A 140305-nucleotide genomic window follows, 5' to 3' on the forward strand; every position below is an offset into this window, starting at 1 on the left:
AAGCCCTGGTAATGGGTTCATCAACAGCCCATCGCCAGGTTGTGCATATTCAACCCACTGATTTTATGACAAACCATTTGTCAAGGTCTCCGAAGGTGAGAACAGATTCTGAGTTCTCAGCATTTCTGAAAATGTACACAGATGTCTTTTTTTTTTTTTTTTCCTTTAATAAGAAGAGTCTACTGGGGATGGTAATGATGTCACGGAAGTCAAAAAACAGTGAGCTGACAAGAGATGTTTAAAATTATTTTATCATGTGAATAACAACAAGCTCTGCCTCCAGAACTGGCAGCTGTGGAGTGGGTAAGCAGAGCAGGCACCACTGCCCTGCTCCCCAACACCCCCAGGGTCCCACGGCAGCAGTGGCTGGGTGCAATGGGAACCTTCTCCTCAGGGAGGACAAAAAGTGTTTAATTAATCCATTATCTCTCTCTCCGTGCCCAGCTGTAATGGGGCTGCATTCCAGGCACCCACCAAAGCCTCTCCATCACTGCCCTCCACAGCTGGACAGGGCAGAGAGAATAGGATCAAGGATTCCTGGGTTGAGATAAGGGCCAGGACAGACCCCTCAACCAACACCCTCGTGGGCAGAACAGGCTGGAATTAGGGACATTAACTGAATGTATTGCTAACAAAATCAGAGCAGGATAGTGACAAGAATAAGCTGACCTTAAAAACACCTTTCTCCCACCCCTCCCTCCTTACCAGTTCTGCCTCCTCCCTCCATCAGCACAGGGAATGGAGGTTATGTTCAGTTCATTGCATGTTATTCCACTGCTGCTCTACCACAAGGACCCTCCCGGGGAGACAGTTCTCCATGGACTCCTCCAGCTTGAGTCCACCCCATGGGCAACAGCTCTCCACAAACTGCTGCAACGTGGGTCACTCTGGCACGGGGTCAGTCCTTCAGGAGCTGCTCCACTCTGGGTCCCCTGTGGGGTCACAGAAACCCAGGTACCAGGGCCACAGGTACTACCAGGAGCCTGCCCCAGCATGGGCTGCCCTCTCCATGGGTCTGCAGCTCCCTGCCAGGACCCAGCTCAGCACGGGTTTCCCACAGGCTCACAGCCCCTCTCAGGCACCCCCGGCTTGGGCCTGGGCTCCTCCAGTGGCTGCAGGTGCATCTCTGCCCCCCACAAGCCCTCCCCTGCAGGACGCGGAGGTTCAGGGACAACACACCATGACCAACATGATCCAGTGAAGCCAAATTTATTATCCTTAAAAAGACTATATAATAAATCTCTACTGTCCACGTGTCTCTAGCTAATACCTGATTGGTTAATCCTGGCTGTTCACGTGTCTAAATTAGAATGTGGATTGGATCACCTAATTTTTCATGTGTCTTGCTGTGCTTGTCAGGCCCACCCATGATTTACGTTTTTTTCCTGACTTTCCCAAACTTGCTGACAAACTTGCTGAGTCCTGATGATTCTTCTTCTTGTATCTCTTTCAAGGATATACCGACCCCATTTCTGAATATGTCCATTATTCATTGTTTGTGGATGTGTCCATTGCCCATTAGTACAAACAGGCTGGATTGTGCATTGGCTGAATATGGCCATTGTCTAACAAAACTCCTCAATCTGCAAAAAACTCTCAACACCCCATGGGCTGCAGGGGCACAGCTGGCTCCCCATGGGCTTCCCCAGGGAATCCCAGAGCAATCTCTGCCTAGAGCAGCTCCTGCCCTCCTCCTGCCCTGCTGTGGTGTCTGCAGAGCTGTTCCCCTCCCATGGTTTCATCCTGCTCTTCTCTGGTCACAATTCCAGCTGTGCAATAACCTGGGGGCTTTTTGCTCTCCGCTCAGTTATCCCCAGGGTGTCCCCACCATTTGTGCTGCCCTCTGCCTTGGTCAGTGGTGGCTCTGTCCTGGACACAGCTGGAATTGGCTCTATTCTGAACACAGCTGGAATTGGCTCTGCCAGGCACGGGGCGAGCTTCTGGCAGCTGCTCACAGGAGCCACCTCTGCCACTGCCCTGGTACCCAAACCCAGCCAGGCCATCCCAACACCCCCTCACACACAGATGGCTGCAGAGTGACAGCTGAAGGGGCATGGAAAAGCCCAGGTGACAACCAAGCACAAGACACGCATTCACTCACTCCTCTCCCTGGGGAGATGGGGGAGACAATCAAGAAAAAAGGGTAAATCTCATGAGCTGAGAGCAGTTTAATGTCTGGAAGAAATAATAATAATAACAATAACAACAACAGCAACAAGAGACAGATAAATAAGCCCCAAATTAGATGTAATTTCAGCCCAATAAAGTTGCTCACCACCCATTAACTGTTGCCCAGCTAATTCTCAAGCAACAATGGATTCAATGGATCAGTGGATTCCAGCCCACTCTTCCCAGTTTATGTACTGGACATGACATTCTGTGCTCTGGAATATCCTTTGGCAGTTCAGGCAGCTGTCCTGGCCACGCCCCATCCCAGCTTCTTGTGCAGAGTATGGGACCCTGAAAAGTCCTTGAATTTAGGGAGCACAACTCAGCACCCACTGACACATCTGTGTGTGACCAACACTATTAGAGAGTCCCAGACTGGGCTTGAAGGAACCTTAAAGATCCCCTGGTCCAAGCTGCTGCCAAATGCTGGGACACTGCTCCCAGTCCCAGAGCCCTGTACCAGCTGCTCAGGAGAGGATTTAAACTCTACCCCAGCTGAAATCAGGGCTGAGTGTGAGTGGAACTCAGCTGTAGTGACCATCCTGCTCCCTTGCTGTGACAGCAAAATGTCCCAGCTGAAGGATCCCAGGCAGCTCTTGAGGGGCTCCTGGTGGAAAGGCGGTGATTGGAGCGGATCCCAGTGGAGCTGGTGCAGCCCTGGTGGCCCTGACACGGCACAGGGGCAGCCCTGCCCTGCTGAAACCTGTCCTCTGCCTGCAGGGAAGGCAGCCTGGCACTCCAGGAGCGTCCTCTGAAGGGATTGGGAACTATTGATGACTTCAGAACACAACTGAAGGGCTTTTCCTATCAATTCAGGTTCCCTCCAAATGAGAGAAAGACAATGTGTTGAACAAATACCTGTGAAAGCAGCTGAGCTTACAGCTACAACATTCCCTGCTCTTACAAGGGAAAATTCTGGTGGAGTTAAAACAACCTTAAGCATAAGGTTTGTGCTTCCCACCACCCACGGCAGCTTCTGCTCCTGTTCCCACATCACTGTGCAGGGTCCTTGGGCTTGTACTGACTCAGCCACCCCCTGAACTGGAACAGGAACTTTTCCTAAGATATTCAGACATAGAAAGAGACATTTTGGACACAAAGTGTTCTCCAGCATGGACAGAGCACTGTGAGGCCCCACACCCACCATGTACCTTTGCTCCTGAGGCTTCTTCCCTGGCTTGTCAGGAAAACTGTCAGGTATTAATGGGGGGGTGTTCTGTTCTTCAGTCTTTGCCCAGTTAAGACTAAAATACTTTCAAAGTGTCCTACATATATTACTATATTTTAAAACTTTAAATTCTAAGGTTTTTTTATTATGTAATACTACACATTTTAAATTAAATTACATATTTATATTTATAATTTAATTTTATTATTTAATTTTAAATGTTTTCTCCACAAGTTAAATGTAGTGGTTTTTTTGAGAGTCTGTACCTTTCAGTATAGAAAGTCTAAAATTCTTAGTATCTAGAATTCTAACAGAAGTATTTTAAAAGATTCTTCTTAGAAGTTGGTTCATCACTGGCCCTTGTGTCATTAGTTTGTTCTATGCAAAACTTCATTTAGTGGGAAAGTCTCCTGTTCTAGGTCATTAGATGGTGATTTTTGGTTACCAGTTTAGTCCCCGGGGTTTTTTGCTTGTGTGGGTGGGCTTTTAGTTTGAGGCTTTTGTCCTTTTTGCCTTTTGGGTTTTTTGGGGGGTTGGAGCTTTTTCTTTTTGTTTTGGGGTCTGGGTTTTGTTTTGTGGAAAAGTTTTTTTTTGTGCCTGAATCACTTATGGATCTAAAGCTTTTGCTTTCGTGTACTCATATATGCATAAAAAATGCGTGTGTGCATGTGAGTATACCCACACACACACATATATAGAGTTCTTATATATATATAAAGTTATAGAATAAGTTATTCTCTTGTAACTTCCTCTCAACCACTGCAGTAATGGGCAGAAACTCTCATCCTTGGGCCCTGCACTCTGCAGGATGAGCTGTTTTTCTGATACTGCTTTGCTGTTCCCTATTCCCTGGTATCAGTCCCCATTCAGTGCCATTGGAATGATGGTGGCTGATGTCTCAGCTGATAGAAATACGGTTTGTGAAGGTTCAGCATGTTGGGAAACATTATTGAGGTGGGGCTGGAAACCATCTGATGCATCAAGAAAAGATAAAGAACAGTACAAATGTATGGAGTTGATCCTGAGATCATTCTGACCATGGAATGTGCATTTTTCTCAGTGGCCTTTCAAGGACTGGTCTTCCATGAGCTCTTCCATTCCTTTTTTAAACCCCTACAAATATCTGCCATCTGACCCTGCAGATGACAGATCCACAACTAATCATCATTTGTGGGAAGAGACAAATTCTTTAGTGTGTTCTGAACACACAGGTTTGTGTGGTGCTCTCCCATTCTTGTGTTAGAATTGAGACATCACATCCCATCAACCTTCCCCAAACTGATTTTTCTGCCTCTTTCCCAGACCCTCTGGCCTTCTCTGTTCCAGTGAGTTTGTGCCTGCCCAAAGCCCCACACAAAAATGCCATTTCATCTGTCAGTGTTTCATCTCCTGCTTGTTTTGTGAGCCCTGGTTCCTCTGGTCTCTCAGTGCTTCTGGGTTAATGGCTGGACCCGATGATCTGAGAGGTCTTTCCAACCTCAAAGATTCCATGATTCCTGCACAGCACAGTCACCTTGTGCTCAGGAGTCTAAGCAGCAAAATCCTTTCTAACCGATTGTATTTTTTCCCCCCCTCTTCTAGTGGTTTTTCTTTTTCTTATCCCATCAAAACTAGGTCTTAACCAATTTCCCACACTTTCTGAAGGGACTCTGGATCAGGAGGGGCGGTTCCTCACTGAACTGATTTTCCCTCTGGGACCAGAGATCTGGCAGAACATCTTTTTAAAAGCCTTGAGCTACATTCTGAGGACACAGCTCCTTCTTTGCCTGTGGGATTTCTCCTACAGAAAGAACAACACCCCAGCCCTGCCTCCCCTGCATGTGGGAGCTGAGCTCTCCTTGCTGCTCTAACGATTCAGCAAGGTGCCAATATTTTTGCAGTGATATTAATTAGAGCCCCTCAAATGATATCAGTTCCCAGGGCTCACTGAACAGCAGTTTAAGCTGTGGGTGCTCAGAACCAGGTGCTCAAGTGCTCCTGGAGCTTTTACATCTGCAGGCACTCAACATCAGCCCCTGAGCTCTTTCTTGAGCACTTTGATGGCCTCAGGAGCCTGCGCTGAGCTTCTGCTTTAGATCCCTGCTATCATATCCCAGTTTCCTTCTTTATCCCAGCCTGTCAGAGCTGCTTTCTCAGCAGTGGCTGGGACTGGCACTTGACTGTCAATCTCCAGTGCAAGCAGACCTTACTTCAGTCACAAAGCTCTACGTGGCACTGTTCAGTCTGGGCTGGAACTGGCCAAAAAACTCCTCCTGTGGGCACTGGATGCTGGGCAGGCACTGCCCAGGCTCCCCAGGGAATGGGCACAGCCCTGAGGCTGCCAGAGCTCCAGGAGCGCTCAGACAATGCTCCCAGGGATGCCCAGGGTGGGATTGTTGGGATGTCTGTGCAGGGCCAGGAGCTGGGCTCTGATCCTTGTGGATCCCTTCCAGCTCAGCATATTCCATGATTCTAATTCCTTCCCATGAGTGAATCTCCTTCACTGCACATGGGGAGAAGGATCCACTACCCAACTCAGTGCTTACACCTGAAAAAGTTTGTCCAGCTGCTCCTCAGTGAGGTTTGTGGAATGAAGGAAGCCACTGATTGCATTTTCTTGCTGGCAGTGGACTATTATGGGCGGCATTTGCTGTCACAGAGGCTGGAAAGTTTCATTTGTTAAAGGATTGTTCACCCCTTTCACTCCCGTGAACAAATCTGGTCCCAGGAAAGGATGGGCTGAAGCAACACAAGTGCAATACCTCATGGAATCATGGAATCATGGAACCATGGAACCATGGAACCATGGAATCATGGAATGGTTTGGGCTGGGAGGGACCTTAAAGCTCATCCAGTTCCACCCTGGGGACAACTTCCTCTAAACCAAGTTGCTCCACCCTGGCCTTGGACACTCCCAGGAAAAATGGATTCTAAGGCTGCTCTTATAAAAGACAACCTCATTTAAGAGGAGGAGGCACTGAAAAATTCCTTTCTAAATCCAGACCAGAAGTGAGGCTCCTTCATACTCAGATCCCAGCAGATTTAGGCTCCATTGGCACCTTCCTCTGAGCATGGAATCATTGTGCTGCATCATCCAGTGGCCTCTGGAAATAAAATGAGCCTGTGTGTGAAACCACTTATTCCACAGTGTCAGAGGACATGGGGAAGGGTGAGGTGCTCCATGTGCTGGGCCCAGCTTTGCTGCTGAGCCTGCCCTGAACACTCCTGGCAAGATCTGTGGGAGTGCATCCCACAGTGGGGAAAGGCACAGTTGGGGATCTCTGGTGCCTGTGGGACACACAAGGCGCCGTGGGATGGACACACAGCTCCATGGGACGGACACACAGCTCCATGGGATGGGACAGGATGGACACACAGCTCCATGGGACGGACACACAGCTCCATGGGATGGGACAGGATGGACACACAGCTCCATGGGATGGACACACAGCTCCATGGGATGGGACAGGATGGACACACAGCTCCATGGGATGGACACACAGCTCCATGGGATGAGACAGGATGGACACACAGCTCCATGGGATGGACACACAGCTCCGTGAGATGGGACAGACACATCCCAAGGCACAGGGAGAACCAGCTGGAATCATTGCAAGAATCTTTTCTGTCATTTTTGAAAGGTCACGGTGAAAAAGGAAGTTCCTGAAAAATGAACCGCAGCATCTCACTCATGTTCCAGAGGAAACTCAAGAGGAAGTTTGGGGACTACAAACAAGTCAGCCTCACCTCAGTCTCTGGGAAAGTCCTGGAAAAGGATCCCCATGGAAGAATTTATAGCCATATACAGGAAAAGAAGATGACTGGGGCAGCCAGCAGGGCTTTGTTAAGGAAACATGCAAGGGAAAGTGTAAAAAAAATCTTTTTTAATTATTTTCCTTTCAATTTTGAGTTCTGTTCTGCCCTTAAATGCATCTTAAGTCTAAGAGGAATGTTTCTGATTGCACTCTCTGGTAGGAAATAGCTCTTGAAAGCCTCTTTAACTTTTGTCAGGGAATTTCAGCTCATTTCCCACAAATGACAGGATAAGATTGCCCTCGTGTGGCTTACAAGAAAAAGAAAGGAACGGAAAAAATGAAATTAAAATTAAAATTAAATAAAATGCAATAAAATAAAATATTTATTCAATTAAATTAAATAGTTTGGCAAACTCTGGTTCCTGCTGTCCTTCTCACAGACATTACCCCTTCCATCATCTTATCCTTTTGTATTCATCAAGAGAGCTGCACCTCAGGGAAGACATACAACAGCTGCTGTGATTCCAGAGAGGACAAGTGTCCCTGGAGGGACAGACAAATAAGAAAGGACCAAAAAAATAAGCAGAAAATAGATATGATTGAGGTAAGGATGAAAGCAGTCCTTGGGTTTTAGGGAGTTGATAAAAGATAACACAGCTGCCCCATCCCTGAGGGTGTCCAGGGCCAGGTTTGGACGGGGCTTGGAGCAGCCTGGGACAGTGGAAGGTGTCCCTGCCCAGGACAGGGGTAGAACAAGATGGGCTTTAAGATGTTCCTTTCTACCCACCCATTCTGGGATTCTATGAACTGCAGGAAAGGGTTGATTCAAAGAGAAAAGGTTTCAGTAACAGACATGGTGAAGCTTTGGACATTTATGAGGAAATTGCAGAATTTCCCAGGTCTGTCAGCCTTAAGAACGAGTCAGACAAGCACCTCCCAGGAATGACCTGGAAAGAATTGCTTCTGCTTTTATAGAAAATGTAAATCTGTAGTTCAGTGTAAATCTGTGTGGATCAAAAGAGCACACAGACCTATCAATGGATGGATCTACCTACCCATAGACAGATCTGTAGATCACCACAAATCTGGATCAATAGATCTGCAGCTCACCAAATGGGAATCATTAGGTCTTTATCTCACTATAAATCTGCTTGGATCAATAGATTTGCAGCTCACTATGGATCTGTCTGGATCAGATGTGTGGCCCAGCAGCAGTGTGAGCTGCTCTGGTTTCCTAGGGACACATCTCCTGTGGCTCCTGGTGGCACCTGCACCCTCTGTTTCTGCCCTTTCACTCCTAACGCACTGAACCAAGAAAGCAAAACCCACCCACAGAGCTGCACATTCCAAATGTGAGCTCTGGAGTCAGAGCAGAGGATCCCAGTCCACAGCAGGGGCAGGAATGAGATGGTCTTTAAGGTCCCTTCCAACCCAAAGCATTCCATGATTCTGTCTCTGCGTCCGGTGTACAAAGAATCACAGAACATCCCGAGCTGGAAAGGACCCACCAGGATCATCAGTCCCACTCCTGGCCCTGCACAGACACCCCAACAATCCCATCCTGAGCCTCAGAGCATTGTCCAAATGCTCCTGGAGCTCTGGCAGCCTTGGGGCCGTGCCCATTCCCTGGGGAGCCTGGGCAGTGCCTGCACCCTCTGGGGGAAGAACCTTTCCCTGATCTCCAGCCTAAACCCCCCTGGCAGAGCTCCAGCCTTCCCTGGGTCCTGTCCCTGATCACAGAGTAGAGACTGGAGCTGCCCCTCTCCACACTCCAATCTTTAATCTCACTGTACAAATCTCTTCTTTCACTTTCCTCTGCCTTAGGTGCCTCTGTCGCCAGCCCAGGGATTTTCTCTCCCAAGACTCCTTCTAGCTAAAGGCTCTTCTGATCCTCCCCTGACTTGTGTCCTGGAGAGACCCCTGTGACCCAGGTGTGGGACATGCCCTCCCACAGCAGGGAGGGATGGTGTCCATGGACTGCTGTGACCCACCTGGGGCAGCAGCACAGCTTCTGGAACACCCAGAGAGTATGTCACAGTCCTGTGCAGAGCTTTATCAGGCAATAAACATTAACATTCCCCAGCCCAACTGCCAGAGTGTTGCTGGAATGGATCTGTTATTTTTATGAAGGAGAAGATGAAAGGCTGGCGGGAGAGAAGGCCCCAATAACCTGGATGCCACCTGACTGTACACCCATAAAACTTCACCACAAAGGAGAGTGTTTTGTACCTGGCCCTGTGTTGGTTTTGAATGACACAGTCTCAGTAACCAGGATCTGCAATTGCCCCTATTTCACAGAGAACAAACATCATTCCTGCCATAAACTCTTTGAGGCAGGGCTCCTGTTTCATTAGCATTCATCTGCCCAGGCTCTTTTCCAAGCCAGCTCCTGCCATCCTGTACTCACAAACCCCACAAGTGACTCTCAGAGACAGTCCCTGACTAATTTAACTGAGGGCTCTTTTCTGATGCTGCTTCTCATGGGGAGCTGCAAATCTGGGACCCCAACGGAGGCAAGGCTGCCACAGGCCCACCAGGCTCAGCAACACAGAGTGTGTGTCTCCAGTAGCTGCACATGAACCCAGCAGCTGCTCCTGGATCTTCCCCACTGACCCCTCCAGACCCAAGACCTCTCCAACAATTGGCCAGAGCCCTCTGAGCCTCTGGCAGCCAAATCCCCTGGTTTTCACACCCTCACACACCTGCAGACTGCTGGCCCCCAGGGCTCTTACCCAGCTGGTCACTCCCTGGGATCACATCTCCACACACCCACACAGCTCCAGCCCCTGGCACAGCAGCACTGCAGCCACTGTCCCACTCCAGGGGGCTCTCAGACCGCCCTGCAGAGGGAATAAACAGTCCCTGACCCAGGGAAGGATTTAGGAATGGAGGTTAATGAGAAGCCACATCACAGTGGCTGATCAGGATCAGGATCAGGATCAGGATCACACTACCCAGTAAGCTCTTTACACAGCACTGGCCACTCTTGTCCCCTTGGCCTTATTTTTCTTCCCTGTGTTTGTTTCTCTCCAAATTCCATCAACCCCTCCATTTCCCCACCTTTGCTTCCTCCCCTGAACATCCTCCAGTAAATCAAAAGGGATCCTGAACGTGCCTTCCCATGAACTTCAGAATGTTTCCTACATCTCTACACAGGGAGAGAGAGAAGAGAGAAAATTCTGTTGGACTCATGGCGATGGATTTCACACCTGGACTACAGAATAGTGGAATATCCTGAGCTGGAAGGGGCCCACAGTGACCATCCAGGCCATCTCCTGGTCCTGCACAGACCCCCCAGCAATCCCACCCTGTGTCTGAGAGCATTGTGCAAAGGATCTTACAGCTCATCCCATTCCACCCCTGCCATGGCAGGGACACCTTCCACTGTCCCAGGGTGCTCCCAGCCCTGCCCAGCCTGGCCTTGGACACTGCCAGGGATCCAGGGGCTGTTCTGGGCACCCTGTGCCAGGGCCTGCCCAGCCTCACAGGGAACAATTCCTGCCCAATATCCCATCCAGCCCTGCCCTCTGGCAGTGGAAGCCATTCCCTGTGTCCTGTCCCTCCATCCCTTGTCCCCAGTCCCTCTCCAGCTCTCCTGGAGCCCCTTTAGGCCCTGGAAGGGGCTCTGAGCTCTCCCTGGAGCCTTCTCCTCTCCAGGTGAGCACCCCCAGCTCTCCCAGCCTGGCTCCAGAGCAGAGGGGCTCCATGGAACATCCCCATGTCCCTCAGAGGCCTTTGTTGACTGGCAGTGACAAACAAGGTTTTGGTCACATCATCCACATGACACACCTGAGATGCCCAGAGTTACCATGTGACAGTCCCTTGGCACAATCTATTTTCTTCCTGGAACAAAGAAGATAATTCTCCATGTCATGTTCTGTGAATTCACCGCTCTCTGTGATGTTATCTCTGCTGTTGACTTATGAGGGTTCAGACCTTCCACCCTCCCCAAAATCAATCTGTTGGATTGCTGGAGTGGCGCCTTTGTTATTCCTGCAAGTTCCGTGTTGTTCTCTGTGCCTTTTGTGTGCTCACTCAGCCACATCTGCTCCTGCTGACCTCATTCAGAGCCAGCACAAGAGCTCTGTCAAGGTCTGAGTCAACAAGAGATCAAAGAGAAGGAGCAGCTTTAGAGCACATAAAGGCAAATTACACCAGACAGGGGGAAATTAGCAAAATGATTGCGCAGCAGGTTCAGAATAATCATAAATATTTCTTTTTCACCTACAAATACGCACCACACTTGGTACAAACTTTTTACTTTTTCTTAAATCTTCCAGAAGTATTAATAACCAAGCAGTTCATAAGCAAACTGAGACATGGATCCTTGAAGGTGTCAGAGAAGTGTCACTGGATGTGCCTTTCTGAAGGATCTGGAAAAACCAGACCCTCCCATGATTAACCTGTCCCTCACAGTTGTCCTCTTCACCCTTTTCTTCTCCCCTTTCCCAGATTAAAGAAGTTCATCTCCCTCCACTGATGTGCCACAGTCCCCTCACCACCTCAGTCACTCTGCACTGGATTTTCCAGATTTTTTTGTTCCCCAGGTATCTCCCAGGAGAGGGGTTGGACTTCTATCATGAGTTACCAAAACTCAAAACTGCCTGGGCTAAATCACCCGAGTGACACTTCAGGCCCCTGCTGGGACACACCAAACTGTAGGGTATTTGCTATTTAAAGCAGCTGAATGCTAACAGGAATATTGGGATTCACTGTGTCACCTCATCCACTGGGAGAGCAAAGCAGAATATTTACTGATCTGGTCAAACAGGGTCTTATCATGACAGGACTGAAAACAGCAATAAAATACCTTTATCATTAATTCTGATTAGTGAAATAGAGTGGAATATCCCTGACAGTGAAATATCCCAGGCAGAGGAGAACATAGGATTAGTCTCTCAGACTCATGGGAACATTAAAAAAAATTAGGATCCTGGAAAGATCTAAGAGTATTCCTATCCCATAATAGATATCCCTATCCTGTGATGATAGCTTTTATCAGAACATGGCAGAGATGCAAATTATTTAATGCAGATTTTCCTTGGCTCTGCCGTTGCTTTTATGGCCTTTTTATTGCTTTTAAACCAAATCACGTCATCACTGGTACCTTCTCTGACCTTTTGGTTAAATGTTACCCCAAGGACAATCTCATCTTTGTGTGCTCAGTGCTTGCTGAGCACTCCAGGATCCCTGGATTTGCATGGGGTGGGAGCAGAGCCCCATCCAGGGGTGACACCAACCCCATTAACAGTGACTCTAATCCTGCTGCATTTTTTTCCATGAAAAGCACTGAAATTTCCTGAAAATGAAAATAATAAAAAAAGCTTCATTTGAAATAGCAAAAGCTTCTGTTCTTCTATCTCCTAGGTGGGGGCAAGTCAGAAATTTACTGATATTGAACAAAAAGACAAAAAGAAGGGTGAGTGAGTGAGTGAGTGAGTGAGTGAGTGAGTGAGTGAGTGAGTGAGTGAGTGAGTGAGTGAGTGAGTGAGAACTGAAATGGGCTGCTCAGAGAGGTGGTGGAGTCTCCATCCCTGGAGACATCCAAAAGTCATCTGGAAACAGCCCTGGGCACTCAGGTCACAGAGAGGTGGGACAGGATCACCCCCAGTGTCCCTTCCAACCTCAACCACTCCAGGATTCTGTGAAGAAATGGGTTTGAGCCTCCACATTTTTGAGCATTTTAAAGGAGAAAAATGTTTTTGATGGTAAAACAAGTTCTTCTCCTACTTGCCTCAAATTCTGGATTTTTCAATCTAGGGAAAACAAAAAAGACAAAAAAAGAGGGGGAAAAATTAAGACTACGACCAAAAAAGAAAATTTCTGGATAGAAGGGATACAGGAATGGGACTAGAGGGTAATGTGGGTGGGAATTGGAAAGAAACTATGGGATTAGGATTTTAAAAGGATCTAAAGCTGGTTGTTTGACAACACTGGTGACTAGAAGAGGAAGTCAAAACACAAAATATGAGAAATATGTAGAAATTATAACTTTTAAACTAAGAAAGAATTGTCAGTCCAGGGAATTTTGAGCTTCAGCAGAATAGAGGGAGATATGGACATGGAAATCCCAAAAGGACCAAGAGAGTCATTGGGCAGGAATGAAAGAATAATGAAAGCTGGGGAAAGAGCCACATTATAGAATCAAGGAGGGGAAGAAAAAGCAGCCCAAACTCCAAAACTAAAGGAAAGAGTCTGGGGGTGGTCACAGTAGGAAGAACCAGAACTGGCAGACAATAACTGAATACAAGGATGCATCAGGCAAGGCCTGGATGAGGCAGAAATTAGGAAGAGCTTAGCAGAGTGAGGAGAAAGGGAAGAGAAATCTGGGGGGAAAGATGAGGCAGATTTAAGAGAGAACAGGCACTAAAGTCTGTGCATCCAAAATAAGTGAGAAAAGGGGAAATCCCACCTTCCTGATGACTGTGGACATCAAAACACAGAATGACACAAAGGGACAAGGGGAATCAGGGGCTGGTAGTGTCCAGTGCTGGACAGAGAGAAGAGCTGTCAGTCTCTGCATTATCCAGCATTTCAAGAAGGTCTTGGAATTACAGAACTGATGGAATTTGTCATCTCAGTGCTCAACAGCTGGGGAAAAACTCCAGTGTTGGGAGTTGGTAATAAAGGAGTGTTATTTCTGCTGAGGTTCAGGCCTGGAGGTGTCAGGGCAGTATAGACCACACTGCTGTTCCTATGGGTCAGAAGGAAAGAGGGAATGATTCAGAAAGAATCCATAGATTATAAAGGCTAAAAACACCCTCTGCATGTGTCCAGTGTGAACTGGGATTTGCCATGTGCTAGAGAAAGCTGTGCATGTGTTAAGGAGGAATTCGTATGTGGTTAAAGGATGTGGATGTCAAGTCTGTGGTTAAGAAAGATAATTCAGGCAATATTTAAACAGCAGGTGTTCAATCTCCCTTCCAAGCTGCTCATTATTTAATCACACACTCTGAAAGGAAATGGTGTCTAAAACTCTGAATCTACCCACCCACCATTTTGTTAGACCCCTGACATAAAATCTCCCTTCTTATCAATCAGCTTTCCCTCTGTGCATACTTCCCCCTGTGTCAGGGAGTTCTCTTGTCCTGGCTGAAGTAACTTGTGTAATTCCCACACACATTCCATGGGCAGGATCACCCAAGGAAGAGCAGCTTTGGGCAGAGCTGCCAGCTGTGGCTGCTGTCCTCATGGACAGCCTCTTGCTCCTACCTCTGCTCAGTGCTTCAACTCCAGAATTTCCTCCAAAGATCCACTCTAAATTGCTGAAGGTCATCCCTCCTCACCCTGTCACCACCTGCTCTTGTAAAAAGTTCAAGCTCTTCATCAGAAGAGCAAAGGGCATTGTTCCAAAAATGGCTATTTGCCCCCATGATCACGAAAAGCCTTTGACATCTCTAAGCCATTTTTTTCTTTGAAAATCTGTGGAAACCCAGGGCACTGGGAATATTTCTGTGTCTGCTCTGGGGTGTCCTGATCCCTAGGGGAGCACTGACTGTGACCCTCATTCATGGAGAAAGTTTCCCAGACTTCAAGATAGACTGGAATCCACAAAAGTGTGAAATAGATTACAGAGAGTAGTGTAGGTGTATCACTGGGTGACAAATTGAGGTTTTGGGATTTTTAGTATGTTGTGGATGGAGGCAAGATAGAGGGCCCAGGGTGTTGTCCTGGGTTTCTTCTTCATGCTTCTTCTTCCTCCATCTCCATGGGTTTGGGTGGCATTTTGTAATTGGGCAGAAAAGTCTGCACTGGGGTCTCTGTGGGATCAGTTATTGGGTTAAAAGGGGAAAATAATCCAAGTGTCAGTTCTTAATTAGCAGCTTAGTCTTAAAAGACCTTGCAACAATAGATAGCCATTTGTGCCTTGCTGCTGAACTCATGGTTGTGAGACTGTTTTACTGATAAGAAATAATAAACACCTGAGTCTGACAGGAAATACTGTCTCAAGTGCCTTCAATTCAGACCCAGAGAAACTGACAGAAGTCTAAATCTCCTAAATCTCCTTTTAATTCCCCGCCACACCTCACTGCTGTACCCAGGAATGGGGCAGTTTTAGTACACAGCAGCAGGAGAGCAGAAAGTTTCTTTTTCTCCCTTGCCAGCTGTACAATCTCTCTCCTGCAGCCCTGAGTTATCACCTCATATCAACAGAACTGGTTTGTACATGTTCTCATGAGCAAAGGGTACAGATAAATTTGTGCTGCTCAGTAGGGGCACTGTTGTGCTACCAGAAGTACCCTATAATTTTCAGCAAATTCTCCCAAATAATTTAAAAAGACATCACAGAAAATTATACATTAGTGTTCTTTGTGGTTTTTCCCTATTAAAACCATGTTAGTTCCTTAAAGGAACAGAAATGTACAGAATAACAGGTATGGGCATGAACACGGGCAAGTCCTAAACTCCAAAATTACACTAAAACTGTCCTGGGTCAGCACAGCCTGTATGTGCTTAAAACCTGATTATGGAACTGCACATCTGGGCATTCCAGGACATTGGAAGAGAATTCAGAACCAAGGCCAGGACAGCTGGAGTGGTCAACAGACTCATGCAAGGAATCCCCTTCTACACCCTCACAGCTGTCCTGTCAAGTGAAATAGGGGTTTACACATTTAATGTTACTTTTCTAACATCAGTTCTGGATTTAGGCACCAGAGTCCTGGGATAAGGGTGCAGCTTTGGAGCATTGGCAGCCTTGTAGAACTTGGTTGCTGAGTTGAGGGCCTCAGATGGAGATAATATTTCAAGAGTTACAAGTAGGAGGGAAAAACTTAAAATCTCTGATACAGACTTGTGTTCCTTACAGGGAGATGGGCAGGGGCTCAGCCTGGAGCAAAGGAGGCTCAGGGGGCCCTTGTGGCTCTGCACAGCTCCTGACAGGAGGGGACAGCCAGGGGGGTCGGGCTGTGCTCCAGGGAACAGGGACAGGAGCAGAGGAACGGCCTCAGGATGGGCCAGGGCCGCTCAGGGTGGATATCAGGAGGAATTTTCCCATGGAAAGGGTGCTCAGGCCTTGGAACTGCTCAGGGAGGTTTGGAGTGCCCATGCCTGCAGGTGTCCAAGGAACACCTGGAGGTGGCATGTCGGTTTCTCGGCTGTTTAGGTGACCTGGAAAGGCCCGGGGTGGCCTTGGACAGCCCGCGCTTCAAAGGACGAGAAGAGACTTCAGATCTTTTCTCGGTCTCGGTGTTTATTAATTGTTTATCTAAAAGATTTTCTCTCGGCCCAACAGAGTCTGCACAGCAGCCAGCCATGAGCACACTGAGAGCCCCCGGGGCGGTCACTTATCTTTATACTCGAAATTACGTATAAAATATTTATCATTTTTCCCCAATACCTTTTACCCTTATCAACCAGCGCACTTTTAGTAATAACCAATCCCAAAGTGCCACCATCACCACAGAAGATGGAGGCCAAGAAGAAGAAGAAGAAGGACAGGACACGCCCCAATTCCTCCATCTTACTTCTTTAGACCCCCCTGTACAGAAATCCTAAACCCTGTGTTTCACACTATAATTAACTTATCCCTTCACCATTCACCCCAGTGAAATTCTCCTATCCTCATACAGGTGTCGTGTCCCGTGCAGGATCAAAGTCCAGCCACAGACACTGCTGGCAACATTCCAGGACTCCTGAGCCCCCCCAAGGGTGGTCTCGGTCACTCTGCACATCAGTCCTGAGGCGCTGAGATCCCACATCAGCACTCAGTGCTCTGGGCTGGGGACAAAGTGGGAATCAGACAGAGGGTGAACTCGATGTTCCTGAGGGGCTTTTCCAGCCTCAGTAATTCTGGGATTCTGTGACCAAAAACTGGTTTTAGTTCAGGGCACTATTAAATGACATCTTTTATTCAAGGAAGCCCCAGACATGAAACACCTTATATGAGCAAAAACAAGTAAGCAAGAAGAGTATCCTAAAACCAAATCTACCACAAAACCCAGCAATAACATAAAAAAAATCCACATTATTCCTAGCTTTTATTTCCTATCCAGTATGTAAACATGTGCAGATCCTTTCTTCATATTCTTGCCACCAAAAAATAAAAAAACAGGCAATGCTTTCATTTCAACATGATTCCAGCACTGCAGTTTGGAATTCCTTCCTCCTAAAGAGAGTTTAAAGAATCTCAATGCACAATGAGGGAAGACTTCCTTTGCTCCACTACATCCATTCCCTAATCAGTACAAGGAACAGGCTGGTTTCTGGCTGTCAAAGTGTCCCTGAACACAGGAATGCATCTTGAGTTACTTGCTGCAGTTCTGCTGCAAACTCAGAGGTGCCACCTGCAGACAGGTGGAGGGGAAAGGGATCCAACCCACTGGGAATGAGGGCTGAAAAAGGGGATAACCTGGTGCTGCTTTTGTATGTATGGGAGGCCAAATCACAGACAGGTATTAAATATTAATTCTTAATTGCTAGACATTAAATATTAGCTATTAATTATTAGATATTAAATATTAGGTATTAATATTGCCTACTAAAAGGCTGCAGGAGGTACTGAGTTTCACCCAGTGTGTTCAAACCCAGGCAAAATAGTGGGAAATGAAACCCAGGGCATTTCCATTTCAGTGCCACCCACCTCCTGCAGCACTGGAACCTCTCAGAGGAGTCCCAGCCTCCTTGCTGGCAGATCTGCTCTGCTGGTGGCAGTCCTGATCCAGGTGCTCAGGACTGCAGGAATGTCCCCCTGAGCTGGCAGCTGCAGTTTGGCTGCAGTAGGAGATGGAGCCCAGAAAAACTGATGGGTGCAAGTACATGATCCTGCTATAGAAATGCACAAACTTCCCAGCTGGACATGCCTTGCCTGGGTTTTCCCACCTTCTCAGAAGCAGATGGTGCAGGCAGCATTGGCACAGATCTCACACAGGTTGTCCTCAGCAGCCAGGCCTGTCTGGGAGGAAAGAGGGATTCAGTCAGATGCCAGGAGAGCAGAGCCACCTGCCAAAGCATTTGGACACCCCTTTCCACTCCTGTTTTATTATTTTGAAGTCCCTTGAAGGTACCTCTGCTCTAAGTAAAATTAGCTCGTGCTAAAACTGGCTTAAGGAATTAAAGCAAAGCTGAATTCATTAGGATGGGAACATTTGAAGGCAAGAGGACAAGAAGACAGGGAGGATTTCTTCCTAAAGTATCCCTTATACTGGACAATAGATAAATGCAATATAATAATATAAAAAGCAAATACTGCAGCAGCAACAGGCCATGGCACTTTGGACAAGGAGGAATGTCTTCAGCTGAAGGAATGTAAATTTAGATGGGATATTGGGAGGAAATTCCTCCCTGTGAGGGTGGTGAGGCCCAAAGCAGCTCCCAAAATCTGCTTCCAAGTGCATAAAAATCTGCACCTACAAAAAGGTGCCAAGCACACTGGAGTTAAAGGTGCTTCAGGCACAGGCTCCCTGAGCTGCAGGGTAACTCTCCCAAGCCTGGCTTTGGGCTGCTCCCCCTGCACACTCTCTCCTGCACCCCAGCCATGCTGTGGGAAGGGTTTGGGAGCCCCTCTGGGACCCCCCAGCCCCAGTGCCAGCCAGCAATGACACTGCCAGTGCCGGCAGCCCTCACACCAATCCATGTCGCTCAGCAGGTGGCTCCTGAAGTGGCACTTGGGGACATTCAGGGGTGGCCTCGCCCGTGCTGGGGCAGCAGCTGGATGTGATGGTCTTAAAGGGCTTTTCCAACCTCAGGGATTCCATGGGGCATTCAGGGACTGACCCAGCCATCCAGACAGGCATGAGAAGCAGTTACACATTGTGAAAAACACGTTCACTCTCCTGGGAAAATTTAAAAAGTTTAATAAAGGACAATAGGAGACAAGGACCACAGAGTAAAGGTTATTATGGCCAGGTGCATCTTAGCACTCAGCCAAGAGCACACCTTCACCTTCAGGGATACCCCTTAAATACCTTTTCCCTTACATCAGCCTATTGCATATAGACCCTTATGCATATGCATAAACTAGTTTACATATTCCAGGACCTCTTTTACATGGCCTCTCCTTGGGTCTGCACTTTCAGATCGTGCGTGTTTCTTGGCTGTGGTTTTGGCTTCTTCTCCTTCTCACTTCCAGTTTAGGCCTTGGTCGACACTGTCTTCAGACAGTGAGTGCTGATAGTTGGCAGATCTGTACAGGTGTCCTCATCCTGTGTGCATTGGATGTTATCCCATCCAAGCAGGTATTTTAACACAAGCATAGCTATTTCACTACTATGTCTAAGCTTAATTAACAACAGAAATAAAAACTATATCTTTATAGCAAAGTTATTTTAACACCACACTGTGGGATCTCAGCGCCTCAGGACTGAGGTGCAGAGTGACCGAGACCACCCTTGGGGGGCTCGGGAGTCCTGGAATGTTGCCAGAAGTGTCTGGTGGCTGCACTTTGATCCTGCACGGGAGACGACACCTGTATGAGGATGGGAGGATTTCACTGGGGTGAATGGTGAAGGGATAAGTTAATTAGAGTGTGAAACACAGGGTTTAAGATTTCTGTACAGGGGGGTCTAAAGAAGTAAGATGGAGGAATTGGGGCGTCTTCTTCTTCTTCTTCTTCTTCTTCTTCTTCTTCTTCTTCTTCTTTTTCTTCTGTCCTTCTTCTTCTTCTTCTTCTTCTTGGCCTCCATCTTCTGTGGTGATGTTGGCACTTTGGGATTGGTTATTACTAAAAGTGCACCGGTTAATAAGGGTAAAAGGTATTGGGGAAAAATGATAAATATAGTATACGTAATTTTGAGTATAAAGATAGGTGACCGCCCCAGGGGCTCTCAGTGTGCTCATGGCTGGCTGCTGTGCAGACCTCTGTCGGGCCGAGAGAAAATCTTTTAGATAAACAATTAATAAACACCGAGACCGAGAAAAGATCTGAAGCCTCTTCTCGTCCTTTGAAGCGTGGGCTGTCCAAGGCCACCCCGGGCCTTTCCAGGTCACCTAAACAGCCGAGAAACCGACACCACACCTATAAAATCCATTTTAATATTTGCAAAAAGCCAATATTATAATATGTATCTATGACACACATAGATTATACTGCCATGTCCCAGAGCACCTCAGGGCATCATTAAGAGAGCACATAAAGCAGGAAAAACACACCCAGTTACACCACTCTGTGGCTTGCAAGTGGGGCATGAACACCACTTCATCCTGATCTTGGCAGCCCCAAGAAAAGCAACGAGTAAAGAGCCACTGACAATGCCATTTGTCTGACACTCCTGCCCCAGAGCCACAGCCCAGCAAGTCTCTGGTAGTCTGAAGTATTTATGTCATTCAGAAGCTGCACGCCCCTAAAGCAGTGCCTTGGGAACACACAGTTTCCCACGTGCCTTTTATAGCCCAAGCTGTACTTCCAGCACATTCCAAGATGGTTTAAATCAGAATGAGGTCACTGGGAGACAGCACAGCATTGGATCAGGCACATCAGGAGACTTGCCAGCCAACATTCTCTGTGGGCCCTTGATGCCCAAAATCTAGGCAAGAACACAGTAGCCCAGAGGAGGCCTACAGAGTAGGTATTTGTTTACTGGACACTGGGAGTGACAGGGATGGCTCCACCACAAAACTCACTCCTCTGTTCTTCGCACTAGCTTTTATACTTTTTTACTTATGTGCACATTATACTTTCCTAACCTTCATGATGTAACATATTTTCTGATCACATGAATATTATGTAAGTCCTTGCAGCACATGAGCAGTTTCTACACAAGATGGTTGTCAGCCTTCTGTGGTTGTTTTTGATGAAGGCTCAGAAGTCTTCCTTGGGCTTGAACTTTTCACCTCTGTTTCTATACATGCTCTACAAGATTGTCTGTTCAGATGGCCAGTGGTTAGCTTTTTGTAATTAGCTTGTTCTGCTAAATTTGCTGATTTCTAAAAGTGCTTCATTCACATACCCATTGTTATAAATACATATCATGTTGTCAGCTTTTTGCAAATATTAGGAGGAATGTTATATGCATAATGTTAAAATAACTTTGCTTTTATTTCTGCTATTAACAAAAACTTAGACATAGTAGTAGTGGTAGCTGACATAGTTCTGAGTGAACTGTCTGTGGTCAGGATAACATCCAACAAACATGTAATGAGAACCCTGCTATTGATATGCCAACTGTCAGCATCTGCCATCTGAAGACAGTCTGGACCAAGGCCTAAACTGGAAATGATAAAGAGACCAAAACCACAGCCAGGAAACACGCAAGCTCTAAAAAGGCAGACCCAAGGAGAGGCCAGGTAAAAGAGGTCCTGGAATATGTAAACTAGTTTATGAACATGCATAAGGGTCTATGAACATGCAACAGGCTGATGGATTAGAAAAGGTATTTAAGGGGTATCCCCAAAGGTGAAGGTGTGCTCTTGGCTGAGTGACAAGATGCACCCGGCCATAATCTTTGCTTTTACAGTCTTTGTTTCCTATTATCCTTTATTAAACTGTTTAAATTTTCACAGGAGAGTGAACATGTTTTATAGACCTGTTACAAAATAACTTCTTTCTGCATAGCTACAGCTTTTTGCATAGCTCAAGCATTATCTTGTTGCCTCGACATCGCTCTCCATTCCCATCACTGTCTGCAGAACCCTTGTTTCTTGCAAGCCTCGTTCTGTTCCATTTCTGCTCCCGTTAGAAATGGATCGCTGTGCCCAGGATAAATCCCATTCGCCTTTGGCCAGCAGGCCACACCACCGAGCAGCAGGGCTGTGGCCCCGCCACTGCCTGTCACCGCCTGTCACTGCCTGTCACGGCGTGTCACCCCCTGCCACTGGCTGAGCCATCGCCCTTAGCCCCAGGTCGGGAAGCACAGCAGCAAGACTGCGCTCCAAGATGGGGTCGGGGTTAGGTTCAAGGGAAAAGACGCCTTTCTGAGGAGACAGGCTCCTTTCTGAGGAGAGAGGCTCCTTTCTGAAGAGAGAAACTCCCTTCTGAGGAAAGAGGCTCCTTTCTCAGGAGAGAAGCTCCTTTCTGAGGAGGGAGGCTCCTTTCTGAGGAGGCAGGTTCTACCACGATTCTTTCGCCTCCCCGAAGACCAAGACTTCCCTGCCGCCATCTTGGGAAAGACAGCTTGGTTCGGCCGCCCGGGCCGCCATCCTGAGAGTGGTGTGGCGTCATTTCCCGTACACTGTCACCATCTTGAGTGTGGCGCCGCGAGGGTTTTGGTTTGCTTTTTTTTCTGATCCGCCATCTTGAGTGCTGTGACATGTGATTGGTCTCGGGGTCGCCATCTTGAGAGTGGAATGACGCCAGTTCCATCCTGAGTGACTTTTCACGTGACTTCTGGCAGCCGCAGCCCAATGCCACCTGGCAACCGCGGCTCCGTGGGCTCCCTGCAATCCTCGCCCGACACTGCCGCCACAGCCGGAACCCGCGCCTGGTGCTCCCCGGGGAGATGCGGCGGCAGGCACGGAAAGCGCCACGGCGGCGGCCCGACGAGTCACTGCGCGTGCGCGCGTTTCGGAGTTGCTGTGCCGCTTTTGATCTGCGGGTGGGGCCAGAGAGTCGTTTGAGGCAGTGCGCATGCGCGCCGGCCTTGCGGCAATACCGCCTTTGACCTGCAGGTGGCACCCCCCAACCGTCGAACGCGCCGCGCATGCGCAATGGCCCGCGCCCGGCGCAGGCGGCCGCGATCCAGGCCCAGCCGAGATCCCGGAGCTGGTGATGCACAAAAAACTTCTGAGCACACAGAGCTGCTTCTGTTGCCTCCATAGAAGTCATCTTTTCTCCTTTTTCAGTCCCTTTAGTGTTTCATTTATATATACAAAGGTTATATTTGTATTTTCAAATCTTAAGTCTATCCGTGTTCAGAATGCCTTTTGCTCTGAGATCCTTCATATAAAACGGCAGATACGGGATTGTTAAAAATAGGTTAGAAACTTTGATAGGTTGTTAAGCATGTACTGTTAGTTCGGTTGTTATATTGTAAAAGGAGTTAAAATGGTAGTTATAGGAAATCCAGTACTTAATGTACCATAACACACCTCAGTAAAGTGCACCACGAGCCAGCCTGGACAGAACTGTCATGGCAAACCAAGCACCTTAAACCCTCATGGAAATGAAGGATATAAAAAGAAACCAATCCAAAGGGACTAAAAACAGGATAAAAAGGGGCATCTGACCCAGGGAAGCTGTGCTGTTCCCCTGGAGCATCGGGCACATCACTGCTGAGCAGCCCCAGCACCAGTGCTGCTCCATCCTCCATGGGAATGCTCCTGCCCAGCCCGGGCCCCCTTGCTTTGGGCCTTCCTTTTTCTTATAATAAATGCTGAAATCACTTTAGTACCAGGAGCCTGCTCTCATTTTTAACAGGATTGTACCTGGAAATTAATTTTTATACTTTTTTTTTCTACATATATATAAAGAGATAAGAAAAGTTACCACTTTTATTATTTTTTGCGCAGAATTTGAGACAAACACCCACAGACAAACACGCTGTGCTCAGACAAAACCAGTGGTGTGACCCAGAGACATAAAACCCCTGTCTGAACTGTGAGGGCAGCACTAGAGATGCCACTGGGGCCAGCAGGGGCTGGGATCACCCATCTCTGCTGGGCAAAGGCTGCCAGGAAGGATTAATTCTGTCACACGGGAGAAGTTCCTGCTGCTCTGTCACCTGGGGACACTGCAGCTGGGACAAAGGAGAAGGAGAAGGAGAAGGAGAAGGAGAAGGAGAAGGAGAAGGAGAAGGAGAAGGAGAAGGAGAAGGAGAAGGAGAAGGAGAAGAAGGGAAGGGGGGATGCCAGCTGGATAAGAAAGTGCAGTGAGAAATCACAAGTCTGGGAATGAGACAGAGAAAGGTAGAAAAGACAAGGACAAGAAAAAGGAGAGAGGAACAGCAGTGAAAGGGAAGGGAAGGGAGTAGGAATGAGATAAAGAACCACAGAACCATTTAGGTTGAGGGAGACCTCTGAGATGATCCAAGTCCAAGCATTAACTCAGCACTGCCAAGTCCACCACCAAACCAGCTCACATGAAGGCAGCACCACCTGCCCCACCTGTGGAATTGTGCCTGGAAGCACAGGAGGGAGCAGGAAAGGCAGAAAGAGGGAGTGGGAGCAGGCCAGAGAAAGGAAAATGAGGGCAGGCTGCCAGGATGGAGATTAAAAAAATAAAATGAATGGGCAGCACAACAGAGGGATTAAAAACAATAGGGGCAGGGAACAGGACAGAAAGATACAGTAAGAAAAAATGGTACAGAGAGCAGGACAGAGCAACAGAGAATAAAAAATAGGGATCATGAAAGGGGCATGGAGGACAGGCAAAAGGGCAGAGCAGAAAAGAAGGACAGACAGATAAAAGGACAGAGTAACAGGGAGAGGGTGTCAGGGAGGAGGACCCTGAGCCAGAATGAGAACGTCAGGGGCAGTGAGCAGGCCAGAGTGGTAAACACACACTATTTTTATTTCCTTCATATAGGTTGTCTCTTACATTTTCAAGGCTTTTATTATTTAGTTTATATAAAGAAAAGTTATGTTTATATTTCCAAACCCTATCTAATCACATTGATAATTTCTTATATTCTAAAATATTGTATATAGTAGACATATTCTTATTTTGAAATCAATTAGTATATAAATTAATGGTACTTTTCTCTATATACAAAAAGGAGAAACTTTACAGTTTTTAATGCATAAATTAATATGAGCAGAAATCTCATATTTTTTTAGGGCCTGATGATGTCCACAGCTACACAAGCATAGCGTGACAGTAGTATTTCATGCTAGGTATTTATTACTAGTAAGTATTTAATACTATGTAATTAGTAGTATTAGTATTAAATTAGTGTTAGTAATTCATATTAACTAGTATTAATTTCTTAGTTATTTTGTATTAAATATTAAATATATATTGAATATTTAATGAATAATAAATTATTTGATTATTTTTGAATTTAATTAAATTTAGTATTAGTATTAAATACCCTAGTATTAAATATCCTAGTATTTAATACTAGGTATTAACAGTAGTAGTATTTAACACTAGGATTCTCTAAATGGCAACATGCACCAAACCAAGTGTGTCTCATAATCTGCTATTCAAAGATCAATACGAAGCCTATAACATGCAGTCTGGGATCTATCTGTGGTTAGCATACTCCTGGTTAAATTGCAGCTCTAAAACCTCTGATAAATCACAGCCTTAAAGAAATTATTCCTCAGGCTGAAATAATTGTGGCAACATAATAGCAGTCTCATTAAAATTATGTCCTTGCATATAGATGACACACAACATTTTCAAATACCAAAATGTCTTGAAAAATCTATTTAGCTTGGTTTTGGGTATTCTGTGAAGTTACCATACTGTACTGGTGCTAAAATATAATTTTAATGTGTCCAGTTTCTAGAGAATATTTATGGGATAAGAACAAATACTTGCAAAGGTCTGGTTTCACTTCTGACCTCTTGCAAACAGTTGTCTCTGCTCAACTGCCTGTATTTTATTATTTTGAAGTGCTCATGTAAAAGTACATTTTTATTTGTACCTGCAGATTACTTGCTTCAATAAAATATTTAAAAAACTTTGCTTTTAATTCCTCAGAAAAAGGATTTTGTGAAGAACAGCTGTGTTACTTTCATATGACTGTGAGACATGGGGTTAGGAATTACAGGGGTATTGATTAGAAATAGATATTTAGATGAAATATTGTTTAATCAACTGCTCTGTATGATAATGTGTGTTTCAAGTGATTACAGAAGAATTTGTCTGTATTTATTGCAAGGCTGAGAGTTTCACACATATCTTGCATATCTTTAGTAAATGTATTTCCACAGAATGTTTTTTTGATAGTTTTGAAATGGGTCTGTAATTCAGCACCAAAGAAAATTTGAGGGAGCACCTGCAAAGTTTTCAGCACACACCATCACTATTTTCAGGTCTCATTGTTATAAATCACAAAACATCCTACAACTTCAAAAAGCAACAAGTAACACGTATTAGTTCATTGTCTCTAATAATGCAGCACATAAAAACTCTCTGAGGGTCAATGCCATGATTGGGACTGTAAGTGCTGTTTACTTCTTTTTTTTTCTTTTTTGGTGTTGAGAGATTAGGAAAAATGGCTTTCCTACAGAAGAAAAAAACAAATAAAAAAGAAAACAAAACAAACCCTAGGCCATAGTAAACACACCACAATGCACACAAAGAACTGTACTGTTGAGACATAAACTTTAAGGAATTTAGAGATTTTAGAGGAGCTAAGATTTTAGTTAGAGATAAGCTTTATTGGAGTTAATTAAAATAAATGGGTAGGCCTTGATGAAGTTGAGTTAGTAGTTAACTAATAATTGATTGCTTGTCAGCACAATGTTTGGTTAGCTGGGTTTATAATGAAGAATATAGAAACTGATAAATAGCTTTTAGGAACATAACAATTGTAGGACTCTTCTGTTCTAAAATCAATTGAAAATGGGGAATGAGAGTTCTACAAAGGGTTCATTTGTCATATTTGCATTGAAAAGGCAGAAAGGTCAGAATGAGGAAGACTTCATATACTTCCTCATTTTAGGACTCCTCCCCATGAAAGGGACCACCGACCCATTTCAAGGAACAAACTACCCATGCTTAATGGCTTTTGAACTAATTACCATGGGAAGTGGGGAATGGGATGTACCAAAATTATGAATATGCATTTGTATTTTATATATATAATAATATAGTATTCAATAATACATTTGTATATACAATAGTACAGTATTCAATACTTGTATAGATAAAAGGACTCTGTAATCACCTGTAAATCACAGGGTATATTTGGGAGCTATCCCACAATAAACATTCCCTTTCTGACTTTAAACTGTTAGAGAGTTTTTGTCCATCACAGTTGAATATCGGTACTAGGTCAATATCCATATTTTTAATAAATCACTGTGACAAGGCAACACAAACCATGCTTCCATTTCAGGGTAAAAAATGTAACATAGCTGCATGTGGGCAGCACAGTGGGGTCCAAGCTGGTTTCTTGTCAAAATTTTTGCTGCAATGTTTCCCATGCATCACATGCCTGGGAGAAAAATGTCCATAATACAAGAAGTAATTATTTTTTTAAGTTTACAACAGAAAAGCAAAATCAAAGGCTCTAAAGATGCAGATAACCTCTAATTTTAGACATAGCAATGCATGTAATATCAATTTAAATCTTCTCCCTACTTATCCTACCTTCTAATTAACATCTCTTCTTGTTTGTCTTAATGTAGTTTTTTAGGAATGGTACTGTTGCTTGTGTGAAGTCAGAAGCCTTTTTGGAGTTGTATAAATGGAAAACATTTTAAATCCTAAATTTATAATTTAATGTCAAGAGACATTAAAAACGATCAAAATTTAGTACAGCTACTTGGGTGCTCTTGTCAATGTGAGGGGAAGGAAAGGACAACAAACAATTTAAGGGAGGGAACACTTCTGCTATAGAAGCAGGACCAGAGAGTTGGTGTTGTTTAGCCTGGAGAAGGGAACACTCCAGGACTTCTAATTGTGGCCTTCAAGTGCCCCATGGGGCCGTGAGAGAGTTGGAGAAGAGCTTCCAACGAGGGCAGGTAGTGATAAAACAAGGGAAATGGCTTTGGGACGAAGAGGATTGGTTTCCATTAGATATTGGGAAGAAGTCCTTTGGTGTGGTAGTGGTGAGGCACTGGCAGAGGCTACCCAGGGAAGTGTGGCAAGAGAAACCCTGGAAGAGTTCAAGGCAAGGTTAGATGGGGCTTTGAGCAGCGTGGTCTAGTGGAAGCTGGAAATAGGCATAGTTCAGGTCCCTTCCAACCCAGGGATTCTCTTGTGAAAAACACATTCGCTCTCCTGTGAAAATTTTAAAAGTTTAATAAAGGCCAACAGGAGACAAAGATAGTAAAGCAAGGATTATGGCCCAAGAGCACACTGTTATCTTTGGGGATACCCCTTAAATACCTTTTCCCTTACATCAGCCTGTTCATAGACCCTTATGCATAATAAACTTTTTCCCAAACTAGTTTACATGTTCAAGAATTGTTTAGCATGGGTCCTCCTTGGATCCACTTTTTTAGAGCGTGGGTATTCCTTGGGTGCAGTTTTAGTCCATTCTTATCACCTCCAGCTTTTGGGCCTTGCTCCACTCTGACTTCAGACAGTGAGTGCTGATAGTTGGCAGATCTGTACAGGTGTCCTCATCCTGTGTGCATTGGATGTTATCCCATCCAGGCAGGCAGTTTAACACAAGCAGCTATTTCACTGAGCTTAATTAACAACAGAAATAAACACTATATCTTTATAGCAAAGTTACTTTAACACTACACATATAAAATCCATTTTAATATTTGCGAAAAGCCAATATTAAAATATGTATCTATAATACAGAATTTGCTGAACCTCTGACTGCCACCTGATGCTTAGATGCTGTCCAGGTGCACTACACACCTGCAGCTGATGGCAAGCCTCTACTTCTGTGTGTGTGGATTTAACATTTGGAAAAGGTACAGGACAGAGTATTTGAGAGGGAGGAAGAGAGCAAATGAGCAGAGAGACAAGAAAAAAGAGACAAAAGGGAGAGTAAAAGGGGCAAAGCAAAGAGGAAAGAGAAGAAAAGAGAGAGAGGTGGAGAGAGAGCAGGACAAAGATGGCCAAGAGAGAGGGAGAGAGACTGAGAGGCAGGGGAGTGAGCAAAAGAGAGACAGGGAGAGACCCAGACAAAGTCAACACAAAACACAAACAAAAAAGAGTAAATCACACCAAAGAAAGAAGGAACAAAAGGAAAAATCTTTATTACAACTTCACAGCATTACTTACTTTGTTACGCTTCCTCAGATACACTTCTGTGCAGCTTAGTCACGTGAGGAACAGTTCACCATTTAAAAATTTTGTAAAAGTTTATTAAGGGATAAAAGGGATAAAATCCAACGCTGGGGTGCTCGGCTATTTGCCAAATGCATATGGGTAACTTAGCACCATGTTCTCTATGTACTGTTACATTGCAGGGGGTACAAGCATATTCATTAAAGAATTTATACATATTCAAATATTCTTTTGAGTTTAGATGTTCTTCTGCTTGGTTTTAACCTTTGACTTGTCTTCATGCCATTTTGGAGATTAAACCAATATATTTTATTTCTTCTTGTGGTTCTGTCCTGTTGTATTTTCACTGCCTGATAACAAGGGTCAATAAGTTCTTTTTTTCAGTGCTCCGGTTTCTGTTATCTTGTCTTTTAGATTTCCTGAATGTGAGAAATCACCTAATTATTTCACACCATATTCTGAGTTAGTTACATGGAAAAGCATTTTAACATTTCACAGTCTCTATTATACTACAGTCTAAGATAGTACATATTACACTACTATTTATAAAAGCTATACAGTGTAAACATAAACTGACAGATTGTACTATATCAAAAGCAGTAATTACAAGTTGTACTATATCAGGATTTTTGTGATCAATAATACCTTGCAAAAGTTGATACATAAATGAGAAAGCCAATAACTATATTTGTTATTTATATCAGTCATTTGAGAGTAAAATTTGACATCAGTTTCAACACAGATTAATACAAGAGCACAGAGTGACAGGACAAAAGGGAATGGCTTTAAACAGGTAGAAGTTTTCAGGGAAGCTCTGATTTGCCAAATGTGCCACTTCTACCTCAAAAAGGAGCACAATGAAATGTTGCAGGACTGGTGGGGGCAAACTGGGGGGAATTGGTGAGAAGTGGGTTTTTTTCCTTTCTGCTCTGTTGAAAAAGGGAGCGTGGCAGCCTGGGACCAAGGAATGTTGATGGCAAAGTGCTGAAGGGTGACAGCATCCACCTGACAGCAATGTTTATCCCCTTCCCTCAGGCTGCAAGACCTGTTTCTGTGTGTGTGTTAGCATGACATGAAATAAAAGATGAGTAAAATGAGGGCAAAAGGTCCTAGCAGGTGGCCGGGCCCCTGTGGGGTTTGGGATACACATTCCCACGTGTGTCCCCAGCTGATGGGATCAGTGGCCACGCCGGCGCAGAGCTGTGTTGTGCTGCCGGGACAGTTGCTTGGAAAAAGAAGGAAAAAAAAAAAAAAAAAACCCTAAACAAATCGAAGAGGAAAAACTCACCCAGGCAGGCAGCAGCCGGCTCCGGCGTGGCCGAGGTTTCCAAGGCTACTGCAGCACACTGCCAGCTGGGACACGGCCGCTTTTGGAGTCATTTTGTACAATTTTTACTGTCTGAGCTGGCGGAGCGACTCGTGGCTCAGGTTGTGTGTTGGGGGGGAAATTGCTGAGTGAGGATTTATTTGTTTGGTGCAAGCCTTTGCAAGGGGGGTTGGGCCATGCGAGCTTTCCTAAAGAGCTCTGAGGGGCGTTTCCAGCTGAAATCCTACACCACGACCATCGGGAGCCACAGAGGGGCCGACATCGTCCTGCAGGTAGGGCTGAGGCAGCTGAGCATCCTAAAATGGGAAGGGAAGGGAAGGGAAGGGAAGGGAAGGGAAGGGAAGGGAAGGGAAGGGAAGGGAAGGGAAGGGAAGGGAAGGGAAGGGAAGGGAAGGGAAGGGAAGGGAAGGGAAGGTGATGGAGCCCTCCATGCAAAGTGTGGAGGTACCAGTTTGTGCTGGAATTGATGGCCAGAAAAGGGGCTTGGCAAAGCAGGGATGAACCTGGAGCCACCTCCAGCAGCACTCCCTGTCTGTCCCTTGCCTGTCCCAGTCTGCAGGGGTAGCAGAGCGCCATGCAGCCCTGGAATTCTCCGCCTCAGACAACAGCTTCATCCTTCAGGACTTCAACTCCCCCCACGGCACCTTTGTCAACAGCTGCCAGGTGCAGAACGCGGCTGTCAGGGTGAGGCCGGGGGACATCCTGAGCTTCGGCACCGCCGGAGCCTCCTTCAAGCTGGTGCTGGATGCGGCTGCCCAGGTAGGGCTGGGGGTGCCCGGGGAAGGGTGGGTGCTATGGCCCATGGAAGGATGCCCATGGGCAAGGGTGGGTGGGGATGTCCAGGGAAAGGTGCCTGGGGAAATTGGTTGGGTAGGTGCTGCTGTCCAGGGAAGGCTTCAGAAGCAGGAACTCACTCCCAGCTCATCTGGAGATCCTGAGGAAAGGTGCCAAAGGTGAGTGTCAGGAAAATCCACAAACGCCAGAGAGTTTTGTCCAAAAAGGAGACAGAGGAGTCCTTCACCTTTATTCAGGTAAATAATTCTCCCAATTTATCTCCCAGATAAATTATTCTCCCAGTAAAGGGAGAGAGTCCCCTGGGGTTTTCTCTCTCTCAGGGTTTCGGAGGGCACAGCCTCCTCTTATCCTCACTCCTGGCCACATGGTGCCTGTTCCCTTTTCCCCCTGGCCGAGCTCCTTGGAAGGTACAGCCTTCCCGAGCCACCTACCACATATTTCCCCCTTGAACCTACTGTTTTAGCCCAAAGTTCAGGAGTTCAGGCTTGTGCAGACCCTTGCCTATCTCAGGAGCCAAGCTATCTGGGCTCTACAACAAACCTGCTGCCCAAAGTCAGTAGAGAGACATTAAGACCCATTTCAAAGACATCAACACCCATACCTTGACCCATCAAATTATTTGTAAAGACAGTATCTCACATCTTTCCTATCACGGGGGAGGAGGAAATGAAAAGCTGGAGCTCCCTCTGCTGAAGAAACTCAGGCAGTTCGGTAGGAAATGGAAAAGCGCGGGACAGAGATGCATTAGCAAAGACCTGGAAAATGTCCTTTCCCTCTGTTTGCATTTTATGTTTCCTCCCAAGCCACTTAACAAGCTGGGTTTCAAATAAAGCATAGAGCAACTGATAATCCTCAGTAATATTTTTATTATTTTGGCTCTTGGAGAATCCAAGATGCTGCCTAGGTAAAGCTAGATTGTGCTGGAGCAGTGAGCAGTTGGATTCCCAAGGACAGGTGAGGGGCTCAATTCCCAAGGACAGGTGAGGGGCTCAGTTCCCAAGGACAGGTGAGGGGCTCGATTCCCAAGGGCAGGTGAGCACAGGACCGGATCTGCACAGCCTTGCAGAGCCTGTCCATGGGGTGCCTTTTCCTCACTCTGGGATCCTCCTTTGGAGGGGCAGCTTTGGAGCCTGACCCTGCTGCCTGCAGGGAGGGAACCCCCTCGCTGTGAAGTGTCTGACGAGGGAAGGGATCTCTGCTCTGAGTCTGAGAGGAGGTGCTGTGCACCTGATGGGAATCATGTCCTGCCATGCCCACACAGGGACCCTGTCAGGTTTTTGTGCCATCTCGCTGGGAGCCAGCGCTGTGGGCAGCAGCAGGAGCAAAGCAGCAGGGCTGGGATGTGCCCTGGGAGAACGGAAGGTGCTTGGAGGTGCAGGGAGCCTGCACTGGGGTCTGGGGCTCTGTTAACAGCCGGGGGTTGAAAGACCCACACCCAGGTCTGACCCCCTGGCAGATGTTTAATGCAGCCCTTGTCACTGAGACCTTAGTGGTGGCTTGTCCCCACTGCCCTGGAAAGCTCTGCTCTTTAGGAGAGCAGCACACAGTGTCCTAATTCCCAGTCTGACAGGCCCAGCTGATAGGAAAGCAGGAACACAATGAGAGGCTTTGGTTTGCCTGGGAGAATGGGAGAAACAAATGGGATAGGACCATGTGTGAGCCAGGAGAGCTGTGAAAGGAGTGCTCCTGGATTGTGCAAATGATGTGCAGAATTAGGGCAGTCAGATGCAGAGGGAAAAGCTCAAAGAGCAGAAAACCCCAATAATTTCCTTCTGTTTCAGCAAAGCATCTGGATGCCCTGATTAAAATCTGATCCTTGCATAATGGAAATGGGAAAAAACTAAAATTGTGCTTCTGCTTAGATCTGTGCCTGGGTTTTCCATGACACAGTGCATGTGAATCCAGGGCTAAAATACTTCCTAAAATCTTGCAGATAACTTGGTGCTTTCCCACCGTAGGTGTCCTGTTCCCCCTTGAAACGTCACGTGGGGTGGAGTGGGCAGCTCCAGGCTGTTGCAGAGCCCAAACTCCAGACTCCTGCATCTCCTGTGTGCCTGCCCTCGCTGCAGGGGCAGCTTCCCCCTGACTCTCTGAGCAGAGGGGCCCCCAGAGCCCCTGGCCACGTGCCCCATCTGGTGCTGCCAAGGCGACCTGCGAGTGCCCGGGACAGGAGCGCAGCCAGTGCCACCTCTGTGGACACCTCCAGCAGGACCTCTGCCCTGAGGCCAGGTACTCCATGGTGCCAAAAACAGCCATTTCTGTCCTGGTGTCCTCACAGAGCCACTTGATTGCTTGGAGCAGAGCAGTGACAAGCGTTGAGCAACTGGGTGCGAGTCATTGTCCCCTGGAGCTGATCAAAATCCATGTGTGGTGCTGGGTGGCATTTGGGTCAGGGAAGAAATGAGCTGTGCCATCGCAAGGGGAACACTGTTGCCCTTGCAGAGAGACATTTCCTCTTCCTTTTTCCTGGTGTGGGACCCAGAAGGGCCATGACTGACTTTATCTGCACTACCAACCCTTGTGCCTGTTTCTGACTCCTGTGTAAAGTGAGTTTTTTTCCACCCTTGAAGTGGCTGTCTCAAGTGAAAGCACTTGAAAATAGGTCTGTATCCAGTGCACCTCTGGAAATAAAGTATGTGATAGAGCAGGGCAGAGGTGAGGGTTTGGGCTGGAGAAGGTGACATTTGCCATGGATGTTGTGGCCTGGTGCACAGTGCTGGCTTTTCCTGCTGTGGGCTTGGGATTTTTGAGCTGTCATAAGCAACACAAAGTGAGCAGTGAGGCAGCACCATGCACCTCAGTGTGGGCAAAAGCAGGGACAAACACAGCCGGGGTAGCACAAACTCCTTTTTTTGAGAACAACCCAAAGGATCTCCATGGCAGTGAGCAGTGCTGATCCCATGAGGAAAGACAAAAAAGCAGTGCTTTCTGGGGGGCTGGCCAGTGCTGAAAAATAAGGGCAGCCTCTCTCTGCTGTGTCTCTGCTGCTTTTAGGCTGTTTTGGTTCCCAGAGGTGAATTAACCCTCTCTTCTGTGCAGACTGTTTGCAGTATAAGTTTTTTGCAGTCGGTTTTTTTTTCTCTGCTGGTTGTGAGGTGAGCTCATGCCCTGAATAGTGGCCACTGCCTCGGAGTAGTTTTGGGACAAGGGAAAAGGGTGCTGCAGGGAGCATTTTTTCTGCCTGCAGCCACCTCTCATGCTGATGATTTGCTCTCTTCCAGTCTCAGCCAGCTTCTCAGGTGATGGTGCAAGCAGTGTGGGGAGAGCCCCTTCCCTGGGGCCTCACAAGGTGGATCTCCTCCTGCAGGGGAAGGTAATGCTGGGGAGGGAGCAGAGAGGGAGGACCCTGTCCTGGTCCTTGGAGGAGCAAGTGAATCCTGCCCAATGTCTGTGTCCCACCAGGAGTACTAGCAGGGTGTGGGGGGCTGCCACCAGAGTGGGTGGATGGGGACAGGGGGTGGCTGGAGGATGTGCCAAGCCAGGGACAGAGGGTCCCTTGCTGATGGTTGGTACCCCTGGGCAGGGGGTCTGGAGCTTCTGTGGCTGCAGAGTGACCAGTGGAACCTGGATCTGCCAGCAGGGTGAGAAGCTGCTGGAGAAGGAAGTGGGCCACCTTTTTGGTTTGGAAACAGAGTTAAAGGGGAAGGATGTGGTGATGAGAGACCTACAGGAGGAGATCGCAGCCATGGCAAAGAAACTGGCCCAGGCAGCCGTGAGGAACGAGGCTGAGCTGACCCAGAAGCTGCTCACCTTCAACCAAGAGCTGGGAGCCCAAACAGAGGAGATCAAAGCCCTGAGGGAACAGGTACTGGAGGCACCAAGCAGGGAAAACACCTCTCAGGTACAGGTGTGTTTGTGGGCTAACAGCCGTGTTTGAGCAGGAGAGGTTTGTGGGTCTGAAATCAAGGGAAATGAGGGGGAGAGCCTTCCTTCCTTCCTTCCTTCCTTCCTTCCTTCCTTCCTTCCTTCCTTCCTTCCTTCCTTCCTTCCTTCCTTCCTTCCTTCCTTCCTTCCTTCCTTCCTTCCTTCCTTCCTTCCTTCCTTCCGCCACTTCCTTCCTTCCGCCACTTCCGCCACTTCCGCCACTTCCGCCACTTCCGCCACTTCCTTCCTTCCTTCCGCCACTTCCTTCCTTCCGCCACTTCCTTCCTTCCTTCCGCCACTTCCTTCCGCCACTTCCTTCCGCCACTTCCTTCCTTCCTTCCGCCACTTCCTTCCTTCCGCCACTTCCTTCCGCCACTTCCTTCCGCCACTTCCTTCCTTCCGCCACTTCCTTCCTTCCTTCCGCCACTTCCTTCCTTCCACCACTTCCTTCCTTCCTTCCTTCCTTCCGCCACTTCCGCCACTTCCTTCCGCCACTTCCTTCCGCCACTTCCTTCCTTCCTTCCTTCCTTCCTTCCTTCCTTCCTTCCTTCCTTCCTTCCTTCCTTCCTTCCTTCCTTCCTTCCGCCACTTCCGCCACTTCCGCCACTTCCGCCACTTCCGCCACTTCCTTCCTTCCTTCCTTCCTTCCTTCCTTCCACCACTTCCTTCCTTCCTTCCTTCCTTCCTTCCTTCCTTCCTTCCTTCCTTCCTTCCTTCCTTCCTTCCTTCCTTCCTTCCTTCCTTCCTTCCTTCCTTCCTTCCTTCCTTCCTTCCTTCCTTCCTTCCTTCCTTCCTTCCGCCACTTCCTTCCTTCCTTCCGCCACTTCCTTCCTTCCTTCCTTCCTTCCTTCCTTCCTTCCTTCCTTCCTTCCTTCCTTCCTTCCTTCCTTCCTTCCTTCCGCCACTTCCTTCCTTCCTTCCTCCCTCCCTCCCTCCCTCCCTCCCTCCCTCCCTCCCTCGGCATTAGCATTTCAGCAGGAGCAGCCAGAGCACATTTAAGATGGTATTTGAAGATGCTAAAGAGCAGTCCAACCAAACCACAAGTGCCAGCTGACCCTCTCTGAAGAGGTAGCAGTCAGTGAACGTTCTGGTGAGGAGCACAGGTAAAAACACAGGTAAATCTGTGTTTTGCAGATCAGTGACCTGCAGAAAGGCTCAAACCAAGTTTTTAGCTATTCCCTCCACGAGAGAGACCTGGAGATCGGGAGGCTGCGGAGGGAAAATGAGAAGTTGAAGAAGGACCAGGCTTTGACTGCAGGTGTTGTATCCCTGGAGCTTTGAGTCAGGGCATGAAGCAGATTGGGACTGGCTCTGGATAAGGAGCAAGCATTGGCCAAAGTGTACAGGCAACAAATTATTCCTAGTGCCTTGTGGGAAGGGACCCTAAAGAGCACCTCATTCCACCCCTGCCATGGGCAGGGACACCTTCCACCACCCCAGGCTGCTCCAAGCCCTGTCCAACCTGGCCTTAGGCACTGTCAGAGATGGGGCAGCCACAGCTGCTCTGGGCACCCTGTGCCAGAACCTCCTCACCCTCACATGGAAGATTTTCCTCCCAATATCCCATCTAAATGTCACACCTGGGTGACCTCTGACCAGAGTTGTTTTCCTCAGGTCTGGTGAGCAACATGCAAAGAGAACTCCTGCAAAAGGAGCAGAAAATCCAGCAGCTCCAGCAAGAGACTGAAAAACTGAGTAAGGAAAACCGAGAGAAGGACAAGCAGCTGGCCGTGGTTTCAGCCAAGGTTGGTAGCACTAATTAGGGGCTCAGTAATTTATGACCCCCTGCTTGACATGGGGATAAGGTGGGAAAGCAGGTGAGAAGGGTGGTGCTTCTCTCTGGTGAGGATGGTAGCAGTTGTATCACTGGGTGATGGTCCATGACCATGTCTGGGTGTGGCAGGATGCCCATGGATCAGGGTCTCCTTCCCCAGCTGGATCTCCCTCCTTGCTCTGCATCAGGTACTGTGTGCCCTGGGCTTCTGTGAGCACAGCAGCTGTTTGTACACACAAAATATTCCTGCCAAGGTCCTCCCGAGGAGCCATGGCACTGTGCCATGGGGCTCCCTGTGGCCCAGCCTGGATCTGTCCTTAAAGAAGGTGGCTTGTGCAGTAGCAGGTTATTCCTCTGCATGGGCAGCTCCTCCTTGACTGGCAGGGCTGCACTGGGAGCATGATAAGGGCAGAGACTGTGTTGGCTGCAATGTACCTACCACGAGATCACAAGGATTGACTTGTGAATACCAGAATTGCTGAGGTTGGAAATTACCTAAGGATCACTGAGTCCAGCCATTACCCCAGCACCACCAAGGCCACCACTAAACCATGTCCCCAAGTGTCTTCTAAATTCCTGCAGGGATGTCAACTCAACCACTGCCCTGGGCAGCCTGTGCCAGTGTCCCATTCAGAGCAGGAGCAATGGTATCACTGCCCTCATGGTTATTTTCCTTGGTTGCCATTCCTTCTAGTGCTCGAGAATTAAAGAAGAAACAAAGCACGAACTCAGACAGCAAGAACTAATCTCCTGCAGAAATGTGAGTCAAAAGTCACTTTGGGTAAGCAGTGGCTGCAGGAACACATCAGTGAGGGAATAATTAACTGGGCATTGTAAGGGAGCTGTTTGGAACTCAGCTCCCGTCCTGAAAGGCACATAATGGGCATAAGACCTGGGGCAGTCCTGGATCTGCAGCTCTGGTTTACACTGTGAAGGAGAGGGTGGGGAGAGGGGGCTTGGGGTGGGGGGGGTGATCAGAAATCAGATTGACTTCCACTTGTAAGCTGATAGAACCACAGTAAATGCAGGTTAGAAGAGAATTCCAGTAAACAGAGTGAGTTAGATGGGCAGAAAATCTTGCTGATCAGGGGAGGTCATCCAGATGGTAAATATGATGGCATCCAGAGGGGCAGTGCCCAGCTGCCCTGGTGAGACCCCCACCCTCGCTGGGCTCTTACAGCGCATCAAGGAGCTGCAGCGGGACCTGCAGGGGGAGATCCAGAAGCATGAGAGTGTCCAGAAGCAACTGGCTGAGAAAGCCAAGGTACTGCAGGGGACACACTGAATGCAGAGGACACACAGAGGGCAGGTGCCATCGTCCCAGGGGGGTGGGATGGGGACCAGCAATCCCTGGGAAGACAGGCTGGGTGAGCAGGGCATCCAACTGTCCTGAGCTCTACCATGGACCCTGATGGAAGAATTAAAATATATGACAGAGTGTCCTGTGTGGGTGTTGGGTGAGGAAGTCAAGGCTGAACAATGTCCCAGGGATGAAACCCAGACAAAAAGTGCCATGAAGGGTCCGTGCTGCAACCCCACTCCCTGCACCAGGACTGCTGTCTGTCTCCTGGTGTTCCAAAGGCACATTTGGATTTGTCTGATGGGAACAGTGGTTGGAATGCCCATGGCGTGGTTTTGGATGTCACTCTGAGGTGCCAAAGCTCTCGTTGCAGGCAGAGGAGGAGCTGAAGGCAGCGTGGTCCCAGCAGGCGCAGCAGCTGCGGGAGATGGAGCGCAGGGAGCGCCTGCTGCAGTCTGACATGCAGAGAGCTGGGGAGCAGGTAGGGATGGGAACATCACCACTGGGCCGTGGGCAGCACAGGGATACAGCTTCCCATGGGGAAGATGTGCTGTGGAAACAGAAACCCAGAGCCCTGAGCACCAAACCCTGGCACGGGACTTACCTTGTCATTGGGTGAATATAAAAGGCTTATCCAGAATTGGTGTGGGCAGCATAGACAATGTAGCAGTCTATTAGCATACAGAAAAGGAATCTCTGAGCTTAGTTGTGCTGTCTGGGAGCCACACCAACCTTCTTCAGTGCCTGGGTAATGCTGCTGTGGGCAGGGACAGCCCTTTGCAGATAACATCACCATCAGTGATCAGCAGAGTGGCTGTCAATGATTGGTGGTGTTTGTTTCCATGTGTGGGTCCCTGCTGCAGCTGGAGTCCTTCAAGACCCGAGTGATGCAAGCCTGTTCTCCATCAGCAGCTGGCAGCACAGGGAAAGCTGTGACAGAGCAGCAGGTGAGTTTGGGCAGCAGCTCACAGAGACGTTCAGAGCCTGCAGAGCCCGAGTGGCTCACGGCAGCTGCTGCAGAACAGCCGTGGTGCCTGCTCCATGTGCAGCTGGGCTGCAGCACCCAGCCTTCTCCAGAGGAGGATTTGGGCTGTGGCTGTCCCAGGTCAATGGCACTGCTCCACTGTTAGAGCAAACCAGCCCCTGGAAGGTAATAATTGGCACAGACTCCATGAATTCACAGAAGACTGATCAATAATCTTTATTAAGAAACCCATTGCTCTTTTTATATCCTAGTTCCCTGCAGGTAGAATTGATTGGTCTTTAATTAAAACACCATCACCACTGCTAATTAAGAAACTCTCCTTTGGTAACAAATCTCCATAACACATTCCACGTGTTCACAATACCAGGTGCAGCAGGTTAAGATAAGAATTGTTTCTCATTCTTTTCTCTGATCTTCTCCCAGACTTTCCCAGAATGATGCCTGGGAAAGTTGTGTGTTCCTCTCTGTGGCCAGAGCTGCTGCCACACTCCATGACATGAAGGGGACACAGTTCTTTTTGTCTCCTAAAGCTTGACGGGAGTCAGTGGTCTGTGACAGGGACAAGCCCAGGAGTCTGATGTGGCTGCCAGATTGCAGCAAGCCTCAGATGTTGCTCTCTGAGACAATCCCTGGCCCCTCAGCTGGAAAACAGCATGAGCCTTATCCTCCTCTTTCTCCACCCACTTTTTCCAGGTGATAGAGAAGGTCAGGCAGATCTCTGACGAGAACCAACAAAGTCATGAGAGAGAGAAGAGTCTGCAGAAGGAATTAAGCTCCAGGCTTGCAAAGGAGAGGGAGGTGTCTGCAAACATCGAGGTGTTCAAGAATTCCCTGCAGAAGCTCCAGGTCAGCCCTTTAAATACTGAGGACCAAATAGCAGCTGGGAGATAGTGGCACAGGGTGTTTTGCTGGCCTGAGGAAAGGTCAGAGTAAAGATACACCCCTGAAACAAAGCATCATCCCTAAGTGTTCATGTTCCCTGGAGTTTGTCACAGATTCTCCATAAAGCCCATCCTGTTCCACCCCTTGCAATGTGCTGAGACACCTTCCACTGGACAAGGCTGCTCCAAGCCCCATCCAGCCTGGCCTGGGATGTTCAGAAATGTGTCATATGCCAGTCCCTGAAGGCCACTGACAGTGGACACTGCCTTGTTCCCCTCTGGTTCCATTTGTTCCAGGCGTGCCTGAGGAGCCCCTGCAGCAGTGCCAGCCTGCGGGGGGAGCTGGGGCAGCTGGAGCTGGTGTGCCTGGATCCCTCTGTCTCAGCCATCAGGACAGCAGTGCTGGACATGGCACGTGGTCCCCTGTCCTGGCTGGAGGGTGCAGAGCAGCTCCTGGACAGCGTGGGGATGGACCTGCACACCTCTGGCAAAGGTCTGTGTCCCTGGGAATGTGGGATGTCCTGGCAAGGCAGATGTAGAGGAGAAATTCCAGCGTGAGCCACTCCTTGGGGAGAAAAATCACAGAATCATGGAAATTTTAAGGCTGGAAAATATCTCCAAGGCACCAAGTACAACCATTAAGCCAGCACAGTTCCCGAGTGCCACTGCCTCACACTTTTTTGAACGCTTACAAGGATGTGTTCAGGCCCATTCCAAAGCCTGACCATCCTTTTCATGACGAAATTGTCCTGGATATCCCTAATATGGTGTATGAGCACCCCACACAGTGAGGCTCCATTGGCTTTTGCAGGGCTGTTGGCTGCTCTCGGGAGCTTGTTGGAAAAGAGCCAAGAGATGGCACAGAGGAATCAGATGTTGCAGGTACAGAAATATTTATGCACATAAACCAGGTGGATTTTGGACTCTTTCTATGGGTAAATATGATGGCAGTCCCAAGCAAGCCAGTGCAGCACCTGGACTGGGGATGTGCAGTGTCTGAGGTCCCTGAGTGTACAGGAAATGTAAGATAAGGAAGACAGAGCCCACTGTCAGTGTGTCCTTATCCTAATGCAGCAGGATGGAGAGGAGATCTCTTTTGTGAATTTTTTGTGAGTTTTTGTGAGGTTTATTTCTTGCCCTGCTGCTGACACACTTCCTTTAATACCTCCATGTCTCCCTGCAGGAGCAATTAGAGAAGCTCCAGGAGCTGCAGGCAGAGCTGCTGCAGGAGCACACAAAGGAGCTGGAAGCAAAGCATGAGCAAGACTTGCAGATAAAAATCCAGCAAATTGTCCTGGAAAAGGACAAGGAGAGCAAACAGGTACAGTGGCATGGTTGGTGTTTCAGAAGAGGAATGTTATGCAGGAAAAATGGATGTCTATAGGAGTGTTGGATAACAGGACGAGGAACCTCTAACTCCAAACTGAATGCAGTCCCAAGGGACTGGATATCCTCCCATATGGATCCAGGAGGTGTAAACTCACAAAAATATCCATGGTGGAATGGGGAAGCACCTGCAGGTAACATCAGGATGCACAGCCTCCTGTCAGTCACCAGGGGACAGCGGAAAGCAAGGAGCATCGTGATCCACGAGCTTAGGGAAACATTGCACTGCTGCCTCTCAAGCCTTCTCTGCCTCCCTCCCCCTGCTGGGGTCCTGTGGGCTCCTTTTTGGCAGGAAAAGGATATTGCTGTGGAGCAAGGGGCAGCAGTCCCCCTCAGCCCCAGGGAGCCCCAGGCCATTGCACCAGTGGCTCTGGTGTGGGGTGCAGTGTCAGTCAGGGCGTGAATGGGTGTTTTGCCCTGTGTGTGTTGTGATCATGGTGGCCTTGTGGGACAGTTTCCAGTCTGCTTCTGTGCCTGGCACCTTGGGAGTGGTGATTTCCTGGTGTTCAGTTTTCTGAGGATTCAGTCAAGGAGCAGCCAAACAGCTCCTACTCTGTCTCTCAGCTGTGCTTTTCCCCAGGTGCTCTCATCCTCTCCTTCACTGAGTTACCTCGTGTTCTGGCAAGCTTTTCTCCCATCATCTGCCCCTGCTCTGGAGCAATGACCCTCCCTGGAGCAATGATCCTCCCTGCTGCTTTCCTCCTTGGAGCTGAGGTCTTTTTTTCCTGAAGTGAACCTGTGGTCTCTTGATTCACAGATTCTGGAAAGTGCCGTCACTGAGGAGAAGGAAAAGTGCAAGAAATCTGTGGAGGAAGAACAGAGGAAGATCCAAGAGTTGGAAAACCACCTTAGAAGCATGGCTGAGGTGAGCATGGGAGGTGAAGCAGAACAGTTCATTCTTGGAATGAAGAAAAGGGAAAGTGTAGTGTGATGCTCCAGGGGCTCAAATCAGTGGAAGAAGGGGTTTCCCTGCCCTCCTAAATACACAGAGAGCAGCTCTGCACAAAGAAAGGTGGATTCCTGGCTAAGCTAATTACTGCTAATTTCCTCTGGTAGGAAACAGCAAAGAGGGCAGAGGAGCAGGAACTGACAGAGGGAAAGCTGAGAGAAGCTTTGCACGAGCTGAAGAAAATCACTGCACAAGAGGTACTTGCGCCGACCTGTGCAGGTGGAGGATGCAGTGCTGGAGAAGAAGGCTTCCCCCATCCCTGAAATCTTTCCCTTCCTCCATTCTTGTCATCACCATCCAGGAGAGATGCTGCTGATGGTGATCCCAAAAGAAACCCAGTGCTCCCAACCAAGCTTCCACGTCTTGTTTCCCAGGCTGTGTTACAGCAGCAGGTGCTCCAGCAGAGCCAACAGCTCAGGGCTGTGCAGGAGGAAAATGAGCTGCAGAGGCAGAAACTGCAAGAAGAGGTGGCAGGATATAGGGAGCAAAGCAGGCAGCATTCCCTGACCATCCTGGCTTTAGAGGACAGGCTGCTCGAGGCCACTCAGCAGCAGAAGGTGCTGGAGGAGGAAAAGGCAGCGCTTGTGGAAAAGATGGAAGGTAGGTGAGGATTGTATGGGATGTGCCTGTACCAGGAACTGACTGGGTAAACATGAAATGTGTGCGGAGATGGAACAGTGAACAGCTGCTGTAGAAAACATTGGGAAGATGTTGAATGAAGGTTATTTCCCTGCAGGACAAGCTGTGTGAGGCCCTGCAGAAGCCATTTCATTGTCTGGTGGTTTTGGAGAACATTTTTTCATTGTTTGGTGGTTTTGTCAGGGCTTTGCCACTGGAGAAGGGCTCTTTGCCCTCTAAAATTACAGACTGGTATGCTTTGGGCTTCTCCAAGACAGAAGCAACCCCAATCAAGGCTGGATGTCAAGAATTGTCCAGTTGGCCTTGGAACTGGGCTCTCAGGGACATGGTTTCCCAAACAGACAGTCCTCAGAGCTGCCACATGAAGGAAATTATTTGTGTAGCAGAAGCAACAAGCATGTAAGTGTTTCAAAGAAGTAATAGGCCTTTTTTGTGTGTGTGTCCTTTAGGACTTCAGTGTGATGCCCACAGCTCAGCACTGGGAGCTTGGCTGGAGATTTGTCCTGCCATGGAGTCTCATGCTTGTCTGAGGTGAGCAGCAGTTGCTGATGGTGATCAGAGATGCTTAGAGAAGGGCAGGGACCACTTGGGAGAGCCTAAGAAAGTCCAACGCCACCTGTCCCAAGATCTTTTCGGTCTGGGACAGGACTTGAATCCCTTTGCTAGGCTGAAGTGATCCTAAGGGCAAAGAGCATCAAAGTGATGCCAAACAGCACATGACAATCTGCCATCCCCTCTGGATGGCTCCAGGTGACAGCAAGTGGTGTGGCCAATCCCACACCACAGGGTGACCCCTGGGGACCAAAAGGCAGGTAAAAAAATAATTAAATAATAAAATATTAAGCAGGAAGGCATGCATGGTCTCCCTGCAATGAGGTTTCCCGATGGCTGTGAGATCTGCAATGATCTTTCCCAGGAAACTGCGGGAGGAGCTGGCAGTGGTGCAGGGCACACTCCTGGAAAAGAAGGCATTCATCAGCAGGCTCAGCAGGGAGCTGTCAGAAACCAGAGCCAGGATGTCGGACATGAGAGGTGGGTGATGTGCACTGTGTGCCTGCCATCGTCCCCATCCTCCTCCAAGCATGCACAGATCACACGAAATTGATGTCACAACTCTCAGGCAATGCTTTGTCCTGCTGGGGGCAAAGCAGGCAGTCTGTTCCCTTTGGGAAGGTGAATTTCTCCCCATCCTTGGCTAAGTAATAGCAGTGACAATGAGAGAGCAGAGTAATCAGGGGGAGAGCAGGTAGACAAAAGTGAGCTCAAAATCACACTGGTGAACTTCTTGGAGCTGAAGATGTTCTAAGCCAGTGGACTGGGAAAGCCTTGCCTGAAATTCCTCTCTGAGCAGGGCTGTGAACACGAGGAATATGTGGAGTCAAAAACTGCAAGTCAGAAAATGCTGGTGACATGTCCTCCTTCAATCTGAAGGAAAATTGCCGCAGCAAGGAATTGCCCTGGCTGGTACCTCCACAAAGAGACTGGGATTTAGTAAAGCAGGATGTCCTGTTGGCATGGCCCAGGATCTGAGGGCAGCTGCCAAGGGCAGGACTCTGCAGGGATGAGCCCCATTGTTGCTCCCATGAGGGTGCACCAGCTGCAGATCCCCCAGGACTGGGTGGTGAGTCAGCCAGCATCCCACGAGGCTGTTCTGTGCTTAGGGGAGCTGAGTGAAGAGCAGAAGGTGGAGCTGGAGCACAGCCAGAGGCAGCTGAAACACCGGGAGTGGGAAGTCAACCAGCTCCGGGAGAAGCTCTCCGAGATGTCCAACCTTGTGGAGGAGAAGGATCAGGCCCTGAGAGCAGCAGCTGAAGAATTAAGGTACACCCTGACATCACCCAAGGCTTCACAGATGCCACTCTGTATATCCCCAGCAGCTGATGGTGTTTAGGGTTCTCCTCAGAGCAGAAGGCACGTGTGAGAGTATCAGGATGGAGCTCAGCTCTGAATCCATGACACATGAACTGCAATGGGGGTTTAGTGGAGCTCATGCCAGTAGATCTGTTACTCAGGCGCTTGTATCTAAGCAAGTGTTCCCACCCACACCATGGTAGTCATCAGTGGGTGCCCAGGGTGCTGCTCTCCACGAGCTGTTTGGGTCACCTTCATCCATTGTGGGGTCCCACAACTTCTTGTCTCTGCACACAGCCAAGCCCAAAGGTGCTGCCAGGTGCTGAGGGATGCCTCCCAACAAACGCTGGAGAACGCAGAGGATGCTCCAAGGACACCAGTGCAGCTGAGTGAAGCCTCCCAGAGGGTGAGTGCTCATGGAGAGCACCGAGGTGTGGGTTTGCCAAGAGCACTGATGGGATCACGGTGGGAGCCAGGGCTGGAGCTGCCCTGCACTGGCCCGAGGCTGGGATGGCCGGGCACCCTCCCCAAGCCAGGGCTGCCTGTGCTGCCTCTAATCCAGGGAGCCCTCAGCCCCCACCAGGCTGCTGCTGGTTAATGAGCTGATGTTTGCACAGCACTTTGGAACCACCAAGTGTTGTGCGCGCTAATGGCTGCGTTAATTGCCAATTAGAGGGAATAGCAACATGCAAGCATTCCTTCCTTTTCCCAGCTTGCCAGGCTATGGATGCTGGCTGTGCAGGTAGTGCAGAACCAGTTCTAGGGTTGGATGTGCAGAAGTAGGGGCAGCTTGTTGCACAGGACAGGAAGAAATGCTCCTCATTCTCCTGTGCCAAATCCCTGTTTGATTTTCCCGAGGCTGGAAAAGGGAAGAAGTGGCAGGTGGCGGCGGCAGCAGATGGAGGGGCTGTGGGAATTGAACATTCTGTACAGCGAAGGTGGCAGCCAGCAGCGTGCCAGCGGGGCCGGCTGGCTGCGGGGGCACGGTGACTCACTGCCAGCTGAGGAGGAGCGGGAGGCACTGCCCGTCCTGCTCCGCATGCCCTGATGGGGAGGGAGAGCCCAGTGCTGGGGGTGCCACTCGGGAGCGGGATGGGCTGAGATGTGGGGTGACAGCAGCCAGACCGGAGCTGGGGGTCTGCAGCCATCATCAGCCCTGTGGCCCTAGCCCCATCGCAGGGTTTTGGATGTTTGTCATAATGTGGCGATCTGGATGGGGCTGGGAGAGGCAAGTACATGTAGAGAGTGATGTCCAAGTCTGTGTAGGGACAATCTCTGAAGTGCACCAGTGTTTGTGTGTCGATGGCAAATGCTCTCTGGTGGTGCAAAGGACAAGGGGGAAACGCCAATGTGGCTGTTCAGAGCTGTGCACCAACCTCTCCTGGCTCTCCAGAGCATTTGCAGGGTTCATATCCTGACCATAGCAGGAAGGAGGTCTCTGACAAGTTGTCTATACACCCCCAATCCATGGAGATGCTCCCCAGGCTTTGCTCTTGTGCCAAGTGCCCAGTGTCTGGCAGCGGGGCTGTGTTTGCATTGAGCTTGTGCTGTGCCAGCTGCAGACTGGGCAGAAGCTGTCTTCTTTCAGGAGCCACCATCAGCCTTGGCTGAGCTTGGTGCCAAGTGCCGAGGCCTCAGGCACGAGGAAACAATCCAGCGCCAGAAAGAAGGTTTGGCTGAGCTCCGGGACAGAGTGAAGATGCTGGAGAAGAGACAGTGCTCAGGTGAGCAGGGCTCTCCTAGAACTATGGAATGCTTTGGGTTGGAAGAGACTTTAAGGACCATCTTGTTCTGCTCCCTGCCATGGGACACCTGCCACTGTCCCAGGTTTCTCCCAGCCCCATCCAGCCTGGCCCTGGGCACTTCCAGGGATGATGCAGCCACAGCTGCTCTGAGCAACCTGTGCCAGGGCCTGCCCACCCTCACAGGGAGGCTGGGAAAGCTGGGCAGCCTCAAAGTTGTGTGGAGAGTGGAACAATTTGTCACCTCCAGGTGCTGTGAAGAGCAATTCAGAGCCACTGGTGGTCTGGATGGAAGACTTACCAGAGAAAATAGTCCAACAAAGAGGTCTTGAGCTGGAACCTGTTCCTGTGTCGGGAGAAAAGCTGAGGGCTGGCAAGGTAGGGAGGCAGTGTGTGGTTTGTAATGCCTGTGACTTTGTTTGGAAAGTACACTCTGGGAAAGGGAGAAATAGGTTTTCAGAGCTGCTACAAAAGGAGTCAGGGTAGGAGATACAGCTGATGGATGGCAGGCAGTGCTCCTGCAGGGGTGGCAGCTCCATCAGGACCAGCACATTGCCTGGGATGCCATGGGCTGAGCAGGGTGGGAGGCTTGGCACCACAGCAATACTGGAGTGGTTTTCCCATGGGGCAAAAGGGAGGCACAAGGCCCCTTGACCAAAAACCAGGCCCAACATGGGCTCCATGGGTCTTTCCCTGTCTTTGCAGGTTCCTGACCATGTTCCTAATGGGAGCTCATTCAGGATCACCAACAGCGAAGTGAGCTTGGAAATGGCTGAGGCGACAGACTTGGGTGAGAAGATGGTATGTCAGGGATAGATGTGGTAAATGGTGTAGAGTGTGTGTACATGCCCAGAGTGTGTAGAGTTTAGATGTGTTTTGAAAACATTTCAGAGGTATGTCACATCAGGATGCTGCAGGAATTTGAAGATTAACTGTTCTGTGGTCCAGTTAAAGACACCCCTGTCCATGGCAGGGGGGATTGGTTGATGACCTTTAAATTTCCTTTCCAATCTAAACTATTCTATGGCCCAGAGCACATTGTGTGTCTGCCAGGACATCCTGGGACCCCAGAACATGCCACGGTACATCAGAGAGGCTGGGGAGCAGTGGAGGGAGCTGCCAGGGAAGGGGTCCATGGGTAGCACAACTGGTGGGTTGTGCAAGGGGTTCCTTCCCTCCAAAAAATGCAGGGAAACACCCAGCAGGGAAAACTATAATCTTAGGAAAGGAAGCAATCCAATTCCAGTGAGCTGTGCAGGTGTGAATGAGATGCAAACCTACTTTCCTTGGGACACTGTCATGTCCTCAGGAAAGCAGACAGAAAGCAGATGGCTGAGCAGCGTGATGGAATGCAGCAGACCTGGTAAATAATGCATTGCCTCTTCTTCCCACAGTACCTTGATGTAATCGGTGCTCTGGGAAGCCTGGTGGAGATGAAGGAGCTGTCAGGAATGCAGCCTCTGCAGCACCTTCCTCAGGAGAGAAGGGCAGAAGTGGGACTGCAGAGACAGAAGGCCCTGGAGCTGTTGTACAGAAAGATCAGGAACCTCCAGGTTCGCCTGGAAAGGAAAGAAAAAGTGCTGAAAGATTATGAGGGAAGTGTGGAGCAGCTCAGGTATGGAAAGCCAGGGTTCTGAACAAGACCTGCTCCTTGGATGCCAAGTGACAGGGAGCCTGGGGCAAGAAGTGACATGGCACTGCTGAGTCCTGTCTCTGTCTGGGACCAGTCTGTGTCTATGGCCACGGTACAAAAGTCAAATGTCAAGAGGAGTGGGGAAACATCCTCCCCACTCTGCAGTGCTACCTTCTGCAGCCTCACACAGTTGAGCAGTGTCAGAGCCAGGAAAGCCTTGACAGGTTCCCTTGTCCTGGGTGGCTGGAGCAGCAGTGGCAGTGGCAGCAGCTGGGACATAGGGACGGTGTCAGCAGGACCAAGGAAGGCATGGGAGAGCACAACTGAAGGTCAGGGCGTTGATAAGGGCAAAAGACCAACAGAATCCTCCCCTCCTGTTTGGCACAGGCAGAGCCAAGCTTCCCTGCAAAGGTGCCAGGAGGAGATGTCCAACCTGGAAGATGAGGCCCACAGGGAGGCAGAAGAAAAGGCCCTGCTGAGAGAGGCTCTGGAGAGGATGCAGCTCCAGCTGGACCAGGAGAAGAGGCTGCGACAAGCGGCCAAAAGGCACAAGGTGAGAAGGCAGCACCCAACTCCTGCTCTTTGTACAACAGGCGACTCCACCTGTTGGGAACCATCCACAGAGTGGTCAGTCAGACCATCCCAAGAGGCTGGAGGTTCCAGGCCCCCAGTGCTCAGCCGCAGCATCGTGGGCACATCTCTTGATGAGGCTGGAGGAGGTGCTGACACCTGTAGCAATGGGTTTGCACCATGTATGAGAGCGAAGGAGAGGACCAGGTCATGCTGAGCTCTCGAGGTCAACGCTGTGTCTGTTGTCTCTGTTCTGCAGCCTGGAGCCACAAAGACTCTCTGCTCGGGCAAGCTGAAGGCCAAGGGGTGCATGGCAGGTGCTGCCAGATTGGGAAGATCATGGGAGCAGCACCACAGGGACCTTCACTAGGCGGTGGTCTGCAGTAGGAACAGTCATTGCTGTGGACTCTGTCAGGGTGGGGGTGGCACGAGGTGAGGGTGCATTTTGAGGAGCTCCAGTTTGTATCCCGTAGTTCCTGGGCACACTGATGTGACTGTAAAATGTAGGACCTGACTTTCCCACAGTCTGTGTCCCATAGAGTGTGGTGGGTTTTCTGGCAATGGAAAAGGTGGTGAGGATATATCCAGTGTACATGTGTGTGTGTGAATGCAGCCCAGTGACGTGTGAAGTCAGTTGTGGGGGGCATGTCCTGTCCTTGCTGAAGTGGCCTCAAGCACATGAAGCCAACATGGCTTGAAATGTCCCTTGCAATCCTGTGTCCTTCAGTCTCCATCGTGTCACGGGGAAACTGGAACATAAGGCACGATGCAGTACGGAATTCTGGAGTTCCTGGAACTCCCCAGGAATGCTGGACCTGCCACCTGGGAAGGGGGAAGAAGGGGACCTGTGCCAGCCACACCAGTACTGCAGCAGCATGAGGCCGAGCTGGGGAGATGAGAGCGACATGCCGGTGGGGTGGGGTGATGGCACAGGCACTCACTGATTCTGATCCTTAGCAAAGGTGAGAACAGACCCTGGATTTTGTGGGGCAGCAGTGTTTTGGGGAGGGGGTCCCTGCAGGCAATAGGCAGCTCCAGCACATCCTCCCTGCAGCTGCTGTGCCTCAGCACCACTCGGAGCAGTCCCTGTGCCGAGTCCTCTGCAGGCCCCTTCAGCTGAGGATAATTTGGATGTGAGCAAAGCCTCACTGCGGTTTCTTGGTCTTTATTTTTTAATAGGATAAAAAAGGTCTGGAAGCAGAGGGCTGCAGCGGGCTGATACAGGGCTGCATCGTCTCTGGGCATGCAAAGCACTCATGTGTGCTCAGTGGCCTATCCCTAGTGGGGCTCTGGGCATTGGTGTGGCCTGGTTTTCCTGCTCCCTGTGCTGGGGGAAGCTGGATGCTTCCCTGTCTGAATGCCTGGGTTTACTTCGGGACAGAGCATGACCTTGTGCCCTTGAGTAGGTTAAAGGTGCTGCAGTGGGCAATGTCTGCAGGTGTATCTGGAGATGCTGGGCTGCTCCATGAGTCTCTGTGTCCTCTCCATGCCACCCTTGGCAAACTCTGGGTCAGGAATGGATGGAGATGGCAAGAGCATGGGTGTTTGTGAGTGCACAAGACTCCCCATACCCTCCTTCGAGCCTACGGACTCATAGAATCATGGGTAGGTTTGGGTTGAAAGGGACCCTAAAGATGGTCGGGGGGGATCCCACCGGGGTATGGTGATGCCGGGCCCCAAGGATCTTCCCAGGCCGGTCCCGCCGGGGGATTGATGAGCCCTGCGGATGCTGCCGGTGGAGGGGAGGGGGTCTGAAGGGCCGGTGATGGCTGATGGAGGGCGGCGGGGAGGGGACCCCCGGGGCCGGTGCGGAGCCGGGCGGGCGCAGCGGGGCCGGCTGTGCTGGCGGGGGCGGGCAGCCGGAGCCCCCCGGGGCGGGCGCGGAGCCGGGGGGCCGCAGCCCGGCCCCGGGGCGGAGCGGGGCGGAGCGGCGCGGCCATCCGGGCACCGCACCATGGCGGCGGCGGCGGAGGAGCCGGAGGGGCGGCGGGGCCGGGGGCCGCGGCCGGGGCCGGCGCCGGGCAGCCCCGCGGGGCGGGCGGTGGGCGAGGGCTCGCCCGGGGGCGGCGGCCGCCGCGTCTTCAGCCCGGCCGGGGAGTTCCGCGAGTTCTCCCGGCGGCAGCTCCGCGACATGGAACGGCTCTTCCGACAGTGAGTGTGGGGCACAGGGAGAGGGGGCTCCCCGGATGGCAGCGCCGGGGGGGACGGGGGACCCAGGGCATCCCGGTTCCTGCATCCCGGCATCCCGGCTTCTGGCAGGGTGGATGTCCCAGCGCCTCCCGCCCCGTGCTTGCGGGCGGGACCCCCCTATTCCTTTTGAGAGGGACCCCCATGCACCCCAGCCTCTTGCGGGAGGGATCCCCCCGGCTCCTTGTCGGAGACTCCCCCCGCCCCAGCTCTGTGCAGCAGGGATGCCAAGGCACCTCCAATTCCTTGCCGGAGGGATCCCCCTCCTGTCCCTCTCAGGAGGGATGCCAGGGACACCCCTCTCCTCCCAAAACCCCTGCAGGACTGGTGCCGGGGACACCTTCCACAGCTCCTTGCCGGACGCGTTCCTGTGCGCCCCGAAATTCTCGCAGAAGGAGCTCCTGTCCCCCATGGAGGGGTGCACTGGTGCTGAGGCCAGAGAAAGGGGTCTGAAAGAGGGGACCGGGGACCTTCACATTCCTTCTGCCGCATCACCGAGGGATCCCACATCCCTGCAGCTGCAGAGGCCAGGCTGGCGTGTCTTCAGCATCCCTGCCCGCGCTGCGTGCCACCACGCGTGGCGGAGCGTGACTCGGAGCACGAGCTCGGCCCCGGGGAACGGGGGGAGCTGGCAGCGAGCCTCCAGCCCTGGAAATTTCCAGGGGAAGGCAGAAATCGGGGTGACTCCAGCCGTGGTCACGCTGGAATGCGCGGGAGTAGCCAGGGGCGAACGGGACAGCCCGGAGCATCCCCGTGGATCCCGCGCTGGGTGCTTTGTGCAGGAGGCGTGGACACAGCGCGACTCCGGGAAGGCGCGGAGATACAGCACAGGCGATGGCATGGCTGCGACATGCCAGTACCCTCAGCCCGTCTGGCACCGCGGGAGGATCCGCATCCGCGTCCGGGGTGGTCTCACTCGGACCCGAGCGGGGAGCCGGAGGCGGTGACCCCCGTAACACAGGGCTGGGGGCTGCGTGGGCTGCGGGCACACCCTGTCAGCAGCCTGGCGGGGCGCGGAGCCTCCCCGTGCCCTCCTGGGGGGCTCTCAGCGCTGGCAGCACACGGCAGCGAGCCCAGCGCTGCAGCAGGGCAGGAGGGAGCCTGCCTGCGGGGCACAGCGCGCTCGGGGCCCGCGGGGACACAGGGCCGGGGCGATGGTGGCCGTGCCCGTGCTCCGGGCGCAGATGGCGGGGCGGGCGCGGTGGTCGGAGCCGACTGCTCGGTGTGTGCTCTGACAGCTGCGGCGTCTCGCTGCAGCGAAAGGAGCAGCGCCGGGGCTGCGAGCCACTGGGAGGTTCGGGAGCTGGGGCTTTCCCAAGGGAAGGATGCTCTGGAGCAGAGCCCGGCCACGCTGTCCTCGCTGCTGCTGTCCTCGGGATGTGACAATCCGGCTGTAGAGGATAAAGTGAAGCGGGGAAGGGTTTTGGCTGTCCACAGGGGAGATGGTGCCCTTTGGGAGATGCAGGATGCTGGTATCCCCAAAAAATAGAGAAAGGGATTGAGAGAAAGGAAGGGCCCTGCATCTGGGGAGGTGGCATGCGTGGGATGAAGTGGCAAAGTCAGGCCAGCTGACCCACCCCTTGCAGAAAAACTCTCTGTGATGCAGGATGGAGAAGGACTTTGGACAAGGCCATGGAGTGATAGGACAAGGAGGAAAGTCTTCAAAAGTGACAGAGGGCAGGATTATTTTGGATACCAGGAGGACATTCATCCCTATGAGGGTGGTGAGGCCCTGGCTCAGGTTGTCCAGAGAAGCTGTGGCTGCCCTATCCATGGAAGTGTCCAAGGCCCAGTTGAACAGGGCTTGGAACAATCTGGGAAGGTGTCCCGGCCCATGGCAGGGGGTTGGAATGAGGTGGCCTTTAAAGTCTGTTCTAACCCAAACCACTCCATGATTCTATGATCCTGTGCTCCAGGTGGGGTACTAGAGGCAAAAATCATGTGGGATCTGTACCCACAGCGTCACTCTGAGGGTGCTGGCATCAGTAGGCAGGGATGAGCAGGACCAGCCCCATTTTGGGGCCCCTGGCAGATCAGGAGGGTGCTGCTGGAGACACGGACGGAGCCGGCAGCAGCAGAGGAGGTACAGATGAGTCACGGACCTGCAGCATGGGGAGCCGGGGCTCTGCGTGGCTGCTGCAGTGACAAGATACCAAAAAAAAGCCTTGTCACAACGGGTGCAGTGTGTAGCTGCCCACCTACAGCGTGTGGAGCTGTACAAAGCGTGGCTGTGTGCTGGCTCCCCATGGAGATCCTGCTGTGCCACGCCAGCACGCTGCTGGCACAGCCCACGGTGCACAGGCAGTGGGCAGGGAGGGAACAGCAGGGTGGCTGTGGGGAAGCCAGAGGGGACTGTGGCATGGCCACAGGCAGGAGTCTGAGAAGGGGAATTCCTGACAGGTCTGTAGGTAGCATCAGTGAGCAGAGCTCACTGTGACCTGGGGAGCAGTGCCCAGTGAGCTAAGCCCCATGGCTTGTTATCCCATGCTGCAGCCAAGGGGAGCGTGTGCTCAGGCTCCTGGCACAGGGAGTGGGCAGCAGGCTTGGCAGCATCCTGGCAGGTTCTCCTGCCAAGTGCCACATGGAAACAGGCACGATCCTGGATAATGCTCCAGGGGGTTGTTAGCAGTTCAGAGGCAGCTCCCTGTGGTCTGGAGAGCTGCCGGAGACCGTCAGTGCCCAAGTCCTTGCTCAGCCCTCTTTGCTTCCCAGCCAGTGTGAGAGCACACAGGGGTCTGCTGCTGGCGGGTCAGTATGGGGGGCTGTGTGGGCTCTGCCCCCCGTGGTGATGTGTCAGGATTGTGCCACGATCCTGCAGGTACGACGCAGGGAAAGACGGCTTCATTGACCTGATGGAGCTGAAGCTGATGATGGAGAAGCTGGGGGCTCCACAGACACACCTGGGACTGAAGAACATGATCAAGGAGGTGGATGAAGACCTAGACAGCAAGCTCAGTTTTCGAGAGGTGAGGTGTTAGGAGGCTCCACACTGGCCCAGAGATATCCCCAGCCACTGTTCAGGCTGGTGAGAACTTGGGCAGTGGCTGTGGTGGCTTTGAGGTCTTCAGGGAGCCAATGCTGCCATCTCCCCTCACAGTTCCTGCTGATTTTCCGGAAGGCAGCAGCAGGTGAGCTGCAGGAGGACAGCGGGCTGCACGCCCTGGCCCGGCTCTCCGAGATTGATGTCTCCACAGAGGGGGTGAAAGGTGCCAAGAACTTCTTTGAGGCCAAGGTGAGACAGGGCTCAGGAGGTCCCATTGCAAGATGGCAATTCACCAGGGCAGTTTGGTGATGGGTAGGCAGGAGATGGAGATGTTGGGGTGGGCAGGAAAGCTTGGTGGAGATCACAGCTGAACATTTCCATCCACAGGCACAAGCCATCAACGAAGCCAGCAGGTTTGAGGAGGAGATCAAAGCAGAGCAGGAGGAGAAGAAGAAGCAGGCAGAGGAGCTGAAGCAGAGGAAGGCAGCCTTCAAGGAGCTGCAGTCCACCTTCACGCAGTGACAGGGCCAGGCAGGACTGGTCAGCGGTGCCCAGAGTGGCAGCGCTGCCTGTGCCAGGTGCCAGCCATGCCAGGGGTGATGCCCGAGCCGTGCGCCGCCCCGGCTGCCGGCAGGATCCCGGCGCGGGCTCGGCACGGCGCCCACCTTGCTGGCAGAGCCCGGCCAGCCCCGGCTCCCCCCTCCCCTCTTGCTGTGGTGTCTGTAGGTGTTGTTTGTGCCCCCACATCCCCAGCGTGCCCCCCACCCTGAACAGCACCCTGTTCTCTGCCTGCAGCTGCACTGGGGGTTGCTGCTGCTGAGTCCCAGGGGAGCTATGTCCTGAATGTCTGTCCCTGGGACACCTGTGCCCAGACTGTTTTATGTTGTGAGTGCATTGGGAGATTTGCAGGATGGGGCTTGTGCAGGTGGCCGTGGTGGGTGTTTTGGTGGCCATGCTGGCCCAGTGTCTGTTGGTATTCCTATGTCTGACACCAGTGACAAAAGCCATGGCAAGGGCCAGGTTCTGGTGGAGGGGCTCTGTGTTTGTGTGTCTCTGTGTGTGTGTGTGTGTGTGTGATGCTGGGGATGTGTGCCCACCCAGCTGAAATGGAGCCCCTCGGGAGCTGTGTCTCTCTTTATTTTGGTCAAAGACATACAGAAAGGCAGCTGCTGGCTCATGGGGCTGTATTATGGGGGTTTTTTTATGTTGTATTCAGCCTGGCAGGATGAGTGTGGTGGCCACAAGTGGTTGCCATTGGTCACTGAGACTCTCGTGTTTGTGGGTGGCTGTAAAAACCCACATCTGTCCCAGTGTCCCCCGAGTGGCGGTATAGGGGGTGTGTTATGTTTTTTTTAATTTAATCCCAAATAAATATTATATTTCTAAAGTGCTGGTTGCTGGTTGCTGGTTGGGTGGGGGAAGGAATCTGGGGATTGGGGTGTGACTGTGGGCATGCAGTTCCCACTGGAGGTGGTGGCAATGAACAGGAATGAGCCATGGCTCATTGTGCCAATGGTTTGGGAAGCAGCAGGGGCCTGATGCAGGTGTGGGGGTGTGTACTGAAGGCCATCAGCAGCGCTGCTGCTATCTGCGCCCGTCCCACCCTCTGGCACCTGTGGGGTTGTGGCTGTTCTTGACCATATCAAGAGTGAGATAAGGAGACCTTGTGCCTAGGGAGTGGTGGGGTGAGAGGGCAGTATCCTGGGGAAGTGAGTGCTTAGGGGTGGGGGACAGCAGGGCTGCCCAGCCCCTCACTGACAGCACCATGGGTGGGGGGCTGCCCCAGGAGGGAGTGACCCTGTGCCCCAGCAGGGACCCTGCCCCTTCCCAGAGCAGGGCCAGCATGTCCCAGCATGGTGCCAACACATGAGGGGCAGATGTGGCCATTCCCAGGCAGGACCATGAGTGTGATAAGAGCAGGTGATGGGGCTGAGGAGCCCCTGTGCCCTCAGGGTGGGACAGTCCCAATGTGTCAGCAGCCGGCAGGGACACTCCAAGGTCCCCAGCAGTCCAGACACTATAAGAGGGGTGAGCAGCCCCACCACTTGTTCTTTCCTCTGCACAACCATGCTGGGAGCCATCTGTCTCGTCGTGCTGCTGGGCTACGGTAGGTGCAGGGCATGGGGAAGGGTCAGGGCAGGGAGCAGGACCGTGGCACCTTCCCTGGCCCTGGGCACGGGCACAGGCAGCCTCTGATGTCCCTTTGCCGGGTGTCCCACAGCCTACGGATGCGGTCAGCCGGCCGTGCCACCACAGCTGAGCTCCCGCGTGGTGGGCGGTGAAGACGCTGTAGCCCACAGCTGGCCATGGCAGGTGAGGGGCACAGGGACAGGGATGGGGACAGGGATGGGGACAGGGATGGGGACATTCCTGCTCTGACCCTGTGCCTCTGCCCTCACAGATCTCGCTGCAGTACAGTCGCTCTGGATCCTGGAACCACTATTGTGGTGGGAGCCTCATTGCCCCCCGGTGGGTGATGACAGCTGCCCACTGCATCAGGTAGGTGGGTGTTGGGGTGCTGGGGGGCATCTGTGCCATGCAGCTAAGATATCTGTGGGGACTGACACTCCCTCTCTCCCTGGCAGCTCTTCCCTGAACTACCGGGTGGCGCTGGGCAGGCAGGACGTGTCAGAGGCTGACGAGCCTGGTTCTGTGGCCGTGGCTGTGGAGAAGATCATCGTCCATGAGGCTTGGGACGACTACTACGTTCGGTAGGGGTTGGGGTGCATTAGGGCTGGGTCATGGGTGGTGTGGCCATTTTACATTGTTGCCCTGGCCAGGGACCCTGTTCCCATGGCCAGGAACCCTGGTTCATGTCTCCTTGCAGCAACGACATTGCCCTGATCAAGCTGGCAGAGGAGGTGCAGGAGACTGACACCATCCGTATTGCCTGCCTGCCAGCTGCTGACAAGATCCTGCCCAACAACTACCCCTGCTATGTCACCGGCTGGGGAAGCATGAGGAGTAAGTGGGATGTACCTGGGAGAGTCTCCAGAAAGGGGATGCAGGCAGAGGGTGTGAGGTACAAGCTTTGTCTCTCATTGCAGCCAACGGGCCCCTGGCCACCATCCTGCAGCAGGCTCTGCTGCCCGTGGTGGACTATGAGACCTGCTCCCAGTGGGACTGGTGGGGCAGCACTGTTAAGAAGACCATGGTGTGCGCCGGCGGCGATGATGTCAGATCTGCATGCAACGTGAGTGTGGGCACTGCATGTGGTGGGTGCCCCAATGGGGTGGAACCGTGGGCACTGGAAGGAGAGGGAATGGAGCCATGGTGGTGGATGGCCAGGAGGGATGAGGGGAGTGTTGGCAGGGTGCCCAGGAGCAATGGCACAGAGTGTCTCTCTGTCTCTCCGCACAGGGCGATTCTGGGGGCCCCCTGAACTGCCAGCGCGACGATGGGATCTGGGAGGTCGAGGGCATCGCCAGCTTTGTCTCCGCCCGGGGCTGCAACACAAACAAGAAGCCGACAGTCTTCACCCGGGTGTCTGCCTACATCGACTGGATCAACGAGGTGGGTGCCTCTTCCTCTGCTCCCCACCCCCACACAGGGGCTGTTCTTGCCCCACTGAGGGTCTTACCATGCCCCCCCCTGTGTCTTTTTGGCAGAAAATGAGCACAAACTGAGGACGCAGCATTGTGGAGATACCACTGTTGATCAAAATAAAAGCAAAATATGCTGAGCTGGTCTTGCTGGTTTTTGGCGGAGGGGATTTGGTGGAGCTGGGGACACACATCCAGGGCTGGTTCTGCTGATGCCAAGGTCCTGCTTGTGTGCTGGGGAAGGTGTCCTTGTTGTGCATTGGGGCTGGGCAGGACTCTGCAGAGGCTGTTGGGCACATCCTGCAAGATGCTTCCAGTCCTCAAGCTGTGGCTGAGGCATGGCCCTTGAGGGTTGGCAATTACATTGATGGGAGAGGGGCTGGGCTTTGTCTAGGTTATTCAGGGGAGCTCCAGGGAACCCAGATGTCTTTGGGGACAATCTGGAACACTTGGTAGCTCCCAGGTCGCTTTCGGGGACCTCAATGGCACTGCCTAGATGAGGACTGACTTTCAAATGGGACTCTTGAGTGAACTGGGTTGGCCTTGGGGAGCTTGAGAGAGTCTGACTGGTTTGAGAGAGGTCAGGGGTGCCTGCAGGAGCTCTCTTGGAGACGGAGCCCTTGGCAGCTGCATGGCACTGCAAGCTCCAACAACAGGACCTGTGACATGGCCCAGGAGCAGAGCCTCTAACCATGGATCTCCTTCTGTGGTGGCTGGAGGAACAAGGTGGGTGATGGGCAGCACACAGAAACCCCAGCTGTGGAGTTCCCAGGAGGAGCCCGGGCTGCCCTGGAGGAGACTGGGATGTTTTCCAGGAAGAGGGCAGCGTGTTGCTGGGAGCAGATGTGAAGGAGCTCTTCAGTAAGGGGGAATGGGTGCCGCACCATCAGCCCCTGAGCAGAGCCATCCATCACACCATCATCCTATCGAGGTTGCTGGAGCCCAGCCGGGATCCTCACGGGGTGAGGAGGAGGAGCAGAGCGAGCAGGGATGGACGGCACCAGCTCAGGCTGGGTGGGGGACGTGGTGGACAGTGCCGGGTTTAGGAGCCATGGTGCCACTGGACCATTGAGCGGCACCATCACCAGCCCACAGAGCAGCACTGGCACCTGTTCCAGGACCCAAGAGCACTCGCACAAGCCCTGGCACCATGGGATCCAGTTGGGGACTCTCCAGAGATCCCTGGCAATTTTCAGTCTGACCAAAGCTTTAGCAGGTGAAGAGGGATGCAGGGTGGGAAATGGTTTGGATGGACAGGAAATGTGCTATGACAAAGGAACTGTAGGGATCATCCCAAAGGCAATTATAGGCCTGCCAGTCAGATGATGTGTGGAGGTGGCTAGGATGCACAGAAGGATGGGGCCAGGCGCTTGGGACACTGGTGTGGCATTGGCAGCATGATCTGCTGGCTTGGATCGAGATCTGTAAGCTGTCCATGGGAAGCTGGGCAATGTGGGGCCCCTGTCCCCTCTGTGTGTACCCACATGTGCCATGGGGACAGTTGTTTGGGTTGGGAGTGCAGAACACTGGGGTCCTGGGGACATTACCTCTACAGGTTAACCTAAAGTGTAAGCTTTATTTTTATTAAATGGCTAACATCTAATGTACACTCTATGGTATGTGTCCATTATTAAGTATTTAACAATATGGGAGAAAAAGGGGAAGTTTAAAAGAATACAACTAAACTTTGTGAAGTTCGTTACTTTTACTTCACTGTTGAAATATAAGTACTCATACAATCCCTTACATAAAAGTTTCATGTTATTAGTGATCTTTACACACTCTTGGGAATGAGAGCTCGGGACACCCAGGGACACATGAACAAACTCCCCTGACACTGAGCAGCATCCCAATACTGATGGCACAGAGCATAGGGAAGCACTGCCCTGACACATGGTGCCCGTCCACATCCTAGGCTACCCTCACGGGCATTGTCTTAGGTTGGAAATGGGTGGGTGTATTCTATTCCTATCTGTGGAGCAGTTCTGTTAAATGGGCAGTTTTCTTTATGTCTTCCACAACCAATCCTCCCTCTGGGGAGATAGCTTCTGTTAACGGGCCCATGAGTCTCACCACATGTCTGGTAAAATGCCATCATCCCATTGGGAGATGCTCTGCCCAGAGGGAGGAGCCAAGCATTCCTACCTGGATAGAATCTGACATTTGGAACACCAGGACAGCCTTTGCCCACTGCATTCCCAGAGGAGCAGCTGTCTGTCCACTGCTTTCCCAGAGGAGCAGCTGTCTGTCCAATGCATTCCCTGAGGGAGACCAGGCCCATCTCCAGCAGCCCTGGAGCTTCAGAGGAGAACTCCACCCTTGTGCAGGATCCCTGCTCAAACAGAACCTCCCCTGGCACTGCAGGAGGTCTGAGCCCCCATGGAATGGGACTGCTGCCAACAGCCTGACCCACATGGTGTCAGGGCCTATTCTGACTCTGTCCACAGTTTATTTGTTTGTACTATTACATTTGCATTTTCTTAGTTTTCCTAGTTAAAAACTGTTATTCCTATTACCATATCTTTGCCTGAGAGCCTTTTCATTTCCAGATTTTAGGAATTCAGAGGGAAGGGGTTTATATTTTCCATTTCAGGGGAGGCTCCTGCCTTCCTTAGCAGACACCTGTCTTTTCAATCCAAGAAAGGCATCCAGCACTGAAACACGAGGAGGAGAAAGAAGAGCAGTGGGGCCCATGGAGTAAGCCCAAAAGAGCATTTCCCCATCTCTCCCTAAACCCCCCTCTCCTCCAGCTCCACCACACACCTCAACACCACAGCTGAGCCACTGCAGTGCTCCTGCTCTGCTCTCACCTCCACCAAGGATGTCCCAGGAAGGGACAAGTCACTGCAGTCCACATCATGGAAGAAGGAAAAGGACAAGATGGAGCCATCTCTGCCCAAACTCAAGCACCAGCTCCCTGCAACCCCAGCCCATGGGACAGCCCAGTCCCAAGGCTCCGTTGACAAGAGAACTGGGGACATAAATGAAGGGGGGAGATGCAGGGTCACCTTTCCTAAAGGAAAACAGGTCCAGGGGAGATGGAATCAGCCCCAGCACCACCGGTACACCCAGTGCTCTGTGCAGAAGTAGCAACACAGAACAGGGCAAACCAGATTCTCACACCACAGGTGGTGGGGAAGGGGACACATGTGCAACTCAGCTCTCAGAAAAACCTTGGGCAGAGGCAAGGCCATTCCAGCCACATCCTGACTCCTGCTGGACCCCCTTGGGGCTCTTGGCTCCCCTGGCTCTATTGGTATTACCAATATTGCAGACGGGACGTGCCCTGGCTTGTCTGGCCCCTGCAGCTGAACCAAATACTGGCTACTGTGGTGTTTCACCCCAGAGACACCTTTGGCCACCTGGATGTTGCAACTGAGCATGTGGAGACAAGTCCAGGCATGCTGGGCTCTGGTGGTGCAGGATGGAGCTTCCTCTTGTGGAGGGGCCGCTCCTCAGGTTTACCTCTGGTGGAGAAGCTTTAAGGCAATGGTGAAGGAAAGGAGTAATTTCTGATGGAGGGCTTCAATCCAGAGCTTTTGTTCTGGCCCACAGGCCTCTGAATCCAGCAACTGCTCCAACAGAACTCCCACACTGTGTGCTTGCTCACTCTTTTACCCAGGGGAGGGGAGGAGGGAAGGGGTAGGGAGCCACCAACCAGGTATGGGTGGGGAGGTCTCAAGGGACAAAGGACACCTGGATGGCGCAATGCCCCCCGGGGGTAGAGGGCATCCTTGGAATCTGCCCAATCACTCAATGCCCTTCTGGAATTCCAGATGGACTGACAGTGCTTGGAGGGGTCAGGGTGGGGAAAGGGAAGGTGATTGACACACCTGGGAGGGAATCTTCTGGGAGTACTTGGGGTGCTGGGATAAACCATGAAATCACACTGTAACATCTTCCTCTAGTTTTGTTTAAAATGAAGAGGATGGGGTTTGGGGGCAGAATGCTCACCAATCTATGGCTTGTAAATTGGTTTCTCCTCTTCAGGAGGGTCAGTATTTTCTACTGAGGCTTCCAGGTCATCAGTTGGAGCACTAGGGGCTTCCAAATGGTAGACTTCAGGAGGGGAAGATGAGCTTGAAATTAGCTTGTAAACCATGTGCTTCATTTACCCAAAAACAATGCTAACAACTACAACAACAATAACTAGAATAAATAGTACTAAAAACACAGTTTTCAGAATAGATCCCAACCAGCCCAAGAGTCTCCATCCCTTGAACAGTCCACTCAGCCAGTCATCTCTCTCTTGATGTCATTCACCATGGTTTTCATTTTGTCAATCATGGCATGGACGTTCTCTGCTTTTGATGACAAGTTGAGGCAGCAGAGACCTTCAAATTCTTCACAATGAGGGTTGTGCAGAAGGAGTAGATAGTCTCTGGCTGCCCTGGTTTGAATGGTGGCTTGCCTGGTAATTTACTTGTCTGCTAAGTGGTCACTCAGTACAAGAGAGGTTTGCCTGTTTTGCAACCCAATATTCCAATCAGCCTAATTCTCCCATGCTTTTTGCTGCCGAGATCCACAGCAGAAGGACTGTAATTGCAGTGGCCTTAAATCTGGAGCAGTAAACAATTTCCAAATTACTGTCTGGGTCTAATTGCCTTAGGTCTCTTTTTTGGATAGCCAATTTATGTGTATTGTTTTTTATTTGCCAATGCATTCGATTTGTTCCATTTGGGGTAAACAGGCTCAGCTTGCCAACGGCGCATGGACCTCTGAGCAGACGAGGGGGGAGACCTGCCCATGCTCTGTCTCCGCATATTAAAAACACACCTTCGGGGAGCTCAGGGGGCTTATAATCATCACTTGATGAGTGCATGACTAGGACTGAATTTTTGCACCAGTTTTTGTCTGTGTAGTGTGGGTTGCTTAGGTGAGGATAGGTGTTCAGTTCAACTTCATAATATGGTAACCGGGGATTAAATTTAAAGTGAATGCAGAAAGTTGCATTCATGGAGCTCAAGAGATGGAATTCTTGTGGCTCCCTTTTTGGCACCGCTAACTGTCTTGCCCACTCCTGCCAAAACAGTAAAGGATTGTCAGCAGGGTAGCGAGCAGGAGGAGGGGTGAGTGAGTTAACTTCATTTAAAGCACGCCACATTCCATTTGGGAACTCTGCAGATTTAAAAGGAATTCCCACCAAGCAAGTTTACAGGGGGGCAGAGGCTGTTGCTGTGGAGAAACAGATGTCGTCCTGTCCAAGGGCTTTGGCCAAGGTGGTACATACATTCGCTTTGGGCTGAGGGACTATCCAGGAGATCGCTGGTGGAATCATCGCGAGTAGGACAAAGAGCAGGCTCAGTCTCATGGTGTCTCAAGACTGCACACGAACAGAGGGATCTAAACCGGTAAAAGGAAACTCAAGACAGAAATATATTACAAACTATTTCAGATAGAAGGTGTACATGGAATTTCTTCCAGGGAACACACGCGGCGTCTCTTCCTCCAGGCAGCATTAGCAACCTACGGCACTTCTGCAGACTTTCCTGAGACCTTGGGGACCTAGGGCCTTACCCATTTGGATGGAACACACTTAAAACCAGAGACGGTCGACACACAGGAGTGTCCATGTCCCCAAGTAACCAATTTGTAAGGTCCCACTGTCTTCCAAGTCTCAGGGTCCTTTACTAAGACTGGAGGCCTTTCTTTGCCTGACATCTGACTGCTCCCCCCAAAGTGGCATACAATGGGTGGATTCAGGTTCTCAAAAGAAGAGTTCAGAAAATTTATTGTGAACAGTGCTCTGGACAGCTGGATATGGGGAGATTCCACTTTCAGGACATGATGTTACTGGTCTAGGACTCTTTTGGTATCACGGTGAGTCCTTTCTACTATGGCTTGACCAGTAGGGGTGTAGGGGGATGCCGTTTTTGTGCCCTACTCCCCATTGCTGGAGGAAACTCCTGAATTTCTTGGATTTGTAAGTGGGCCTGTTGTCAGTTTTCAACGCCTCGGGGATGCCCATGAAAGAAAAAGCCTGTAAGAGGTGCTTTATGGCATCAGAGGATGATTATCCCACGTGGGTAGAGGCATAGACCACTCCAGAAAAAGTATCTACACTGACATGAACATATTTCTGCAATCCAAATGACTGTATGTGTGTTACATCTGTTTGCCACAGTTCACAACTGTTCAACCCCTCGGGTTTGCTCCCGCGCTCTTCGTAGGGAGGGCATGTTGTTGGCAATTTGGGCATGTGTCCACAATCACTCTGGCCTGTTCTCTGGTGATGTGAAACTGACAAACTCGGCCAGGTGCATTTTGGTGGAAAAGCTAGTGGCTGAGTTTTGCCTGTTCAAAAACATTTGGGAGAGGGGCCATCTCTGCAGGCACAGCAAGAGCATCTGCTCTTCTGTTGCCTTCAGTGATAAACCCTGGCAAGTCAGTGTGTGACCTGACGTACATCACATAAAATGGTTGCTCTTGGTGGGAGACCAACTTCACAAGTTTTGAGAGCAATTCAAAAAGTGCTATGTTAGACACTTCGTGCAGTATTGCTTGATCTGCCCTGGATACTACTCCTGCCACGTAGGCAGAGTCCATAATCAGATTGAATGGTTCTGAGAACATTTCAAAAGCCCCAGCAACTGCAGCCAACTCTGCAACCTGAGGTGAACCTTCCACCTCAGCAATGTCCGTCTCCCACTGCTGAGTTTGAGGATCCTTCTAAGTCATAATGGACTTGTGGGATGTCCCGGACATGTCTGTAAAGACAGTCAGAGCCTTTTTTAAAGGTCTCCTACCTTAAACACTTCCCAATTTCAGAGTGAATTGAACTTTTTGTTTAAAAATTTTGTGGGCAGGCTGATGGATAGAAATTTGTCCTGAGTAGGAATCCAGAGCAAACTGCAATGCCTTATTTTCCTGAAGCAAACGTTCCAACATTTTCTTAGTAATTTGGCCCAACTTTAATCGGACTGGAATGTGAATGCACTCAAAGTCACATCCTGCTAGCTCCCTGATCCAGGTCCTCGCTTTCCAGATCTGTTCTGCTACCAGCTTTTTGGGCTTTGTGATTCTCTTGGGCCTTTGTTGACTGGGAAAAACCCACGCTATGATCAAGAGAGGGTCCCTTTGGTTCTGGCCCTTTTTAGGTGTTTCTTTTGCCTTAGGTGTTTGTTTCTGCTCCCACTGGAAAATGATTCCACGGAGGTGTGGCAACTTACCTGAGATATATAAATTTGAATGGCAGGTCATGACAGCAGCGAGGGAAGACAAACAATCAATCAATATGATTGGTAAAGCAAGCTTCAGTTTATTTCGAGTACAACAGCACTTTTACGTATTTCCAGTAATTATGCATACTCGCAGTTAGTTCATTGGTTTAAAGCAAAAGGTTACATTTACATTCTCCTCCTATTTTGTGGTTTCTAACACAGGTTTCTTCCTCATTCTCATCGCTTTTACTTCTCTATTATTATATTGCAAAACCTCTTTTCTTCTTCATTTTTGCTGCTGTCCTTGCCCTTTCGACCTTGTCAGCATGATGCAGCATACTTTGCAATCTCCTTATCATGGCATGCAGCCTAGTTATGTCAAGCTAACATGGGGTTTTATAGTAGGAGTCCTAGTAAAATATATGTATTGTATAAGTGGCCTTGCCCCAGTCCTAGTTGTTCTAAATGGGCTGCAGCTGTGATGTCCTTAATTGGGCGGCGGCTGTGAAGATAACTGGGATATCCTGTTGAAGAGCCCTGATGAAGAAGAAGGAGCAACACTGCTGCGAAGAGCTGATTGTGAGAAAACCACCCAGGAGGTATGTGACTCTAGAAATATGAATACAACAATTGTATTCATATTGTATTGTATTGGTGACCCCAACGTGATAGAAGATAGGACAGCCAAGAGCTGTAGAAGAGCATGGCCTTTGAGTTGAGGAGCTATGACAGCCAGGAGCTGTGAGAATATGGCCTTTGAGCAAGGGGCTGTGTGTGTTGTAAATGGCCTTTGAGTCATGGGGAAATGTATGTATTGTACTTTAATATCTGTATTGTATTTGAATATCTGTAAGTAAAAGAAAAGGGGGAAATAGAGTAGGAGTCCTAGTAAAATATATGTATTGTATAAGTGGCCTTGCCCCAATCCTAGTTGTTCTAGGGCTGCAGCTGTGATGTCCTTAATTGGGTGGCAGCTGTGGCTAATGAAGATAACTGGGATAAAAGGGGGTGGGTTGGCCAGTTAGGGAGAGCCTTGGAGGAGCCCTTATCTATAACCATATCCCATAATAAGTCCCCATATTTCCACAACTGATTAACCTCAAATAACGTCCCGGGTTGGTAAAACAACCTTGTGCCTTCCCAAAAGCAATTAACCCTGCTAATTCTTTTTTAAGGTCAATATCCTTTTCTCCCCACTTTTCTAAAAGAGCGCATAAAGAAATCAAGGGCTACCTCACTCTCCATTTTAGCTGGCCAGCAATTGTCCCTGTAAACATCATTAGTGCAGCCTTTTCTCTTGGGTAGCCCAGTCGGATGGCGGACTCCTCTGCTCAGGTCAGTCCAGGCACGGATCAGGCATCTTACACCAGCATTTGCCAATCTTCTGTCCCACGGTCGCTGCTTACCAGTGCTTTTCTGATGTCTCGCCGCTGTTGAAGTCAGGATCCGAAGGTAGGGTCTCCTGGTTATTGATCATGTCCGGGGTCACCATTGACAGCCGCAAGGGAAGACAAGCAATCAATCAATATGATTGGTAAAGCAAGCTTCAGTTTATTTCGAGTACAACAGTACCTTTATATGTTTCCAGTAATTATGTGTACTTGTCATTAGTTCATTAGTTTAAAGCAAAAGGTTACATTTACATACTCCTCCTATTTTGTGGTTTCTAACACATATTTCTTTCTCATTTTCGTCGCTTTTACTTCTTAATTTTTATATTGCAAAACCTCTTTTCTTCTTCATTTTTGCTGCTGTCCTTGCCCTTTCGACCATGTCAGCATGATGCAGCATACTTTGCAATCTCCTTATCATGACGTGCAGCCTAGTTATATCAAGCTAACATGGGGTTTGCTTGTACAACATTTCCAGGGACCCATGACCCTGTTCATCCAGTCATCCTTCCACATGATCAGGCCGACATGAGTTGACCTGTCTTGTGATGATTGCTGTCTGAACCTTTTCTAGAGCTTTCTGTGCCTCTGGGGTAACAGCTCTAGGAGAACTTGAGTCCTCTCTCCCTTTCAATAAATCAAAAAGAGAGTCAAGGTCTTTGTTGGTCAGATCTAGCCAGGGCCTTACCCAATTTAAAGACCCACACAACTTTTGGACATCTGCAATGGTCTTGATCCTCGTTTTGGTTTCTAATTTTTGAGGAACAATGGTCCTCTTTCCAATTTCTAAGCCCTTAGAAATACTTCCAAGGTGGCATCTTTTAAATTTTCTTTTCCTGGAGCTCTAACCCTGCAACAATCAATTTATCGATCAAGTTAGGTTAAGCGCATGGGTGAGTAAATCATCATTGGGGGCACACACAAGGATATCATCTATATAATGACAGATGATGGCATTTTTTGCGGCTGCACGCACCAGGGACAATAAGGAAGAGTCATACAATTGGCCGATGCAATGGCAAGGCTTTTAGTCCTTCAGGAAGAACTTTCCAATGGTACCTTTTCATCGGGGCTTCCCTGTTGATAGTGGGGACCGAGAACAAGAAACACGGTGCATTGTCAGGGTGTAGGAAAATTTGGAAAAAACAATCTTTTATATCAATGACAGCTAAATTCCTATTTTTGGGGAGCATTGCTGGGGATGGCATACCAGGTTGGAGAGAGCCATATCATCAATGACTTAATTAATTTGTCGGAGGTCGTGGAGGAGCTGCCATCTTTTTGTCAGCCTTCTGGATGACAAACACTGGAGTGCTCCACGGAGACGTGGTCTTCACGATGTGACCTTTTTTCAGCTGCTCTTTCCCTAGCTCCTCGAACACCTTCCATTTTTGTTTACTGAGCAAGCACTATTCTACCCAAACTGGTGTGTCTGTCTTGTAATTCAGTTTTTGGGTAGAGTGCTTTTCAGTGACCGTTGGCCAAAAATCCGGTGGAGAGCCTGGAATGTCAATTGTGACTTCTCATTGGGCCATTAGGTCTCTCCCCAAGAAGGATTCTGGATAACCTAACACAAACGAACGTAGCTTTACCAATTGTCCATTTAGCCCCTTGATTTGGATGATGCTCTTAGATTGTCTCACCAATTGCATGCTCCTTATGTCTTGAACGTGACCAGCCACGTTTTGCAAAAGCCAATGTGCTGGCCAACCCTGTGCTGGGATTACTGTGCAGTCCACGCCCATGTCTGCGAGCCTCTCAATGTGTTTTACTTCCCTACTCCCTCTGACATTACACCAGCTTTTGGGTTTGTCCTTCCCAATAGCTTGGACCTGGGAGACTGTGGGTCTTTGTTTATCGGTGCTGTCATGTACACTCAGCACCGGGATAGCTTGTGGTACAATTTGTCCTTTGGGAAGAAACAGGAGTGGGTGGAAATAGTGCAGTCAGAGAACAAATCGCTCAGGATCTGATGATATCATTCCTGGAGCAATTTTAATCTCTTGTGTGCTGGTTTAACCAGGAAGTGGGGATTCTGGGATGCTGTGGTCAAACCAATGGGTGCTCAGATTTTGATATTGGCACCCAATGTGGCCAGTAGGGTTTGGACACACCTCTGAGAACACACAAGGGTTAAAAGCAGACCTGCATCCCTGGGAGTTTCTCTTGGGACTTCGAGGCAAAGAGGTCCGATCTCCCTCCCCCGTCCAGCTGCTACTGCTGGGTGGGGGAGGGGCAGCCATGTGGTAGGCTGGGGCTGGACAGAGGTGGGGGGTGAGGAGGCCCTTGAGGATGGAAGGGTGGAAGACCACCAAGAGACATCGGGCAGCCACCCCCCCCCACCCCCAGGAGAGAGAGAGGGAGAACCGGCGACGGAATGTGATAGCAGCCGGCCAAGGAGGAGAAGGGGGGAGTGCGGTGAGAAGGTGCCCGGCAGGGCAGTGTGGGAGTGCCGGAGCTCTGGGACAGGCAGACTGAAATTTTTAACCCTTTCCTTACATGATTGAGACCTTGCAAAAATGCTGATCCTCCTGGAGCTGAATAAGAAGATAGATAAAAGATGAGATAACAAGGGATAGGCCCGAGGGAAGTGGAGAAGCCTGGCTGAGTGGGGGGAGAGATGACGGAGTGGCCTTTTGGCTGGACTTTTCTTGTGTGGCCATAGACTGAACCATTTTTATTTCTGTGACACAGAGACTGCATTTAGGGGGAGGCAGTGCCTCAGAACCAGAAGGGTTCAGTGTGGGTACCCCTCGGCCCCAGGGGGTGAAAAAAAATGGGGAGGACAGATGTCCCGAAGGAGAGACTGTGCCTTTTTTGGAGTGAGACAAGGCATCCTTGAAAGACAACCCTAAAAGCAGCTCTGGTCCATGCACAGTGGTGAGAGCACTGGGCATGGAAGGAAGATGTGACAATGGCAAAAGGACTTCCTGGGCGGTGCTGAGTGACATGGAAGCACACGAGGTTTCAGCGTGTTTCCAGGGGAAGCCTGTGGTGCAAGAAGGACTCCTCTCCTCTTCATGAACTGAAGATTGAATATTCTAAAGGGTGGTGCCGGACTGAGAGTTGGTGATTTGGGGGAATGTATTGGATCGGGAAATTTTGGTGGTGGGGAGGAGGAAAGTGCTTTTTGTAAGGTTTTCAATTTTTTCCCCTTATAGTTTTTTTCCTCTTTTCTTGTAGTTTAGTTAGTAAAGTTTTTTTTATTTCTAAGCTGGAGCCTGCTTTGCTTATTCCTGGTCACATTTCACAGCAGACACCAGGGAGAAGGTATTCTCATGGGGGCACTGGCTCTGTGCCAGGCCTAAACCATGACATCTTGCGGTGTGTGTTTCATGTCCCCAGTGATGATGTATTTACAGTGAATTTGGTGCCCAGTACTCTGCTGTTGTGGGTTGATGGAGACAAAATGCCAGTCAGTGTCTTTCGGGTGGAGTGGTTCTGTCAGTTGTAACTTGAAAGGCTCATTGATAGAAGAGATTAGAATAGGTTCACCCAAGTCATAGCAAAGATTATTTGTTGTCATGTCAGGTGGTGGACCAGCAGAAGTCGTCCTTGAAGCATCTGCTTCACTTAGAGAAATAGGTGTGCTACTATGTGCTCTGTCTTTTTTGTTTCCCTCATTCCCTTGAACTACTCTCTTTGTGACTGCACGCCTGGCAGGCTGGCACTCGCCATTTAGATTTTTGTTGTTGTTGACCCCCTGGGAGCACTTGTAGTTCTCCTCTCCTGCTTTTTTAAATTCATCAAATTGCTTTTTCATGGGACTGGTTAGCCCACTACCCAAGGTTCTTACAAAGCGGGCATGGCTTTGTGGGATCAACCATTGGTGGTGTTGTAAATGATCAAATCGTGATCCAAACTTATAAGAAAATTTAGCAAAGATTTATTAATTTGTCTGATAGATGGAAGTTTGGTCTTCGAAACCACCACAGTCAAAGAAACAGCTTCAAGCCCGGGATCGGCGCTGGGTGAACAAGGATATGACCTCCCGAGTGTCAGAGTTTCCCCCTCAGTTCATGCTCGTGGCTCCGCGTAGTGAGTTTTTATACAGTTTATTCTGCCTGAGGCAGAGATGACCAAATTTTCTTTGTGTCTCTTCACATGCATCACTTTTGCTTTCCATGTGCAGAGGTAGACAAAAATCCCTTCCAGGTGTCTCAATGTTGTCAATCGACTCCAGAAAAGCCACGTGTCCACACGTATCAGGATGGCACCGTTGGTTATCTCGACAGATGCAATTGGCAGGATGATAATCCCTTTTGGGTGGTCCCGACAAGTTGGGAAACCAGCGATTATCATCCTGGAAGCTTCTATTCTTACATTAAAGCGAAAAACCTTATCTTAACGTGTGTCTGGGAACTAGTTGTATCTGAATAAGACAGCTGCTCCCGGCCAGGATAGTCAAAAGACATGGTTTGGATTTTACAATATTTTATACATTAATAGCATGAACTATCACTACCATATACTACAATCCTCCCCATTTATATCGCTAATTTAATTCATGCTTCTTTTATAACCCAGATTGCTAAATTTCTTTCATTTCTACTCCTACCCACCCCCATTAAGGGTATTTCACAAAACGAGTAACCTTTGTTACACTATCCTGTACTCTCCTTGTGGAACACCCTGATATTCTGTATTATTTACATTCGTTTTTGCTAGTTTCTCAAACTTTACCAATATTTCGGCAGTGTTGCTGGCACACTTCCTTTCTCCCGGTCCCATGATCTTAGATGTGTTGCCTCTGGAAGCCACCTCTGGGTCCACAGGCACTATTGCCATCTGTATACCCTGGACCACAGAATGGATCAGTCTAATAAAACAAGGGATTAGACAAGGCACGAATAGGATTCCAACTACTGAACAGAGCACGAAAAACATAACTTTGTTCCAGCAGGCCCAATCGAACAATTTGTCCCACCATGAAGATTGTAAAATCGAATTCTATTTTTAAACAGGGACATGGGCCACCTTTTTGATTTCGGCTGCCAAACCTCTTATCTTATAACCATCAATAACCATTTTATAACCATCAATTTCAATACAACATTCTGTTGTATTGAAACTTATTCATTGAACTTTCCACACACTCTCCCTTCTTCGGCCAGCAAGTAGTCTAAAGCTATTCAATTTTGGTACACAAATGCCTGTACCTGGGTGTGCTGCCAAGTAAGTAAATCCAGGGCCTCAGAGGTGTGATTCGATACAATTTCCACCACTGCCTGCAGCTAATTAATCAGTCTGTTCAGTAGGTAGATCGGAGTCCTATACCCGTAGCTTCCATCCTGGGCCCACATGGCCAGTCCATAATAATCAATTATTCTTGCCGCCGGCCACTCTTCCTCCCCCCAGGTTTGTTTACCACTTATCACTGGTATCGTCTTTTTCAAGCTTCTCCTCTCCCTTCTCAGGGTCTCGTACAGTGGAGCCCCTAATAGGTTGCTCTTTGTTTGAGGGAGAGTAAAGAACATCGGCTGGATCATACCTAAGGTGCATGATCCCTTCCACCTCGGGGGTAACTCAATGTATGCCTTTTTCCACAAATCAAATAAATTCCATCCAGGGCTTTCCATCTGATGTTTGTTCTCCCTGGGTCTCCCCAATATTCTCTCAGGCCCTCCAAGGATTGAAAAGGGCTGGCTCCTGGATTTTTGACCCAACACAGTCCTATTCTTTTGTTCCACTCACAATTTGTCTCATTCTTCCGGCTCCAGTACCCTGTAGGGGGTTCTGGCTGCCAGACCTTGCTTTTTGTGTTTGAGTTCACCGTCAGGGTAGACACACACAGAGTGTATCCCACCATTTCCGTGTACTCCTTTCCTTCTCGACTGATGCAGATGGTTCCAATCACTCTCTGGTCCAAAATCCCTCAGGTCTCTGTGCCAATTTTGAGATCCTCAGATTATCCCATTTCAGAAGCTGTTCTGGAGCCAAACCTTCCCCTTTCCAACGCCATTTCTCTGCTGACTTCAGCCCCCCACAAATCCAACCATTTGACAATCCTAGTTTGGTTGCAATTTCTTGCATTAAGTCAATGAACAGGTTCCTGTCCGGGGAAGGTAGTTCCCCATCACCATATTGTTTCTCCAGCAATTCATATGGTCCTCCCAGTGTTTTCAGTCTCTCCTGTTCAACTCATTTCCTCGCATTTCTGACTCCCTTCAGTTCAGTTCCTGAGTTATTTCTCTTATCTTCCCCTCAGGATCTTCACCATCTTTATTTCTCGTGAAGCAGACAACCCAGTCGTATTACAGGCACACTCTATCATCATTCGTCTTTGCCAAATCCAATATGAGTGGGTCTCTAATCAAGGTAAATTTGCTATCAAACTTTACATTTCTTCCCATCCAATACATTTTCCTGTTCATCATGCATATCCCCAACCTTGCATTGTCATAACACAATGGATTCACTTGGCGATACGCGACAAAGATCGACTCTCTTTCCCTCAACCCACATGATTCGGTTACATTGGTTACAAATGGGGATTGACATTATTTCTGCATTTCGTTTCCGTATCTGGTGTTTGTGCTCATCTGCCTGCCCCTTCCTTAGCCCTGTCTCAGGATCGATACACTAAATCCCTGTTTCCAATTTACACAATTTGACCCTCTTACCATTCTTCCAACAGTATCTGCCAAGTTCCCTGAGACAATCTTCGGGGGCTTGGTATGCTGAGGAACTCCCATCCGCTTTCACCACTGGGACCACCTGAGTGCAATTTCCACACTCATATGCAGAGCTCTCATTCCCGCCTCTCATTGAGACCTCAATGTGCAGACTCTGCATCCCGCACACAACTAGGCTCAGGCCAATCAGGATTCCCACCAGGCATACTCCTCTGCCTTTGCCTCTGCCCCCTGGGGTGCCACCAGCGGCAAGAAAGACCATCTTCATGGCAGCAGGAGTATTCTTTGGGGAACACATTCTCGGACCTGGCCGCATACCTCCTTTTAAAAGTGCCCCACCATGAAACCCTGATGGCATCAGAGCTGCACGGTACTATGATGGATTTCTGGCAGTCCACATCCAGAATCTCTGCTTTTGATCTCAGCTTCCCACGCATCCCGTTCTGAAAAATTTGAAATCACTCCTGCGAATCTAATTCAATGATTCCCAAATTTGTGGCTAAGGTTAGGATTCGGTCAGTCAGCTTGAGCTCTTCCTCCAGACACTGGGTGCACAGCCCCTTCGGCCACTGTCCTCTTCTACAGTGAACAACAAAAACCCCTTGACAACATTCACACTTAAAGTGTACAAATGGATAGCATACACAATCAGACAATATACAACTTATCTGCTCACCATTGGTCATTTACAAGGACGTTGGAGTCTGAGTTTCAGGTCACCTGGGGAAGAAGTGACCATCCAAGTAGAAGCACCACTCGGGCACTTCCTCCTGATGTTCGATTTTCTTCACCCTAGACGCGTGTGTCCAGCCTTTCTCTGCTGTCCGAATGGCCGTGTGTGTTGTCAGGAGCACAAGAAAGGGACCTTCCCAGTGAGGAGAGAGGGGCACCTCCTTCCACACTTCCACAAGCATTCTGTCACCTTGGATTTGGTTGGATTTTGTGGATAGCAAATCCCAGAGGAGCACTCTGAGCCACTATCTCTTGTTTTCTGAGTTCCTGCAAATTTTGTTGATTGCAACCAGATACGGTTGAATCTGACAGTCGTCAAACCTGGGGTGTCCCACTGACATTCCATGTCTACATGGCATCCCATCTAACATTTCAAACGGCAAGAGCCCCGTCTCTGAATGAGGCATTGTTCGGATATTAAGCAGTGCCAAAGGCAGGCATTTCAACCAGGACATCCAAGTTTCTAAAATCAATTTAGATAACTGCGCCTTCAAGGTCTGATTCATCCTTTCCACTTGTCCTGAACTCTGGGGATGACACCAAGTGTGGTATTCCCACCGAATGCCTAGCGCATCAGCCATCTGCTTAATAATCTTCGATGTGAAACGTGCCCCTTGATCTGAATCAATGCAATTCACCACCTCATATCGGGGTACAATTTCTTCCAACAATTTTCTGGACACCATCTGAGCCATTGCCCGTGGGCTGGGAAAAGCCTCCACCCAATGAGTTAATTTGTCTATGATCAAAAGCACAAATTTGAATCTCCCCACTTTTGGCAACCCTGTGAAATCAACTTGAATTCTTTCAAATGGTCGGTACACCACAGGGTGGCTCCCCAGGGCAGCCTGTTTTGCCCTCGATTTGTTAACTCTCTGACAAATCAGGCATCCTTGTACCTCCTGTTTGGCCAATTCATAAATTCCTTTGCACCCGAAAAAATTTCAGAAATTGTTCTGCCAGAGCCTGTGCCCCGCAATATGTTTGCTGGTGCATCTTCCGCAAAATCCTCCTGGTAAATCCTTTATAAACTAGTTCTCTCCCGTCATATAATCTTCACTTACCTTCTTTCAATTCACCTCCAATTTTCTCATAACATTCAATCTCTTTTTGGGAGGGCTGAGGAGGATCATCGGGGGGACCTCAGTCCCTTCGATCTCACCATCATCAATGCCGCAGTTTTGGCTTCCTGGTCCACCAAATTGTTCCCCCTGGTCCGAAACTGAATTCCTGCCTGGTGTCCCTTCACATGGACCACCACAATTTCCTTCGGCCCCCTTAGAGCTTCTAAGATTTGTCGGATTAATTCTCCGTGCATCAGTCACCTTCCCCTAGTGTTGATCAGCCCCCTTTCCTCCCAAGTTTTCCCAAACGTGTGAACCACCCCAAAGACAAACCTAGAATCTGTAAAAATTGTTCCCTTTTCCCCTTTCGGTCCCTTCAAAGCCCTCAGAACTGTGTACAATTTGCATGCCTGTGCCAACCAACTAGCACTCAGGAGACCTGCTTCAATCACCTTTCTCATCTTTGCATCCTTGACTGCGTATCCTGATTTCCTTTTTCCCTCGACTTATCTGCTTGATCCATCCACAAATCATTTTTCTCCCTCATCCAATTGTTTGTGTCCCAAAAGTGAGTATTGTGGACTTGCTCAGGAGAAACTTGTGGGAAGTGTAGAAAAAGCTAGCATATAAAATGTTTCAATTTTCCCTTACAAAGCAATACATTTCCACTAACTAAAATTCCTATAATCTGATAATATACTCCTTTCTGTGCTGTGCTTAGCTTAGACCCTACTTTAGATGTAAAAGGCACAGCACAACCTCACACCAACCGAAACCAAACCCGAATCTGCTACTGATTTCCAAAAACCACAGTTAAGAAGAAAAACACCCAGATTTTAACCCTGCACAGCACAGCAGCCTGTGCAACTTTTAAAACTGCCACTGGCAGAAGCACAGAATTGGAACTCACCACACCACGGGACAGGCAGAGCCGCCTGCACTGCGGGAAAACCCAAAAGCCGCACCTCGCCGCCCCAAGAGGGATCAGAGCCGGCCTGCATGGTGCTGCTGCAAAGGGGAGGGCAGGCAGAGCCCCCCCACTCCCTCTGAGCTGGCACCGTGCCGTTGTCGCTGCGGCACAGGTTCTAAACATGGCACAGCCGCGCCTCTTGGGGCTATACCCAACGCGCTATCGCTTCTGGCTCCACGGGGCTGTGCAGCCTTTCCGTGCTCTAAATAAGAGCGAAAATGAACAAATCTCTTGTCAGAGACTGGTTTTGAACTTCTCACCTGTTAAGAGTAGAAAAAGCTACCCATTTTTTTAAAAGGTTGCAGAGTTAACGGGTTGGGCCAGTTGCTGCCAGGGTGGAGTTCTAACTGTTTCTTATTGTAATCACCTGTCATTTTCGTTAACTACCTGTTGTTGATGGTTAAGAATTCCCCCATTTGTTGAGTGACACCCTGCTGCTTCCTGGAGGATGGCACCCATATGGTGAAGGGGAAGGGACATCAAGTCTGCATGCAAATGACATCGGATCCAGCATGCAATGGGAGGGATCTCTCACCAAACCTAGCAAAAAACCTCTAAAACAATGAGAAATCAAAAAGTTGATGAATCAAAGCAATGTCTAGACATGAAGAACAAAATCTAGTAGCCACCAAGACCCTTTTTACCCCTCACCCTAACCTAAAAAGATGTCAGCTAGACAGAGGATCTTGAATGTTGACTCAAAAGGTAAGCAAATCTCCTGATGCTCTTGTGATGACGGAGCCCCCAGCTCTCTCCACAGACCAGCAGATGAAGCTGCACTCTTCCTCCTCCTCCTCCAAGTCACTCCTGGGTTCTGCAGCGGCCTCAGGGCGGATGCATCGGCTCTCCCCACCTGAGCTGATCACTTTTAATAAGGGCATTAAAAAGGAGAAAGCTCTCCTGCCCTTGTTTATTTCACCACCCCTCTATGGAGCAGAGATAATCACCCTCTCAGTGTGGTCGGTGCCCATGTCTGGCAGGGTCTTCTCTTCACCTGAATAGGACTTCTCAGGGCAGGAGGATCTACCCCATTTCCCCTCTCGGAAGGTCTGCAGACCAAAAAGAAGCTGCACTTCCCAGAGGCACAGAATGTCCTCGAGTTTTTTATTGATTAAATCCCAAAGTCTCTCCTGGAAAGCTACGTCAGCCAGAGCTCTGCCAGTAGACGCCAAGCTGCCTTAAAGTCTCCCCGTGGTCTTCTGATGCTCCGAGAGCTACGGAGTGTCCCTTCGGGGATGCAGGATTGGTGCAGCCGCACGTTTGGGCGCCAAAATATTGGTATTACCAATATTGCATATGGGACATGCCTTAGCTTGTCTAGGCCCTGCAGCTGAACCAAATAGTGGCAACTGTGGTGTTTCACCCCAGAGACACTTTTGGCTAGCTTGATGTTGCAGCTGGGCGTGTGGAGACAAGTCCAGGCATGCAGGAGCTCTGGTGGTGGCTGGATGGAGCTTCCTCTCATGGAGGGGCCACTCCTCACATTTAGATCTGGCGGAGAAGCCTTAAGGCAGTAGTGAAGGAAAGAAGTTGGTTCTGATGGAGGGTTTCAATCCAGAGCTTTTATTCTGGCCCTCGGGCCTCTGCAACTGCTCCAACAGAACTCCCACACTGTGTGCTTGTTCAGTCTTTTACCCAGGGGAGGGGATGAGGGAAGGGGTAGGGAGCCACCAACCAGGTACAGGTGGAGAGGTTTTAAGGGACAAGGGACACCTGGATGGCCAAATGCCCAACCAGGGGAAGAGGGCATCTTGGAAATTGCCCAATCACTCAATGCCGCTCTGGAATTCCAGGATTGAAAGACAGTGATTGGAGGGGTCAGGATGGGGAAAGGGAGGGGGATTGACAAATCTGGGAGGGAATCTTCAGGGGAGGACTTGAGGTTCTGAGGTAAACCATGAAATCCCACCACAACATGGCAGCCTCTGGCAAAAGTAGCCACACATGTCCAGGTGCTCTTCTCCAGCCACATGTGGTCATTGCCCCCCCCATATCTGCCCTGGAGCACCCACCACCAACCCAAGATACAAATATACAAAAAGAACACCCAAAAAAAAAACTTCTACAGTTATCTTCACACCATAAACAAAAAATCTAAAATGACACATAAAGCAAAACAAAAAGTCACCCAAATCCTCATGAATGCAATTGGCAGTCATACATGGAAGAGCCACTCACCCCAGGCTTTCCTGAGTACAGAATGTACCACTGGCACCCACGACGATGCCACATGAGCCAAGGTAGCAGCCAGGAACAAGCACCCAGACATGCCAAAGATGGGTACACAAGGTGAACAAACACTGATGGGAACTCAGACATACTCAATGATAAGCACTTCAGGAAAGGGAACACCTTATCCCTGGGCGACTGAGGGGCTGGGGGCAGAGAGTGTCCTGGGGAAGTCACTGCTTAGGGCTGGGGGGCAGCAGGGCTGCCCAGCCCCTCACTGACAGCATCATGGGCGGGGGGCTGCCCCAGGAGGGAGTGACCCTGTGCCCCAGCAGGGACCCTGCCCCTTCCCAGAGCAGGGCCAGGTGTCCCTGCATGGTCCCAGCATGGTGCCAACACATGAGGGGCAGATGTGGCCATTCCCAGGCAGGACCATGAGTGTGATAAGAAGAGGCAATGGGGCTGAGGAGCCCCTGTGCCCACAGTGTGGGACAGTCTCCACATGTCAGCAGCCAACAGGGACACTCCAAGGTCCCCAGCAGTCCAGACACTATAAGAGGGGTGAGCAGCCCCACCACTTCTTCTTTCCTCTGCACAACCATGCTGGGAGCCGTCTGTCTCGTCGTGCTGCTGGGCTACGGTAGGTGCAGGGCATGGGGAAGGGTCAGGGCAGGGAGCAGGACCGGGGCTCCTGCCCTGGCCCTGGGCATGGGCACAGGCAGCCTCTGATGTCCCTTTGCCGGGTGTCACACAGCCTACGGATGCGGTCAGCCGGCCGTGCCACCACAGCTGAGCTCCCGCGTGGTGGGCGGTGAAGACGCTGTAGCCCACAGCTGGCCATGGCAGGTGAGGGGCACAGGGACAGCGATGGGGACAGGGATGGGGACAGGGATGGGGACATTCCTGCTCTGACCCTGTGCCTCTGCCCTCGCAGATCTCGCTGCAGTACAGTCGCTCTGGATCCTGGAACCACTATTGCGGCGGGACCCTCATTGCCCCCCAGTGGGTGCTGACAGCTGCCCACTGCATCAGGTGGGTGTTGGGGTGCTGGGGGGCATCTGTGCCATGCAGCTAAGATATCTGTGGGGCTGACACTCCCTCTCTCCCTGGCAGCTCTTCCCTCACCTACCGGGTGGCGCTGGGCAGGCAGGATGTGTCAGAGGCTGACGAGCCTGGTTCTGTGGCCGTGGCTGTGGAGAAGATCATCGTCCATGAGGATTGGGACGACTACTACATCGTGTAGGGGTTGGGGTGCATCAGGGCTGAGTCATGGATGGTCGGGCCACAGAGCCTTGTTGCCCCGGCCAGGGACCCTGTTCCCATGGCCACGGACCACGGTTTGTGTCTCCTTGCAGCAACGACATTGCCCTGATCAAGCTGGCAGAAGAGGTGCAGGAGACTGACACCGTCCGTGCCGCCTGCCTGCCGGCTGCTGGCAAGATCCTGCCCAACAACTACCCCTGCTATGTCACCGGCTGGGGAAGCATGAGGAGTAAGTGGAGTGTCCCCAGGAGAGTCTCCAGAAAGGGGATGCAGGCAGAGGGTGTGAGATACAAGCTTTGTCTCTCGTTGCAGCCAACGGGCCCCTGGCCACCATCCTGCAGCAGGCTCTGCTGCCCGTGGTGGACTATGAGACCTGCTCCCAGTGGGACTGGTGGGGCAGCAATGTGGATGATAACATGGTATGCGCCGGCGGCGACGGCATCACCTCTGGATGCAACGTGAGTGTGGGCACTGCATGTGGTGGGTGCCCCAATGGGGTGGAACCGTGGGCACTGGGAGGAGAGGGAATAGAGCTATGGTGGTGGATGGCCAGGAGGGATGAGGGGAGTGTTGGCAGGGTGTCCAGGAGCAATGGCCCTCACTGTGTCTCCGCACAGGGCGATTCTGGGGGCCCCCTGAACTGCCAGCGCGACGATGGGATCTGGGTGGTCGAGGGCATCGTCAGCTTCGGCTCCGCCCGGGGCTGCAACACGAAAAGGAAGCCAACAGTCTTCACCAGGGTGTCTGCCTACATCGACTGGATCAACGAGGTGGGTCACCCTTCCTCTGCCCCGCTCCTAACAGGGGCTGTTCTTGTCCCACTGAGGGTCTTACCTTGCCCCCCCTGTGTCTTTTTGGCAGAAAATGAGCGCAAACTGAGGACACAGCATTGTGGAGATACCACGGTTGATCAAAATAAAAGCAAAAAATGTTGAGCTGCTCTCGCTGTTTTTTTGGGGGGAAGAGATGTAGTAGATCTGGGGACACACATCCAGGGCTGGTTCTGCTGATGCCAAGGTCCTGCTTGTGTGCTGGGGAAGGTGTCCTTGTTGTGCATTGAGGATGGGCAGGACTCTGCAGAGGCTGTTGGGCACATCCTGCAAGATGCTTCCAGTCCTCAAGCTGTGGCTGAGTCATGGCCCTTGAGTGTTGGCAGTTACTTTGATGGGAGAGGGGCTGGGCTTTGTCTAGGTTATTCAGGGGAGCTCCAGGGAACCCAGATGTCTTTGGGGACAATCAGGAACACTTGGCAGCTCCCAGGGTGCTTTCGGGGACCTCACTGGCACTGCCTAGATGAGGACTGACTTTCAAATGGGGCTCTTGAGGGAACTGGGTTGGCCTTGGGGAGCTTGAGAGAGTCTGACTGGTTTGGGAGGGGTCAGGGGTGCCTGCAGGAGCTCTCTTGGAGACGGAGGCCTTGGCAGCTGCATGGCACTGCCGGCTCCAACAACAGGACCTGTGACATGGCCCCAGAGCAGAGCATCTTACCATGGATCTCCTTCTGTGGTGGCTGGAGCAACAAGGTGGGTGATGGGCAGCACACAGAAACCCCAGCTGTGGGGTCCCCAGGAGGAGTCTGGCCCCCCTGGAGGAGACAGGGATGTTTTCCAGGAAGAGGGCAGCGTGTTGGTGGGAGCAGATGTGAAGGAATTGTCCAGGAGGTGGAGGTGGGTGCCGCACCATCAGCCCCTGAGCAGAGCCATCCATCACACCATCATCCCATCGTGGCTGCTGGAGCCCAGCCAGTATCCTCTCGGGATGAGGAGGAGGAGCAGAGCGAGCAGGGATGGACGGCAGCAGCTCAGGCTGGGTGGGGGACGTGGTGGACGGTGCCGGGTTTAGGAGCCATGGTGCCACTCGACCATTGAGTGGCACCATCACCAGCCCACAGAGCAGCACTGGCCCCTGTTCCAGGACCCAAGAGCACTCGCACAAGCCCTGGCACCGTTGGAGCCACCTGGGGACTCTCCAGGGACCCCCAGCACTTTTCAGTCTCACAAAAGCTTTAGCAGGTGAAGAGGGATGCAGGGTGGGAAATGGTTTGGATGGAGAGGAAATGTACTATGACTAAGGAACTCTACAGATCATCCCAAAGAAAATCAAAGGCCTGCCAGTCAGATGATGTGTGGAGGTGGCTACTCTGCACAGCAGGATGGGGCCAGGTCCTTGGGACACTGGCATGGCATTGGCAGCATGATCTGCTGGCTTGCATGGAGAGCCCCAAGCTGCCCGTGGAAAGCTGGGTAATGTGGGGCCCCCTGTCCCCTCTGTGTGTACCCACATGTGCCATGCGGACCGTTGTTTGGGTGTGGAGTGCAGGACCCTGGTGTCACAGCCTGTTGTGTCCCATCCTCAGAGAGACTTTGGTGGATGGAGGAGCCCTGCACAAGGCCCCAGAGTGACACAAGGCTCTCTGCTGGGGCATCAGCTCTGTCCCTCCCAGCCAGGCATGGCCACCCACCCACAGTGCGTGTCACCTCACCTCAGTGTCGCCCTGCCCTGGAGGTGGTGAAGAGTTTTGATCCCTCTCAGTGAAGAACCTTTTTCTAGCATCCAGTCTGTCCTTGCCCACAACTCCAGCCGTCCCTCGGTTCCTGTCCCTGGTCACAGAGAGCAGAGACCAGAGCTGCCCCTCAGGAGGAGCTGCAGCCTCCAGAGAGGTCTGACCTCAGTCTCCTCCAGCTGGACAAACCGACTGACTTCCGCCTCAACTACTTTTAATCTCTATTGCTCCATAGAGTTTAATGAATATTTGTTACACTTACATGTTAATTGTCAATTATTGTTATATTCTGCTCATACAATTTATAACTGACACAGTAAATCTACAGGTTAACCTAAAGAAGTATAAGCTTTATTTTTATTAAATGGCTAACATCCTATGTACACCCTATAGGATGTGTCCATTATTAAGTATTTAACAATATGGGAGAATAAGGGGAAGTTTAAAAGAATAGAACAAAACTTTGTGAAGTTCATTACTTTTACTTCACTGTTGAAATATAAGTACTCATACAATCCCTTATGTTGTGGTGTGCTGTATTGTCCCATTTTGGCCTTCCAGGTCACTTTCCCAGGTGTGCCTATGTCTCTCTCCCTTCCCCCTTGCCCCCATGCTGAGTGAGTCCTGTCAATCAGGCTAAACGTTCCAGCAAGGCGTCATGTGGTTGGTCAAGTTCAAAGGATGCCCCTCAGGCCCAGGGGTCATTGGCCTTTCTGGGTGTCATCTTTCCCTGAGACCCTGCCCCTCTCACCTGGTTGGCGGCTCACCTGTACCTCCCCTCCCCCTGTCCCTGAGCTTAAAAAGGTGATCAGACCATGCGGTCCTCGTTCTGTTGGAGCAGCTCCTCACGTTCAGACCTCTGTAACCATGGAATAAACCTCTGGACATTAAACCCTCCAGCAGAATCCATCTCCTTTTTCTCTTCACCATCGCCTGAAGCTAATCCTCCTGAGGTAACGGGGTCCCTTACAAGCCTGGACTTGTTCAGTGCCCAGCTGCAACCACCAGCAAGCTAAGGTATCTCTGGGGTGACACACCACAGTTGCTGCCTTTGGCCCAGCAGCGAGGGTCAGACTGGCCCAGGCACAATCTAACTGGTAATATTGGGAGCCTTTTTTCCAATATTTGGCGTCCCTGGGTGGGCAAAGCGACTCTGCAGCCCAAGACGGACCCGCAGCACCTTGGAGAAGCTTCTGGCAGCCGTGCATCCAGCTGAAAGGGGCTTTGGTTGCAAGGCCCTCGGCTAGAGACTTTGGGAATATTCCCAGAAGAAGTTTCGTGGACTGTTTGGCGCCTCTGGAAAGCCCAGCTCCTTTCTGGTGAGCAGATTTTCCAGACGGAGGACAGGGTAGCCTCTCTCGCCCAAGAGAGGTCCTGTTCCGGTGAAGAGACCTGCCTGTATCCAGCCAGCTACAGCTTCCATTTTGGGTGAGTATCTCTGCTCTCGGTAGGGCAGGATCTCAAAAACAGACTCTGCCGTGAGTTCTGTTCCTTTTTGCATTTGCATTTTTGGCTGCGCAGCCCCACAGACGGGAATTCATTGATTTCTAGCTATTAGCTTTCTGCCGCGTGTTTTGCTGTCTTTCGGAATTCGCGCGGGAGCTCTCTGCCCTTCCCTCCCGGCTCTGCAGGATCGGCTCTCTCCACGTGGTCGGGACATCTCTCTCTCTCTCTCTCTCTCTGTGCGGGGGAGGGGGGCTCTCGGCTCTCTTGCCGCGGGGGACTCTCTCTCTCTCTCTCTGTGGAGGAGGGGGGGTTCTCTGCAGACGCGGCGCAGGGGGGCCCGGTTTCGGCTTGCCACGTGGCGTAGCTGCTCTCTCTGCTCCGCGGGGGGGTGCATCCCACGGCGGGGGGGGGAGGCTTTCTTTCTGCCTTTGCTCGGCAGGGCGTGCCCTGCTGCTGCTGCCCGGGAATTTTAAAAGCAGTATATACAGCTGCATTGTGAAGCTTTTGTCGGCTCGTTATCCCTTTCCATCTGTGGTTTTTTTTGAAATCGGTAGCTGATTTTGGCTTTGTTTTTGGCCAGGCAGGATTTAGTACTTTGCTTTTTACATCTAACATGGGTTTGAAACTCAGCATTGTACAAAAAGGAGTGTATTATAATATTGTAAGCATTTTGGACAGTGGTAATGTTAAGTTCTCTAAAGGAAAATTGAAACAGTTTGTAAGATGGCTTTTCCTCCACTTCCCACAAATCTCCCCTGAAGAAATCCACAATATTCAATTCTGGGATAAAGTTGGAAATGAATTGATATCCTTAGGACAATCTGGCAATGCACCCTCAGCTAAATTTGTGTTTTGGAGTTTACAAATTCGAACAGCATTGCTCAAACAAAAGGAAATAGAGAAAAAGCCAAATGTAAAGCCATGTACCTCTGCTCTCCCTGTTTCTCCCTCTCCTAGTTCTAAAACCCCTAAACCTCTTTCCCCAAAACTTAGTATTTTAAACAGATCAAACTCATTGGGAAGTCGACGCCCAAAGTCTGTTGAAATGCCTGAGTTGCCCTATCCACAAGGCCCTGGCCAGGCTGCGTGGAACCTTTCCCAATCCCCTGTGTCCCATCCTCAGAAACCCACAGCATGTGTTAGCTTTGCAGAGAGTAGTGTTACCCAAAATGGCCCCCAGCCCCTAGGGGGTCCACAAGATGGTGGATGCCACGTGGCATCTTCCCAAACCTGGTCTTCTTCTTCCCAAAATCCTCTTAAGCATCCCGAAACTCCAGCCCCATCCCCCTCTCCTTCTGTTCCTCATGACACCTTCCCCCCTCCCTTTCCTGCAGTACCCTCAGCTCCGCCCCTCTACTCCTCCCAGGGTGCGTCTGCTGACGTGATGTCACCAGGTGTCCCCGCCCCTTGTTCCCACGGTATCCCCGCCCCTTGCTGGCCCCCTGTCCCCACCCCCTCCCCGGGTTCCCAAGGTGGGGACACACCCACTGCCATCCCCCAAACCTGTATCTGTGATCCCAATGCTTCCAATTCAAGGGATACAGAGCAGGGAACAGCAGATTCAATGCATAGTCCCATGTTGTCACTGGCTCCTGTTACCTTTCAGCCTGCAGCTCAGGGGGGAGCAGCTCCAACTGCTAATTGGAGTTCTTTTGGACGACAATTGATTAAAGAGATCTGTAAATCTCATAAAGAATATGGTCCACACAGTCCGTATTTCCGTGGCCTTTTAAATTCTGAATTGAGTAGGACTGTAGTGATTCCACATGATTTAAAACAGCTTTTTTCCTGTCTCATGACCTCTATGGAATTCAAATTATGGGGAATAGCATGGAAACAAATGCTGAATGATGCTCTCCCAGGCTTGCATGCTGATCCAAACACAGCCAAAGACAACAGTGGTAACCCTATCACCATTGAGCACCTCTGTGGTGAGGGCCAATGGTCTTCTCCCTCAATCCAAGCTACTGCAATTCCTGCAGAAACACTCGAAAAAGTAAAGGAAGCAGCTGAAAAAGCGTTCTTTTCCCTACAACCTGAGGGGCCTTTTGAGCCCTATAGTAAAATTAAACAGCTACCATCAGAGCCTTTTTTGAAATTTGTAGAAAGGTTAACTAGAGCTATTGAAATACAAGTTAAAAAAGAGAATGCTAGGGAAGCAATTTTAGAAGAAATGGCGTTTACAAATGCAAATAATCAGTGTCAAGCGGCAATCCTCAGCCTTCCTCTCGAACCTACCCCTAATGGGCCTGCTTACAAATCCAAGGAATTCGGGAGCTTCCTGCAGCAATGGGGAGTAGAGCACAAAACTGGCATCCCCTACTCCCCTACAGGTCAAGCCATTGTAGAAAGAACTCACCGTGATATTAAAAGGGTCCTGGACCAGCAACAACAGGTTCTGAAGGTGGAACCTCCCCACATCCGGTTATCCAGGGCGCTATTCACAATAAATTTTCTGAATTGTTCTTTTGACAGCCTGAACCCACTCATCCTACGCCACTTTGGGGGGAGCAATCATAGGTTAATTAAGGAAAAACCTCCAGTTTTAGTAAAGGACCCTGAGACTTGGAAAATGGTGGGACCCTACAAATTGGTTACTTGGGGACGTGGATATGCCTGTGTGTCCACCCCCTCTGGTTTAAGGTGGGTTCCTTCCAAATGGGTAAAGCCCTATGTTCCCAAGGTCTCAGAGAAATCTACAGAAGCACCCCAGGTTGCTCATGCTGCCTGGAGAAGAAAACGCCGCATGTGTTCTCTGGAGGAAATTCCATTTAAGCCTCCTATCTGGAATAGTTTGTAATATATGTTTGTTTCAAGTTTTTGTGCCAGTTTAGATCCCGCTGTTCATGCGTAGCCTTGAGACGCCATGAGACCGAGCCTGCTTCTCGTCCTACTCGTGATCATCCCACCTGCGATCTTCTGCATAGTGCCACAGCCCAAACCACATATGGACTACCTTGACAAAGGCTCTCGGACATCAACAGAGAAACTGACAACTGGCTGAATGGACTGTTCAAAGGCTGGGGACTCTCGGGCTGGTTGGGATCTATTCTGAAAACTGTGTTTTTAGTGCTGTTTATTTTAGTTATAGTTATTGTAGTTTTTAGCATTGTTTTTGGACTAATCAAACGCATGGTTCTCAAGTTAGTTTCAAGCTCATCTCCCCCTCCTGAGGTCTACCATTTGGAAGCCCTCAGTGCTCCAATGGATGACCTAGAAGCCTCAGTGGAAAACACTGCCCCTCCTGTAGAGGAAGAACTGATTTACCAACCATGGTTTGGCAATCATTCTGCACCACAAACACAGTCCTCTTCTTTTTAAACAAAACTAGGGGGAGATGTTGTGGTGTGCTGTATTGTCCCATTTTGGCCTTCCAGGTCACTTTCCCAGGTGTGCCTATGTCTCTCTCCCTTCCCCCTTGCCCCCATGCTGAGTGAGTCCTGTCAATCAGGCTAAACGTTCCAGCAAGGCGTCATGTGGTTGGTCAAGTTCAAAGGATGCCCCTCAGGCCCAGGGGTCATTGGCCTTTCTGGGTGTCATCTTTCCCTGAGACCCTGCCCCTCTCACCTGGTTGGCGGCTCACCTGTACCTCTCCTCCCCCTGTCCCTGAGCTTAAAAAGGTGATCAGACCATGCGGTCCTCGTTCTGTTGGAGCAGCTCCTCAAGTTCAGACCTCTGTAACCATGGAATAAACCTCTGGACATTAAACCCTCCAGCAGAATCCATCTCCTTTTTCTCTTCACCATCACCTGAAGCTAATCCTCCTGAGGTAACGGGGTCCCTTACAAGCCTGGACTTGTTCAGTGCCCAGCTGCAACCACCAGCAAGCTAAGGTATCTCTGGGGTGACACACCACAGTTGCTGCCTTTGGCCCAGCAGCGAGGGTCAGACTGGCCCAGGCACAATCTAACTGGTAATATTGGGAGCCTTTTTTCCAATACCCTTACATAAAAATTACATGTTAAAAGTGATCTTTACCTGTAGTGAAACAATCAACTTTAGCCAGGGTCCCTTGGAGAATCTGAATTCTGACACAGCAGCAAAGAAGCTTCCTGACTCCAGGGACATCCGCCCTATACCCTATCCCTAAAGCCATGTAAGGCAATATCTTGTTAACCCTTCTATTGGGCACTTATGGTCACTGTAACCTCTTGCCATTGGTCAGGATTGGATCCGGGACAAGGGTATAAAAGTAGCATACTGTACCCCTACTAACTCGGAAGAAGAAGTGCTGAGACCCTTCACAAACCCCTACAATAAAGCCATACACGTGGAGCAGCCAGCGTCTTCTCCTTCTCCTCTCTCTACCGTCTGCTGGAGCCTTAAGACAAGGGAAGCTACCTAGCAAGCAAAGCTGAAATCATAAGAGCTGCCTAATGACTATAAGAGCTGAATATTCCCCGCTTGCTAAGGGCTGACCCGTGGCCTTGGTCTGAGAGTGAGCTGGCCTCTGGCACTCAGACCCCCGAGAGCTGAGCTCTGGAGCTATCATAGCTTGCCTAGGATAAGACCAAGCAAGGTTCATTTATTTACCCACTCCTGGGAATGAGAGCTCGGGATGCCCAGAAACACATGAACAAACTCCCCTGACACTGAGCAGCATCCCAATGCTGATGGCTCAGAGCATAGGGAAGCACTGCCCTGACACATGGTGCCAGTCCACACCCTGGGCTCCCCTCACGGGCATCATCTTAGGTTGGAAATGGGTGGGTGTATTATATTCTTATCTGTGCAGCAGTTCTGTTAAATGGGGAGTTTACTTTATCTCTTCCACAACTAATCCTCCCTCTGGGGAGATTTCTTCTGTTAGTGGGCCAATGAGTCTCACCACATGATTGATCAAATGACATCATCACATTGTGAGGCACTCTTCCCAGAGGGAGGGGCCAAGCATTCCTACCTGGATAGAATCTGCCATTTGGAACACCAGAGCAGCCTTTGCCCACTGCATTCCCAGAGGAGTGGCTGTCTTCTCCACTGGATTACCAGTGCAAGATCAGGCCCATCTCCAGCATCCTGGACCTTCAGAGGAAAACTCCACCCTTCTACAGGATCCCTGCTCCAACAGAACCATCCCTGTAGGAGGGCTGAGCCACCATGGAATGGGACTGCTGCCAACAGCCTGACCCACATGGTGTCAGGGCCTATTCTGACTCTGTCCACAGTTTATTTGTTTGTACTATTACATTTGTATTTTCTTAGTTTTCCTAGTAAAGAACTGTTATTGCTATTCCCATATCTTTGCCTGAGAGCCTTTTAAATTCAAAAGAATAACAATTTAGAGGGAGGGGATTTACATTTCCCATTTCAGGGGAGGCTCCTGCCTTCCTTAGCAGACACCTGTCTTTTCAATCCAAGACAGGCATCCAGCACTGAAACACGAGGAGGAAGGAGAAGAGCAGTGGGGCCCATGGAGTATGCCCAAAGGAGCATTTCCCCATCTCTCCCTAAACCCTCCTCTCCTCCAGCTCCACCACACACCTCAACATCACAGTTGAGCCACTGCAGCGCTCCGGCTCTGCTCTCACCTCCACCAAGGATGTCCCAGGAAGGGACAAGCCATCATGGAAGAAGGAAAAGGACAAGGTGGAGGCATCTCTGTCCAAAGTCAAGCACCAGCTCCCTGCACCCCAGCCTATGGGACCGCCCAGTCCCAAGGCTCCATTGGCAAGAGAACTGGGGAAATAAAGAAAGGGGTGTTATGTTTGCCCAATTATCCCATCATAAAAAACCAAACTGTATTAAAAGGAGTAACAATTTTAATTGAATATTTTAAATAAAAAAACTATAAAATTGGATACAATATAATTTGATTAAAATAAGGGATAATTTGGTTCCAATAATAGTGCATAAGCAAAAGATAACCGCGGGGTACGGAGTGCAGGGCTCTTGCACCCTTGCCACATCATGTACAAGCTTGCCAAGTGAAAATCACCCCTTATATGCCATGTGTCAATACCATCTCCTCCTATTTTTGGTTTGTCACTTTTCTATCTCTGCCCTCATTCCCACCTTTACCGTGCATGTGCCATCACTCATTTCAGTGGTCACACAAGTCTTTTGGGGGTCGTCTGGTGAAGAGTTCGTAGTCTTCCTCTGTGTCCTTTAATTGACCTTTGGGTTACACAACATGCACACCAAGCCAATGCAATGTAAGCCAAGACTAACATATCACTAGGTCTAGATATCAAAACAATAAATCCCTTATAATTAGCATTTTCTGGGACCCAACCAGGTTTTGCTTCCTTTCTGCTCATTTTTAGCAACTGTATCTTCAGCTTCTTTCCTCCTGTCCTTGTGAACATCTGCCAGAAGGGGGGATGGTGGAGCCCCTCCTCCTCTTCTTTGGCATTACCACTTTTAACTGTTTTATTATTCTCAAATATTAATTACTGTATCAATATTCATTACTGTTTCAATTTTTATCAGCACGAATCATACCTATTTATCAGAGGGGGTGACTGCAGGGTCAGTTTTCCCAAAGGAAACAGGTCCAGGGGAGATGGGATCAGTCCCAGCACCACCTGTACACCCATGTTTGGTAGTGCACTAAATAGCTTATGTAGTTGGTGTTTTTACCCTGGTTTATTCCCCCTTCCCCATCACATGGTTTGTCCCCATACCCATCTCTTTTTCCTTGGTGGTCTGTCCCATGGGTGGCCCCTCCCCTCGCCCCGCCCCAATGGCATCCCATTGGCCGCAGTCCTCCTTCCCCGCCTCCTCTCCCTGGGTATAAAACCCCCAGCAGGGAAGGGCTATGCCCTCTTTGCTTCCTGAGTGGTCTCAGCCACGGAAGTGTCCTGTAATAAACTGGGTACTCATCTCCATGTGGCATAGAGCACTTCTTGGTATTTTATCCTCCGTCTATGCAATTCCATGTGGGCTTGAGTCCTGAGCAAGCCAGATTGGATTTATATAAAGTCCAGAGACCCACAGATTCTGCAGGTGGCGCCCAATGTGTCATGTCCCACAATGGCCACGAAATAGCTGGTATTTCCACGTGTGGATTACATTAGCTTTTGGGCTTCCACTTTCCTCTACCTTCTTCATAGCATTTTTGACGGTGGGGACGCTTAGAGGATGGGATCAGGACCCCGCCGAGCCCATGGCGGAACTGATCCCTGATGAGGACTTCTTTACAGCTGTTCCAGCCAGCCAGGTCTCCAAAGCGGGATGAGTATTCCCCGTGCGACTTAGGGGGACCCTGGGGGGGCCCTCAGGTGGGGGTGAGCTCCCGGTGCAGGAAGAACTCAGGTCCTGAACGGTTTGCATTCTCCATGCGGCAACACAGGCGGGGCTGGCTCTGGCACTCTGGCGCTGCCTGCACGCTAGTTCAGAGCCAGCAGCGTCTCGACGGCTTGTGTTTTTTCCGGGAGCGGACATGCGCTGGCAGCGGCAGGCGGCGGAGAGCGGCTCCGAGCAGCCACGTGGTGTAGCGGGGGCTGGCAGCTGCTGCCCGCCATTTTAAACACCACGCGGTCTTACGCAAGCAGTTTCGTCTCTCCTGGAGAGGGGGAGGAGCACAGTCTGCCCAGTTTCTTTTTCACAATTGCCTGTGAACTCAGTGCTTTCAGTTTTTGTTTGTACTGGCTGTACGGAAAGTAGATTGAGTGCTGCAGAGAACAAACATGGGTGCTAAGTTTTCTGTGGCACAGAGAAGCATTTAAACCCTAATTTTAGAAACCCTAAGTAGTGGAAACGTTACGGTCTCCAAAGCAGTTTTGAACCTTTTTGTTTGCTGGATATCATTTCATTTCCCTCAGCTTACCCAGCAGAATGTTAGTTCTGTCTCTGCCTGGGACAAAATTGATGCCTTGTTAACAGCTAAAGTGGAACAGGGAGATGGGACAGTGTCTCAGTTTTTTTCCTGTGTTCCTGGTAATTCAGAAAGAAGTCCTGAAGACGGGCTTGTAAGGACAGCCAGAGCAAATCTCCCCTCCTGCGGCTTCCCCTACCCCTCCTGCCAAACCCTCTGCCCCTGAACTAAGAGAGAGGAGTGAGACGTCCTGGCCATTTCAGGGTACCTATCACTGCTCCCCTGGCCCCCCGCCTCTCTCCCACTACCCTGGCCCTGGCAGTTGTGATCCTGCTGACCGCATGGCTGGGGCCCAAAATGGCAGCAGCCACGTGTTTCACCTCCCACCTACCCTTCTTCTCCCCACAATCCCTTTTGCCCGCCTGTCCCCTCCCCCAACCCCTTCCGGTCCCACAACCCCTTCCTTCCCTCAGATGCTCCTCCCCCTCCCTTTGTGTCCCTGCCCCCATTACATCATCCTGTAACCCCGCCCCTGCTTCCCACAGTTACCCCGCCCCCCCTGCCAGTTTCCCACGCCCCCTTACCTGGGTCCCAAGGGGGTGGGGCCACATGCTGAGGGGGTGGGCCCCTTTCCAGCTCCCACGGGGGTGGGGCAGGGAGAGGGGATGTTCCCCCTCCCAGTTACCAAGGCGCTGGAGTGGGAGGGGCAGAGGCAGGGGGTGTGTTCCTTCCCAGCCTTCACAAGGTGGGGTGAAGGGTGTTTTCCCACCTGCTTCCCAAGGCAGTGGGGCTGGGGGAGGGGGTGGTCCTCCTGCCGGCTCCCACAGGGGTGGGGCTGAAGGAAGAAATCCTGAAGTCCAAAACCAAGAGGAAGAAGTCATCCCCTTGGTAGCCCCTGTTCAATACACGGGGGGTAGGACCGGCCCTAGAACCTATCAGCTCTTCTCATGTCACTCAAAGAGTGAATTATGCAAAAGTCAATTAGAATTTGGCAGACATAGTGAAATTCTTAGAAGCATTATGAAAGCTACAGTAACATCCCTTGAATTTGTTCCTGCTGACTTTGTAGATCTTTTCCGGTGCCTGCTTACCCAATCAGAGTTCAATCTGTGGGTAAGCTCCTGGAAGAGATCTCTCAGAGATCTCGTGGAAGAACTTAAACAAACCCCTCAAGGTGCCAAAGATTTAGAAAATAATAGCATTATTTATGAGCATTTGTGCAGCGAAGGGGAGTGGGCTAAGCGTGAGGACCAAGCTCAAGTGTTGTCAAAATTCACTCTAAATAAGATTTCAAATGCTGCAGATAAGGCTTTTAACCAGCTACCAACTGCTGAAGCTAGTGGTAGTTTCCTTGACATTAAACAGTCTCCTTCAGAAAGTTTCTTGCAGTTTGTCGACTGATTCCGTGCACAGATTGAGAGACAAGTACAGGACCCCAAGACACAGATAGAGATAGTGAAAGAGATGGCCAATGAAGTCTGCAGCAGGCTGCTCCTGGGACTGCCTCTCAACCCCCCGCCTACACTGGCAGAGATGATGGAAGCCTGTGCTAGGAAGGTGGAACTGTTTGCTGCACAGGAAGTGTGGTCAAGGCTGACAAACCCAGAAACTGTGGCAGCTGTATCTCCAGGAGTCAGGAGGCAACAGATGTCACCAGAACAACTTCAACATGTCCTTTGCTTCATATGCAAAAAGCCAGAACACTTTGCCCAGGACTGCCCCCAAAGCCAGCAACTAAAGACACCCTTCACACCAAAAAATCCTGATGCCAGAGCCCACCTGCCCGGCGCCACGACATAAATGCAGCGGGCTTCCCTGAGGGGGAAACCTCCCTCAAAACAGAACAGGGGGAGGAAGGGAAGCAGGATGCAGGAACACGAAATAGCCATTTACAGGATAAAATCTGGTGGTCTCACAAGCGTTTCAAGCTTGTGACCACCAAAGCTTTTGCTTTCAGGTCTACCCAGTGGACGGTCATTGGAGTGGATCTGCCAGAGGACTTGCAGAACTTGATAAAAGATCTCACACGATGGGACAGTGAGTACTTTGTTATTGGGGACACTGCACACACACCCATGGAGATTGAGTTGGCTCCCATGACCATCAAAGGGGACAACCTAACCTCATTCTCCTGGCGTGCTATCCACAACCACCCTTCTATTTGGCCAAGGGGCAAATCATCGCCCAGGCCATTCCTGTTCCAGCAGAAATTTCAGTAGATGACAAAGCACCAGGCGTATACTGGGCAGAAGTTGTTGACGAGGACAAACCCATTATGGGATGCAACCTAATGTGTGGAACATAAAACCTCTACGTGGAAGGGTTGCTTGACACAGGGGCAGATGTAACAATCATACCTGAAAGTTTGTGACCGTCACATTGGGATTTGCAGCCCGTGGCTGGTCAAATCCAAGGTGTAGGAGGATTCACATTGGCAAAGATATCAAAGAGCATTGTGCAAATTGAGGGACCAGATGGAAAATTGGCCAGTGTCCGTCCATTTGTTACTAATTACAAAGCTCCCTTGTGGGGTAGCGACACCATGTCCCAGTGGGAGGTCAAATTGGTCATCCCAAAGACACCCCAGGATTTTTTAAAGTAGCCACTGTCGAGCGCCCCATCCACGAGTTAACATGGCTGAAAAATTACCCAATCTGGGTAAAACAGTGGCCACTAACTAATGAAAAGGTAGCGGCACTCGAGGAGCTTGTAGCAGAACAATATGCTAAAGGACACATTGAAGAGACATCTAGCTGCTGGAATTCCCCAGTCTTTGTAATAAAAAAGCCAGGGAAGGACAAGTGGCTGCTCCTCCATGATTTAAGAGAAATAAACAAGAGAATAATGGACATGGGGTCTCTCCAACCAGGGATGCCCTCCCCGACGATGCTCCTCCAAAACTGGCAATTGGCTGTCCTAGACATCAAGAACTGTTTCTTCCATATTCCCCTACACCCGAAGGATGCATCACAGTTTGCCTTCTCGGTTCCCACTACCAATCAAAAAGCCCCAATGAAGCGCTACCCCTGGAAGGTATTGCCACAGGGAATGAAATGCACAGGGGAAGGTATTGCCACAGGGAATGAAATGCAGTCCATCCATCTGCCAAGGTTACCTGGCTTCATTGCTGTCCCCAGTGCGTGCCCAGAAAAAGGAGGCAATCATCCTACACTACATGGATGATGTGCTTGTGTGTGCCCCCGATGACATAATACTCCAAGACACACTTGACCTAGTGGCTAAAGCTTTAACCTCTGCTGGATTCCAACTGCAGGAAGACAAGGTTCAGAGGATGCCCCCTTGGAATTATCTGGGCTTGCAAATCACTGCGCAGACCATTGTTCTGCAAAAATTGGAAATTAGGACCGATCCCAAAACCCTAGCAGATGTCCATTCCTTGTGTGGTTCTTTGAACTGGGTCAGGCCTTGGCTGGGTCTCACCAACAGGGATCTAGCTCCCCTTCTCAATTTACTGAAAGGAAAGAGAGAGCTAGCCTCTCCCAGGGAGCTGACCCCAGAGGCAAAAATCGCCCTTCAAAAAGTGCAGAAGGCTTTGGCCGAGAGGCAGGCTCATCATTATAAGCCCCAGCTACCTTATGAATTCATTGTTTTGGGCAAGTTACCACACATAGACGGGTTGATATTTCAGTGGTTTGAGGTACAAAAGGATCCACTTCTAATCATAGAGTGGGTTTTCCTCTCCCATCAGCGATCCAAAACCATCACACAGCCACAGGAGCTAATAGCTCAGCTGATCTGGAAGGCCAGGTTAAGGTTGCATGAGCTGGCCAGTTGTGACTTTGAGTATATTCACATTCCAGTCCACCTTGCTAAGGAGGGAAAGAGCTCTCCCGAGAGGTTGAACAACAAGAGGTTCAACGACCTGCTCCAGAGCAATGCCAGTCTCCAGCTGTCCCTGGACAGCTACAGTGGACAGGTTTCAGTCCAGGCTCTGTCACACAAGCTGTTCAACGAGGAATTCCTCCTCATTGCTCCTGAGAAAAGGAGTCGTAGACCACTCAAGGTGCTTACAGTGTACACTGACGCGTCCGGAGCATCCCACAAGTCGATGACTTGCAGAAGTCCACAAACCCAGCATTGGGAAGCTGATGTTGAATTTGTGGAGAGGTCGCACCAGATTGCTGAACTAGCTGCAGTTGTAAGAGCCTTTGAAAAGTTTTCAGAGCCAATTAATTTGGTTACTGATTCAGCCTATGTGGCGGGAGTAGTGTCCAGGGCAGAGCAGGCAGTTCTCAAAGAGATCGAGGATGGGCATCTCCACAGGTTGCTCTCAAAACTAATTCATTTGGTTTCGCAGTGGGAGCACCCTTTCTATGTGATGCACGTGAGGTCACACACCGATCTGCCAGGTGAGATCACAGAAGGGAATCGCAAGGCAGATTCCCTTGCTGCCCTAGCAGAAATGTCATGCCTTCCAGACATCTTTCAACAGGCAAAGCTAACTCACCAACAATACCATCAAAATGTTCCGGGTCTAATCTGTCAGTTCCAGTTAACATGCAGTCAGGCTCAAGCCATTGTGGCCACCTGTCCCAATTGCCAGCTTCAGGCAGTGCCATCCCCAGGTGTTGGTGTTAACCCTCGAGGCCTTGGGAGCTGCAAAGTGTGGCAGACAGACATCACACACATTCCCAGTTTTGGTCGTATGAAACACATACATGTCAGCATAGACACATACTCAGGTGTGGTTTATGCCTCTGCCTACGCAGGGGAAAGGGCTGTGCATGCCAAACAACACTTGCTGCAAGCCTTTTCAGTATTGGGTTGTCCCTACGGAAATTAAAACTGACAATGGCCCAGCATATGCCTCCAAGGAGTTCCTAGAGTTTGTCCAGCAATGGGGAGTGGAGCATAAGACAGGCATTCCCCACTCCCTCACAGGTCAAGCTGTGATCCAGCATGCCCATCATACACTCAAAGTAGTCCTGTCTAGGCAGGGCAATTCCGCAGCATGGATGACTCCACAACAAAAGCTCTGCAAAGCCTTGTTTACCATAAATTTTCTGAATTGTTCATTTGAAAACATGAATCCTCCAGTAATATGTCATTTCAATAATAACAACCAGTTTAAGTTGTCACCGTGTCCACCAGTTCTCATTCGGGACCCAGAAACTTGGGAAACCAAGGGGCCTTATGAGCTTGTCACCTGGGGACGTGGTTATGCATGTGTATCCGGCCCCTCAGGCCCTCAATGGATACGCCAAAAGTGGGTAAAACCTTTCATCCCCAAAAATCCAGCTCCAGCAGAGGAGGATAGGAAGCAAGCAGCTGTTGCCTCCAAGAGAAGACGCCGCCGGAAAAAGGACGAATCTTCCTGAGAAAGTTAGCTGCATTCCAGCAGACCCATGAACTTGTATGTGTTTTTTAAAGAAAAAATGTTTGTTAGAACAGAGAATCTACCTCCCACCTAACCTCACGATGAGCCCTGTCCGAGTTGTCATCCTGTTCACCCTGAGCAGTCTGACAGCTGCATGGATCATTCCTCAGCCACGCCAAAACATCTGGACCTTGGCACAGATGCTCCAGCAAGAAAATATATGCCCATCCACAGCAGCAGCGAAAGACCCAATGTCTACCTGCCTGGTAGGGATTCCATTGCAAGCTGGAGAGTTCACAGACAAATCAGATATGCCTATACCTCTCCCAAGTCCCAAACCAAATCACACACAACCACATAATATCCGTCATCAGCAAGCTGTAGTGATTAAAAACCCCATAGAGGAGTGGCTTCCAAAGCTACCCAGAGCTGCTCAGGAGCCTCAAGAGTTAGAGTTGTTGGGCTCCTCCCCTGCATGATACTGCATATGCTTCTTCATCCTACGTTCCAACACCAAACCTTTTACAACATTAAACAGTATCAAGAGGAATTCACTGCCAAAAGGTGGTGTAAGGTTTTAAGCCATGTTGTAGCAGACAATCCATACCATTCACGTTCCAAAAGCCTCCCAAAAGGTTTGTTTTTAATTTGTGGGGACCGGGCATGGGCAGGAATCCCTTCTTGGCTTTTAGGAGGGCCATGTACCCTTGGGCGGTTGTCCCTGTCAGCACCCAACCAAACCACGATTGGTGAATGGACTCAAAAGAACAATTTGGTTAGGAAAATTAATAAGAGAAGCGTAGACAATTTGGACCCAAATTGTGATGCAGAAATCTTCCATTGGGCCAAGTCAAAAAGAATTGCTGTATCCCTGTTCCTTCCATGGGTTGCAGCAGCCAAAGCTCTAGGTGAATTGGCCACCTAGAGTGCTGGGTAGTCAAACAGGCAAACTTGACATCCACGGCAACCAGCTCCCTCCTAGAGGACAAGGAGATTACTGGGCAGGCCACACCAAAGTCGTGCAGCCATAGAATAGATTTCCTCCTGCTGCTGCGTGGACACAAGTGTCAGGAATTTGAGGGGCTGTGCTGCATGAACCTAACATCAAAAGCACCCAACGTCCATGCAGCTCTCCGAGAAGTGAAAAGCCTGATTGGACGAGTCAAGCAGGAATCTGAGGACTGGTTCAGCAGACTGTTCAAGGACTGGGGACTCTCGGGGTGGTGGACCTCTATTATTAGGACAATTTTGCTGGCTTTTGTTGTTCTTTTCCTAGTCATGTTAGCATTTGGGATTCTACGTCGCATACTTTTAAAGGCTATCAACGGTTTGGTCTCCAGTACCGCTAAAGTAACCTGCTCAGACTTTGTGGAACTAAAGCAAATGGGCAGGCCTGCAAACCATGAGTGGTGGACAAATTCATAATCAGCAGTAGAAATAGTCCAACGCATTTCCTTCTAATTTTCGTTAACAGAAAAGGTGGAGGTATGGTAGGTACTAAATAGCTTATGTAGTTGGTGTTTTTACCCTAGTTTACTCCCCCTTCCCCATCACATGGTTTGTCCCCATACCCACCTCTTTTCCTTGGTGGTCTGTGCCATGGGTGGCCCCTCCCCTCACCCCTCCCCAATGGCATCCCATTGGCCACAGTCCTCCTTCCCCGCCCCCTCTCCCTGGGGTACAAAAACCTAGCAGGTAAGGGCCCCGCCCTCTTTGCTTCCTGGGTGGTCTCAGCCACAGAAGAGTCCTGGAATAAACTGGATACTCATCTCCACGTGGCATAGAGCGCTTCTCAGTCCTTAATCCTCCATCTATGCAATTCCGTGTGGGCTTGAGTCCTGAGCAAGCCGGATTGGACTTATATAAAGCCCAGAGACCCACGGATTCTGACCCCAGGTGCTCTGTGCAGTAGCAGCCAACACAGAAGAGGGCAACCCAGATTCTCACACAGCAGGGCCATGGGGAAGGAGACACATGTGCCACTGAGCTCTTGGAAAATCTTGGGCAGAGGCAAGGCCATTCCAGCCACATTCTGACTCCTGCTGGGGCCCCTTGGGGTGCTTGGCTGGTCCTGGCTCCCTCTGGCAGAAGTAGCCACACCTGTCCAGGTGCTCTTCTCCTGCCACATGTGGGCATGGGCCTCCATCACTGTCCTGGGGCACCCACCACTAACCCAAGATACAAATATACAAAAAGAACACCCAAAAATAAACTTCCACAGTTATCTTCAAACCATAAACAAAAAATCTAAAATGACACATAAAGCAAAGCAAAAATCCACCCAAATTGTCACACACTTGGCAGTCATACATGGCACAGCCACTCACCCCCAGGCTTTCCTGACTACAGAACGTTCCACCAGCACCCACGATGATGCCACATGAGCCAAGGCAGCAGCCAGGAGCAATCACCCAGACATGCCAAGGATGGGTACAAAAACTGAACAAACCCTGATAGGGACTCAGAGATACCCAGTGATAAGCATTTCAGGACAGGGAACACCTTATCCCTGGGCAACTTAGGGACTGGGGACAGAGAGTGTCCTGGGGAAGTCACTGCTTAGGGCTGGGGGGCAGCAGGGCTGCCCAGCCCCTCACTGACAGCATCATGGGTGGGGGGCTGCCCCAGGAGGGAGTGACCCTGTGTCCCATCAGGGAACCTGCCCCTTCCCAGAGCAGAGCCAGGTGTCCCCGCCATGTCCCAGCATGGTGCCAGCACCATGAGGGGCAGATGTGTCCATTCCCAGGCAGGACCATGAGTGTGATAAGAGCAGGTGATGGGGCTGAGGAGACCCTGTGCCCAGAGCGTGGGACAGTCCCCACGTGTCAGCAGCCAGCAGGGACACTCCAAGGTCCCCAGCAGTCCAGACACTATAAGAGGGGTGAGCAGCCCCACCACTTCTTCTTTCCTCTGCACAACCATGCTGGGAGCCATCTGTCTCGTCGTGCTGCTGGGCTACGGTAGGTGCAGGGCATGGGGAAGGGTCAGGGCAGGGAGCAGGAACGTGGCTCCTGCCCTGCCCTGGGCATGGGCACAGGCAGCCTCTGATGTCCCTTTGCCGAGTGTCACACAGCCTACGGATGCGGTCAGCCGGCCGTGCCACCACAGCTGAGCTCCCGCGTGGTGGGCGGTGAAGATGCTGTAGCCCACAGCTGGCCATGGCAGGTGAGGGGCACAGGGACAGCGATGGGGACAGGGATGGGGATAGGGATGGGGACATTCCTGCTCTGACCCTGTGCCTCTGCCCTCGCAGATCTCACTCCAGTACAGCCGCTCTGGATCCTGGAACCACTATTGCGGTGGGACCCTCATTGCCCCCCAGTGGGTGCTGACAGCTGCCCACTGCATCAGGTGGGTGTTGGGGTGCTGGGGGGCATCTGTGCCATGCAGCTAAGATATCTGTGGGGACTGACACTCACTCTCTCCCTGGCAGCTCTTCCCTGACCTACCGGGTGGCGCTGGGCAGGCAGGACGTGTCAGAGGCTGACGAGCCTGGTTCTGTGGCCGTGGCTGTGGAGAAGATCATCGTCCATGAGGATTGGGATGACTACTACATTCGGTAGGGGTTGGGTGCATCACGGCTGGGTCATGGGTGGTGTGGCCATGGTACCCTGTTCTCCTGCCCAGGGACCCTGTTCCCATGGACAGGGACCACCATTTTTCATGTCTCCTTGCAGCAACGACATTGCCCTGGTCAAGCTGGCAGAGGAGGTGCAGGAGACTGACACCGTCCGTGTCGCCTGCCTGCCGGCTGCTGACAAGATCCTGCCCAATGACTACCCCTGCTATGTCACCGGCTGGGGAAGCATGAGGAGTAAGTGGAGTGTCCCCAGGAGAGTCTCCAGAAAGGGGATGCAGGCAGAGGGTGTGAGATACAAGCTTTGTCTCTCATTGCAGCCAACGGGCCCCTGGCCACCATCCTGCAGCAGGCTCTGCTGCCCGTGGTGGATTATGAGACCTGCTCCCAGTGGGACTGGTGGGGCAGCACTGTTAAGAAGACCATGGTGTGCGCCGGCGGCGACGGCATCACCTCTGGATGCAACGTGAGTGTGGGCACTGCATGTGGTGGGTGCCCCAATGGTGGGGTACCGTGGGCACTGGGAGGAGAGGGAATGGAGCCATGGTGGTGGATGGCTGGGAGGGATGAGGGGAGTGTTGGCAGGGTGCCCAGGAGCAATGGCATGGAGTGTCTCTCTGTCTCTCCGCACAGGGCGATTCTGGGGGCCCCCTGAACTGCCAGCGTGACGATGGGATCTGGGAGGTTGAGGGCATCGTCAGCTTCGGCTCCGCCCGCGGCTGCAACACGAAAAGGAAGCCAACAGTCTTCACCCGGGTGTCCGCCTACATCGACTGGATCAACGAGGTGGGTGCCTCTTCCTCTGCTCCCCAACCCCACACAGGGGCTGTTCTTGCCCCACTGAGGGTCTTACCATGCCCCCCCTGTGTCTTTTTGGCAGAAAATGAGCGCAAACTGAGGACATGGCACTGTGGAGATACCACTGTTGATCAAAATAAAAGCAAAATAAGCTGAGCTGGTCTTGCTGGTTTTTTGGCGGAGGGGATTTGGTGGAGCTGGGGATGCATATACAGGGCTGGGTCTGCTGATGCCAAGGCCCTGCTTGTGTGCTGGGGAAAGTGTCCCTGTTGTGTATTGGGGATGGGCAGGACTCTGCAGAGGCTGTTGGGCACATCCTGCAAGATGCTTCCAGTCCTCAAGCTGTGGCTGAGGCATGGCCCTTGAGGGTTGGCAATTATTTTGATGGGAGAGGGGCTGGGCTTTGTCCAGGTTTTTCAGGGGAGCTCCAGGGAACCCAGATGTCTTTGGGGACAATCAGGAACACTTGGTAGCTCCCAGGGTGTTTTAGGGGACCTCACTGGCACTGCCTAGTTGAGGACTGACTTTCAAATGGGGCTCTTGAGGGAACTGGGTTGGCCTTGGGGCGCTTGAGAGAGTCTGACTGGTTTGGGAGGCGTCAGGGGTGCCTGCAGGAGCTCTCTTGGAGACGGAGCCCTTGGCAGCTGCATGGCACTGCCGGCTCCAACAACAGGACCTGTGACATGGCCCAGGAGCAGAGCCTCTAACCATGGATCTCCTTCTGTGGTGGCTGGAGGAACAAGGTGGGTGATGGGCAGCATGCAGAAACCCCAGTTGTGGAGTTCCCAGGAGGAGCCCGGGCTGCCCTGGAGGAGACAGGGATGTTTTCCAGGAAGAGGGCAGCGTGTTGGTGGGAGCAGATGTGAAGGAGCTCTTCAGTAAGGGGGAATGGGTGCCGCACCATCAGCCCCTGAGCAGAGCCATCCATCACACCATCATCCCATCACGGCTGCTGCAGCCCAGTCAGGATCCTCACGGGGTGAGGAGGAGGAGCAGAGCGAGCAGGGAGGGACGGCAGCAGCTCAGGCTGGGTGGGGGACGTGGTGGACGGTGCCGGGTTTAGGAGCCGTGGTGCCACTGGACAATTGAGCACTGGCACCTGTACTGGGGCCCAAGAGCACTGGCATGAGCCCTGGCACCGTGGGAGCCACCTGGGGACTCTCCAGGGACCCCCAGCACTTTTCAGTCTGACCAAAGCTTTAGCAGGTGAAGAGGGATGCAGGATGGGAAATGGTTTGGATGGACAGGAAATGTGCTATGGCAAAGGAACTGTACAGATCATCCCAAAGGCAATCAAAGGCCTGCCAGTCAGATGATGTGTGGAGGTGGCTACTCTGCACAGCAGGATGGGGTCAGGTGCTTGGGACACTGGCGTGGCATTGGCAGCATGATCTGGGGGCTTGCATGGAGAGCCCCAAGCTGTCCGTTGGAAGCTGGGTAGTGTGGGGCCCCCCTGTCCCCTCTGTGTGTACCCACATGTGCCATGCGGACCGTTGTTTGGGTGTGGAGTGCAGGACCCTGGTGTCACAGCCTGTTGTGTCCCATCCTCAGAGAGACTTTGGTGAATGGAGGAGCCCTGCACAAGGCCCCAGAGTTCCACAAGGCTCTCTGCTGGGGCATCAGCTCTGTCCCTCCCAGCCAGGCATGGCCACCCACCCACAGTGCGTGTCACCTCAATAACCAGTGTCGCCCTGCGCAGGACGTGGTGAAGAGTTGTGATCTCTCTGGGAGAAGAACCTTTTTCTAACATCCAGTCTGTCCTTGGCCACAGCTCCAGCCGTGCCTTCGGGTCCTGTTCCTGGTCACAGAGAGCAGAGATCAGAGCTGCTCCTCAGGAGGAGCTGCAGCCTCCAGAGAGGTCTGACCTCAGTCTCCTCCAGCTGAACAAATTGACTGACTTCCACCTCAACTACTTTTAATCTCTATGGCTGCATAGAGTTTCATGAATATTTGTTACACTTACATGTTAATTGTCAATTATTGTTATATTCTGCTCATACAATTTATAACTGACACAGTAAATCTACAGGTTAACCTAAAGAAGTGTAAGCTTTATTTTTATTAAATGGCTAACATCCTATGTACACCCTATAGGATGTGTCCATTATTAAGTATTTAACAATATGAGAGAATAAGGGGAAGTTTAAAAGAATACCACAAAACTTTGTGAAGTTCATAACTTTTATTTCACTGTTGAAATAAAAGTACTCATACAATCCCTTACATAAAAGTTTCATGCTAATAGTTATCTTTACGCACTCCTGGGAATGCAAGCTCGAGACACCCAGGGACACATGAACAAACTCCCCTGACACTGAGCAGCATCCCAATGCTGATGGCTCAGACCATAGGGAAGCACTGCCCTGACACATGGTGCCAGTCCACATCCTGGGCTCCCCTCAGGGGCATTGTCTTAGGTTGGAAATGGGTGGGTATATTCTATTCCTATCTGTGGTGCAGTTCTGTTAAATGGGCAGTTTTCTCTATCTCTTCCACAATCAATCCTCCCTCTGGAGAGATTTTTTCTGTAAGTGGGCCTGTAAGTCTCAGCACATGATTGATCAAATGCCATCATCCCACTGTGAGATGCTCTGCCCAGAGGGAAAACCAAGTATTCCTACCTGGATATCATCAGAGATCTGGAACACCAGGGCAGCCTTTTCCTCCTGAATTCCCAGGAGTGGCTATTTTCTCCACTGGATTTCCATTGCAAGACCAAGCCCATTTATAGGGTCACTGGACCTGAATCCTGCTCTAGGATCTCTGCTCCAACAGACCCACAGATGGCACTTCAGAAGGGCTGCAGCAGTCCCATGGAATGGGACTGCTGCCACCACCCTGACACACACCATGTCGGGCTGTGTTCTGACTCTCTCTGTAGTTGATTTGTTTGTACTATTACATTTGTGGGGTTTTTTAGTTCTCCTACTAAAAAACTGGTATTCCTATTCCCATATCTTTGCCTGAGAGCCTTTTAATTTCAAAATTATAACAATTATAACAATTCAGCAGGAGGGAGTTTTATATTTCCATTTCAGGTGAAGCTCCATACTTTCTTAAACAGACACATGTCTTTTCAGGCTATTACAGATATTTGGCACCCAACGTGGGGCTCGTCAGCATAGAGAGAAAAAGAGTGAAAATAGGGAATAAAAGTTCTTGAGTAATCTAATTTTTGTGTGCTAATATAGAGACTCTCTTTAGTATCACCACGTGGTCCAGCTTACCCTAGTTTGGGTGACACATGATCATTGCTGTATTTCTCTCAATCAGGCCATTCAGGCCCTTATCTAAGCATAGGTCCTATAGTTATGGCTACTGTGGCTGTTTTCCAGCTTGTTTTATGGGTTAATAAGGTGAGGAATTCATGGATCTTTAAGTTCCTCTGGATGGCAAGCACATGAATTCAAAGCTATCACATACTGACTGTATGTTTTTGGGGTTACTTTAATAATGGTAATTACTGCGAGGAAATGACACCAGAGAAAATTTTCACCTAACCCTTCAACCAGCTCTTTGGGTCTACTCTACTGGTTTTCAAAGTGATCAGGTGCACTCTAAATGCTAATGATATCATACAATCATTGGTGTTACTGATATGCCTGTTCTATATAGCATTTAGAGATCAGGGAAGATTAACCTGACACCTACCTCAAATACTATAGATGTTGCTACTCTACAGCCTGACCCTGCCTCTCAGCCCACCTCAGAAATGAACCACCCAGATTGGGTGGGGGCTCTGGTGAAGGAGATACATGAGATGAGTCAGACGTAAAGGAATACATTTCCCCAGCTGCTGAGAAGCCCTCACCCTTCATCAAAGAGGGAGAATCTGATGGTGCAGCAGTGGAACCCACAGATATTACAACCACCCAAGTTCCAGCTGAACCACAAAGGCAGTCACAGCCAGTAGCAGTTGCCCCTGTAGAAACAAGGAGACCTAAGATGAAATCAGAGCACCCAGACAAGGAGAAGAATGGAGGGCCTTCAATATCCACAGGGGAGCCAAAGGTTGCGATCATCACCAAGTCCCTGATGTACACAAGTCTCCATAATCTACATAAAGATATTGTACGATGGGGACGTGAGAATTATACAAACTAGTTACTTCAGGTCTGGGACCTTATGGGTACAGACATACAACTGGATGGTGGTGAGGCAAGGAATTTGGGACCCTTGACCCAGGACTCAGGTATGAATCAGATTTTTGTAAGGGAGTCTGACACTGTTGAGTCAGGGATGGTAAGAAAGTCTCCAGTCTTCAGGTCAGAAGGCTCAAGAATAATTCCTTTATTAGCAAAAAGTTGCGAGCTTTATAATCTCACTCGCTAAGATGAGATCTGATTGGTCTCAAAGTAGAAACATCTCACATTATTGGTGACTATGAATAGCACCCTGTGGAGAGCCATAACTATAAACAGTGGTTCCAGAAAGAAGGATTAAAATTGTTTAAATTTTTTCATCTAAGATTCCCAGGCTCAGTCTGGGAGAAATTGTTTCTGTTCTTTCTTCAACTGAACTGAGAATATGCACAGGAGTCAGAGTCCCTTTCCGTCTGGGAGCAGCTTCTAATGAGTGTCAGATAGAGGTTTATCCATAGGGAGAGAATGCAGGACCACCACCACAGAATGTGCTGGAAGGCCCTCAAGGAAGGCATACAACCGTTGGCATCATTGGAGGTACTCTTTGGGAGGGATGGACAGCATGGTAATGACCCTGACAAGGTCGAGTGCACGGGGCAAATGTTGTCTGGCAAATCTGGGGCCATCCCAATACACCACCTTCATTGCAATGATTGATGCCAATACTAACTGAGAGACAGTGGGCTCTGTCACCAACAAGCTTAGAAATTATGAGAATATGATCAATGGCCTGATGCAGGCTCATGTCTCTGCTGCAAACAAGGAGTTCAAAGAGGAGATGAGGGAGATGAGGGAGGAGGTGAGGAAGATCAATGCAGCACCCGTGGTAGTCACAGGCCCCAAAGTCAGAGCCCAACATCCCCCAAGTAGAGAGAGAGGGTACACCCCACGGCCTGACCTGTGGTTCTTTCTGGATGGCCATGGGGCAGACATGGGAAGGTGGGATGGGAAACTCACTTCTGTCCTGGCAGCACGGGTGCGTCAAATCAAGGAGAGAAACACTAACCTAGGGAATTCCACTAAAGTGAAAATAGTCTCAACCATGACTGAGCTGCTGAGTATGATCTGTCAGATCCCCTTGAAGGTACATCTACCATGTATGCCCAGGAAAGAAATAATAACCAGGGTAGGACGGGCCCCGTCTCTAGCCAGGGAGAGGCGCGGGGAAACCAGATCTTCTGGACAGTGTGAATCCGATGGCCTAGGACATCAGAGACACAAAAATACAATGCCTTAGTTGATACTGGTGTGCAGTGTACCCTAAAGCTATCGAGACATGTGGTGGCAGAACCTGTTTCCATTGCTGGGGTGACAGGGAGATCAGACAGCAATTGACCCTGTTGGACGCCAGGGTGAGCCTGACTGGGAAGGAGTGGCAGAAAAATCCCATTGTGACTTGCCCAGAGACCCTGTGGATTCTGGGCATAGATTTCCTCCAGAATGGCTATTACAAAGACCCAAAGGGACTCAGATGGGCTTTTGGCATAGCTGCTGTAGAGGCAGAGAACATTGAGCAGTTGAACACCTTGCCTGGACTATCAGAAAACCCATCTGCAATAGGACTCCTGAGGGTGTAAGAGCAAAAAGTGCCAATTGCCACCTCAACAGTGCACCATCAGCAGTATTGAATGAATTGAGATGCCGTGATCTCCATCCACAGAATGATCCTTGAACTGGAGAGCCAAGGGGCGCTCAGCAAAACCCACTCACCCTTCAACAGTCCCATCTGGCCTGTGCCCAAGTCTGACAGAGAATGGAGATTGACTGTGGACTATTGTGCCTTGAATGAAGTGACTCCACTGCTGAGCACTGCTATGCCGGACATGCTGGAATTCCAGTACAAGCTGGAGTCCAAGGCAGCAAAGTGGTATGCCACTGTTGACATTGGTAACGTGTTTTTCTCCATTTCTCTGGCAGCAGGATGCAGGCCTCAGTTTGCTTTTCCCTGGAGAGGTGTGCAGTACACTGGAACTGACTGCCCCAGAGGTGGAAGCACGTCTCCACCATCTGCCATGTGAAGAGACTATGGAGACTTGTAGTGCAGAAAGCATACAGGCTTGGCTGATAGACAAAGGGCACGGTTATCTGCAAGGAGTGCATAACCAGGCCTGAAGGCAGCAGACAATCCTTGAAATGCCCTTGGCCAGGCGATAAAGAGAAGTTGGTCAATTACACAATGCCTCCAGGCCCGCTGGCAGACTATCATAAACCACAAGGCAGAACTATTGCAGAGGTAAGCAGAAGCATGAACAGCTGACTTGCACCAATCATAGCATTAGTAAAGCTGCATGAGCAGATATTTGTAACCAATAAAATGTAAGCTAAAGCTGCATGGACAACAATAAAAGAACATATCAAGCAGTAATAAATTGAACAAGATGCATACCTCATATTGAGTCACTTCTTGATTCCAGACCCCTTTTAGACCCCTTATCTCCACAGCCATGGACTGATCAAGGCTGCTCTGGAAGAGGGTGAAGCTCCAGAACACCTGCAGTACCTCAATGACATCATTGGGTGGGGGAACACAGCAATGCAAGTATTTGAGAAAGGAAAGACAAACATCCAGATTCTGCTAGAAGTTGACTTCACCATCAAGAAGAGTAAAATCAACAGACATGCCCGAGAGATCCAGTTTCTGGGAGCAAAGTTGCAAGATGGACCGCATCAGATTCACACTGAGGTCATCAACAAAATTACCGCAATGTGTCCACCAACCAGCAAGAAGGAAACACAAGCTTTCCTAGGTTCTACAGGTTTTTGGAGAATGCACATACTCGAGTACAGCCAGATTGTGAGCTCTCTCTATCCAGTCACCCACAAGAAGAACAATTTCAACTGGGGCCCTGAAGGGCAACAAGCCTTTGCCCAGATAAAGCAGAAGATCGCTCATTTGGTAGCCTTTGGCCCGGTCGTGATGGGACTAGAGATGAAGAATGTGCTCTACTCTGTGGCTGGGAACAATGGCTTGTCCTGGAGCCTTTGGCAGAAGGTGCCTGGGGAGACTCAAGGCCAACCACTGGGATTCTGGAGATGAAGTTACAGAGGATCCGAAGCCAACTACACCCCTACAGAGAAGGAAATCTTGGCTGCCTATGAAGGAGTTCAAGGGGCCTCAGAGGTGATTGGCATGAAAGCACAACTCCTCCTGGCACCCTGACTGCCAGTGCTGGGGTGGATGTTTAAAGGAAAGGTTCCCACTACCCACCACGCCACTGATGTCACATGGAGCAAATGGATTGCCCTCATCACATCCATGTTGGAAACCTGAATTGCCCTGGGATTTTAGAGATAATTACAAACTGGCTGAAAGGTGAAAACTTTGGTCTCACTGAGGAAGAGGAACAAGAGCAAGTGGCACATGCTGAAGAAGCTCCATCATACAACCAACCACCAGCTGAGTAAACATACTACTCTCTTTTCACTGATGACTCCTGTCACGTCATAGGGATGAACCAGAAGGGGAAAGCAGCTGTATGGAGCCCCACGGGACAGGTTGCACAAGCTACCACAGGAGAAGGTGGATCAAGACAACTTGCTGAACTCAAGGCTGTTTAACTGGCCCTGGACATTGCTGAAAGGGAGAAGTGACCAAAGCTCAACCTTTACACTGATTTGTGGATGGTAGCCAATGCTCTGTGGGGCTTGCTGGAAAGGTGAAAAAAAAGGCCAACTGGCAGCCTACAGGAAAACCAATCTGGACTGCTGATGAGTGCAAAGACATCATCACTCAGGTAGAGTAGCTACCTGTGAAAGTCCACCACACAGATGCCCATGTCCCCAAGAGTCGGGCTAATGAGGAACACTGGAACAACAAGCAGGTAGATCAGGCTGCAAAGATAGAGGTGTCGAAGATAGATTTAGACAGATTCTTATCTATGACATTGGCTGAGTATGATCATAAGGGCGAGTTCCTAGCTCGATGGGTCCATGATGCCTCGGGTCATCAGGGCAGAGATGCCACCTACAACTGGGCATGGGACCGAGGGGTGGATCTAACCATGGACAGTGTTTCTCAGGTTATCCATGACTGTGAGACGTGTGCTGCCATCAAGCAGGCCGAGCGAGGGAAGCCCCTCTGGTATGGTGGGTGGTGGTTCAAGTACAAGCATGGGGAGGCCTGGCAGATTGACTACATCCCACTGCCCCAGACACGCCAGGGCAAGCACTATGTGCTGACCATGGTGGAAGCCACCACTGGATGGTTGGAAACCTACCCTGTGTCTCATGCTACGGCCCAGAACACCATCTTGGGCCTTGAAAAGCAAGTCCTGTGGAGACATGGCATCCCTGAGAGAATTGAGTCGGACAACAGAACCCATTTCATGAATGGCCTTATAAACACCTGGGCCAGAGAATGTGGTATTGAATGGATATATCATATCCCTTATCATGCACCAGCTGCCAGGAAAGCTGAACAGAACAATGGACTGCTTAAGACTACCCTGAGGGCACTTGGCTATAACGGCTTGAGGGTTTTGGCGTCTGTCTGACCCCAGCAGTCTTTGGTGTCCTGGATAGAGGAGTACCACTAAGTACATCCTGTCCAGGTGCCTCAGGCAGGCACCCAGCCACAGGCAATCTTAGCAAGAAGCTCAGCTCTTTCAGTGAGATCACAGCTCTTTGATTAATTCAGCTCTTTTAAAATTTCAGCTCTTTGCTTGCTAAGTGCTTAGCAGATGCAGGGATGAGAGAAGAGAAGAGTTGTACGAAGTTCCACAGATTTTTATAATAAGCTTTATTGGCAGCTTCTGCTAAGGGTGACAGTGACAGCTCTTCTGCCAAACTGGCCAGAGTTAGGGGTTATACGGGGTATGTGGGTTTTGGGAAACAGTCCAACAGAAAGGGTCAAGGTGAATATGACCTATGGTCTTACAGAGAGATAACAAGGGTCCAAAGGTGGAATAGGGGTTTCTTGGTCCACTCATCATGACTAGGCATTTCTTATCTTAGGCAACTGACCACCAGGGAGGCCTTGCAAGCCTGTAGCTGCTACACTTGGGGGAAAAACCTTTAGAAATTGGGAAAAGGACTTAGCAAAAGTGACCTGGATGGTCAATACCCAAGGGTCCATCAATTGAGTTGGTCCTGTCCAGTCTGAACCCTTGCATACAGTGGATGGAGAAAATGTCCCTGTGGTACATATGAAAGGTATTTTAGGAAAGACTGTTTGGAATAATCCCACATCAGGCAAAGACAAACACATCCGTAGGATTTTTTTGCTCAAGGACCTGGTTACAATTGGTGTGTACTGCAGAAAAAATGGAGAAACCCATTGTGTACCACAGGGAAACCTAGTTTTAAGTGAGAACTGTGTGTAAGATTTCATTGAGCAGTGCTTATTTATTTGGGTAAGATGCAGATAGTAATAGAATAAGGAGTGAGTAATGCCTTAGGCTGGAAATGGGTAGGTGTATTCTATTCCTATTTCTGGAGCAGTTCTCTTCTGTTAAATGTGCAGTTTCATTTATCTCTTCCACAACCAATCCTCCTTCTGGGGCGATATCTTCTAGTGGGCCAGTGAGTCTTACCACATGATTGATCAAATGCCATCATCCCATTGTGAGAAGCTCTGCCCAGAGGGAGGAGCCAAGCATTCCTACCTGGATAGAATCTGACATTTGGAACACCAGGGCAGCCTTTGCCCACTGCATTCCCAGAGGAGTGGCTCTCTTTCCCCTGGATTTCCAGTGCAAGGCCAGGCCCATCTCCAGCAGCCCTGGACCTTCAGAGGAAAACTCCACCCTTGTGCAGGATCCCTGCTGCAGCAGAACCACAGCTGGCACTGCAGGAGGGCTGAGCCACCATGGAATGGGACTGCTGCCAACAGCCTGACCCACAGCGTTTCAGGGCCTGTTCTGACTCTGTCCACAGTTTATTTGTTTGTACTATCACATTTGTATTTTCTTAGTTTTCCTAGTCAAAACGGTAATTCCTATTCCCATATCTTTGCCTGAGAGACTTTTAAATTCAAAATTATAACAATTCAGAGGGAGGGGTTTTACATTTTCCATTCCAGGGGAGATTCCTGTCTTCCTTAGCAGACACCTGTGTTTTCAGTCCAAGACAGGCATCCAGCACTGAAAAATAAGGAGGAGGAAGAAGAGCAGTGGGGCCCATGGAGTCAGCCTAAAAGAGCATTTCCCCATCTCTCCCTCAGCCCCGACTCTCCTCCAGCTCCACCACAAACCTCAACACCACAGCTGAGCCACTGCAATGCTCCTGCTCTGCTCTCACCTCCACCAAGGATGTCCCAGGAAGGGACAAGCCACTGCAGTCCACATCATGGAAGAAGGTAAAGGACAAGATGGAGCCATCTCTGCCCAAACTCAAGCACCAGCTCCCTGCAACCCCAGCCCATGGGACAGCCCAGTCCCAATGCTCCATTGACAAGAGAACTGGGGACATAAATAGGGAGAAGGGTGCAGGGTCACCTTTCCTAAAGGAAAACAGGTCCAGGGGAGATGGGATCAGCACCAGCACCACCTGTACACCCAGGTGCTCTGTGCAGAAGTAGCAACACAGAACAAGGCAACCCAGATTCTCACACAACCGGGCTGTGGGGAAGGGGACACGTGCCACTGAGCTCTTGGAAAACCTTGGGCAGAGGCAAGGCCATTGCAGCCACATTCTGCCTCCTTATGGACCCCCTTGGAGTGCTTGGCTGGCCCTGGATCCCTCTGGCAGAAGTAGCCACACATGTCCAGGTGCTCTTCTCCAGCCACCTGTGGGCATTGGCCTCTACTACTGCCCTGGGGCACCCACCACCAGTGAAAGATACAAATATACAAAAACAAACCCAAAAAATAAACTTCTACCAATATCTTCAAACCATAAACACAACAATCTAAAGTGATAACATAAAGGAAAGCAAAAGCCACTCAAATTCCCACGCATGCAATTGGCAGTCACACATGGCACAGCCACTCACCTCCAGGCTTTCCTGAGCACAGAAGTTTCCACCAGCACCCACAATGATGCCACAGCCAAGGCAGCAGCCAGGAACAAGCACCCAGACATGCCAAGGATGGGTACACAAGGTCAACAAGCACTGACAGGGACTCAGAAACCCCCAGTGATGAGCATTTCAGGAAAGGGAGCACCCTATGTCTGGGGTACTGAGCATATGCGTGTTAGGAAGGATGAAAGTTTGAAAAGAAAGTCTGACAGATATGTACGTGTGGCAGAAAGATTTTTGAATATAGAATCTATAGAAGGAATAGAAATGAAAGGAAGTTTGGATATAGAAGAATAATAGACGTGTAAATTGACAATTACTGATCCAATTCTGCAGACAACAAAGAAGGCAAAGGTTATGTCAAGATGGAAAGAGGTTTTATGACTTAGACAAAAGGATAAACCCAATTCAAAACAGAAGATGAATTTACCAAACTGAAAGATAGCACAGGCAAACAAATCTGCCAGTCTTGCCAGTAGAAAAAAGGTTTCAGAATTTTCCACTGAAAAAAAACTGAAAAACAAATTCGAGCTTAAACTGTAACGTACTAACTTTTAGTGATTAGAGAATAGTAACATAAATCTGGTAATTACAGCAATTATGATAGGCTACAGGTAAAAGTAAAGTTATAGATTGGTCCTACTGCACTAAGAAACACAGCAAAGAAAAGTATATAATTAATTGTAACTAAAACCAAAGGGTCGCCAGGCATGCCTGCAGTTGGAGCTGACAGCTGTAGGCACAGCTCTGTCACCCACGACCCTGGACTGCTGTAACTTCTTGGATGTAATAAACATCAATTTGGAGAGCCACCTGGAGTCACGCATCCCTCATTTCAGATCTTACGGCTGGGGACAGAGAGTGTCCTGGGGAAGTCACTGCTTAGGGCTGGGGGGCAGCAGGGCTGCCCAGCCCCTCACTGACAGCATCATGGGTGGGAGGCTGGCCCAGGAGGGAGTGACCCTGTGCCCCAGCAGGGACCCTGCCCCTTCCCAGAGCAGGGCCAGGTGTCCCCACCATGTCCCAGCATGGTGCCAACACATGAGGGGCAGATGTGGCCATTCCCAGGCAGGACCATGAGTGTGATAACAGCAGGCAGTACGGCTGAGGAGCCCCTGTGCCCAGAGCGTGGGACAGTCCACACGTGTCAGCAGCAGGCAGGGACACTCCAAGGTCCCCAGCAGTCCAGACACTATAAGAGGGGTGAGTGGCCCCACCACAGCACCTTTGCTCGACGCAACCATGCTGGGAGCCATCTGTCTCGTCGTGCTGCTGGGCTACGGTAGGTGCAGGGCATGGGGAAGGGTCAGGGCAGGGGGTCAAGACCGTGGCACCTGCCCTGGCCCTGGGCACGGTCACAGGCAGCCTCTGATGTCCCTTTGTCGGGTGTCCCACAGCCTACGGATGCGGTCAGCCGGCCGTGCCACCACATCTGAGCTCCCGCGTGGTGGGCGGTGAAGATGCTGTAGCCCACAGCTGGCCATGGCAGGTGAGGGGCACAGGGACAGGGATGGGGACAGGGATGGGGACAGGGATGGGGACATTCCTGCTCTGACCCTGTGCCTCTGCCCTCGCAGATCTCGCTGCAGTACAGTCGCTATGGATCCTGGTACCACACTTGTGGCGGGACCCTCATTGCCCCCCAGTGGGTGCTGACAGCTGCCCACTGCATCAGGTAGGTGGGTGTTGGGGTGCTGGGGGCGATCTGTACAAGCAGGATGAGATATTTGTAGGGATTGACACTCTCTCTTTCCCTGGCAGCTCTTCCCTGACCTATCGTGTAGTGCTGGGAATGCAGGACCTGTCAGAGGATAACGAGCCTGGTTCGGTGGCTGTTGGGGTGGAGAAGACCATCGTCCATGAGGATTATGATGACTACCTCATCATGTAAGGGATGGGATGCATCAGGGCTGGATCGCGGGTGTTGTGGCCACGAAGCCTTTTTCCACTGGCCATGGTGCCTTGTTCCCATGGCCAAGGACCATGGTTGATGTCCCCCTGTAGCAACGACATTGCCCTGATCAAGCTGGCAGAGGAGGTGCAGGAGACTGACACCGTCCGTGCCGCCTGCCTGCCGGCTGCTGGCAAGATCCTGCCGAACAACTTCCCCTGCTATGTCACCGGCTGGGGACGCATCAGGAGTAAGTGGGGTGTACCTGGGAGAGTCTCCAGAAAGGGGATGCAGGCAGCGGGTGTGAGGTACAAGCTTTGTCTCTCGTTGCAGCCAACGGGCCCCTGGCTGATGCCCTGCAACAGGCTCTGCTGCCCGTGGTGGATTATGCGACCTGCTCCAAGTGGGACTGGTGGGGCAGCTATGTGGATGAAAACATGGTATGCGCCGGTGGCGATGGCGTCGTCTCTTCATGCAATGTGAGTGTGGGCACTGCACATGGTGGGAGCCCCTATGATGTGGTACCATGGGCACTGGGAGGAGATGGAATGCAGCCATGGTGGTGGATGGCCAGGAGGGATGAGTGGAGTGTTGGCAGGGTGCCCAGGAGCAATGGCCCTCACTGTCTCTCCGCACAGGGTGATTCTGGGGGCCCCCTGAACTGCCAGCGCGACGATGGGATCTGGGAGGTTGAGGGCATCGTCAGCTTTGGCTCTGCCCTGGGCTGCAACACGAAAAAGAAGCCGTCAGTCTTCACCCGGGTGTCTGCCTACATCGACTGGATCAACGAGGTGGGTCACCCTTCCTCTGCCTCCCTCCTACACAGGGGCTGTTCTTGCCCCACTGAGGCTCTTACCATGCCCCCCTGTGTCTTTTTGGCAGAAAATGAATGCAAACTGAGGACGCAGCATTGTGGAGATACCACTGTTGATCAAGATAAAAGCAAAAAAATGTTGAGCTGGTCTCGCTGTTTTTTTCAGGGAGGAGGTGTAGTGGAGCTGGGGACACACATGCAGGGCTGGGTCTGCTGATGCCAAGGCCCTGCTTGTGTGTTGGGGAAAGTGTCCGTGTTGTGTATTGGGGCTGGGCAGGACTCTGCAGAGGCTGTTGGGCACATCCTGCAAGATGCTTCCAGTCCTCAAGCTGTGGCTGAGGCAACGGCCTTGAGGGTTGGCAATTATTTTGATGGGAGAGGGGCTGGGCTTTGTCCATGTTATTCAGGGGAGCTCCAGGCAACCCAGATGGCCCTTGGGGATGATCGGGAACACTTGGTAGCTCCCAGGGTGCTTTCGGGGACCTCAATGGCACTGCCTAGATGAGGACTGACTTTCAAATGGAGCTATTGAGGGAACTGGGTTGGTCTTGGGGCGCTTGAGAGAGTCTGACTGGTTTGGGAGGGGTCAGGGGTGCCTGCAGGAGCTCTCTTGGAGACGGAGCCCTTGGTAGCTGCATGGCACTGCCGGCTCCAACAACAGGACCTGTGACATGGCCCAGGAGCAGAGCCTCTAATCTCCTTCTGTGTTGGCTGGAGGAACAAGGTGGGTGATGGGCAAAACAGAGAAACGCCAGCTGTGGGATTCCCAGGAGGAGCCTGGGCTGCCCTGGAGGAGACAGGGATGTTTTCCAGGAAGAGGGCAGCGTGTTGGTGGGAGCAGCTGTGAAGGAGCTGTCCAGGAATTGGAGGTGGGTGTCACACCATCAGCCCCTGAGCAGAGCCATCCATCACACCATCATCCCATCACGGCCGCTGCAGCCCACTCAGGATCCTCACGGTGTGAGGAGGAGGAGCAGAGCGAGCAGGGATGGACGGCAGCAGCTCAGGCTGGGTGGGGGACGTGGTGGACGGTGCCGGGTTTAGGTGTCATGGTGCCACTGGACCATTGAGCGGCACCATCACCAGCCCACAGAGCAGCGCTGGCAGATGCACCAAATTCCAAGAGCACTCGCACGAGCACTGGCACCGCGGGATCCACCTGGGGACTCTCCAGAGATCCTTGGCAATTTTCAGCCTGACCAAAGCTTTAGCAGGTGAAGAGGGATGCAGGGTGGGAAATGGTTTGGATGGACAGGAAATGTGCTATGGCAAAGGAACTGTACCAATCATCCCAAAGGCAATCAAATGCCTGCCAGTCAGATGATGTGTGGAGGTGGCTACTCTGCACAGCAGGATGGGGCCAGGTGCTTGGGACACTGGTGTGGCATTGGCAGCATGATCTTCTGGCTCGGCTGAAGAGCGCCAGGCTGTCTGTGGGAAGCTGGGCAATGTGGGCCCCCCCTGTCCCCTCTGTGTGTACCCACATGTGCCATGGGGACCGTTGTTTGGGCTGGGAGTGCAGGACCCTGGTGTCACAGCCTGTTGTTCATGTCCTTGTGCATTGTGTCCCATCCTCAGAGGGGCTTCGGTGGATGGAGGAGCCCTGGACAAAGGCCCCAGAATTCCTCAAGCCTCTCTGCTGGGGCGTCAGCCCTGCCCCTCCCAGCCAGGCATGAGCATCCCCCCATAGTGCGTCTCACTCCAATAACCGGTGTCCCCCTGCCCAGGAGGTGGTGAAGAGTTGTGATCCCTCTGGGAGAAGAACCTTTTTCTAACATCTAGTCTGTCCTTGGCCACAGCTCCAGCCGTGCCTTTGGGTCCTGTCCCTGGTCACAGAGAGCAGAGATCAGAGCTGCTCCTCGGGAGGAGCTGCAGCCTCCAGAGAGGTCTGACCTCAGTCTCCTCCAGCTGAACAAACCAACTGACTTCCACCTCAACTACTTTTAATCTCTATGGCTGCATAGAGTTTCATGAATATTTGTTACACTTACATGTTAATTGTCAAGTATTGTTATATTCTGCTCATACAATTTATAACTGACACAGTAAATCTACAGGTTAACCTAAAGAAGTGCAAGCTTTATTTTTATTGAATGGCTAACATCTTATGTACACCCTATAGGATGTGTCCATTATTAAGTATTTAACAATATGAGAGAATAAGGGGAAGTTTAAAAGAATACAACTAAACTTTGTGAAGTTCATTACTTTTACTTCACTGTTGAAATATTAGTACTCATACAATCCCTTACATAAAAGTTTCATGTTATTAGTGATCTTTACGCACTCCTGGGGATGAGAGCTCGGGACGCCCAGGGACACATGAACAAACTCCACTGACACTGAGCAGCATCCCAATGCTGATGGCCCAGAGCATAGGGAAGCACTGCCCTGACACATGGTGCCCGTCCACATCCTGGGCTCCCTGCACAGGCATCATCTTAGGTTGGAAATGGGTGGGTGTATTCTATTCCTATCTGTGGAGCAGTTCTGTTAAATTGGCAAATTTCTTAATCTCTTCCACAACCAATCCTCCCTCTGGAGAGATAGTTTCTTTTAATGGGCCAATGAGTCTCAGCACATGTCTGGTAAAATTCCATCATCCCACTGTGAGATGTTCTGCCCAAAGGGAGAACCAAGTATTCCTACCTGGATATCATCAGAGATCTGGAACACCAGGGCAGCCTTTTCCCCCTGCATTCCCAGAGGAGTGGCTTTTTTCTCCACCGGATTTCCAGTGCCAAACCAGCCCTTCTAAACCATCACTGGACCTGCATCCTTCTCTAGGATCTCTGCTCCAACACACAAACAGATGACACTTCAGAAGGGCTGCAGCCACCATGGAATGGCACAGCTACCGCCACCCTGACACACACCATGTTGGGCTGTGTTCTGACTCTCTCTGTAGTTTATTTGGTTGTGCTATTACATTTGTGGGTTTTTTTAGTTCTCCTACTAAAAAACTGGTATTCCTATTCCCATATCTTTGCCTGAGAGCCTTTTAATTTCAAAATTATAACAATTATAACAATTCAGCAGGATGAGGTTTTATATTTCCATTTCAGGCGAAGCTCCATCCTTTCTTAAACAGACACGTGTCTTTTCAAGCTATGACAGATTTTAGGTGCCCAACGTGGCGCTCGACAGCATAGAGAGAAAAAGAGTGAAAATAGGGAATAACAGTTCTTGAGTAATTTAATTTTTATGTGCTAATATAGAAACTCTCTTTAGTATCACCATGTGGTCCAGCTTACCCTAGTTTGGGTGACACATGATCGTTGCTGCATTTCTCTCATTCAGGCCATTCAGGCCCTTATCTAAACATGAGTCCTATAGTTATGGCTATTGTGGCTGTTTTCCAGCTTGTTTTATGGGTTAATAAGGTGAGGAATTCATGTGTTGCAGTGTGTTGTAAACTTCCTTCCCCAGGTGTGCCAATACCTCTCTTCCCCTTCCCCCCTCGCCCCCTGCTGGGCTGTCAATCAGGTTTAACATTCCAGCAAGGCGTCGTGTGGTTGGTCAAGTTCAAAGGATGCCCCTCAGGCCCAGGGGTCATTGGCCTGTCTAGGTGTCATCCCCCCTGAGACCCTGCCCCTCTCACCTGGTTGGGTGGCTCACCTGTTCCCTCCCCTTCCCCTGTCCCTGAGCTTAAAAAGGTGAACAGACAATGTGGCTGGGATTCTGTTGGAGCAGCTGCTCACATTCAGACCTCTGTAACCATGGAATAAACCTCTGGATATAAACCCTCCAGCAGAATCCATCTCTTTTTCTCTTCACCATCGCCTGAAGCTCTCCTCCTGAGGTACACAGAGTTCCTAACAAGCCTGGACTTGTTCAGTGCCCAGCTGCAATCTCCAGCAAGCCAAGGTATCTCTGGGGTGATTACACCACAGCTGCTGCCTTTGGCCCAGCAGCGAGGGTCAGACTGGCCCAGGCACTATCTAACTGGTAATATTGGGATTCTTATTCCAATATTTTGGCGTTCCTGAGGCGGGCAAAGCGACTCTGCAGCCTGAGAACGGACTCTCACTACCTTGGAGAAGCTTCTGGCAGCCGTGCACCCAGCTGGAAGGGCTTTGGTTGCAACGCCCTCCACTAGAGACTTTGGGATTATTCCCAGAAGAAGTTTCGTGGACTGTTCGGCACCTCTGGAAAGCCCAGCTCCTTTGTGGTGAGCAGATTTTCCAGAGGGAGAACAGGGTAGCCTCTCTTGCCCATAGAGAGGTCCTGTTCCGGTGAGGAGACCTGCCTTAGACCCCAGCCAGCTACAGCTTCCATTTCAGGTGAATATCTCTGCTCTCGGTGGAGCAGAAGCTCAAAAAACAGACTCTGCCATGAGTTCTGTTCCTTTTTTTGCCTTTGCATTTTTGGCTCCACAGCCCCACAGACAGGAAATCATTGCGTTCTAGCTTTTAGCTTTCTGCTGCGTGTGTTAGTCTCTTTTGGAATTCGCGCCAGAGCGGGAGTGCTCTCTGCCCTTCCCCCCGGCTCTGCAGCGCAACGTGCTCGGCTCTCTCCATGTGGTCAAGGGATATCTCTCTCTCTCTCTCTCTCGGTGCGGGGTGGGTGGTGTTCTCTGCACACGCGGTGCGGGGGGCCCCGGTATCGGCTTGCCACGTGGCATGGCTGCTCTGTCTCCTCCGCAGGGGGGCTGCATTCCATAGCGGGGGAGGCTTTGTTTCCACCTTGGCTCAGCAGGGCGTGCCCTGCTGCTGCTGCCCGGGAATTTTAAAAGCAGTATATACAGCTGCATTGTGAAGCTTTTGTCTGTTCCTTATCGCTTTCCTATCTGTGGTTTTTTTTAGAAATCGGTAGCTGATTTTGGCTTTGCTTTTGGTCAGGCGGGATTTAGTACTTTGCCTTTTACATCTAACATGGGTTCGAAACTCAGCATTGTACAAAAAGGGATGTATTATAATATAGTTGGCATTTTAGACAGTGGTAATGTTAAGTTCTCAAAGGGAAAATTGAAACAGTTTATAAGATGGCTTTTCCTCCACTTCCCACAAATCTCCCCTGAAGAAATCCACAATATTCAATTCTGGGATAAAGTTGGGAATGAATTGATAACCTTAGGACAATCTGGCAATGCACCCTCAGCTAAATTTGTGTTCTGGAGTTTACAAATTTGAACAGCATTACTCAAACAAAAGGAAATGGAGAAAAAGCCAAATGTAAAACCATGTACCTCTGCTCTCCCTGTTTCTCCCTCTCCTAGCTCTAAAACCCCTAAACCTCTTTCCCCAAAACTTGGTATTTTAAAGAGAGCACACTCATTGGGAAATCGACTCCCAGAGTCTGTTGAAATGCCTGAGTTGCCCTATCCACAAGGCCCTGGCCAGGCTGCGTGGAACCTTTCCCAATCCCCTGTGTCCCCTCCTCTGAAACCCACAGCACGTGTCAGCTTTCCAGAGAGCAGTGATGCCCAAAATGGCCCCCAGTCCCTAGGGGGTCCACAAGATGGTGGATGCCACGTGGCATCTTCCCAAACCTGGTCTTCTTCTTCCCAAAATCCTCTTAAGCATCCCAAAACTCCAGCCCCATCCCCCTCTCCTCCTGTTCCTCGTGATACCTTCCCCCCTCCCCCTCCCTTTCCTGCAATACCCTCAGCTTCACCCCTCTACTCCTCCCAGGGGGCGTCTGCCGATGTGATGCCACCAGGTGTCCCCGCCCCCTGCCAGCCCCTTGACCCCGCCCCTTGTTCCCATGGTGTCCCAGCCCCCTGCCAGCCCCTTGACCCCCCCCTTGTTCCCATGGTGTCCCCGCCCCCTGCTTGCCCCTTGACCCCACCCCCTGTTCCCATGGTGTCCCCGCCCCTTGCCAGCCCCCTGTCCCCACCCCCTGTTCCCATTGTGTCCCCGCCCCCTCCCCGGGTTCCAACGGTAGGGACACATCCACTGCCTGTCCCCAAATCTGTATCTGTGATCCCAATGCTTCTGATTCAAGGGATACAGAGCAGGGAACAGCAGACCAAATGCATAATCCCATGTTGTCACTGGCTCCTGTTACCTTTCAGCCTGCAGCTCAGGGAGGAGCAAACCCAACTGCTAATTGGAGTTCTTTTGGACGACAATTGATTAAAGAGATCTGTAAATCTCATAAAGAATATGGTCCACGCAGTCCATATTTCCGTGGCCTTTTAAATTCTGAACTGAGTAGGACGGTAGTGATTCCACATGATTTAAAACAGCTTTTTTCCTGTCTCATGACCTCCACGGAGATTAAATTATGGGAAATAGCATGGAAACAAATGCTAAATGATGCTCTCCCAGGCTTGCATGCTGATCCAAACACAGCCAAAGACAACAGTGGTAACCCTATCACCATTGAGCACCTCTGTGGTGAGGGCCAATGGTGTTCTCCCTCAATCCAAGCTACTGCAATTCCTGCAGAAACACTCAAGAAAGTAAAAGAAGCAGCTGAAAAAGCGTTCTTTTCCCTACAACCTGAGGGGCCTTTTGAGCCCTATAGTAAAATTAAACAGCTACCATCAGAGCCTTTTTTGAAATTTGTAGAAAGGTTAACTAGAGCCATTGAAATACAAGTTAAAAAAGAGAATGCTAGGGAAGCAATTTTAGAGGAAATGGCATTTACAAATGCAAATGAACAGTGTCAAGCGGCAATCCTGAGCCTTCCTATAGAACCTCCCCCAATCCTAAAAGATATACTTCTAGTCTGTAACAGGACTCATCTGCCTCTGATGAGTGTGGCTGAAGACACCAGACCAAGGCTGCTGCCAAGACCACCTCAGCGTGTCGCCATTGCCAGCCCTGCGCCTTTCCCCTCAGCACAGCAGTACCCTGGGCAGCAGCGGAGACCAGCAATGGTTGAGCCCACAAAACCATGCCTGCTTTGTAACAACCTTGGGCACTGGAGTAAGCAGTGCCCCCTGAAAAGGGAATTTGATGGACAGGGGAGGAGAACCACAAGCCCTCCCTGGGGGTCAACAACAACAAAAAACTGAAAAGGGAGCGCCGGCCTGCCAGGTGTGCAGGCACAAAAAGAGCAGGCCAAGGGAATAAGGATAGCGAAACAAATCAAGCGCGCGATAATATTAATATTTGTGTAAGTGAAGCAAGTGCTTCAAAGACCATGTCTGCTGGTACACTGTTGAAAGTGAAACAAAATAACCTTTGTTATGATATAGGTGATCCTGTGTTAACCACATCTTCTGTCAATGAGCCTTACAGGTTGCAGCTGACAGAGTCACTCCACCTGGAGGACACTGACTGGCACTTTGTCTGTGTCAATCCTGAACAGAAGGGTACTTGAAACCGAATTCGTTGTAAGTACATCGTCATTGGGGACACCAAACACACACCACAAGAGATCGGAATTGCTCCGGGAATGACAACATCAGATCCTGAGCAATTCGTTCTCAGGAATTTTGGTAGCGCAGCCTGCACTGTTTCCACCCACCCCTGTTTCTTCCCAAGGGACAAATTGTTGCACAAGCTATCCCTGTGCCAACTTTACCTGAAAATATCGAAAAACAAGGGCCCACAGTCACCCGAGTACAAGTTATTGGGAAAGACAAACCCAAATTATGGTGTAATATCAGTAGGGGTGGGGAGTCAAAATGCATTGAGATGCTTGTAGACACAGGTGCAGACTGCACAGTGATTCCAGTACAAGACTGGCCAGCACACTGGCCTTTGCAAAATGTTGCCGGTCACCTTCAAAGTGTAGGAGGCCTGCACTTGGCAAGACAATCCAAAAGCATTATTCAATTTGAGGGACCAAACGGACAATTAGCAAATATCCGTCCATTTGTGTTGGATTATTCAGAACCTTTGTTAGGGAGAGATTTAATGGCCCAGTGGGGTGTCACAATTGATATTCCAGACTCTCCACAGCATTTTTGTGCAGCAGTCATTGAACAACAGCGCCCCACCCAAAAACTGAAGTGGAAAACAGACAAACCAGTTCAGGTGAAACAGTGGCCGCTCAGTAAACAAAAAATAAAGGTGCTTGAGGAACTAGTGGAAGAGCAACTAAAAAAGGGCCACATGGTGGAGACCATGTCCCCATGGAACTCTCCAGTGTTTGTCATCCAAAAAGCTGACAAAAAGAGATGGCGACTTCTTCACGACCTCCGACAAATTAATAATGTAATTGAAGATATGGGTTCTCCCCAACCTGGTATGCCATCCCCAACAATGCTTCCCCAAGATTGGAAATTAGCTGGTTTTGATATTAAAGATTGTTTTTTCCAAATCCCCTTGCACCCTGACGATGCACCGCGTTTTGCATTCTCCGTCCCTTCCATTAATATGGAATCACCTATGAAAAGGTACCATTGAACCGTTCTTCCTCAGGGATTAAAGGTATCTCCAGCTATCTGCCAGTGGTATGTCTCTTCCCTGCTTTCCCCAGTGCGTGCAGCTGCAGAGAAGGCCATCATCTATCATTATATGGATGATATCCTTGTGTGTGCCCCCAATGATGATTTACTCACACATGCGCTTGACCTAATGATCCATGCATTGATTGTTGCAGGGTTCAAGCTCCAGGAAAAGAAAATTCAAAAGATGCCACCTTGGAAGTATTTGGGCTTAGAAATTGGAAATAGGACCATTGTTCCTCAAAAACTAGAAATCAATCCAAGGATCAAGACCCTTGCGGATGTCCACAAGTTGTGTGGGTCTTTGAATTGGGTAAGACCATGGCTCGGTCTGACTAATGAAGACCTTGCCCCTCTTTTCAATTTATTGAAAGGGGGAGAGGACCCAGGTGCTCCTAGGTCTATTACCCCAGAGGCACGGAAAGTTCTAGAAAAGGTTCAGATTACAATGTCCACAAGACAGGCCAACCGATGCCGGCCTGACCTGCCATTCAAATTTATCATTCTAGGTAAGTTGCCACACCTCCATGGAATTATTTTCCAGTGGGAGGAAAAACAAACACCTAAGGCAAAGAACACACCAAAAAAGGACCAGGACCAGAGGGACCCTCTCCTGATCATAGAATGGGTTTTCCTCAGTCACAAAAGGTCCAAGAGACTGACAAAGCCTCAGGAGCTGGTAGCGGAACTGATCCGGAAAGCAAGGACCCGGATCAGGGAGTTAGCAGGATGTGATTTTAAGTGCATTCACATTCCAGTTGAGTTAAAATCAGGTCAAAATACTATGAAAATACCGGAACAATTGTTTCAAGAAAATAAAGTGTTGCAGTTTGCTCTGGATTCCTACTCAGGACAAATTTTGGTAGCGCGGCCTGCTCACAAATTGTTTGAACAAGATGTTCAATTTACTTTAAAATTGAGAAGTGCTCTAAGTAGGAGACCTTTAAAAAAGGCTCTGACTGTCTTTACAGATGCATGCAGGAGGTCCCACAAGTCCGTTATGACTTGGAAGGATCCTCAAACCCAGCAGTGGGAGACAGACATTGCTGAGGTGGAAGGTTCACCTCAGGTTGCTGAATTGGCTGCGGTTGTTAGGGCTTTTGAAAGGTTCTCAGAACCATTTAATCTGATTACAGACTCTGCATATGTGGCAGGAGTAGTATCCAGGGCAGATCAAGCAATACTGCAAGATGTGTCTAACATCGCACTTTTTGAATTGCTCTCAAAACTGGTAAAGTTAGTCACTCACCGAGAGCAACCTTTTTATGTGATGCATGTCAGGTCACACACTGACTTGCCAGGGTTTATCGCTGAAGGCAACAGAAGAGCAGATGCTCTTGCTGCACCTACAGTGATGGCCACTCTCCCAAATGTTTTTGAACAGGCAAAAATCAGCCACCAGCTTTTCCACCAAAATGCACGTGGCCTGGTTCGTCAGTTTAACATCACTCGAGAACAGGCCAAAGCGATTGTGGCCACATGCCCAAATTGCCAACAACATGCACTCCCTACAGTGAGTATGGGAGCAAACCCAAGGGGACTGAACAGTTGTGAACTGTGGCAAACAGACGTAACACACATACAGTCTTTTAGACGGCAGAAATATGTTCACGTTAGTGTAGATACCTTTTCTGGCGCGGTCTATGCTTCTGCCCACACAGGAGAATCATCGATTGATGCTATTAAGCACCTCTTACAGGCTTTTTCTTTCATGGGCATCCCCAAGGAGCAGAAAACTGATAATGGGCCTGCTTATAAACCCAAGGAATTCGGGAGCTTCCTGCAGCAATGGGGAGTAGAGCACAAAACTGGCATCCCCTACTCCCCTACAGGTCAAGCCATTGTAGAAAGAACTCACCGTGATATTAAAAGGGTCCTGGACCAGCAACAACAGGTTCTGAAGGTAGAACCTCCCCACATCCGGTTATCCAGGGCGCTATTCACGATCAATTTTCTGAATTGTTCTTTTGACAGCCTGAACCCACCCATCCTACGCCACTTTGGGGGGAGCAGTCATAGGCTGATGAAAGAAAAACCTCCGGTTTTAGTAAAGGACCCTGAGACTTGGAAAATGGTGGGACCTTACAAATTGGTTACCTGGGGACGTGGATACGCCTGTGTGTCCACCCCCTCTGGTTTAAGGTGGGTTCCTTCCAAATGGGTAAAGCCCTATGTTCCCAAGATCTCAGAGAAATCTACAGAAGCACCCCAGGTTGCTCATGCTGCCTGGAGAAGAAAACGCCGCACGCGTTCTCTGGAGGAAATTCCATTTAAGCCTCCTATCTGGAATAGTTTGTAATATATGTTTGTTTCAAGTTTTTGTACCAGTTTAGATCCCACTGTTCATGTGTAGCCTCGAGGTGCCATGAGACCGAGCCTGCTTCTCGTCCTACTCGTGATCATCCCACCTGCGATCTCCTGCATAGTGCTGCAGCCCAAACCACATATGGACTACCTTGACAAAGGCTCTCGGACATCAACAGAGAAACTGACAACTGGCTGAATGGACTGTTCAAAGGCTGGGGACTCTCGGGCTAGTTGGGATCTATTCTGAAAACTGTGTTTTAGCGCTGTTTATTTTTCTATAGTTTTGTAGTTGTTAGCATTGTTTTTGGACTAATCAAATGCATGGTTCTCAAGTTAATTTCAAGCTCATCTCCCCCTCCTGAGGTCTACCATTTGGAAGCCCTCAGTGCTCCAATGGATGACCTAGAAGCCTCAGTGGAAGACACTGACCCTCCTGTAGAGGAAGAACTGATTTACCAACCATGGTTTGGCAATCATTCTGCACCACAAACACAGTCCTCTTCTTTTTAAACAAAACTAGGGGGAGATGTTGCTGTGTGTTGTAAACTTCCTTCCCCAGGTGTGCCAATACCTCTCTTCCCCTTCCCCCCTCGCCCCCTGCTGGGCTGTCAATCAGGTTTAACATTCCAGCAAGGCGTCATGTGGTTGGTCAAGTTCAAAGGATGCCCCTCAGGCCCAGGGGTCATTGGCCTGTCTAGGTGTCATCCCCCCCTGAGACCCTGCCCCTCTCACCTGGTTGGTGGCTCACCTCTTCCCTCCCCTTCCCCTGTCCCTGAGCTTAAAAAGGTGAACAGACAATGTGGCCTGGATTCTGTTGGAGCAGCTGCTCACATTCAGACCTCTGTAACCATGGAATAAACCTCTGGATATAAATCCTCCAGCAGAATCCATCTCTTTTTCTCTTCACCATCGCCTGAAGCTCTGCTCCTGAGGTACACGGAGTTCCTAACAAGCCTGGACTTGTTAAGTGCCCAGCTGCAATCTCCAGCAAGCCAAGGTATCTCTGGGGTGATTACACCACAGCTGCTGCCTTTGGCCCAGCAGCCAGGGTCAGACTGGCCCAGGCACAATATAACTGGTAATATTGGGATTCACATCCCAATATTCATGGATCTTTAAGTTCCTCTGGATGGCAAGCACATGAATTCAGAGCTATCACACACTGACTGTATGTTTTTGGGGTTACTTTAATAATGGTAATTACTGCGAGGAAATGACACCAGGGGAAATTTTCACCTAACCCTTCAACCAGCTCTTTGGGTCTACTCTACTGGTTTTCAAAGTGATCAGGTGCACTCTAAATGCTAATGATATCATACAATCATTGGTGTTACTGATATGCCTGTTCTATATAGCATTTAGAGATCAGGGAAGATTAACCTGGATTACCACCCTGACACCTACCTCAAATACTATAGATGTTGCTACTCTACAGCCTGACCCTGCCTCTCAGCCCACCTCAGAAATGAACCACCCAGATTGGGTGGAGGCTCTGGTGAAGGAGATACATGAGATGAGCCAGATGTAAAGGAGTACATTTCCCCAGCTGCTGAGAAGCCCTCACCCTTCATCAAAGAGGGAGAATCTGATGGTGCAGCAGGGGAACCCACAGATATTACAACCACCCAAGTTCCAGCTGAACCACAAAGGCAGTCACAGCCAGTAGCAGTTGCCCCTGTAGAAACAAGGAGACCTAAGATGAAATCAGAGCACCCAGACAAGGAGAAGAATGGAGGGCCTTCAATATCCACAGCGGAGCCAAAGGTTACGATCATCATCAAGTCCCTGATGTACAAAAGTCTACAAAATCTGCACAAAGACATTGTACGACGAGGATGTGAGAATTATACAAAATGACTACTTCAGGTCTGGGACCTTATGGGTACAGACGTACAACTGGATGGTGGTGAGGCAAGGAATTTGGGACCCTTGACCCAGGACTCAGGTATGAATCAGATTTTTGTAAGGGAGTCTGACACTGTTGAGTCAGGGACGGTAAGAAAGTCTCCAGTCTTCAGGTCAGAAGGCTCAAGAATAATTCCTTTATTAGCAAGAAGTTGCGAGCTTTATAATCTCACTTGTTAAGGTGAGACCTGATTTGTTTCAAAGTAGAAACATCTCACATTATTGGTGACTATGAATAGCACCCTGTGGAGAGCCATAACTATAAACAGTGGTTCCAGAAAGAAAGATTATAATTGTTTAAATTTTTTCATCTAAGATTCCCAGGCTCAGTCTGGGAGAAATTGTTTCTGTTCTCTCTTCAACTGAACTGAGAATATGCACAGGAGTCAGAGTCCCTTTCCCTCTGGGAGCAGCTTCTAATGAGTGTCAGAGAGAGGTTTATCCATAGGGAGAGAATGCAGGACCACCACCACAGAATGTGCTGGAAGGCCCTTGAGGAAGGCATACAACCGTTGGCATCATTGGAGGTACTCTTTGGGAGGGATGGACAGCATGGTAATGACCCTGACAAGGTCGAGTGCACGGGGCAAATGTTGTCTGGCAAATCTGGGGCCATCCCAATACACCACCTTCATTGCAATGATTGATGCCAATACTAACTGAGAGACAGTGGGCTCTGTCACCAACAAGCTTAGAAATTATGAGAATATGATCAATGGCCTGATGCAGGCTCATGTCTCTGCTGCAAACAAGGAGTTCAAAGAGGAGATGAGGGAGATGAGGGAGGAGGTGAGGAAGATCAATGCAGCACCCGTGGTAGTCACAGGCCCCAAAGTCAGAGCCCAACATCCCCCAAGTAGAGAGAGAGGGTACACCCCACGGCCTGACCTGTGGTTCTTTCTGGATGGCCATGGGGCAGACATGGGAAGGTGGGATGGGAAACTCACTTCTGTCCTGGCAGCACGGGTGCGTCAAATCAAGGAGAGAAACACTAACCTAGGGAATTCCACTAAAGTGAAAGTAGTCTCAACCATGACTGAGCTGCTGAGTATGATCTGTCAGATCCCCTTGAAGGTACATCTACCATGTATGCCCAGGAAAGAAATAATAACCAGCGTAGGACGGGCCCCCTCTCTAGCCAGGGAGAGGCGCGGGGAAACCGGATCTTCTGGACAGTGTGAATCCGATGGCCTAGGACATCAGAGACACAAAAATACAATGCCTTAGTTGATACTGGTGTGCAGTGTACCCTAAAGCTATCGAGACATGTGGTGGCAGAACCTGTTTCCATTGCTGGGGTGACAGGGAGATCAGACAGCAATTGACCCTGTTGGACGCCAGGGTGAGCCTGACTGGGAAGGAGTGGCAGAAACATCCCATTGTGACTTGCCCAGAGGCCCTGTGGATTCTGGGCATAGATTTCCTCCAGAATGGCTATTACAAAGACCCAAAGGGACTCAGATGGGCTTTTGGCATAGCTGCTGTAGAGGCAGAGAACATTGAGCAGTTGAACACCTTGCCTGGACTATCAGAAAACCCATCTGCAGTAGGACTCCTGAGGGTGTAAGAGCAAAAAGTGCCAATTGCCACCTCAACAGTGCACCGTCAGCAGTATTGAATGAATTGAGATGCCGTGATCCCCATCCACAGAATGATCCTTGAACTGGAGAGCCAAGGGGCGCTCAGCAAACCCCACTCACCCTTCAACAGTCCCATCTGGCCTGTGCCCAAGTCTGACAGAGAATGGAGATTGACTGTGGATTATTGTGCCTTGAATGAAGTGACTCCACTGCTGAGCACTGCTATGCCGGACATGCTGGAATTCCAGTACAAGCTGGAGTCCAAGGCAGCAAAGTGATACGCCACTGTTGACATTGGTAACGCGTTTTTCTCCATTTCTCTGGCAGCAGGATGCAGGCCTCAGTTTGCTTTTCCCTAGAGAGGTGTGCAGTACACTGGAACTGACTGCCCCAGAGGTGGAAGCACGTCTCCACCATCTGCCATGTGAAGAGACTATGGAGACTTGTAGTGCAGAAAGCATACAGGCTTGGCTGGTAGATAAAGGCACGGTTATCTGCAAGGAGTGCATAACCAGGCCTGAAGGCAGCAGACAATCCTTGAAATGCCCTTGCCAGGCGATAAAGAGAAGTTGGTCAATTACACAATGCCTCCAGGCCCGCTGGCAGACTATCATAAACCGCAAGGCAAAACTATTGCAGAGGTAAGCAGAAGCATGAACAGCTGACTTGCGCCAATCATAGCATTAGTAAAGCTGCATGAACAGATATTTGTAACCAATAAAATGTAAGCTAAAGATGCATGGACAACAATAAAAGAACATATCAAGCAGTAATAAATTGAACAAGATGCATACCTCATATTGAGTCACTTCTTGATTCCAGACCCCTTTTAGACCCCTTATGTCTACAGCCATGGACTGATCAAGGCTGCTCTGGAAAAGGGTGAAGCTCCAGAACACCTGCAGTACCTCAATGACATCATTGGGTGGGGGAACACAGCAATGCAAGTATTTGAGAAAGGAAAGACAAACATCCAGATTCTGCTAGAAGTTGACTTCACCATCAAGAAGAGTAAAATCAACAGACCTGCCCGAGAGATCCAGTTTCTGGGAGCAAAGTTGCAAGATGGACCGCATCAGATTCACACTGAGGTCATCAACAAAATTACCGCAATGTGTCCACCAACCAGCAAGAAGGAAACACAAGCTTTCCTAGGTTCTACAGGTTTTTGGAGAATGCACATACTCGAGTACAGCCAGATTGTGAGCTCTCTCTATCCAGTCACCCACAAGAAGAACAATTTCAACTGGGGCCCTGAAGGGCAACAAGCCTTTGCCCAGATCAAGCAGAAGATCGCTCATTTGGTAGCCTTTAGCCCGGTCGTGATGGGACTAGAGATGAAGAATGTGCTCTACTCTGTGGCTGGGAACAATGGCTTGTCCTGGAGCCTTTGGCAGAAGGTGCCTGGGGAGACTCAAGGCCAACCACTGGGATTCTGGAGATGAAGTTACAGAGGATCTGAAGCCAACTACACCCCAACAGAGAAGCAAATCTTGGCTGCCTATGAAGGAGTTCAAGGGGCCTCAGAGGTGATTGGCATGAAAGCACAACTCCTCCTGGCACCCTGACTCCCAGTGCTGGGGTGGATGTTTAAAGGAAAGGTTCCCACTACCCACCACGCCACTGATGTCACATGGAGCAAATGGATTGCCCTCATCACATCCATGTTGGAAACCTGAATTGCCCTGGGATTTTAGAGATAATTACAAACTGACTGAAAGGTGAAATCTTTGGTCTCACTGAGGAAGAGGAACAAGAGCAAGTGGCACATGCTGAAGAAGCTCCATCATACAACCAACTACCAGCTGAGTAAACACACTACTCTCTTTTCACTGATGATTCCTGTCGTGTCATAGGGATGAACCAGAAGGGGAAAGCAGCTGTATGGAGCCCCACAGGACAGGTTGCACAAGCTACCACAGGAGAAGGTGGATCAAGACAACTTGCTGAACTCAAGGCCGTTTAACTGGCCCTGGACATTGCTGAAAGGGAGAAGTGACCAAAGCTCAACCTTTACACTGATTTGTGGATGGTAGCCAATGCTCTGTGGGGCTTGCTGGAAAGGTGAAAAAAAGGCCAACTGGCAGCCTACAGGAAAACCAATTTGGACTGCTGATGAGTGAAAAGACATCGTCACTCAGGTAGAGTAGCTACCTGTGAAAGTCCACCACACAGATGCCCATGTCCCCAAGAGTCGGGCTAATGAGGAACACTGGAACAACAAGCAGGTAGATCAGGCTTCAAAGATAGAGGTGTCGAAGATAGATTTAGACAGATTCTTATCTATGACATTGGCTGAGTATGATCATAAGGGCGAGTTCCTAGCTCGATGGGTCCATGATGCCTCAGGTCATCAGGGCAGAGATGCCACCTACAAGTGGGCATGGGACCGAGGGGTGGATCTAACCATGGACAGTGTTTCTCAGGTTATCCATGACTGTGAGACGTGTGCTGCCATCAAGCAGGCCAAGCGAGTGAAGCCCCTGTGGTACGGTGGGTGGTGGTTCAAGTACAAGCATGGGGAGGCCTGGCAGATTGACTACATCCCACTGCCCCAGACACGCCAAGGCAAGCACTATGTGCTGACCATGGTGGAAGCCACCACTGGATGGTTGGAAACCTACCCTGTCTCTCATGCTACAGCCCGGAACACCATCTTGGGCCTTGAAAAGCAAGTCCTGTGGAGACATAGCATCCGTGAGAGAATTGAGTCGGACAACAGAACCCATTTCATGAATGGCCTTATAAACACCTGGGCCAGAGAATGTGGTATTGAATGGATATATCATATCCCTTATCATGCACCAGCTGCCAGGAAAGCTGAACAGAACAATGGACTGCTTAAGACTACCCTGAGGGCACTTGGCTAGAACAGCTAGGGGTTTTTGATATCTGTCTGATCCCAGCAGTCGTTGGTGTCCCGGATAGAGGAGTACTGCTAAGTACATCCTGTCCAGGTGCCTCAGGCAGGCTCCCAGCCACAGGCAATCTTAGCAAGAAGCTCAGCTCTTTGAGTGAGATCAACTCTTTGATGAATTCAGCTCTTTAAAAATTTCAGCTCTTTGCTTGCTAAGTGCTTAGCAGATGCAGGGATGAGAGAAGAGAAGAGTTGTACGAAGTTCCACAGATTTTTATAATAAGCTTTATTGGCAGCTTCTACAAAGGGTGACAGTGACAGCTCTTCTGCCAAACTGGCCAGAGTTAGGGGTTATACGGGGTATGTGGGTTTTGGGAAACAGTCCAACAGAAAGGGTCAAGGTGAATATGACCTATGGTCTTACAGAGAGATAACAAGGGTCCAAAGGTGGAATAGGGGTTTCTTGGTCCACTCATCATGACTAGGCATTTCTTATCTTAGGCAACTGACCACCAGGGAGGCCTTGCAAGCCTGTAGCTGCTACACTTGGGGGAAAAACCTTTAGAAATTGGGAAAAGGACTTAGCAAAAGTGACCTGGATGGTCAATACCCAAGGGTCCATCAATTGAGTTGGTCCTGTCCAGTCTGAACCCTTGCATACAGTGGATGGAGAAAATGTCCCTGTGGTACATATGAAAGGTAATTTAGTAAAGACTGTTTGGAATAATCCCACATCAGGCAAAGACAAATACATCCGTAGGATATTTTTGCTCAAGGACCTGGTTACAATTGGTGTGTACTGCAGAAAAAATGCAGAAACCCATTGTGTACCACAGGGAAACCTAGTTTTAAGTGAGAACTGTGTGTAAGATTTCATTGAGCAGTGCTTATTTATTTGGGTAAGATGCAGATAGTAATAGAATAAGGAGTGAGTAATGCCTTAGGCTGGAAATGGGTGGGTGTATTCTATTCCTATTTCTGGAGCAGTTCTCTTCTGTTAAATGTGCAGTTTCATTTATCTCTTCCACAACCAATCCTCCTTCTGGGGCGATATCTTCTAGTGGGCCAGTGAGTCTTACCACATGATTGATCAAATGCCATCATCCTATTGTGAGAAGCTCTGCCCAGAGGGAGGAGCCAAGCATTCCTACCTGGATAGAATCTGACATTTGGAACACCAGGGCAGCCTTTGCCCACTGCATTCCCAGAGGAGTGGCTCTCTTTCCCCTGGATTTCCAGTGCAAGGCCAGGCCCATCTCCAGCAGCCCTGGACCTTCAGAGGAAAACTCCACCCTTGTGCAGGATCCCTGCTGCAGCAGAACCACAGCTGGCACTGCAGGAGGGCTGAGCCACCATGGAATGGGACTGCTGCCAACAGCCTGACCCACAGCGTTTCAGGGCCTGTTCTGACTCTGTCCACAGTTTATTTGTTTGTGCTATCACATTTGTATTTTCTTAGTTTTCCTAGTCAAAACGGTAATTCCTATTCCCATATCTTTGCCTGAGAGACTTTTAAATTCAAAATTATAACAATTCAGAGGGAGGGGTTTTACATTTTCCATTCCAGGGGAGGTTCCTGTCTTCCTTAGCAGACACCTGTGTTTTCAGTCCAAGACAGGCATCCAGCACTGAAAAATAAGGAGGAGGAAGAAGAGCAGTGGGGCCCATGGAGTCAGCCTAAAAGAGCATTTCCCCATCTCTCCCTCAGCCCCGACTCTCCTCCAGCTCCACCACAAACCTCAACACCACAGCTGAGCCACTGCAATGCTCCTGCTCTGCTCTCACCTCCACCAAGGATGTCCCAGGAAGGGACAAGCCACTGCAGTCCACATCATGGAAGAAGGTAAAGGACAAGATGGAGCCATCTCTGCCCAAACTCAAGCACCAGCTCCCTGCAACCTCAGCCCATGGGACAGCCCAGTCCCAAGGCTGTATTGACAAGAGAACTGGGGACATAAATAGGGAGAAGGGTGCAGGGTCACCTTTCCTAAAGGAAAACAGGTCCAGGGGAGATGGGATCAGCACCAGCACCACCTGTACACCCAGGTGCTCTGTGCAGAAGTAGCAACACAGAACAAGGCAACCCAGATTCTCACACCACCAGGCTGTGGGGAAGGGGACACGTGCCACTGAGCTCTTGGAAAACCTTGGGCAGAGGCAAGGCCATTGCAGCCACATTCTGCCTCCTTATGGACCCCCTTGGAGTGCTTGGCTGGCCCTGGATCCCTCTGGCAGAAGTAGCCACACATGTCCAGGTGCTCTTCTCCAGCCACCTGAGGGCATTGGCCTCTACTACTGCCCTGGGGCACCCATCACCAGCGAAAGATACAAATATACAAAAACAAACCCAAAAAATAAACTTCTACCAATATCTTCAAACCATAAACACAACAATCTAAAGTGATAACATAAAGGAAAGCAAAAGCCACTCAAATTCCCACGCATGCAATTGGCAGTCACACATGGCACAGCCACTCACCCCCAGGCTTTCCTGAGCACAGAAGTTTCCACCAGCACCCACAATGATGCCACAGCCAAGGCAGCAGCCAGGAACAAGCACCCAGACATGCCAAGGATGGGTACACAAGGTCAACAAGCACTGACAGGGACTCAGAAACCCCCAGTGATGAGCATTTCAGGAAAGGGAGAACCCTATGTCTGGGGTACTGAGCATATGCGTGTTAGGAAGGATGAAAGTTTGAAAAGAAAGTCTGACAGATATGTACGTGTGGCAGAAAGATTTTTGAATATAGAATCTATAGAAGGAATAGAAATGAAAGGAAGTTTGGATATAGAAGAATAATAGACGTGTAAATTGACAATTACTGATCCAATTCTGCGGACAACAAAGAAGGCAAAGGTTATGTCAAGATGGAAAGAGGTTTTATGACTTAGACAAAAGGATAAACCCAATTCAAAACAGAAGATGAATTTACCAAACTGAAAGATAGCACAGGCAAACAAATCTGCCAGTCTTGCCAGTAGAAAAAAGGTTTCAGAATTTTCCACTGAAAAAAAACTGAAAACAAATTCGAGCTTAAACTGTAACGTACTAACTTTTAGTGATTAGAGAATAGTAACATAAATCTGGTAATTACAGCAATTATGATAGGCTACAGGTAAAAGTAAAGTTATAGATTGGTTCTACTGCACTAAGACACACAGCAAAGAAAAGTATATAATTAATTGTAACTAAAACCAAAGGGTCGCCAGGCCTGCCTGCAGCTGGAGCTGACAGATGTAGGCACAGCTCTGTCACCCACGACCCTGGACTGCTGTAACTTCTTGGATGTAATAAACATCAATTTGGAGAGCCACCTGGAGTCACGCATTCCTCATTTCAGCTCTTACGGCTGGGGACAGAGAGTGTCCTGGGGAAGTCACTGCTTAGGGCTGGGGGGCAGCAGGGCTGCCCAGCCCCTCACTGACAGCATCATGGGTGGGAGGCTGGCCCAGGAGGGAGTGACCCTGTGCCCCAGCAGGGACCCTGCCCCTTCCCAGAGCAGAGCCAGGTGTCCCCACCATGTCCCAGCATGGTGCCAACACATGAGGGGCAGATGTGGCCATTCCCAGGCAGGACCATGAGTGTGATAACAGCAGGCAGTATGGCTGAGGAGCCGCTGTGCCCAGAGCGTGGGACAGTCCACACGTGTCAGCAGCAGGCAGGGACACTCCAAGGTACTCAGCAGTCCAGACACTATAAGAGGGGTAAGTGGCCCCACCACAGCACCTTTGCTCGACCCAACCATGCTGGGAGCCATCTGTCTCATCGTGCTGCTGGGCTACGGTAGGTGCAGGGCATGGGGAAAGGTCAGGGCAGGGAGAACAGGACCGTGGCACCTGCCCTGGCCCTGGGCATGGTCACAGGCAGCCTCTGATGTCCCTTTGCCTGGTGTCACACAGCCTACGGATGCGGTCAGCCGGCCGTGCCACCACAGCTGAGCTCCCGCGTGGTGGGCGGTGAAGACGCTGTAGCCCACAGCTGGCCATGGCAGGTGAGGGGCACAGGGACAGCAATGGGGACAGGGATGGGGACAGGGATGGGGACATTCCTGCTCTGACCCTGTGCCTCTGCCCTCACAGATCTCGCTGCAGTACAGTCGCTATGGATCCTGGTACCACACTTGTGGTGGGACCCTCATTGCCCCCCAGTGGGTGCTGACAGCTGCCCACTGCATCAGGTAGGTGGGTGTTGGGGTGCTGGGGGCGATCTGTATAAGCAGGATGAGATATTTGTAGGGATTGACACTCTCTCTTTCCCTGGCAGCTCTTCCCTGACCTATCGTGTAGTGCTGGGAATGCAGGACTTGTCAGAGGATAACGAGCCTGGTTCTGTGGCTGTTGGGGTGGAGAAGACCATCGTCCATGAGGATTATGATGACTACCTCATCATGTAGGGGATAGGATGCCTCAGGGCTGGATCGCGGGTGTTGTGGCCACGAAGCCTTTTTCCACTGGCCATGGTGCCTTGTTCCCATGGCCAAGGACCATGGTTGATGTCCCCCTGTAGCAACGACATTGCCCTGATCAAGCTGGCAGAGGAGGTGCAGGAGACTGACACCGTCCGTTCCGCCTGCCTGCCGGCTGCTGGCAAGATCCTGCCGAACAACTTCCCCTGCTATGTCACCGGCTGGGGACGCATCAGGAGTAAGTGGGGTGTATCTGGGAGAGTCTCCAGAAAGGGGATGCAGGCAGCGGGTGTGAGGTACAAGCTTTGTCTGTCGTTGCAGCCAACGGGCCCCTGGCTGATGCCCTGCAACAGGCTCTGCTGCCCGTGGTGGATTATGCGACCTGCTCCAAGTGGGACTGGTGGGGCAGCTATGTGGATGAAAACATGGTATGCGCCGGTGGTGATGGCATCGTCTCTTCATGCAATGTGAGTGTGGGCACTGCACATGGTGGGAGCCCCTATGATGTGGTACCATGGGCACTGGGAGGAGATGGAATGCAGCCATGGTGGTGGATAGCCACGAGGGATGAGGGGAGTGTTGGCAGGGTGCCCAGGAGCAATGGCCCTCACTGTCTCTCTGCACAGGGCGATTCTGGGGGCCCCCTGAACTGCCAGCGCGACGATGGGATCTGGGAGATTGAGGGCATCGTCAGCTTTGGCTCTGCCCTGGGCTGCAACACGAAAAAGAAGCCGTCAGTCTTCACCCGGGTGTCTGCCTACATCGACTGGATCAACGAGGTGGGTCACCCTTCCTCTGCCTCCCTCCTACACAGGGGCTGTTCTTGCCCCACTGAGGCTCTTACCATGCCCCCCTGTGTCTTTTTGGCAGAAAATGAACACAAACTGAGGACGCAGCATTGTGGAGATACCACTGTTGATCAAGATAAAAGCAAAAAAATGTTGAGCTGGTCTCGCTGTTTTTTTCAGAGAGGAGGTGTAGTGGAGCTGGGGACACACATGCAGGGCTGGGTCTGCTGATGCCAAGGCCCTGCTTGTGTGCTGGGGAAAGTGTCCGTGTTGTGCACTGGGGCTGGGCAGGACTCTGCAGAGGCTGTTGGGCACATCCTGCAAGATGCTTCCAGTCCTCAAGCTGTGGCTGAGGCAACGGCCTTGAGGGTTGGCAATTATTTTGATGGGAGAGGGGCTGGGCTTTGTCCAGGTTATTCAGGGGAGCTCCAGGCAACCCAGATGGCCCTTGGGGATGATCGGGAACACTTGGTAGCTCCCAGGGTGCTTTCGGGGACCTCAATGGCACTGCCTAGATGAGGGCTGACTTTCAAATGGGGCTATTGAGGAAACTGGGTTGGTCTTGGGGAGCTTGAGAGAGTCTGACTGGTTTGGGAGGGGTCAGGGGTGCCTGCAGGAGCTCTCTTGGAGACGGAGCCCTTGGTAGCTGCATGGCACTGCCGGCTCCAACAACAGGACCTGTGACATGGCCCAGGAGCAGAGCATCTAATCTCCTTCTGTGTTGGCTGGAGGAACAAGTTGGGTGATGGGCAGAACACAGAAACGCCAGCTGTGGGATTCCCAGGAGGAGCCTGGGCTGCCCTGGAGGAGACTGGGATGTTTTCCAGGAAGAGGGCAGCGTGTTGGTGGGAGCAGCTGTGAAGGAGCTGTCCAGGAATTGGAGGTGGGTGTCACACCATCAGCCCCTGAGCAGAGCCATCCATCACACCATCATCCCATCACGGCCGCTGCAGCCCACTCAGGATCCTCACGGTGTGAGGAGGAGGAGCAGAGCGAGCAGGGATGGACGGCAGCAGCTCAGGCTGGGTGGGGGACGTGGTGGACGGTGCCGGGTTTAGGTGTCATGGTGCCACTGGACCATTGAGCGGCACTATCACCAGCCCACAGAGCAGCGCTGGCAGATGCACCAAATCCCAAGAGCACTCGCACGAGCACTGGCACCGCGGGATCCACCTGGGGACTCTCCAGAGATCCTTGGCAATTTTCAGCCTGACCAAAGCTTTAGCAGGTGAAGAGGGATGCAGGGTGGGAAATAGTTTGGATGGACAGGAAATGTGCTATGACAAAGGAACTGTACAGATCATCCCAAAGGCAATCAAATGCCTGCCAGTCAGATGATGTGTGGAGGTGGCTACTCTGCACAGCAGGATGGAGCCAGGTGCTTTGGACACTGGTGTGGCATTGGCAGCATGATCTTCAGGCTTGGCTGAAGAGCGCCAGGCTGTCTGTGGGAAGCTGGGCAATGTGGGGCCCCCCTGTCCCCTCTGTGTGTACCCACATGTGCCATGGGGACAGTTGTTTGGGCTGGGAGTGCAGGACCCTGGTGTCACAGCCTGTTGTTCATGTCCTTGTGCATTGTGTCCCATCCTCAGAGGGGCTTCGGTGGATGGAGGAGCCCTGGACAAAGGCCCCAGAGTTCCTGAAGCCTCTCTGCTGGGGCGTCAGCCCTGCCCCTCCCAGCCAGGCATGAGCATCCCCCCATAGTGCGTGTCACTCCAATAACCGGTGTCCCCCTGCCCAGGAGGTGGTGAAGAGTTGTGATCTCTCTGGGAGAAGAACCTTTTTCTAACATCCAGTCTGTCCTTGGCCACAGCTCCAGCTGTGCCTTCGGGTCCTGTTCCTGGTCACAGAGAGCAGAGACCAGAGCTGCGCCTCGGGAGGAGCTGCAGCCTCCAGAGAGGTCTGACCTCAGTCTCCTCCAGCTGAACAAACCAACTGACTTCAGCCTCAACTACTTTTAATCTCTATGGCTGCATAGAGTTTCATGAATATTTGTTACACTTACATGTTAATTGTCAATTATTGTTATATTCTGCTCATACAATTTATAATTGACACAGTAAATCTGCAGGTTAACCTAAAGAAGTGCAAGCTTTATTTTTATTGAATGGCTAACATCCTATGTACACCCTATAGGATGTGTCCATTATTAAGTATTTAACAATATGAGAGAATAAGGGGAAGTTTAAAAGAATACAACTAAACTTTGTGAAGTTCGTTACTTTTACTTCACTGTTGAAATATAAGTACTCATACAATCCCTTACATAAAAGTTTCATGTTATTAGTGATCTTTACGAACTCCTGGGGATGAGAGCTCGGGACGCCCAGGGACACATGAACAAACTCCACTGACACTGAGCAGCATCCCAATGCTGATGGCTCAGAGCATAGGGAAGCACTGCCCTGACACATGGTGCCAGTCCACATCCTGGGCTCCCTGCACAGGCATCATCTTAGGTTGGAAATGGGTGGGTGTATTCTATTCCTATGTGTGGTGCAGTTCTGTTAAATGGGCAGTTTTCTCTATCTCTTCCACAACCAATCCTCCCTCTGGAAAGATAATTTCTTTTAATGGGCCAATGAGTCTCAGCACATGTCTGGTAAAATTCCATCATCCCACTGTGAGATATTCTGTCCAAAGGGAGAACCAAGTATTCCTACCTGGATATCATCAGAGATCTGGAACACCAGGGCAGCCTTTTCCCCCTGCATTCCCAGAGGAGTGGCTGTTTTCTCCACTGGATTTCCAGTGCCAAACCAGCCCTTCTAAACCATCACTGGACCTGCATCCTTCTCTAGGATCTCTGCTCCAACACACAAACAGATGACACTTCAGAAGGGCTGCAGCCACCATGGAATGGCACAGCTACCACCACCCTGACACACACCATATTGGGCTGTGTTCTGACTCTCTCTGTAGTTTATTTGGTTGTGCTATTACATTTGTGGGTTTTTTTAGTTCTCCTACTAAAAAACTGGTATTCCTATTCCCATATCTTTGCCTGAGAGCCTTTTAATTTCAAAATTATAACAATTATAACAATTCAGCAGGATGAGGTTTTATATTTCCATTTCAGGCGAAGCTCCATCCTTTCTTAAACAGACACGTGTCTTTTCAAGCTATGACAGATTTTAGGCGCCCAACGTGGCGCTCGACAGCATAGAGAGAAAAAGAGTGAAAATAGGGAATAACAGTTCTTGAGTAATTTAATTTTTATGTGCTAATATAGAAACTCTCTTTAGTATCACCATGTGGTCCAGCTTACCCTAGTTTGGGTGACACATGATCGTTGCTGCATTTCTCTCATTCAGGCCATTCAGGCCCTTATCTAAACATGGGTCCTATAGTTATGGCTATTGTGGCTGTTTTCCAGCTTGTTTTATGGGTTAATAAGGTGAGGAATTCATGTGTTGCAGTGTGTTGTAAACTTCCTTCCCCAGGTGTGCCAATACCTCTCTTCCCCTTCCCCCCTCGCCCCCTGCTGGGCTGTCAATCAGGTTTAACATTCCAGCAAGGCGTTGTGTGGTTGGTCAAGTTCAAAGGATGCCCCTCAGGCCCAGGGGTCATTGGCCTGTCTGGGTGTCATCCACCCCTGAGACCCTGCCCCTCTCACCTGGTTGGTGGCTCACCTGTTCCCTCCCCTTCCCCTGTCCCTGAGCTTAAAAAGGTGATCAGACCATGCAGCCTGGATTCTGTTGGAGCAGTTGCTCACATTCAGACCTCTGTAACCATGGAATAAACCTCTGGACATTAAACCCTCCAGCAGAATCCATCTCTTTTTCTCTTCACCATCGCCTGAAGCTCTGCTCCTGAGGTACATGGAGTTCCTAACAAGCCTGGACTTGTTCAGTGCACAGCTGCAATCTCCAGCAAGCCAAGGTATCTCTGGGGTGATTACACCACAGTTGCTGCCTTTGGCCCAGCAGCGAGGGTCAGACTGGCCCAGGCACTATCTAACTGGTAATATTGGGATTCTTATTCCAATATTTTGGCGTTCCTGAGGCAGGCAAAGCGACTCTGCAGCCTGAGAACGGACTCTCACTACCTTGGAAAAGCTTCTGGCAGCCGTGCACCCAGCTGGAAGGGCTTTGGTTGCAACGCCCTCAGCTAGAGACTTTGGGATTATTCCCAGAAGTTTCGTGGACTGTTCAGCACCTCTGGAAAGCCCAGCTCCTTTGTGGTGAGCAGATTTTCCAGAGGGAGAACAGGGTAGCCTCTCTTGCCCATAGAGAGGTCCTGTTCCGGTGAGGAGACCTGCCTTAGACCCCAGCCAGCTACAGCTTCCAT

At 50.2% G+C, this 140305-nt stretch overlaps 6 protein-coding genes and 1 pseudogene across 8 annotated transcripts; all 7 read left to right on the forward strand.

Moving 5' to 3' along the window:
- Positions 1–30313: 30313 nt before the first annotated feature.
- FHAD1 (forkhead associated phosphopeptide binding domain 1) lies at positions 30314–49030 on the forward strand. 3 transcript variants are annotated; one of them, XM_058039507.1, is made up of 28 exons: positions 30314–30409; positions 30690–30896; positions 32891–33161; positions 34154–34245; positions 34510–34737; positions 35931–36054; positions 36411–36541; positions 37265–37330; positions 37751–37834; positions 38244–38351; positions 38734–38817; positions 39549–39701; positions 40034–40229; positions 40548–40618; positions 40920–41057; positions 41880–41987; positions 42179–42268; positions 42446–42671; positions 43160–43241; positions 43627–43742; positions 44372–44531; positions 44859–44967; positions 46150–46285; positions 46554–46681; positions 47009–47104; positions 47698–47918; positions 48324–48489; positions 48766–49030. In XM_058039507.1, the coding sequence occupies exons 1-28, from the start codon at positions 30314–30316 to the stop codon at positions 48874–48876; spliced, it is 3798 nt and encodes a 1265-aa protein (XP_057895490.1). In that variant the 3' UTR covers positions 48877–49030. The 3 variants fall into 3 exon arrangements, with proteins under 3 accessions (XP_057895490.1, XP_057895491.1, XP_057895492.1); XM_058039508.1 differs by having other exon boundaries at positions 34513–34737; XM_058039509.1 differs by lacking the exon at positions 37751–37834.
- Positions 49031–50460: 1430 nt separating this feature from the next.
- On the forward strand, positions 50461–55063 carry EFHD2 (EF-hand domain family member D2). Its single transcript, XM_058039510.1, has 4 exons — positions 50461–50657; positions 53512–53659; positions 53791–53925; positions 54064–55063. The coding sequence occupies exons 1-4, from the start codon at positions 50461–50463 to the stop codon at positions 54196–54198; spliced, it is 615 nt and encodes a 204-aa protein (XP_057895493.1). The 3' UTR covers positions 54199–55063.
- Positions 55064–55743: 680 nt separating this feature from the next.
- On the forward strand, positions 55744–57356 carry LOC131092465 (chymotrypsin-C-like). The gene is made up of 8 exons (XM_058039144.1): positions 55744–55783; positions 55874–55989; positions 56078–56175; positions 56262–56387; positions 56504–56640; positions 56724–56869; positions 57037–57189; positions 57285–57356. The coding sequence occupies exons 1-8, from the start codon at positions 55744–55746 to the stop codon at positions 57300–57302; spliced, it is 834 nt and encodes a 277-aa protein (XP_057895127.1). The 3' UTR covers positions 57303–57356.
- Positions 57357–77754: 20398 nt separating this feature from the next.
- Positions 77755–79535, forward strand: LOC131092686 (chymotrypsin-C-like). Its single transcript, XM_058039512.1, has 8 exons — positions 77755–77979; positions 78094–78185; positions 78274–78371; positions 78453–78578; positions 78695–78840; positions 78915–79060; positions 79220–79372; positions 79464–79535. Exons 1-8 carry the CDS (start codon positions 77796–77798, stop codon positions 79479–79481), a joined length of 963 nt encoding a protein of 320 aa, XP_057895495.1. The 5' UTR covers positions 77755–77795; the 3' UTR covers positions 79482–79535.
- Positions 79536–98302: 18767 nt separating this feature from the next.
- On the forward strand, positions 98303–100174 carry LOC131092685 (chymotrypsin-C-like). The gene is made up of 8 exons (XM_058039511.1): positions 98303–98605; positions 98719–98810; positions 98899–98996; positions 99079–99204; positions 99323–99459; positions 99543–99688; positions 99856–100008; positions 100103–100174. The coding sequence occupies exons 1-8, from the start codon at positions 98422–98424 to the stop codon at positions 100118–100120; spliced, it is 954 nt and encodes a 317-aa protein (XP_057895494.1). The 5' UTR covers positions 98303–98421; the 3' UTR covers positions 100121–100174.
- A 12188-nt stretch (positions 100175–112362) lies between these two features.
- Positions 112363–113858, forward strand: LOC131092688 (chymotrypsin-C-like; annotated as a pseudogene).
- A 20694-nt stretch (positions 113859–134552) lies between these two features.
- LOC131092689 (chymotrypsin-C-like) lies at positions 134553–136170 on the forward strand. Its single transcript, XM_058039515.1, has 8 exons — positions 134553–134605; positions 134722–134813; positions 134902–134999; positions 135086–135211; positions 135329–135465; positions 135549–135694; positions 135854–136006; positions 136098–136170. Exons 1-8 carry the CDS (start codon positions 134566–134568, stop codon positions 136113–136115), a joined length of 810 nt encoding a protein of 269 aa, XP_057895498.1. The 5' UTR covers positions 134553–134565; the 3' UTR covers positions 136116–136170.
- Positions 136171–140305: the final 4135 nt, after the last annotated feature.

This window comes from Melospiza georgiana, chromosome 22 (genome assembly GCF_028018845.1).
Source record: "Melospiza georgiana isolate bMelGeo1 chromosome 22, bMelGeo1.pri, whole genome shotgun sequence".
Lineage (NCBI taxonomy): Eukaryota > Metazoa > Chordata > Aves > Passeriformes > Passerellidae > Melospiza > Melospiza georgiana.

Bases quoted from the DNA above. Each gene is read 5' to 3' on its own strand.
- FHAD1 (XM_058039507.1), top strand. From the start codon at position 30,314: ATGCGAGCTTTCCTAAAGAGCTCTGAGGGGCGTTTCCAGCTGAAATCC. The intron at 44,968-46,149 runs GTGAGTGCTCAT...GTCTTCTTTCAG, and splicing joins TGAGTGAAGCCTCCCAGAGG to GAGCCACCATCAGCCTTGGC. The intron at 47,919-48,323 runs GTATGGAAAGCC...TGTTTGGCACAG, and splicing joins GGAAGTGTGGAGCAGCTCAG to GCAGAGCCAAGCTTCCCTGC.
- EFHD2 (XM_058039510.1), top strand. From the start codon at position 50,461: ATGGCGGCGGCGGCGGAGGAGCCGGAGGGGCGGCGGGGCCGGGGGCCG. The intron at 50,658-53,511 runs GTGAGTGTGGGG...ACGATCCTGCAG, and splicing joins ATGGAACGGCTCTTCCGACA to GTACGACGCAGGGAAAGACG. The intron at 53,926-54,063 runs GTGAGACAGGGC...TTCCATCCACAG, and splicing joins AGAACTTCTTTGAGGCCAAG to GCACAAGCCATCAACGAAGC.
- LOC131092465 (XM_058039144.1), top strand. From the start codon at position 55,744: ATGCTGGGAGCCATCTGTCTCGTCGTGCTGCTGGGCTACG. The intron at 55,784-55,873 runs GTAGGTGCAGGG...GCAGCCTCTGAT, and splicing joins CGTCGTGCTGCTGGGCTACG to GTCCCTTTGCCGGGTGTCCC. The intron at 56,641-56,723 runs GTAAGTGGGATG...CTCTCATTGCAG, and splicing joins CGGCTGGGGAAGCATGAGGA to CCAACGGGCCCCTGGCCACC.
- LOC131092686 (XM_058039512.1), top strand. From the start codon at position 77,796: ATGGGGCTGAGGAGCCCCTGTGCCCACAGTGTGGGACAGTCTCCACAT. The intron at 78,186-78,273 runs GTGAGGGGCACA...CTGCCCTCGCAG, and splicing joins CCCACAGCTGGCCATGGCAG to ATCTCGCTGCAGTACAGTCG. The intron at 78,372-78,452 runs GTGGGTGTTGGG...TCTCCCTGGCAG, and splicing joins ACAGCTGCCCACTGCATCAG to CTCTTCCCTCACCTACCGGG.
- LOC131092685 (XM_058039511.1), top strand. From the start codon at position 98,422: ATGGGGCTGAGGAGACCCTGTGCCCAGAGCGTGGGACAGTCCCCACGT. The intron at 99,205-99,322 runs GTAGGGGTTGGG...GTCTCCTTGCAG, and splicing joins TGGGATGACTACTACATTCG to CAACGACATTGCCCTGGTCA. The intron at 99,689-99,855 runs GTGAGTGTGGGC...CTCTCCGCACAG, and splicing joins GCATCACCTCTGGATGCAAC to GGCGATTCTGGGGGCCCCCT.
- LOC131092689 (XM_058039515.1), top strand. From the start codon at position 134,566: ATGCTGGGAGCCATCTGTCTCATCGTGCTGCTGGGCTACG. The intron at 135,212-135,328 runs GTAGGGGATAGG...GTCCCCCTGTAG, and splicing joins TATGATGACTACCTCATCAT to CAACGACATTGCCCTGATCA. The intron at 135,695-135,853 runs GTGAGTGTGGGC...CTCTCTGCACAG, and splicing joins GCATCGTCTCTTCATGCAAT to GGCGATTCTGGGGGCCCCCT.